Source organism: Ruditapes philippinarum, unplaced genomic scaffold (genome assembly GCF_026571515.1).
Source record: "Ruditapes philippinarum isolate M1 unplaced genomic scaffold, ASM2657151v2 ctg1961_1_1_1_1, whole genome shotgun sequence".
In the NCBI taxonomy this organism is placed as follows: domain Eukaryota; kingdom Metazoa; phylum Mollusca; class Bivalvia; order Venerida; family Veneridae; genus Ruditapes; species Ruditapes philippinarum.
The window spans coordinates 44,889-189,067 of record NW_026858357.1 but is presented as its reverse complement, the minus strand read 5'-3'; the positions used below and the strand labels follow the sequence as shown (position 1 = coordinate 189,067).

The 144,179-nt window shown below is 32.3% G+C and overlaps 9 protein-coding genes across 15 annotated transcripts in view; 4 read left to right on the top strand and 5 right to left on the bottom strand.

Moving 5' to 3' along the window:
- Window positions 1-3,566, bottom strand: part of LOC132752942 (membrane-associated tyrosine- and threonine-specific cdc2-inhibitory kinase-like) — a 24,192-nt gene extending 20,626 nt beyond the window's left edge. Inside the window, exons 1-2 of the mRNA XM_060743359.1 lie at window positions 3,305-3,566; window positions 2,129-2,264 (exon numbers count right to left, since the gene is read on the bottom strand). Of these exons, the coding sequence (XP_060599342.1) occupies window positions 2,129-2,264; window positions 3,305-3,376 (208 nt within the window). The 5' untranslated portion in view covers window positions 3,377-3,566. The remainder of the gene's footprint in view (window positions 1-2,128; window positions 2,265-3,304) is intronic.
- Window positions 3,567-12,329: 8,763 nt separating this feature from the next.
- Window positions 12,330-17,377, bottom strand: LOC132752945 (uncharacterized). 2 transcript variants are annotated; one of them, XM_060743363.1, is made up of 6 exons: window positions 17,346-17,377; window positions 16,911-16,988; window positions 15,941-16,093; window positions 15,434-15,523; window positions 14,991-15,150; window positions 12,330-12,492 (listed from the first exon to the last, which is right to left on the bottom strand). In XM_060743363.1, the coding sequence occupies exons 2-6, from the start codon at window positions 16,968-16,970 to the stop codon at window positions 12,374-12,376; spliced, it is 582 nt and encodes a 193-aa protein (XP_060599346.1). In that variant the 5' UTR covers window positions 16,971-16,988; window positions 17,346-17,377; the 3' UTR covers window positions 12,330-12,373. The 2 variants fall into 2 exon arrangements, with proteins under 2 accessions (XP_060599346.1, XP_060599345.1); XM_060743362.1 differs by lacking the exon at window positions 17,346-17,377 and having other exon boundaries at window positions 16,911-17,038.
- A 5,860-nt stretch (window positions 17,378-23,237) lies between these two features.
- LOC132752944 (amiloride-sensitive sodium channel subunit beta-like) lies at window positions 23,238-40,681 on the top strand. Its single transcript, XM_060743361.1, has 16 exons — window positions 23,238-23,263; window positions 25,859-25,955; window positions 27,100-27,236; window positions 29,345-29,495; window positions 30,212-30,702; window positions 31,490-31,570; window positions 32,706-32,744; window positions 33,163-33,236; window positions 33,516-33,679; window positions 34,051-34,140; window positions 34,652-34,778; window positions 35,085-35,157; window positions 37,553-37,610; window positions 38,288-38,415; window positions 39,360-39,441; window positions 40,386-40,681. Exons 1-16 carry the CDS (start codon window positions 23,238-23,240, stop codon window positions 40,578-40,580), a joined length of 2,013 nt encoding a protein of 670 aa, XP_060599344.1. The 3' UTR covers window positions 40,581-40,681.
- Window positions 40,682-46,404: 5,723 nt separating this feature from the next.
- On the top strand, window positions 46,405-54,999 carry LOC132752941 (cysteine and glycine-rich protein 2-like). The gene is made up of 6 exons (XM_060743358.1): window positions 46,405-46,565; window positions 49,099-49,222; window positions 52,146-52,320; window positions 52,771-52,879; window positions 53,545-53,638; window positions 54,165-54,999. Exons 2-6 carry the CDS (start codon window positions 49,108-49,110, stop codon window positions 54,239-54,241), a joined length of 570 nt encoding a protein of 189 aa, XP_060599341.1. The 5' UTR covers window positions 46,405-46,565; window positions 49,099-49,107; the 3' UTR covers window positions 54,242-54,999.
- A 3,593-nt stretch (window positions 55,000-58,592) lies between these two features.
- On the top strand, window positions 58,593-66,753 carry LOC132752939 (sulfotransferase 1A1-like). Its single transcript, XM_060743354.1, has 6 exons — window positions 58,593-58,746; window positions 59,491-59,603; window positions 64,437-64,763; window positions 65,197-65,297; window positions 65,755-65,932; window positions 66,552-66,753. The coding sequence occupies exons 1-6, from the start codon at window positions 58,634-58,636 to the stop codon at window positions 66,662-66,664; spliced, it is 945 nt and encodes a 314-aa protein (XP_060599337.1). The 5' UTR covers window positions 58,593-58,633; the 3' UTR covers window positions 66,665-66,753.
- Window positions 59,964-62,507, bottom strand: LOC132752940 (E3 ubiquitin-protein ligase TRIM33-like). 2 transcript variants are annotated; one of them, XM_060743356.1, is made up of 2 exons: window positions 61,698-62,507; window positions 59,964-61,373 (listed from the first exon to the last, which is right to left on the bottom strand). In XM_060743356.1, exons 1-2 carry the CDS (start codon window positions 62,078-62,080, stop codon window positions 61,088-61,090), a joined length of 669 nt encoding a protein of 222 aa, XP_060599339.1. In that variant the 5' UTR covers window positions 62,081-62,507; the 3' UTR covers window positions 59,964-61,087. The 2 variants fall into 2 exon arrangements, with proteins under 2 accessions (XP_060599339.1, XP_060599338.1); XM_060743355.1 differs by having other exon boundaries at window positions 61,698-62,506.
- Window positions 66,754-70,039: 3,286 nt separating the features above from the next.
- LOC132752938 (zinc finger protein 236-like) lies at window positions 70,040-84,577 on the bottom strand. Its single transcript, XM_060743353.1, has 13 exons — window positions 83,297-84,577; window positions 82,808-82,872; window positions 82,101-82,253; window positions 80,272-80,361; window positions 79,415-79,590; window positions 78,594-78,789; window positions 76,332-76,506; window positions 75,627-75,914; window positions 74,940-74,996; window positions 74,127-74,279; window positions 73,214-73,336; window positions 72,145-72,272; window positions 70,040-71,423 (listed from the first exon to the last, which is right to left on the bottom strand). The coding sequence occupies exons 1-13, from the start codon at window positions 84,543-84,545 to the stop codon at window positions 71,262-71,264; spliced, it is 3,015 nt and encodes a 1,004-aa protein (XP_060599336.1). The 5' UTR covers window positions 84,546-84,577; the 3' UTR covers window positions 70,040-71,261.
- Window positions 84,578-86,136: 1,559 nt separating this feature from the next.
- Window positions 86,137-120,450, top strand: LOC132752936 (uncharacterized). 5 transcript variants are annotated; one of them, XM_060743352.1, is made up of 23 exons: window positions 86,137-86,411; window positions 92,771-92,815; window positions 94,106-94,198; window positions 95,490-95,606; window positions 96,559-96,795; window positions 98,294-98,392; window positions 98,872-98,967; window positions 100,068-100,166; window positions 101,583-101,645; window positions 103,988-104,080; window positions 106,716-106,874; window positions 107,514-107,606; window positions 108,306-108,425; window positions 109,355-109,471; window positions 111,324-111,500; window positions 112,356-112,442; window positions 112,740-112,757; window positions 116,860-116,943; window positions 117,448-117,534; window positions 118,933-119,034; window positions 119,477-119,590; window positions 120,008-120,103; window positions 120,373-120,450. In XM_060743352.1, the coding sequence occupies exons 2-23, from the start codon at window positions 92,792-92,794 to the stop codon at window positions 120,433-120,435; spliced, it is 2,238 nt and encodes a 745-aa protein (XP_060599335.1). In that variant the 5' UTR covers window positions 86,137-86,411; window positions 92,771-92,791; the 3' UTR covers window positions 120,436-120,450. The 5 variants fall into 5 exon arrangements, with proteins under 5 accessions (XP_060599335.1, XP_060599333.1, XP_060599332.1 ...); XM_060743350.1 differs by lacking the exons at window positions 86,137-86,411; window positions 103,988-104,080 and adding exons at window positions 91,885-92,162; window positions 102,396-102,485; XM_060743349.1 differs by lacking the exons at window positions 86,137-86,411; window positions 112,740-112,757 and adding exons at window positions 91,887-92,162; window positions 114,305-114,322.
- A 1,470-nt stretch (window positions 120,451-121,920) lies between these two features.
- Window positions 121,921-125,493, bottom strand: LOC132752935 (uncharacterized). The gene has a single exon (XM_060743347.1). The coding sequence runs from the start codon at window positions 125,483-125,485 to the stop codon at window positions 123,374-123,376; it is 2,112 nt and encodes a 703-aa protein (XP_060599330.1). The 5' UTR covers window positions 125,486-125,493; the 3' UTR covers window positions 121,921-123,373.
- Between the last annotated feature and the right edge of the window lie 18,686 nt (window positions 125,494-144,179).

Here is a 144,179-nt window from a genome sequence, read left to right as displayed (position 1 = left end):
GCTGATTTATATCAGCTAATTGATCAATTTATTTGACTGTAAAACAGAAATCTGTCCCTATTGTTAGCCTAGAGCTGCTATGTACCATGCATGAAATTTAAGATTGAATTGAAATTGAAATTTTTTTATAGTGTGTGGGTAAATTCCATTCTTAGTTGTTAGAATTTGATTTCAGGTTAAGTTTTCCCCCTTTTTGAAGTTTTCTGATTTATCATACAATATTTTTCAATGTTTTAAATAAATATTATCTATTCATAATTTCATAATCATGGGCATCCTAGAATACCGACATTTTTTTAACATGTGTAGCATAACATGTAATCTACCGTGAGTAAAAATGAATTAAATTGTGTCAATAAACAGCGATAGGTGCATAAAATATTGACCAATGAAATTGTGTTTAGCAAAATTTATATTCTTCGACAGCAAAGGTAAAGACACAAATTAGCAGCGCCAACAGTGTAAACCTGTTTCATGTGTCTTCTTCTTCTTCCAATACTGTACATAACCAGTGATTAATCTAGATGTGCGTCTTGCGTAAAATACGCATAAAAATCGAAAAAGACGCACAGTTTCAAAATATGTGCGTTCAATTTGACGCATGCAAATCAGGTGGTTTATAATCCAAAATATCACGATTAGTGATTTCTATGTTCTGTTTGATTACTTTAATTTCATCAGTTGAATAATTTTTCAATTTCTTCAGTTGAATAATTTAATTTCCGATGATTACTTGTGCAAGACTTATCCCCCATTTGCTTGAAAAGTTAAATCCCTGTGATCGGTAACTGCCCATTATCAGCATTAGCCAATCAGAGCGTCCATTTTGCATGAGAGCGAATCGCCTACAATAGTGAAATATGGCGCCATTGGCGCTAAAAAATGAGAATGGCACAGGAAAATCATCAGCAAAGGGCCAAGGGTGCATCTAAAATCTGTACCAGACTTATATTGTATGTTATTTAGTAATCCAGACAAAACTGGTACCAACAGCAACAGGTTACCCATTCCCCCTGTAATTACGCATATTCTTGAGTTTATCCATTTCCCTATATCATTTTTCCAAGTTATCTATTTACCTTATCCCTTTCCCACACAGATAAGCATTTCTACTACCGTAAATTTAATCCAATAAAGCAAACAAAAAATCATTAATCTACTTAATATTTTAAATAAATATTGGTAACTGAAAAAAAAAGTGTTGCTATTTTAAGAAATGCTGTAAGTTACAGTATATGACAGGTGTGTAAATTGAATTCCCCTAAGGTCACTCAAGTTCATGCGGAGTGTAAAAAAAAAGATGTCTATTACGTCATCAGAATATTTGACAGGGTGATTAACCAATCAGGGAAACATTGTGCATGACTTTTTTTCATGATCAAAAGGTCTGTCTACATGTGTATGCTTTCTACACAGAGGCATACAAGGAGCAATAAAAGTCGTCAGTATGTATACAGTGTGATAGGGACATTTTGTGCAAATTACGAACAATTAAAATGGATAATGCACAGTATTAGACTTAAGTAGTAAGAAAATATAAATTATGCAAATTAGATTTTTGAGCAGCCAATAAAAATTGTTTTGCCTGCAATTAATATTAGTACAAAAAAAAAAAACTTTTTTATACACTTTAATTATTTATTCACTTGTTATAAAAACATGCAAATCATGTCAAGGATCTGCTAGCTATTAAAAAAAATTCTGCTAAGACGCATTTATTTTGCTACATGACTCATTGATTTTGCTAAAGGACTCATTGTTTTCAAACATGTGCGTCATCCGACGCATTGTAAAGAATTTCTAGATTAATCACTGCATAACCCACTCTGGAGCAATATAAAAGGCAAAACTACTCCTAAACTAAATTATTCCAAAAGCAGAGAGCACTATATTTTTTCTAAAATTAACGTTTCACCAAACGTGGTACTGGTATTATAGAATGAGCATTTTGATTGGTTTTAATGGCCTGATGAAATTGTGAGGCAACCATGGAAAAAGCCATCTTTGACACACCTCTTATTGACTGAAAATCCAACAGCTGATGAATGCTAATGGTGCGGCTGTGGGTGTCACTGTCAGGCGATGAATTAGGCGAAACAGAACTTTATTTTATTAAATACAAGGATACAGTCATTTGTTTTTGAACTTCTGAAGGACACAATCTGAGCTCTTGTCACTGGTCTATGTGGGAAAATACGGCTTACAGGTGGAGCACTTTTCACAGGTGGTCTTGGTGGAAGCTGATCTCTTGGTGTACCTCTTGACTAAAAGTAGTCCAATATATTAGACGTTACAGGCTTGTTATAGTTTTTGTCGGTCAAGCCTGACGTCTAATAGTTATTGCTCAAAAACGCATAGCATCATAAAAAAATCCAAAAATGTCTATTGTCTTGCCTTTCAAGCTTTATTCAAAAGCTTATCATATTTTCTTTCAATTTCATGCTCAATCATACACAAAAACTTTCAAACGATGTACTTATCAATTTAAAATAAAATATAAACATCAATCTATTTTTGTCTATCAGCCATACTGGTTAAGCAAGGTGCTTTACAGATTGATTCCAAATTTTTGAACGGAAAAATATATTCGAACACACTGACGGTGCATGGGCAATTATTTCGTTAAAAAAATATTCCGTTAGATTGTTCTGACTCAGTTAAACGCTTGCATTTGAATTAGCCAATCAGATTTCGCGCACTTTACGGCCGCCATTTGTTTATCGGCTGTAATAGGAATTGAAATACATTAGAGGATTTAATCATGATTTTTCGGATGTGACAGTTTAATTATTTTGACAAAAGGTATTTATTTTTTAGTTTTGTTCATAAATAGGTCAAAAATTATGTAAATACACGCTGTCTTCATTGTTTTCGTTCCGCCCGATTTTCTGGCGGAACATGCTATGGGTTTTTGAGCAATTTCGATATGACGTTGCTTTGCCAAGAAGCAAAAATATCTCAAAGCGACGTCATATTTATAGGACTAGACTAAAAGTAGAAAAATAAAGTTGATATCTGTAACATAAAGAGACGTCTGCAATTTTTGGTGGATTAAGGGGGTGTGGAGGGAGGTGGCAGGTGAAGGAAAGATTTCCATAGGTCAAACTGACCAAATAATTTAAAATTATCTTGCTCCACTCAGTTGTATCAAGGATGATGGAGCAGGGGTGTAACTGTAACGGTCTATACAAGGAAGTCCATCCGTTCTCAATATCCATATGACATAAACTATGCGGGAAATAAGTGGCACATATTAAAAGAAGAGTTATAGCTAATATAAAATAAAATAATAAAGGTTACATGCCTTTTTCGTGGAGAAAGTTTGCACCTCCTGAAAAAAATGTGGCGTTGGCCTTGGACTTTGGAAGGCTGCCATTTCGCCTTACATTGTTATTCACGGTAATATTCACATGCTCATTAATCGATACTTATAACCTTTGAAAATATAAGTCAGTTCATATGGTTATAGTTATTTCAAGTGACTTCAAAACAAGTGAACTCAGAGTTTGTTTATATTTTTCTACTTCCTCGGGAAAAATTTCGCGGTCTTTTGCCATCGATTAGTAACAGAGATCCCGATTGGTTAAAAAGTGTTTATATAGTACGACTATTTTCTTTTTCTACGGCTTCTTATTGACTGGTTGTAAAGTACTAAATAATGGTTTAGAGTTCAGGTTTTTAGGTAGGTTAAACAGCGCTTTAAAGTAGATACGTTTTTTACCCCCCCACCCCCGAGACGATTCACTCTATTTTATACTCTATTTTTTAACGGTTTAATTTAAATCTTTAAGAATTAATGATTTTTTATGCTGGACAGATTATTATAATTATGCTGAATGGTTTTCCAACACCTCTTATCATTTTCAATTATTTTAAGTTTAAACCTCTATAGTTTAATAATTAAGATTTTATTCTGTGATTAAAGGCCCATTATGACCAAGATATGCTTCTTTTTTTGTTTCTGTTTTTGCTATGTTGTTTTTACCCATTATTCCATAGGTTATGTTAAACTATTATATATGTAATTCCGACAATAGATAAATATTGACCTGACTTGACTTCTATTTTTCTCCTCTTTTTATTTTTGCTTCTCTTTTAAATCTGCAACATGGAGGTAAATCTGCATAGAAATTTGGAAATAAAAAAAAACTTCCAGATTCAATGACTAGACATGCTACTGATATTTAATGTAGAGCATGATAATCGTGATTTCGAATTCCAGGAAATAACGTCTATTATAGCCAAACATTAATATACAATGTACGTTTGAATTTATAGATTAAATTTGATGGCATTTATCATGTTTTTAGGAATACGAGGATTGTTCAAAAAGTTATATGACTGAGAGTCTTGCATATTCATATTTCATCCAATTTAGAATATTTTCATATGTATAGGGATCGTAAAATGTTTTCTACAACTTATGCATAAGTTTATTAATTTATTCTGATGAACGCGCGTTTCCTGTGATATTGAATAACCATGGTAACATGCACCCGGCGCAGCACATAAAACTAGTTATTGAATCTAAGTTATACTTTTGATTTATTCATAATTTATACTCTGTTTGTCCATTATATTCCACTTACACATTTATTTATATTTAAGTGACATTACATCTAAATTTGACGTCATTAGGGCATGAAATGACATAATTATTTAGTTTTGAATAGCTGTGATTATTGTGTTAAATGTAGAAATACGACACTCGGTAATAAACAGAAATTCATGCAATCGTTAAATTGTGCCAACAAAGTGGCAATTAATATTGTTCAAGATACATACAAAATGATAAAATTAAGAAAGGAAAATTATCCTGCCATCAGGACAATCGTTTTCAGCTGGTAAACGGCGAATACAAAATCTCTCACAGGAATGTTTGAGGATGAAAGCGGAAAATTGACGCAACGTTAGTGACGTCAATTGCAAAAGCGCTGTAAATGGATCGACGGTAAATGGTACGCGGACTGTCCGGTATTTTTTATGTTTGCTTCGGGTCTACTTATTCAGTTCTCACCAAAGGATTGTTTTTATCAAACACTATTTTATTGTATCTCATTAGATATACTTCGTTTTATATAAATTTATACAATAATTAATAAAACGTAGTATTTTCCCCAACTTTGTTTGAATAAATGATACTTTTAAATTGATAAATATTGTTATTTTACTGTATATAATCATATTGTTTTAAAAACGTACGATGACATACATGTGAAAATTGATTATAAAAATCGTTTTTTTCTTAAGCATTATAAGTCCATGCTTGTTGAGTTTCAAGTTTACTCAAATATTCGAGAAAAAAGGAGAATGACCGGCTATCGGACATTTTTCTTGGAGAATTGAACGAAATTGCGATCGCTTTCTTTCACGCTCCATGGAAGATACATGTATAATTTCCTTACTTTGGAAAATATATTTCTTAAGAAATGAAGTTGACGTTTTTCTAGATAATGAACAGATAAATATGGGATAAGGTAATTCAAAGCTTACACATGTTCTTCCTTTCCTCGGTTAATCAGGTATTCATACATGTAATTACCGTAAATAAAATATGTTCCACATGGCATAATACGGCACAGGGACGTTCGAAAATCTGGAACATAAAATATTCAGTAAGACAAAGTAAAGAGTAATGGATATATTCGTTTATTTTACATTTCTTGTCACAAATTAATTTACAGTCGCAGTTTGTCTGTTCTTTCTATATGTAATGTATCGTGCCAGGAACCCTGAAATAAGTAAAAGAGACCTTTAAGTTTTTATTACAATCTTTTAAAGACACAACTTAAATTAAACCAGTTATATCAACCAGTATTCAGAGCTAAATTTTGTTCTGAAATTTTGTTTTAAGATATTTGACCAGGATATAATTTACTAAAAACATACACACTGACAGACAAAAAGAAATCCGGTGGAATTGATATCAAGTATAGAAACAAAGCTTTGTTTGTTTTTATTTGTTGTTAGTAACAAACACAAATATGAATTTACAATGCAATGATTTTAACAACTTTTTAACATTATTTTTTAAAAATAATGATAATGATAACAATAATTATAATACAACAACAGCAGCAACGACACACCGAAAACTCTATAAATAAACCTTAAATTGAATAATATAAGTAAAATTTTATAACTGTTCTAATAAAATAAAGAATTTTGTTATCATCGTATACAGTTTATTTTAAGTGGACATACAATGGTAACAAGAAATTTAAAAAATATAAGCTGTAATTAAGTATCGATAAAAGTTTTTTAAAATAATATTCTAATAAAAAAATACACGTATCTGAATATGTTGACAGTGGACGTGCAAATGATAGAAAAAAAATTAAAACGGTATAAGCTGTTAGTGTCCGTCACCTTACAGGGTAGATGTCTTTCTTGGCTCTTACAACAATATATTTTTCCACGGAACTTTCGCAACTGTAGGCTGTTTATGTTCTTCAGGCAAGGAATTCGTATCCAGTTGGTACCACAGCTCCTCCTACTGGCATGCAGCCACAAGACAGGTCTCTTTTTAAACCTTTTTTAAATGGAAGAAATAAAAACTTTATTTAAGGGATATTCAGGCCAAATTAATGACAAAAATATAAAAAAAAAATCTTATGCACTCAAATCACGCTAAAATGACATTTGTAAGAGTCCCAGCATGAAATTTCTGTATATATTTATGTATTTTGGGTTTGAAAGCGTACATTTATATCTATAATATGGTGAACGAAATTAGACGCCGACAGAATCACCAAGTAATTTTAAAACTAGTCATGGTGACTTGAACAAACCCTGAAGCTACAATAACAGATATTGTGGATATTGTATGATTGAAACAAAACCTAAATCATTCACTTGACATGTTCTTTAACGTTTCAATAGTTCACCTGTGACAACATATATATATTGTGAATTCTTTACGCTCAAAGCTGGCCCACAGCTGGGTCAAGTTAGCGAAACCACCATTTTATTCTTTATAAAGGAGAAAAGGTTTTGTTCCTGTGACTTCGTAGTGTATTCATTTTGAGGACATTTACAGATTAATGAATGAAAAATTCAAAATGAAGAAAGGAAAATTTTGCCTGTGTATATATACTGTATGGATGTGTTCATTCGTACGTTAAAAAACAACACATTTTTTATTTTACATTTTATTTACAAAACTTAAGCACAAAATGGACAGAGGCAGAAGCTTTGGCTATGTTTATGGACTTCAACAATTCAAGTATCTCGTGCTAACAGTAATCTGATTATTAAAACACGTGATTGCACAGAAATATTTATAGTTTAATTCGCATAATCTTATAAATATGTATTAAACGTTTCATAGTAACATGTTTTATCATTTAAGGAGCATATTCTAAGAGAAACTTATTTCGTACACGTTTTCTGGCATGTAACAGGTGTCAAAAGCATTTTTAAAGTAATAAATTTCTTGGATACCGTTTCATAGAAATTCTAAAACAAAGACAAATTTGAGCCCGTTTTATGGGACAGCTGGGCAAATCTATAACACACATTAAGAAGGTTTAAAGCTGCATGCCTCTAGGTGAGCCGAACTATTTCAAGAAAATTAAACTTGAGAAAAATGTACTAAGCTTTCAAGAAAAGTAAAACGATTCAAGTAATTAAGTACTAATTAAAGTATTATGAGCATTTAATGCATCATTACCGCATTTCTTCTGTGTGACTATCTCAGTTAGGGTTATTTTTTCCATATTTTAACCTTTTTTTTGGTAATAGTGTTGTAATACTTTCTTGGTTCACTTCGCAATATGTCCTTTTTAAATACATTTTCATTTTTTTTTTCATGGAAATTAGCCTTCTTTATTTAAAGACGAAAAAGAAGAAGGCAGACGAAAATGTTTGTTAAAATCGAGTGTTTAAGATAAGTAACCATGTATATATCTAGACAGCCGTTTCATGTGATTGACAAGACTGCACTATTACAGACAGCAAATACGATTTTAGAAACAAATTTAAAAAATGTATTTGTTTGTATTTGGTTTTACGGCGCACTAACATAGCGTAATCATATGGCGCAGGAAAAAGGAAAGATGATTTTGGCTAACCTTAGGAGCAACGCCATGGTCAAAACCACGTCACCTGCTAGAGCTATGAGATATATATATTATACTAATAATCTTGCTGGTACAAAACCGGACAATTATTACAATAGAAACGCAACTTACCTAATGCCGCATCAAAATGTGCAATCAGGCAAAGTCCAAGGATTAAAAAAGTCAATTTATATCCCATTGTTAAATCAGTAAAACACAACTAAATGCTATGAAACTTGCAAGAGAAATAAAATGTAATTACATAGGACAGTACATTACTCTAGACTTGATTTGCAACATCTTGAACGTGTAATTGCTATCAGGGAAGAGGCCCGGCTTTCAAAGTAATTAGCCGAGAGAGATGAAACATTTCGGAACACCTCGCCAATGTCAAATGATATTCCTAATCCGAAGATTGCCGAAAAAAGCCGATCGAAAAAGTTGCAATGTTACAAGCCAGGAATAAAAATATACGGAGATGTCTATTTTTTCCGCTTATAATGTGATAAACGGAACCTCAAATATGATCATCAATCTGTTAGATCTATTATTTTCATCATAATTATATGTATCGTGAAAATCAATGCTTTTAATCAAGGCGATATGGAAAAAAAACATAGATATATATTGCCACCTGTTACAATTTATGAATATATGAACATTGTTAAACTTTTATAATGAATATAGTTATATCTCTTATTAAATTAATTTGAGATGAATAAAATCGACACAAAAATTTCACATACATTATTTTGGTTGAACCTTGGTAAGAAGGCACCCAATTAAAAACGTTCTCCTCTGAATTGTGCGGTTGAAAATCTTGGTACCGAAAAAATCCTTACTTTAGATGAACTTTTCTAGAATAAAAAGAAATTCCATGTCCTCTTAATTTGAGATTAGAAACTTTTCAATGAGGATACTTTGAACAGCAAATAATATTAAAAAATACCTATATTTTTCAAACGAGACAAAACAACTTAACTACTTGAAATTTTGACAATTGTTTTGTTTATGATTTTTAAGAGGCAATAATTCCTTGAATGTGTTTATCGATTAAGAGGCTTTGAGCATTTTGATAAAGTGATTAAAATTTCGTGAAAGACAATTTGTTACTCAAATTGTAAAATGAGTACATAATTGAGCTTAAGTCAGTACAACAGACTTATTTAGATTTTTTTTGTGAAACCGGGCCAGGTTTTTTTTAATAATTACCTGAGACAGATATCAAATCAATAATGCAATACATCTTTTGCATCAAATTAAACATGTTTGAGTAAATGTTGCAATTCTACAAAAGAGTTACATAAATAACTTTTTAATTACATTGAATATGCATATACATATTAGCATACACATTTATTAGTTTAAACATTAAATTGGTACATCGCCCAAATTCTTATACAGTGGCATTTCACAATTTTGTTTAAAAAAATGGATTTTATATAATCATATTTTACTCGAATTCATATCTAAACTCTTGCCTATAGATATTAACTATGACTCATTCGACAATGATCCTCAACTTACAACAATAGAAATGCTATTTCTACATGACTTTCAGCGACAACATTTCATAAACAAGAATATAATTCTGACCAATCAACTTCTGAGGATAAAATAGTTGATGGAAGAAGCTTACCGGCATGATCGAGGGTAAATGTACAAAATACCAACAACTTCTCCAAACCCACGGGAGCGTATCACGGTAAGAAATCAAGCTAACGTCATCGGTAAGTGAAGCGTTGGGTGGTTGAACCTGTTGTTTCTAATCTGGCATCCTGTGTTAGGTTTTTTCCTTGTTTAAGCGGGCTTAAGCTTTTATTTTTTGTTGGACAAACAATTCTGTTTGTTTCAAACTAAGAATTTCAGTAATTTTATCTTCCAAAAGAGCAACAGCCTTCTTTAAAACAAGAGCTATTTATAGCACGACAGTGACTTTCTAATAATAGAAGATTGGGAAACAAATCGTACGCTTTACTAATTTACATATAGAGAGTGGACCTGTAGATTAGAGGTATCGAGGGGTGTCCTTATTGTTTCATGTTTTATCGAATGCAAATTTCATTTTCCACCTTAATTATTTTAATTTGAGAATTATATGAAACATAATTATTATCTAAAAATAACATATTTAACCTTTAGAAACGCTGAAGGCCGCTTTCAAGCAAATATGGATTTGTAAAACATTGGGAATGATTTGTTTGACACTTTCGAAATGGTAGTAAGAGCAACGCTCCACTCACACAATGATTTATCATTCATGGTCGCTTGGGAAGAAAACTTTTTAAACTTTTTCGAATCTGCTTCCGGAAACTAGCCAAGTACTGAGGTCGTATGAGGAGATATTGTCACAGTAGCCACCAAACTCACCATCCCTGTGGTTCAGAGGGAATAACCAATGGGCACTATATACATCTAAAGATATTGGAAGTTTGGTTGATTCGTAACATACATGTTTATCAATATGTCACACAAAACGAAGAAGAGAAGCAGAACACAAATTAACATCATTTTCTTACAGCATGATTATGACAAATGTACATACAAAAGGGTTGGTTTTTACCAACATTATCTTAGGCGTGTCCCTTTTATATCATTTTAATACTATCTCTTTGATAATGTCTTTGGGACTTTACATATCTTATTTTTAAGAGGAATGGCTACACATGATATGGGATGGCTGTGTGCAGAAGATAATATTTAGTGGTAGGTTACAACCTGAAGATTGGCCAAATATAAATCAATACGTTGATTTGAAGTGGTATGAATTTTCTAAGTTGGGAAAGGCTAAATGCAAGATTTGGTTTAAGCATATTTATTTAAACTCGACCGCGAAACAAGGTCTTGCAGCTTATATTAATCACTTTCGAGTCCGCTTCCTGGAACCAACCAGTACTTGTGTCATATGAAGAAACATGGTCGTGACCTGAGTAGGGCTTGAACCCATGATTTCTGGGTTAAGAGGCAGACACCTTAACCACTAGGCAACCACTCCCATTGAATGCAAGATTTAATTTCAAGCATGGGTTCTGTTTATTTAAAAAACACACAAACAGGTAATTCAAAGAAAAACTGTTTATGTTTTTAATACACTGTTGTTGTACCAGATTTATTTTCGTGTGCTACTACATGGATACTTCCTACAGGGAACACACATTTGTAAAAGCTATAACTTTTCGATTTAAAAATGTGTTCTTTTATTTCTAGTGTCTAAAAAATTTCAAAACCGAACAATACTTTTTTATGTCACATCAACACGTAACAGATCAGATAATAACTTTCAAGCTTTATTGGTAGAGGAATATTCGATAAGCTAGTTTGGGATAGCTTGGTCACATGAAAGACTCAAAAAGCGCTAGCAGGACTCGAACCTATAGCGGTGAGAGGCAAGTGGTTTGAAGTCAGTGACCTCAAACACTCGACCAAAACTGCCGATTTAGTTTTCTATATGCCATTTTGTTTAACCTTTCCTACCTACACTCACTCGCTATAATTTCAGGTGATAGGCTATAATTTACCAGGGCTGTCGATATTCAAGAGGAAAAACTTCTTTGAGAAGTTTTTTTTTTCAGAACAATTATATTATGCAAATATATAAGTTATAATAACTTGTGTAAAATGCACTGAAATTTTGAATTATAATATCAGTTTAGAAATATTCATACAACTTCGTTTCTTGATAGAGGTAAATTATAGAATATTAAATGGTATTTGTCTTAAAAGTTAAAAAAAGGTTTTATCATTGGTGGGTGGGTTAATTATTTATACCAGTCTGAATGATAATGTTTAGATAATGCAGTGTTTCAACTTTTTGAATGTAATGGACTTTGGTTGAAGTGTTTTAGATTATGATAAAGCATGCTTGTGTATTAGTGTGTTACTTTGTTAATTACCATATCTCCGTGGAACAACTTGGGTTTTTATTTTCACAGATTTTTCTAATTAAAATCATATGATTTCAATAATTGACATTTTTAGCATTTCATACCTCGATTTCTTTTGAGGATTTTGTTTCTGAAGCAACACTTATACATGATAAAAATATGCAAGGAAATTGTTTTAGGTCGGGTCTAATTTTGGCTAAAATGCCTAGCCTATGTGTATTATAATAATTATGCAATACAATATTATTAACCAACACTAACTGTTTTTGAAAGAAATGTCGGAGATAATATGTGGATGTATTCAATTTAACATTTTTACCACTAGAGAAAAAGCTGATGAGTTGCAAACCATATTTTACTTACTGAATAATAATATAAAAAACCATCTGTTTCAACACGACCTTTATTAGAGTATAAATAACAATTTATTTATTTATTCTGCAATATTTGTTGAGACTGGATTCTGTCTACTATACAGCCAGAGATAACGCACCAATATTTCACAAAACCGTTCTGTACTTTAGGTTCGGTATTTGGAGTTTCAAGTGCTGAAATTGAATGTAAGAATTTTTGTTATGCTCTCTGATTTATAACCTAAGTATTGTTTGGTTTTATTAACCTGTCAATTACATACTGATTACACGGTCGATGCACACAGTATATTAATCTTCGGTAGATTTTCGGTAAGTTCCGTGAGATGTACGTACGATGGAATTTGATTTAATTTGTATCGATAAACTAAGTGCACTCATCGTTATAGCGCAATAGGGTTAAGCACGAGTTTATAATCTAACTGCCACACGTGTTCTAAGTTCTAGACCGCGTTGGTCCATGTTTTTTTTTATTTCTTATTAATACTTTCAACATTATTGAAGCTATATATTATTATTTTATATTGTTCGTTTTGTTTTATTTTGTGTTACTTAATTTTGTTTTGTCTATACTCATTTAAATAACATGTTTTAAGAATTCATTTAAAAAAAATTAAAACGGATTAAAATCAATAAATGTCTTTTCAATGCCGTAAAACACACTGCAAATCTTTTCCATTAAAATATACTGCAAAAAAAAAGAAAGAGTACTAGTGGCAACAGTAAGGATCGAACCACACACCTCTCAATTAACAGGCATTCTCTTAACCGACTGTGCTAACCGACTGTGAAACCCTCACATTAAGCTGGTGTGACTTTCAATCCATGACTAATATACTCCACATTAATTTTCGTAAACTACACGGACCAAACCGAAGTGGGATCGAATATTTAAATGAGTCCTGTAAAGTATTCATAATTGACAGGTCAATAAAATCAGACTATAACGTCACGTATGCACCTTGGCGACCATTTGTAGCGATTCCTAATATTGTTTACTGCGGTTTACCAACTTTTAGGTATTTGAATCAAAGAAAATTTCAACGTTCTCAGTATAAAATTCAGAACAGATCTATGGAAAGCCTTGACTGTCTTATAATTATAAACCTAAACTTTGATATGTCCATATAGCAATATATTATGTAGTCAACTGAACAATATACGATGTCAACGTGTCTTTATATGATGTCAATCTATCATTATACGTTGTGCATTTTTGAATATATTATGTGGAGCCATCCTTATATAAGGTCAAAATAACAATATATTATGTCAGACTGTCCTTATATGATGTCAGTCTGTCATTATATGATGTGAAGTTATGAATATATTATGTATAGAATCAACATTATATGATGTCAACACGTCATTATATGATGTGAATCTATCATTATACGATGTGCATTTTTCAGTATATTATGTGAGACCATCCTTATATAGAGTCAACTTAGCAATATATGATGCACATGTCTCATTATATGATGCCAGTCTTTCATTATACGATGTGAGTTAATGAATATATTATGTGGAACCATCTTTATATAGAGTCATAATAACAATATATTATGTCAATCTGTCTTTATATAATGCCACTCTTTCATTATATGATGTGCATTAGTGAATATATTATGTAGAACCATTCTTATATAGAGTCAAAACAACTGTATATAATGTAGAATCGTCTTTATATAGAGTCAACTTAACAATATATGATGTCAACACGTCCTTATATGATGCCAATCTTTCATTATGCGATGTGCATTAATGAATATATTATGTGCAACCATCTTTATATCGAGTCAACTTAACAATATATGATGTCAACACGTCCTTATATGATGCCAATCTTTCATTAAACGATGTGCATTAATGTATATATTATGTTTAAACATTCTTATATAGAGTCGAAACAACACTATATTATGTAGAATTGTCAGCTTAACACTTTACTTTGAGTTTTCCCGCTGCTGCCACGAACGGTGCATAGTGAGATATAACCCGGTAAATTTAACCCCATCATTATAATGACAGAAGCACACGATATAATGATGTTTGCACTTCATATAAAACAGCGATCGTATAATAATAGATGCACATCGTATAATGAAAGATTGACATGATATATTGATAAGTTGACTGTGTATAATGATTCTACCACATCATATATTCATAAATGCACATCGTATAATGATTGGTCGACGTCATATAAAGAAACATTGACATCATATATTGTTCAGTTGAATTCATATAAGGATGCATCTACATAATATATTCATGAGTGCACATTGTATAAAGAAAGAGTGACACAACAACGTTCATTTTTACAATCATAAGACAGTCAAGACTTTCCATACAGATCACCACACTAACGCCTTTTACAAATACAATGATATTAAACACGAAGAGAGACTGCATTATATATGGACTGTGTTTTTCCACTTTTGGTATGAAAATCGCGTGAAATGTGAAGACATTGTTCTATAGTCAGACAAGCAAAGAAAACGTTAATAAAGCCGAAAATAATATGAATGATTATGTAATTTACCCCAATCAATTATGGCACGAGTTTCATAATCTTTGCTTATTTCGTTATGCTTCATACTGATTATATGATATAAAAAATCATTAAATTAACATTTCATTTTTAAATTTGTTTCTGAATGAAACATATTTACCTCTGGCGTTTCTATCTAAAGGGGTCGCTGTCATATAATACGTAGAGTATGTCTTGCAGAAGGCGGCAATATTTGGTCCCGCAACAGCATTTACCTCATCATGTGATAGTCTGGTAGTATTGATGTCCAGCAAATGGTCATGCACTTCATGAGTTAACCCCTAATAATAGTACAACAAAGAATGAAGATAAAAACGTTTTTGTATTTTCTTTTTATTCATATTTTTTATCATAAAATTTATCCTTCTCTATTCACTTTTAATGCTGCATAAGTTTAATTATACTTATTTTTTCCACAATAATCAATGCACGTGAAAATTATATTCCTAATATTTATCAAATTTTAAACAAGGTTTTCCTCTTACAAATAGAAATTTGTTACTACATTAAATTTTGTTTTCTTCTCGGAAATCTTATGTAGTGATTTTTGTTAGAAACTCTTACGACTCTGTATTTCTCAGGGGTTGCCTTTGGGAATGGTGCACGTCCGAGAAGGCATATTTTGTCATTGATATTCTTTAATATCCCGTAGCCCTGTAGATAAGTAAGCAATAATTATTCATAGTAATGTGTAAAGAGGCAATTGTATCAATCCCTAATAATACTGGAACCAAAAGTGTTTAGCTTTAACCCGCCCAGCCTGCACATCAATACATTCTAACTACATTATATAGGAGTACAGTTCACCGACAAACTTTGAATTCCCTTCTTGACATTATTAAAATTGATAATGGATAGTCCCATAAATGGAAGATTGACATGTTCATCTCAGAAATTCATTGGGTTAAGATTAAAGTAATTTTGCCCAATTATCAAAGGTTTTCTTTACAGAGGACTGACTTACAATATATAACATCTAATTCATAAATGAATTACTTGTCTTTTAGAATTCAAAATCTAAGTAGTATAAATTGTGACATGATTCATAATGATTTTGCTCATATTCCTTACTGTATTATAATCGTGCAGATTCACAGACTGGATACCCTCTTCGTACATGGAAACATCCCCTATTACAACATGGACGGTGTTTTTGTCCGAGTCATATGTAACATCCATCGCCACTTTACGACCATCATTGTCAATTTGAACAAGATGATTTGTCTGAAAATATACATGACCAGTTATGTCCAGATAAAACTCTTTATATATATATGTGACCAATAATACACGTGGTATTGTGGTGATAATATTTTATCATTTACACATGTTAACTCTTTGCTGGAAGCTTATTTTGTGACGATAACGTGAGGTCACTACATATTTATGATGACACATCATATCTGTCTTTTATTAGTCTTCTATGTACCTTGTAACTTTTATGTTTTAGCTAATTATATCGATCATAACCTTTTTTTTCGATTTGTCAAAGGGAACCTTTCCGTAGCAAAAGCTCAGCTGCCAAAGGTTAATTATGTATGCCATATACATGTTGTGGTAAATCGAAAACCCGAGAGGACAAAAGTATAAAGATACGACTTGAGTTAATCGTGTTTTCAAACGTTTACCACACCAATACGACAACACGATAGCTAAAATGTATCTTGTTATTGCCATGAATTTGTCGGGCCTTCGCGTTTCACTCTTTGGAAAAATAATAAAATAGAACAGATAGATGCAAAGTAAGAAGACCTTTGTCTGTAAAGTCATGCCAAGAGATTAATTAAATAAAGGTGAAGGTTGAATTTTGAGGGAATTCGTTCGCTACAGCAACAATTGTGACACTGAGACAACGTGTCAAATCAGTAGGCAAAATTTCGTTGTAATTTCATTATGATAACGTCATTTTTCAGTCATTTTATTGATTTACAAAGGTTTAAATATAAACAATGGTGAATACCAAACATAATGTTTTGAATAAATCAGATGGCTTAACTTTGAGTCTATATTAGACTTTATGCGGATAAATCTCTTTCCATACCTCCAGAACTGCGCTCGCCGGAACCACAAAGAGCACAGCTGTTATACAGATCATCAACATGTTTATTCCGGAACGGTACTTAAATTTGAGACGTTATTGTACATAAAATCAATAAAAGTGCAATCAATTGAAAATTTAACACGTACATATTTTTTCCGAGTTTTTCATGCTTTCATGTTGTTTTTTTTTGTTATTTTTTTTTAAATTTACATACATGTAGTGCGCTTGACTAAAAATTGCAAATGTGTCGTTGCAAATTCACAATGACCGTTTGCAGTTTTTCTAAAAGTCATGTTATTTGGTAAATTGAAATACGTCATTTTCACTAAAAACGCCAAACATTTACACCTTTGTAGTCAAGACACGTTTAAATTTTAAAATTCTTTTGTGTAGCGCACTGAAATACAACGTTTAATTCCAAATTTCAAAACTTACCTTGCTGTTTCAGTTTGTTTTGGTGTTGTTTCATGGCAAATACTGGATGTCTTATATAATGTTCGTTGTAGATAACCCGCATACACTTTACGTCACAGATGTCAGTGAGAAATGTATGGAAGACAATCTATGCATAAATATATTGTTCTATTTGTTAAATACATCATGCTTGCTTGTACTTAGAAATGCGAGATGTCTATAAAAATATGTTTTGTTTAAATAGATGTATGTCAAAATGCGGTGTGAACGCCACACTTCCTTGATGATCTTGTTTTTCATATTTGATAAACACAGTTGTTTTCACTCGATCACAATGTCGTGACATCCTTGATTTTTCAGTTAAGGAAAACCTTATTCCGAAAAATGTCACATTTCAATAACTGTAGAAAATATATCAATATAATTATTTATTATCACTTGCAATTACAATTATAACAAGGTAGTCTTAAGGACAGCTAAATCCCTTTTGGTACTTCTTCACCTTTAACAAACCATGACCTTGACAATAATAATTTGTGCCATGTTATTAAAATCTTCCATAAAATCAAAAAGTTAAGGAGAACATTTAACCTTGACCTTGGGGTAGCAACCTGGAAATTGGGTTCTGCACATCGTGTCAAAATGATGATAATTTCTGACAAGTCATCTTAAAAATATTGCAGCGTTTTAAATGTTATGGAGCGGACACGAAGTGTAAGTGTAGACCTTTTAACACTTGACTTTAAGTGTGACCTTGACCTTGGAGGTAGCAACCCAATAATTGCGCTCTGCACATCATCACATAATGGTGATCACTTTTGCCAAGTTATTTTAATTCTTTATTCAGCATTTTTAAAAGATATGGAGTAGGCACATGTACACTTTTAACACTTGACCTTTAAATGTGATTTTGACCTTGGGGGTAGCAATCCAATTGTTGCGTTCTGCATATCTGTCAGATACCAGCTCTTTGAAAGAGCACTTATTATTTAGCAAGACACGTTAAACAGATAGAACAATACAAGTAGGTATGAAGAAGAAGAAGAATGATTTTATTTTCAACTTGTACACAACATATGGTACATCGTTGTACAATATACATTTACAAAATACATGGCATATGGTCACTATGATTGACAATGTTAACATTCTGTATCAGCATCAATAATGTTTAAGTAAAGTTTATATCTATAAAAGACTTAAAATGTATGTGTATGTTCTTAAGACATTACCTTAGAAAATATGTACTTAAGTATTCATCTTAGAAAAAGAAAAATCAAATTTGAAAATAAACTTAAGTAAAATGAACAAATACTTTCTATCAATACATGTTAGCACAAAATTAACACCTGTTCTAGAAGTAATGTTTTTTAAAACTGATTACATCAAATATTATTTTTAGCAGTAAAGAAAAACAATTTATAAAAAGTACTATTGGAGAACGAACGGAATATCATATAGTCGTTGATAATATGGACATGAATAATCTTCCATAGCTTTGTCCTGGGATTATAACAGATGTATTTGTCACGAAGGCGATAACTAAAGGTGAGACATAGTCCAACGTTTAAGCTAGAAACGTTAAATGCTTGCACGCTTTTTGAAGGTCAGATATTACAGAGTACGAATGTCATCGTTTCGTAGATAAGATGCATTTTTTTTTAATTCGTACGTAAAATGCACGTAAACTCATAATTATCGCAAGATACGACGATTTGTCTGATGTAGTAAGCCAGTTAATGCTTTATTGGTAGTAACGCGTCTACAGTGCGATACCTCGGATAACGCACGCTTCTTCAGAAAAGGTGCGTGGTATTTTAAATAAAGCACAGTTATGTATAACCGTGACCGTAGGCAGCAGCAACAACAACAACAAAAAAGAACAGAGAAATGGACTATATCAAAATTCACACTGGAAAATAACTAATATAAATATTCAGATTTGGGTTGGGATAGGTAAATGAGTACTAGAGATATGGCCATCAGTTTGACACAGTTTTGTCTGTAGCCTTGTAAACAGTGTTATAAATGTTTTAATAAGTTATAAATGTAATTCGGTGCTATGAGGCTAAGCTTGTTTAAACATTTGTCTGTGCATCATTTCTCGTTTTTTATCAATTGTATGTCCTTAAGAAAATATTATAAATGATAGTTTTTTATTTAAATAATTTTTAAAATCCATCTTTTAATATATATACATGTATAGCTATCTATCTATCTTTTTTTTTCTTTTTCTTTTTTTACTTCTCTCGTGTCGGTTTCCAAGGATTGTCATACGACTATCACTTAACATCTCTACAGGATGCAGGTACATGTACCCGCTTTCTAATTTTCATTTTCACAATTAGCTAATGGTGTAAAGGTAATAGCAATTTGTACCAAATTGCGATGACTAATAAAATATGTAATGAAAATATCCATTCCGTTTTTATTTGATAGCAGCAGACATTTGTTTTTATGCACACAAGTTGATGGCATCAAAGTCACTTCTAGTTACAGCTCATGAATAAAAGGTTTGAGAATAGGTTGGGTGTGTTATAAGGTACTTTTACATTACATTTATTGTCACAGAATTTCATATGTCCTCTAAATAAACATTTCGAACATTATTTATACGCTGCCGACTTTTTCAATTTTATTTCGTTAGTGATCTATTTCTGAACAAATGTACAGGCCCAGTATATGTTATTTACAACAACTGTGAAAATTTTAAGTCCAATCCGGTATCTTCTTTCTGCCATGGGTCGGACTTTTACTGTAAGTGCAAAGCAAAGGATATTACTTAATTGTTTTTTATTTGTGGGTCAAATTTAACGGATATTTGCATACATTTTTATTTTATCACTATAAATCATAATATCAAGAAAAAATACAAAAAAAACCAACAAAAAACAACAACAAAAAAACTTAAAAAAAAAACACACACACACACACACAACACACACACACAAACACACACACACACACACAAATAATTAAATAAAAAAAAAAAACTCTGAAAAATTTATATGTCCAATCCGGTATCTTCTTTCTGCCATGGGTTGGACTTTTACTGTAGGTGCAAAGGATATTATTTACAAGTTTTTTTATTTGTGAGTCAAATTTAACGATTTTTGCATATATAATTATTTTATCACTATAAATCATAATATCAAGAATAAATACCTCAAAAAAAAAAAAAAAAAAAAAAAAAAAACATTAAAAAAACAAAAGAAAAGAAACAAACAAAAAAACATCAACTCTGAAAAATATATGTCCAATCCGATATTTAAAGCCACATCCACGGATTGTAGTCACATCCAGTATTAAGTCATACCGTTATTTTTTATAATAAATATGTTCGTGTTTCGATTTAATAAATACAATTTAATGAGACTTTCTTGCGTTTGAGGAAAATATAATTATTTGAATAGATTAACTTAGCATATACACATTTAGCATCATTATTATAATTTAATATTCTACTATAAAAACAAGCTTTTTCCTGATATGAATTTATAAATACAATAGGTGCCTGATTTTTAATGGTCCAATAAATGATACTTTTAGTGTTTATACAACTGTTTGGGTGATTAATCTTTACTTTTTTTTCCTTTTTACACAATGATTTGGTGGTAAGATTACTGGTATTAGGTAATTCTGTTTTTAAAATATTTAATTATTTTCTTATTGATTACATTTTCTGCTAAAATATACTTGTAATGATTTCAGTTTTTTAATTAATACTTGTGCATTTGATCGTCATATAAGATCTATTATTTTTAAAGTTCAACTAATATCCTATATTTTCTTTATTAACTAACGTTTTGATCTGATTCCAATCTTATTTCATTTCTATGCCTTATATCTGCTTTAAACGTATTTGTCTTTAATCTGAATCGCTGTTTAGATGAAAATTAGAGGAAAAATAATTTGTTTCATGATCACCGTGAAAATTCAGTAACACAGGGATGTGTAAATAACGCAGGAATTGTGCAAAAGTAACGCAGCATTGTGAAATTTAGTGGCTAAATAGAGCACCACGATAAGTAAATGGACCAATATTTATTATTGTACGCCAAATTGGAAGAATTGAGTTAGCGCATAAGGTTCCTGAGACATTATACTTTAAACATCAAAACATATTTCCATGATAATGTTTATTTTTCAAGATCATTCGTAAAAATGATTACCTGACTAGCGTATTGATGGCGATTTTTAGTTTCATTGATAGCTTTAAATACAAAAACGTACATATTACTTTATGATTTTTCATATTAGGTGTACCTGAGACTTTTCCAATCTACTCCTGTCATACTATACTTAATTAAGCAGATAAAACGTAATTGAGACCATTTTTTACGAGGTAACGCCGAATTCGTGAATTAAGCACTGAAGCAACGGCGGTTATCTCATTAAAAGTAGCCAAATCCTATTTTACCAGCTTCCTTCTATTGTTATACGACACTTGTAGTTTGACAAATGTCTTAGGTATACAAAATATGAAAACATAAAGTTTTAAATGTGTTAAATGTACATATTTATTAGACGAAACACAAAAGACACCTTCAAAACGGTAATCAGGTTGTCTTTTTCACGAATGATCTAAGAAAGTAAACAAATTCCTGATAAAAAAGTGTAATGCTGGTTGAAGTATAATGTAGTAGCAGCCGTATGCGCTAATTCATTTCTTTAAATTTTATTTAGAATAAGATATTTGGGTTCGTTTACTTACTGTATTCGTTTTGGTAATAGCGTTGAACAGATTCGGCGTTACTTTTACGATAATTGCACATTCCTGCGTTACTGGATATGCACGGTGATGATGAAACGGTCCATTTCAACGCTGAATTCGCTATCATGGAAACGCCGCCAAAACCACATTTCAAACACAATAATAACAACTTTACGTTTTCTGGAATCTTTAATCAAATCTACATGGCATAGCATTCTCCGAATTTCGATGTTTGGTGTAGAGTTTACAAAATATATAAAAAGTGAAAACACTTGACACTTGATTTTAGCGACATGCACTAGCTCGGAAGTAGCGATAGATAGAGGATATTTGTTTAGTTCAGTGTAAGATCGGAATATATTTCACCGAGTGAGCACCAAAAGGTATATTTCACGAGTGGCGCAGCCACGAGTGAAATATCAACTTTTGGTGTTCACAAGGTGAAATTTATTTCGATCTTACACTAAACTAAACAAATTTTCTTTCTATTACATGCAAAAAAACGTTTTAAAAACACATTTAACCTAATACTGAATGAAAAGCGCGCCAAATGATAATACAACGTGACGTCATTTACGACGTCACGTCATTAAGTTGGTACCCAGTACTGTGCACGCTGGTATTTCACTGCAACAACGTAAGGGGCTTAAATTCAAAACAGTGAAATTATCAAAGTGGTAATTTCACTGTTTCAAACAGTGAAATTACCAGTTTTATATCACTGATATATTTCTATAAACCACCGAAAAGCATGTAATAAAACGATTTACCGCATGCCCCCGAAAGAGCTTATCTGCTCTATCATTTCCCAGGCGTGTTTTCTTAAGCTCATTTTATGAGCTAGATTTTTTATTGAAAAAAATTGTGGTATAGTTACAGTCATGCCGGCATTGCTATAAGTTCTAAACCACAATACCTTCAAAATAAATATATATATACATATATATAAATAAAACATTAAATACAATTATCATTTGAAATTTATGGTGACATATTTCTGCCACCAGAGGACCATATAACTAACTAGTTAATTAAGAGGTTAACTAGTTACGTACCTAATTAACTAGATAGTAATCAGGTTATCTGGTTGCAGAAATATGCCACTATAGAAATCGAAAGTCATTTTGTTAACTTTTCTATGAAACATCACAAATAAAAATAATTGGGAGTGAAACGTCTAGGTGTGAACCGTCTTGGGAATGAATGGTTCAATGGGAGTGAAACGGTTGGCATTCGTTTACATTGAATAAACATGGCGTCGTTCGTGAAGGCTACCAGTCACGTGAGTCACTCGCACATTTATTGTTAACAGCAAACATTTATTTATCACGATCATTTTCAATAGCAACAACAACAACAACAACAACTTTTATTAGCAAATATCGACAAAAACTTGCCTTTGGCTAATGAACAGAAAAAACATTTCAAATATTGATCATATATACAAACATATAAAGCAATTTTATATGAAACAATATTTATCAACACATATACATATATATTCATAGTGATCAGAAAAAGTGTACATTTATAAGACATCGTTTCTAACAGTATATGCTTCTTTTAGATATTTACACATATTCAATACAGTTTTCTTTTTATTTGAACCCATCATACGGTTGAACAAATTAAGATTTGGCCACGAAATATGTGGCATGTATTTGGTACGAATATTTGAATATTTTTGACAGGTCATAAGAAAGTGGTACTCTGACTCAATGACATTACAATTGCAATATCTACAAATTCTATTTATTCTATCAGTTCCTATATATCTCCCAGTTTCAATAGCTAGCGAGTGCGCTGATAATCTGAAACATGTAAATAGTTTTCTCAAATAGTCATTTTCAATAAAATCAAGATATTTTTCATAACCAAATTCTTTCTTAAATTTTACATAATAATCAAATTTGGACATACTACGAATAGAACCACTCCATTCTTGTTTAAACTGATCTCTTAATAGCATGATTGATAAAGTCATGTATGATAGTTCTTCTACTGCATGCAGACTTGGGTGTATGATCTTTTTACTAAATATATATGCAACTATAACGGCTTGGTTGTAATTAACTGCCGTATCTCGTTTTTTTTGACGCGCAGGAAGATTAACGACATGGCAGGAATTGGCCTCTATTGTTAACATTGGAGCGAATTGTTACACAATTGCTCCAAAAATAGGTAATAATCATAATTTTATACGCTTATTTTGTTTATGCAACGATGCGTTTTAAAACTTTGATATATATGACTCCCATAATGATAGTTTTCATAATTTAATTTATCTTAACATTTAGCTGATAACGGAATTACGCCTTTAACGTTTTTGTAATATAATATTTGTTTTTTATTTTGTTTATGCTACTGAATTTTTAAAAATGGAACTGTTTTTCATATTCGGAAGCTTAAAGGAAGTTATTCGGTTTGTTATAATAAGTTCCGGCCGACTGCTGAAAAACACCTACAATAATGTTACTAACATTATTTAAACAATCTACTGACTCATTATCTGCCTGCACAATAATTTATATACAACCTTTGTTTAACAAACAAACAAAAAAATAGATAAATAAATAAATAAATAAAACAAATGCATCATCCGAATTTATTGAGAAGTCGATAATTGAAGAGCAGAATCCGATCAGCTATTCATTCAATTTATTTTCACCAGATTAACTTTTCAATTTATCATCACTAGAATATCTATTCAAGTAGTATATATGTAACACGTGGGAATACATTTTGCATAATTGGTATATCTTAATTGCAATGAGTATTTTTTTCCTTTCCAAACGATGCACATAACTTTTCTGAACTTTGCGCAATAAGTTTGTCCTTTTAGGTGATTAATCATTTAAACATGGGATTTTTTTTATTACATGATAATAAAAGAAATCAATAACTAATAAAGGGATGGTAAAATAAATTTAGAATTTGTTCAGCACCAAATCGAGACTTTTACACGTGACTAGTTTTACAATTCTGTTATTGAAATTTGAAACTATTGACATTGGTAACGTGTTATTCTGATAGATAATTTGACTGGATGTTGTTGATATATTGTAATTACAAACTTTGATACATGTATAATGATACATGAGACTAGAGACAACAAATAGAAACAATTTGTTTATTAATTGGATTTTAATACGTTTATTGATTGCTTAATTTTTTTAAACAGTTTTTTTTATTCAGTTACATTTCGGGTTTCGATTTGCAAACTAAGATTGTTTAGTTATTGAACTACATTTGTTAACTTCATCAAATCACTTAATTCCCCCATTTTATCCCTTTAACTTTAAATTTTTACATCCCCTTGTAAAAAAATTTGTCGCCCTTGATTTTCTAAATTGCTTTCTCCCTGGTTTTGCGTAAGTTTTCATTTTTAATTTTCCTCAATTTTTGGGAAAAAAAAAAAATAAGTGAGTGAGTGAGTTAAGATAAATAAATAAATAAATAAATAAATAAATAAATAAATAAATAAATAAATAAATAAATAAGTAAATAAATAAATAAATAAATAAATAAATAAAACCAAAAATACTTATAAAAATAAAATAAATAAATAAATAAATAAATAAAAAAACAAAACAATTTGGTACTAGGTGTCTTTTTTGGTATAAAAGCTATAAACAAATTTTTATTTTTGGAATATTTTCAGAAAAAATTTAAACTAAAAATTTGAAGAAAATAAAAAACCCACCTTCAAGTTATGGGTTTTTTAAAACCCAAAGAATATTTTCTTCCGCCAAAAGGTTTGTTAAAACCCTTTAACTTTATAAATTTCCCTTTAAAGATTAAAAAATTAAATTTGAAAAAGGTTTAAATTTGCTAAACAGACCCGCCTAAGAAATTTGTTTCAAGTTATTAAACAAAAGGAAACAGATGACAAAAAGACGTTTAAAGAGATTCTTAAGGTAAGACTATATCTGAATATTAGTTGTTTATTTACTAGTTGTATTTAAAATATAGCCAACTGATGAATACTTTCAAATAAAATAATTACTTTTTTAAATTGAAACTGGAGTTGATTTCTTTATTCTTACTTACATACCTATGAATGAAATATTGAGAAATACTGATTATATAAAAGCGTATTTCCATATTCTGTATTTTCACTGTAAAAAATATTATATTCCGTATTTTTTCCGGTGCCTTGCCGGACTACTTTCTTCTAAATTCAGTCAATTCACAAAGTTAAAAGGTAATTCTCCATATTCATCAGTTTAAAAAAGAGAAAAAGTATATAATAAACCAAAAAAATCAAGTTTTCATACTACAGGATTTATTTTCAATCTTGTGGTATGAAAATTATCATATTTCACTTGCGACTACCGCCACTCGTGTCATATTTATTTCTATACCACCAGATGAAAATAAATCCTGTATTTTTAGAAGAAACTTGAATATCTTCTATATATCTAGTATATTATTGAAACAGTTGTACCGTGTCTTTGTTTATGGCAATGAGCTGTAGCCTAAGTCTGAAATGAATTATTCTGTTCTGTTCATTCAAATAGTCAAGAACTCATTTGGAGATTTTTGTTTTCATTATGCCGGTATTAGAGAGGTGTTGGTGAACAAGTCAGCATGATTCTTTGACAAGACACGATTTAAACGAGGCCTGATGAAGTACAAAAGTGATTTGATATGGGTTTTTTTGGACTCGAAAAATGAAAACAAGTCAAAATTGATAAAGTTGAATGCAATAATGATTTATATTGAAAGATCACGTGGTACAAACGCTGAAATTTCATTGGTTACATTTCATAAGTTGGAAAATAATTCATGTAGTTCATATTCGTCACAACAATCACTAACCGAAGCTTTAATATCTCTACGTTTTCCTGCTCTCTTTGGTTTATATCTAAGCTGTATTCCAAAAGCCAAAATGTCCTTATATGCCCCGTGAATACGTCTTTACTTTTGTGGGTTTATTTGAGCGAAATTTGAGAAATATAGTCAAAACACTTATATTGTTAATATTTAAATCTTAATAAAAATGCAATATTTGCAACTTCAACAATGAAGAAGATGAATATCATTTTTGTTTATAAATAGGATTTAGCGGACTCAAGTTCTCTTCATGGAGTGCCGAAGATTGTTGCGTCTCGACAGATAACTGTGAAAGTGTTATGGTGTCTTCTGTTCATAGCAACGTGCTCGTTACTAGGGTATCAGCTAAATGGACTCTTTGAGTAAGATTGGATCATAATACATTATGATTTCCCTTTTCTTTCTTTCTTTCTTTCTTTCTTTCTTTCTTTCTTTCTTTCTTTCTTTCTTTCTTTCTTTCTTTCTTTCTTTCTTTCTTTCTTTCTTTAATTATTCAATCATGTATTTTATGTCACGGTTCAGAACTGTTCACTACAGTAATCAGACGGATAGCTCAGTCGGTAGGGCCGCGGTACTGTATTCTGAGGGTCACCGTTTCGAGTCCCAGTCAGGCTGGCCCCAATTTTTTTTCACCCTTTTGGGCCCCTTATTTTAGTGGGTTTCACCCTTTTTTTTTACCCTTAGGACACGTTGTCCATTTTACATCTCCCCTTAATAAAAGGGATTTTCTAAAATCTCTACCCCGATATTCACTTAAAACTTACACTCAAAAATTTACAGAGATCACGAGATCCCCCCGGTTGAACCAACCAAACCCGGTGCTTTGACGGGCCCTTTTTGGAGGAGTTTGGGTTCGACTCCCCCAAAACCCCTATACCCGGGGGATGAAAACATGAGGAGGGCCCGGTGTCAGTCCGTAATTTAACAAATTAACATCACGCCCCGAAAATTTATAAATCTTTACATTTTGGCTCATTTTTAAATGGGAAATTCCCCTTGTATCAAGCATGTACAAAAAAAAAATAAAAACCCCCCTAATCCCGAATTTCCAACCCCTGTCACGCTTTGTAAATTTAATCAGAACATTATCAAAGTAATCAAAATATCACTTTTAAATAATTAATTGTTGTATACCCATACAAATATATACAACCGCATAAGTGATCCTTATTAAATTTCGAGTAGTATAGTATATATTAAATAAAATATTGAAGCGAACAAATTTATTAATTTATACATTGCAAACAACGCTAACAGTCCGAGTAAATAACCAAAAAAGGGATCAAAATATGCATAAAACAGCCCTTAGTTTGCAACACAGTAGCAATATAGTGATAAATACTGCAAAACAGGGGTGAATCGCACATAAATTTTTATTTCTTGAATATTGAATATTTGTACTTTTCCATAAATCTTAGTACATTTTTCTCTAGTTTTATTTTCTCTTATAATATTGGTTGGTTTATCTGGAGGCATGCAGCTTTAAATGCCAGATTAACATCAACGACTCTATTTGTTTCGCTTAAAATGTTTTGTTATCATATCCTAAGATCATTCAAAGTTGAAATAAATTCTGAGAAACAGTAATAATATCTGTCACATGCTGCGGTTCGAATCGGAATATCTGTCCCGAGGGGACCCGCCCATTGAACGGTAACGAGGCTTGCCTTCTATATCAGAATGTTCAAATGATACTTTCTGTTGTTTTATCAAAACACATGTACATGTATTTTAAATTCATATGGAAAATGTGCCCATTGTAGACCAATCCACGTTAATCTACGTTTAATTAATTGATATTTATGTCTTGTGAAGAACGGTGACCCAGTGCTTATAGAGTTTGAGCGGTGCTCGGGGCCCGACCGTGTTTCCCTGGTTAGTTCCGGGAAGCGGCGACTTGAAAGCAGGTCAAATAAACTACATGCACGCTTTCCTCGCAATCGACCGTGAATAAATTACGTTTAAAGGACCTTAAATCTAAAGAAATGTTTTTATTATGACGTATTTTTCAAAAGCTTTTTATTTTTGGTGTCCTGGTATTGTCGCCAAAACTTACTCATTGCACATTACCCGAAACATCCTTTGCCTCATTTGAGCCGCGTCACGACTTAATCAACATAATGCGTTTGCGACCAGCATGGATCCAGACCAGCCTACGCCTCCGCGCAGGCTGGTCTGGATCCATGCTGGTCGCAAACCCATTATGTTGGTTTTGTCGTGACGCGGCTCAGTTGTTTTTTTGGCAATTAATGCATTTATAGTGATTTCGTATGGAAGTCTTCATTTCGCTTCTTTTATGACCAATGAACGTTTTTTATTTTTTCCATGTGATAAACATCTAACATGCTCTTAAAAAATGATTAAACTTTATTAAAACACATATTTGCCTTTTCTAAAGAGGTAAAAAATCATTCATTCATTTTTTAAGCATAATTTGCTTTTAATTTTTAAACTAATTATTCAATTTTAGAACTTATTACTCATACCCGATACAGACAACCATCCAGTTGGATTTCAATCCGATTACTTTTCCCGCCATTTCTTTGTGCAACATGAACCCTGTGAGGTTTTCAAAGTTGAAGATCTCTGAGGATCTGAACGCCTTGTTCGAAAAAGAATTGGTAAGCATTTTCAAACATAATTTCGTGAGAGTTCATAGTAGCACGCAAGCTTCAATATGACAATAATTCTTTCCATAACAATCTTACAATACCTGTACTGAAATAATGCACGGGAGGGCACCTGAGGTCTTCCTCCACCAGGGAAGATGGAATGTCGCCATATGAACTATACTGTGTCGGTGTGACGTAAAACCCAATCAATCAATCAATCAATCAATCAATCAATCAAACAAACAAGCAAACAAAATCTGTTTATTTAAGTAAATAATGTTCTTATAAAATTTCGTTTTGATGTGTTTAAGAAGATTTAAACGCCGTTTATCAAGAAATGTTTATCCAATTATTTATTATAAATTTTATAATAAATACAATGATAATATAAAACGTTTGAAGCGTAGATATAATTTCAAGGCATCAGTGAGAACTCATATATTATTTACTAGACTATTAATGAAATTAGAAAATTATTAACCATCAAATGTAACCGACAATGACGTAATATGTGATATATTATAATGGATAAAAAATACATTGATGTACGAGGGGCATATTTTAGTGGCAACAACAGCGCATTTTATTTATAAATAAGTCATATACCTGATAAAGATATACAATTTGTAGATTATTTCTCAAACTATTTCGTAACACATAAATATGATAATGAATCGAAAGTCCATATTTTAATTATTTCTCTGATTGTCTTTTTTACAACAAAGAGTGGTACAACAGCAAGTCCCACAATGCCACCAGCAAGTTCATCCCCATCAACATTTTATTCCACGTGGTCGTCAACAAGTTCGTCTTTACCATCAACAAGCTCTACAATGTCACCAGCAAGTTCATCTCCATCTTCATCAACATTTAATTCCACGTGGTCGTCCTCAAGTTCGTCTTTACCATCAACAAACTCTACAATGTCACCAGCAAGTTCCACATGGTCGTCAACAAGTTCGTCTATACCATCATCAACTACAGACTCGTTGTTCTCGTCTACTACTGGCCAATATTATGATGATTATTATGATGATTATGATGACAATTATAATTATAATTATTATGGTTACTATGACTACGGGGACAGTTACCATGACAACTGGGATAATGACGTCAATGAGGACAACTATATCAAACAGCAGCTGAGTGGCAAAACTGACGAGTGGGCGGAGCGAGCTCACCAGTTCAGAGTACTGGCTAAATCCTTGCCATTGTAAGTGTCACGTGCTTACAGCATGTAAACCATTCAGCGATTGGTGTAAATGTTCACGTGACACATACTGCTGAAGATCTTGACAGAATATGTCTTGTTTGTTGAAAACAGAATTTTGCATCAGAATCTAAATTCTAAGAAAAAGTAATATTTCTACATAGATAACTATTACAAAAAGATGATTCCAAAATAGATTTCTTTTTAAATTTCTTTTTAGTCCTTTACAAAACAAGTTTACAAGCAAGAAAATCTTTAAAAACAAACATTTCGTTTTGAGCTTTAAATAACCCCCTCAGAAGCGGCTTTCTCGCGAATTTTGTCCATTTAAAGAAAGTGAGTAGTTTCGGTTCACGCGTGAGTGGTTATATAATTAAACATTTTTTCCTTTCATCTTCAAATCAAAATCAAAATATATCCGTACAGTCAGGAAAGTAAATAAGATTGCGACTGTGTAATATTCGACCTTTGCCAAATAAAATCAATAAGCAAGAAAATCTTCTGATTAGAGCTTTGTCAAAGCAAATATCAAAACAAATTTAAATCAACTTTGAAAAATTCGATGTCTCAGCTTTAAATGTCAGGAAAGTAAATATGAATGCCTGTGTAAATGATACAAGTAAATTTAAATACTCTTTCTTTACTGTCATGGACATTTACAGTTACATTGCCCCTTTTTCTATTTTGAAAATCATATCTTTTCGATAGGATTATGTTGTTGGGCTGATAAAAATAGTTAAATGTTTTATATTCGACAATGTTGATTCATATCCAATCATTATATATTCAGGGAACTGCGGCAAAAAGTAGGGCACCAACTTGATCAGTTCATAATGTCAGCGTACTTTGCCGGAACGGAGGTGAACGTAACGTAAGTTATCAACTTGTGTTCATCAAACAATTATTACACCATTATTATAAATACATTTACATAAAAACTTAAATGAATGCAAAAGGAAGAGGTCTTATCTTATATTAATTTACTAAAGGAAATTTTTGTGAAAGTTTTTCAAACTGTTTAAAATTTTATTCTTTTTCCCAAAATTTTTATGACTAAATATTTTTCTTTTTACGTACACAGAGTTACATATTGTGTAGTTTTTTTATCTCGTCACACAAAAAACTATGTGGTCACGATTACAAGTAGTAGCCACCCAAAGAGACAATTAAGTGGGTACGCATGAGCTACAATGTCGTAGCCACGAGATAATTAAGTGGCGCGCACGGGATACTTTGGCGTCTCTACGAGCTACTAAGTCTTTACTAAGTGGACTTAGTAAAGCATTACTCTTTGCCACGACATAATATCACGTGAGCATGAGATAAATGAAAACACACATATGTCACATCTGTGCCACCGTAGTCATGACAGCTCTTTTTACATGGCACCCTAAATCATGCATATATTTACATGGTGCCCCGAATCTTGCATATTTTTACATGGCGCCCCGAATCTTGCATATTTTTACATGGTGCCCCGAATCTTGCATATTTTTACATGGCGCCCCGAATCTTGCATATTTTTAAATGGCGCCCCGAATCTTGCATATTTTACATGGCGCCCCGAATCTTGCATATATTTTCATGGCGCCCCGAATCTTGACATATTTTTACATGGCGCCCCGAATCTTGCATATATTTACATGGCTGCCCCGAATCTTTTGCATATATTTACATGGCGCCCCGAATCTTGCATATTTTTACATGGCGCCCCGAATCTTGCATATATTTACATGGTGCCCCGAATCTTGCATATATTTACATGGAGCCCCGAATCTTGCATATATTTTCATGGTGCCCCGAATCTTGCATATTTTTACATGGTGCCCCGAATCTTGCATATTTTTAATATTACTTCTTCAAGAAAACTGATTTTTTTTCACTGAGTATTCAAATGATGTAAAATAGGTGATCAGATTAAAATAACATATAAATATGAAAGGAAAAAGGCTAGATGTATTATCTGCTTTTAAATTTTAAGTTTTCTTTTTTTTTTCTTTTAAAAGGAGATTCAAGAATTTTACATCGTCGCGGCTTTGGAAACTGTGACAGCGTTTTCTTCAAAAACAGTTGGGGCCGGGCAAAAGGGGTCCCCCCAATTTAAAATTTTTTCTTTTTGGAATTATAATTTGTATATTACGCCTTAACTCATGACCTTTCCCAAAAACGGTGCCCTGCCTTTTTTAATTTTTGTATTTTTAAGACTAAATAATTTTAAAAATTTTTTGCTTTTGGCGTTTTTTATTTTAACCGGTTTTATTTTTATATTTTCAAAAGACATGCAAGAAAAAAAAACAAAAAAAAAACTGAATTTTTAGTATTCTTGTTTTCTTAAAATTTTAAAAGAAAAAAAAAAAATCAAACAAATAAAAAAACCCTATTCTTTTTATGGCCCTTTTGGTTTAAAAATATTAAAAAGGTGTACAAATTATTTTATATTTAATCAAACCTTAATTTTTAAAGTGGGATTTGGGGTTTAAGTTGGACCACATGGAAAAATTTCTTGATTTTCGAGGATTTAAACTCAATTCTGGGTTGTATAATTGTAATAAAAAACGATGCTCTCACTTTTCCTTGAAATTTGATAAACATGTTTTTTTTTTTCTTCTTTAAAAAAAAACTTTAGTAAATTTAAGGGTTTTTTCCTATTCCGTTAAGCGGTTTCCCTCCACCAAAGGGTTTTTAGTAAAAAAAATTGCCCGTGTTTATTAAAAAAACGTATCGAAAGAATCGAAAAAATTTTTTTATGTTATTTTTTTTGAGATATATTAAATATTTTTTTCATCGCATAATTAAGATAACTTATTGTTTTTTAGGGATAAAAATAACTTTAAACCTGGAAACTGATGAATACATTGATAGATTTACAACCGGGTATGGAGCACGCCTTGTTTTGCATGAACCAGGCACATACCCCTTACCTTTTAATGAAGGTATAACATTAAGTCCAGGGACCGAGACAAGCGTGGGACTCAAAATGGTAAGTCATGACACCGAGGCAAGTGTTGGAGTTAAAAAAGGTAAGTCATGGCACTGAGGCAAGTGGCAAAACATGTATTCAGTTCAGTGTTTGGCTCTAAATAGAGATACTTCTTTGGGCAAATACTCTTCTGTAGCATTTAGCCTGCTTTTTTACCCCTCCGATCAGTATAGACAAAGGTCGCAATTATTTTGAAATTCTTCCTCGAAATTGTGAATAGTTTTGTCCAAATTGAAAGATGGACAACTCAATTTCAGATAAAGGATTTTATGTTAAATGATCATTTAAAATATCATTTTTAAATATTATGAATTATATTTAACTACTGAAGTAATACATATGGAGCACTTACTATTTCTGTTTATTTTAAGATACGTATTTCAAGACTCGGACAGCCCTATGGTGACTGCACGTCTGGTGACAGCTTTGCTCGCAAATATAGGAAGAAATACAGTGTTGCGGTAAATATTTAAAAATGCCCATAAATATGCTAGATCATTCATTCATTCGTTCCTTTGTTTCTTCCTTCGTTCCTTCCTTCCTCCCTCCCTCCGTTCATTCATTCATTCATATAGACAATCATTTATTCATTTAGTCAATCAATCATTCAGTCAGTCAGCCAGTCAGTCAGTCAGTCAGCCAGTCAGTCAGTCAGTCAGTCAGTCAGTCTGTCAGTCGGTCGGTCGGTCGGTCAGTCAGGAAATAAATACATGAATTAATCAATAAATGAATAAATAAATAAATAAATAAATGAATGAATGAATGAATGAATGAATGAATGAATGAATTAATTAAAACAAATAGATTTTCATAAATAAATAAATTCATTCATTCATTAAACTTGCTATATTTTCGACAAAAGAGACGTTGAACAATTTAAATATACAATATGTAATTAATATTTAATATAAATCTTCATTTTATTATTTTGTTGTTGTTGTTGTTTATTTTCATTACATAATTGGAAAACAGGCGTGTGATCATTTTTGCCGTGTACAGAAAACTATAGATGTTTGCAAGTGTATCCCTATAGACGCCCCAGACCAGATTTCCTTCAACAAGACTGTATTGCCTGTGTGTAATACATCCTACAGGGCTGGTATGTTATTTTGTAATTTCCAGGGACGGGCCTCAGATAATGTCAGGGACGGGCCTCAGATAATGTCAGGGACCGGCCTCAGATAATGTCAGGGGCGGTCCTCTGATAATGTAAGGGACGGGCCTCAGATAATGTTCGTATAACTTTTTGGACCATATATTTTGTATGTACGAGATTTTTCTCTCAAAAGTCTGCTTAAATACTTCAATAGAATAATAACAATTGCCATAGCGTTTTTCAAATCTGTAATCTGCAAAATGGACACTTTTGATTAATAATATCTTTGATGTTTTTTTTTCTATTCAGACCAGGAGTGTTTGTTGAAGGTAGATGTGAGTTTCGAGCATAAATCAGTTTGCGACTGTCAAGGTAGATGCAAGTACGTTTACCATATTTTACAATAACTTACTTAAGGCACATAACGGCCACTAATTCCATATTTTTGTAATTCTGTAGAAACATGCCAATGTTTGATTATATTTTGAAAATGGATTAAGAGCATGTTAGATATTTAACAACTGAAGAAAGTAGCACTGAACATGAAGTAATGCGTCGTAAAGGAGGCAGAATGTAAACAAAAGAGAAGAGTTCTATATGACTTGTCGTCCATTCAAATCATATTCCAAGAGCAAAAGATAGTTTATGTTATTGTAATCCCTAAACAATACCTAACACACAGATCAAATAACCCTCATCAAGTAATAGGCCCAATTTAAGCCTATCAATATTAATTATTCCCTCGTAAAACGACATTGATATATTTCATTTTTCTATTTTATAATTAGCTAACTGCGTGATGTGAAGCTTATTCTGTTTCAAATTGCACATGGGAGTTACAAACAACATGTTGATTGCCAATAAATCATTATTATCAATTTAGAAATAAATTGAGCAACATACATGTATATTGAAACTATTTAAAAATTTAAATCGCTTGTTCTGCTTACTGCATTAACTTCTCAAATAAATTTGCATCTTTCAAATCTATATAGTAAAACTTGTATATTTAGGGTTCAAAAACACATACCATCACCTTAGCGCGCTAACGGAATAAGTCATTCTTGATTTTTTTAGAACAAAATCAGTTATTGCCCTAAACAATATAGGATACTTGCAAACAAAACCGGAAATGACAATAACATTTTTGGCGCCAAAACGAAAGCCATCAGCTTAAACATTTTAAAAGAATTTTAACATAGGTTAACATAATAATAATAATAATAATAATAATATCTTTATTTAAAGAAGGTTACACATTAAGAACATACAATAACAATCATATATATCTTATTTCCAAAGTGGCCTTCTGAAAAAGAAAACAACAACAACAACAACAACAACAGGACATGCATAGGTAGAAAAATGAATGTATAATATGTAATTTTTAGAATAGTACAACTCATATACTTTCGACAGGCACTCAACAATTTTTGTTTAAACATATATGTATATTGCATCATTTGTTCGTTCGTTCATTCGTTCGTTCATATATTTATTCATTCATTCATTCACTCACTCATTCATTCATATGAACATCAAGATATGCTTTGTATTTTTCTTTAAAACATTTAAGGTTATTAACATTACGAATATTTAAAGGTATATTGTTCCATATGTTCATGCCATAAAAAGAAAATGTGTCTTTAATATAATTTGTGATAGAACTTGTTTAATGACGGACAAGTAATGTAAGGATTGCTGGCAGATTGGGTCCAAACCCTGTTAAGGATAATCCATTAATTCTTTAGTAAGAAACTTTACATTTTATATGTAGCTTCGAGCTGAAATAAATTCTAATGATAGCCTAACATTTTGTTTATGACTATATATCGTAATTATAACAACGAATCATGGGAAAGTAGGCAGACATACCTATCTGTATCTGGGTTAAACAACCGTTTCTGTTACAGTTCACTAACAGACCAAAGTAATTGACATTAACGTTCGTAATTTCCGCTCGAAAATCTAAATAATTCAAAACTTTTTTAAAAGTAGGTTATTTGATGATAATTACCAATCAATGATGGTTTTGTAAGACATTTATGATCATATCAAATAAATTCTTCTATCGATCTTTCAACATATGGTGATAACTTAGTAAAGGTTAGTGTTTTTTAGTAAGCAAGCAATTGTCGACCATGAACACTAACAAATTTAGTGTTATATGTTGCGATTCATTGGAATGCTCTTATCATTGATGGCTGATTTGGTACACTGCGCGTTGCGTTGTCGATAGCGACAACACAACCTATATCGTTATCGCCTATTCGTCTTGTTGCCAGCGACAACAGAACCATTCGCCAAACGGTGCGTTGTCGGGTTTTCGTCTTGTCGTCCGGTCGCTAACGATGTACGCCTAACGATGCGTTGTCATGCTGCGTGTTATCGAGATGTCACATTGTCGCTCGGTTCAAATCGAAGGATTGGTTCATAAGCCAAGCGGCAGGGCGGCATCGCGACAACGTGCCGCAAGACATCACGCCGTTTGGCGTGCTTTGTTAGAGACAGGACGACAAAACGACAGCGCGACATCGCGCCGTTTGGCGCTTTGTCGTGCTGCCGGTAACGAAAAGGCGATTTCGATATGGGTTGCAACGCGCAGTGTACCAAATCAGCCACCATACCAGTCTGATATGCAACTATTGCTATTAGTATTATGGGATCGGCGAAAAAAAAAGATATTTTTCTACTTGTGATCGTGTCTTGATCCTTATATTTTATGTTTTGCTTAAATACGAGATTAATATTAACCGTTATTTTGTTTACGTTGCCAGGGAAACACTGTATGAGAAGACAATTTCATCCAGATACTGGCCAACGCCCGAGTATTCCGTATGTATGATATCTTTAATTGTTTTCATGTTTTGTATACGTAGAACGGGAAACAAGTTTTATTTGTCTGCTGCAATATTGCCAAAAGTTGGGGCAGTGGGGTCAATATTCCAATATTCTATATAATTTACCCTTTTGCAGATTTTTCCATTTCACGTACATGTATATGTTAAAATTTTAAAGATGCATGCCTCCAACTGAGCCAAAATATTTCAAATTAATCAAACATGTTAGAAAAAAAGGACTTTTCAAAAAGTAAAAATGTACAAGTTATATGCGATTGATGACTGATTTTGCAGTATTTTTCACCATATTTCTAAAGCATGACTAACCCAGTAAGGGCTATTTTTGCATTGTTTGACCTCTTTTCGGTAATTTACCAGAATTGTAAATGCTGTTTGCAATGTGTTATTTACTGATACTCTCTTTGTACTCTTCATAATAATTCACTTTCTATATATTTTCAAAATTTACATGAACATTAGCATGAATCTGGAGGCATGCTACTTTTAATTTTATGCTTTAGGAAATCAAACCTCTTCCTTTACTTTTTAGTTCTCACTTGAAAAAACATATGTTCCTTATGATGGAAATAGGTCAAAACGAAGCCGTTCAAAAAAGCTCATGATGTAATGCATTCTTGCCCTTAACTTTTAATAAATCAAATGTAATTTCAGAAACATCTTATGTTAAAAATATGCAAGAAACTTGAGCAAAACAAAACCATTGAGCTGCCGGAAACCTGTGCTTCTCTGCTGGACAGTGAAAATTATGACTATTCCCTGCCCGCAGAGGAGTATGAAAAGTAAGTTTACCCCCTCCCCCCCCACACACACACACACATACACAAAAAGTTAAAAGCACGTTATGACTCAGAAATATATATATCTATTAAATTCTTTAGAAATGTGAAATATGTGTATATTTTCTTAATAATTGATTAAGAGAACGTTAGATATTTAACAGCTGAGAAAAGTAGCTCTGAATATGCAGTTATGTGCCGTAAAACAAACTAGTTTTTGACTTCCATACAAAAAAACTCATTCACTATAATTATACCAATTGCTAACAAGCAAAAGGAGCAAAGATAAAATCCATCTACATGGCAAATGAGTTTTCTTTAATGAAACTGTAACAAGATACAAAAAAAAAAAAAAAAAAGTCAATGACAAATAAAAATGATGGTATTTTTGAGGCAAAATGGGCCTTTAATATAATAAAACAATTATTGACTAGTGACCCATTGAACATGATGTGATTTCACTGTTAGAATAAATCATAACACATATACAATGGCTCACTTGTCAATTATTGTATAATGATAGAAATAAAACAAATTGGACAAAATTGTGACAAACTGTCGACTTATTTTGAATTTTATATGTCAACTGACCATTTACATTTAGATGGGCATAGCATGTATATTTAATGAAGCAAGCTCCGTTTAAACGAAAGTACGGTGTCGTCATTGTATTTATAAAACTCAAAATGAACGAATGTTTTTTTTATAAATGAACTATATTAAAGTGTTTTGCATGTTTGAAATGAGATATCATATATTTTTATTTGCAAATAAATAACATTTTCTACATTTAAGTACAAGCCTTGAGTGTTTTACACACAGTTTGGATAATGCCATCCGGCTTTGTTGTTGTCCCAAATAAATTTATGAATTTTGTGTTACCAAGTTTACTGATATCTAACAAGTATTTTACGACATTGTGTATTTTACGACATTGTTTATTTTAGACATAGAAAGAACTTCCTTCGACTTCTTATATATTTTGAAGATTTGAATTTCGAAAGGATCACGCAAGAACCAATGTATGAGGTGAGTACCACAAAAATAACAAAATCAAAAGACAATGTTCAAAAAACAAAACATCCCATTCACAATGGATTACTATTATTCTAAAATGCATCTCACTTTAAATGATGGATTAAACAGAAATGAGTTAAGGACACTTATTCCCTCATTTCAATTGCCTTTAACACAAGCAAATTTACTTAAACAAAGCCAGCTGTTTCAGTACGTATACTATAAATATAACTAATAAGTTTCACACATTTATAATTGAGAAAAAAACAACAACTAATAATTGATAAGGTTTACTCATCAGGTATCCAGAATCAACAGGAGCTATCTACTGACCATTGGCAATATCTCTACAAAGAAAAACGTATTTTTGCTCATTACTTCTTTATTTGTCTAACGACTTTGCGCAAAGTATCGCTGTGACCTTGACCTTTGACCTCAAAACTTAAAAATCAATATGGGTCACCTACTGGCTATGGAGAATTCCTAACAAATAATACACAGCACTGCTTACACCTTCTCAATGTATAGATCGGACAAGGACTGAACAAAAAGTCTCACCGTGACCTTGACCTTTGACCTTAAAACTTGAAAATCAAAATGGGCCATCTACTTAATTAACACGGGCAATGTCCCAACCAAGTAACATAACCACAGCTTATCCCTTCTTCGGTTAAAGTGGTCGTTAATGAATAACAGGACCTACGCACGTAATTAATGCGAAACGATGGACAGACCAATCCCATCAGAAAATGCTCCGACTTTTTAAGTGGGGGGTAAAAATATATTTTATTTGTTTTAACGATAACATTGCATGACTTAATAAATTAATTAGAATATTAATAATGTTTGAAAATAAAATAATTTAGTTTCTTTTTGACATGAATTATATTTTGAAATAAGAAACAGTCGCAATGTCAAAATACTATGATTCACAACTGTATTTTTTGACGTCACAGGGTATACGATTCTTGTCGGACATCGGTGGCACAATGGGGTTGTTCCTAGGGGCTTCTCTTCTTAGTCTTGTTGAGGTCCTTCAGCTCTTATTAGAGATTGTTCTACACATCAAGAAGAAACTTACCAGAAAGAAACCCGTGACACCGGAAATGCAACCCAATCCAAAACAAAAATCAGCATGGATAAGGAGTTAGAAATAAGATTCCAGGACATTTGCGCCCCACGGACAAATACTTCCTTGATGTTTGCCCCTTTTATGCGGTGGTGGACATTTGCCCCCTCGTATGTCTTGAAAGGGCGGAATGCAAAAAAAGGGGGCAATCGTCCGGTGGGGGTGGGGGCAACTTATCGGCGGGGAGGGGGGGAGGCAAATGTCCGGATACCTAGAAATAATTGTCGAAAGATGTTTAAGATAATTATCGGTGATAATTTCTATTCTGTAGTGTATTCTGGAGAGAAAAATAATCTGGTTAGCGATATTGTGACGCTTTTTGTTGTTGATGTTTTGTAGATAAAATATTACCAACTTTTATGGTGATAACTACTGCTTTTGTGAAAAAAGGTTTTATTGAAAAATTGTTAATTCAGTGTAAGTTGTTGGAAACTGATATATGTAGCATCTCACATGAGTTGTCATTTGATATTATAAATTTATTGTTCACTATCGAGTACAATACTGAATTATATTAAACGAGTACACGGCTCTCAAATCTATATTGAACGATGCGCTAGCTGGGTATAATAAAGGTTTTGCGATAGTGTAAGAATCAAAGTGTACCAACACTGTATTGTACTCAACAATAAATAATGAACTCTTTATTTCACACGACCAAATCACTTTAGGAGAAAAAAAATGAATTTAGAATTTAATCTGCCTGCGGCAACTTAAAGCTGCACGCCTCAAGATGAGCCAGGCTATTTCAAGAAATGCAATCTTTTGAAAAATGTATTAAGATCTTAGAGAAAGTAAAAAGATTCAATACTTAATTTATTATATTAATTTACATGTTATTTGCGATTAATGACTGATTTTACCATATCAATCACTATAATTCTACTAGTTACTAAATTCTACTAGTTACTAATCCAGTAAGAGGTATTTATGTATATTTTGATCTCTTTTTGGTAATAAACGTTGATTGCAAGTGCGGTTTGAAATGTGTTATTCAACTTCACAATATTTTACTTTTAAATACATTTTCAAAAAAATCATGAAAATTAGCATGAATCTGGAGGCGTGCTGCTTTAATATACCATGCAACTTGTTCAGAGCAAAATCAACAAACACGTCCGTGTTGTGTAATCATGATCTACACAGTATACTATCTGGTCAATAAATTCTTTAATATTGTCCTTAAAATGACTGTGTTCAAATTGAAAGATGGACAAGTCCTTATAGGATATTTAACGGGGAATCAAGAATTTTTTATACTATTAAAAATACAATTACTTCGAGTACAATATGGACTGGATATGAAATATTTTGACTTGGAAAATGAAAAAGAGACTAGATAGATAACAAGATGGATCTGATAAGGAAATTTTGGACACAGAAATGAAAACACGGATAGTTAAAATACAATATGCCCTTGATACGGATTTTTTGGACTCGGAAAATGAAAACGAGGCTAAATTGATAAGATTGGATCCAATAATAATTTACGCTGGGAGATCACGCGGTGCAAAATCAAGAGAATTGCAAAATCCTTTCAATTAAAAAAAAGCCATATGATATACCGTTTTACTTTAACCATATGTATATTTCAATGTTGTAAGTTTTTTACTTTTTAAATTGCAGATTAAAATGATGCACTGAGGAAAGCATTATGTTTAATGATAAATAAAATGAATTGTATGAATGTTCCGTATGTGTGTTAAGATATATGTTAAAATTGTGATAACCATTTAATCAATTCTTTTCAATGTTATATTTTCATATTTTCTTCGATTGATATGTGTTCTTTTTTTTTTAGATTTAGAAAGCCGCATTGTAAATAAGATGTTGCAATCTTTATATGTCTTAATGTGTTACCTCCGGTGAATAAAGTTATTATTATTATAACTATTATTATTGTTGTAATTATTATTATTATTATTATTATTATTATTATTATTATTATTATTATTATTATTATTATTATTATTATTATTATTATCATCATCATCATCATAAAATGTATGTTTAATATAAGAACATTATTTTAAATGTTACAAAATACGTTTCAAACATGCTGTTGTTTTTTCTTTCTTATTTTAAGGTTAATTATTAATCATTAATACTGAGTTTTATCAGTTAAATAAAATCAACATCACTCACAGTATATCACTCACACTGTAACTAATATAGCTTTGCCGAACTTTTTGTTGGCGTAAATATATCACTTTTTTATGATTGTCCATATATAAAAATTTTGATCTGCACAAAAAAATATTTTCTGTATTTTGTTTTCGATAGCATATTTCACGATTCAAATATTTTTACTTTAAGTATAATGTTTTAAAGAGTTTAATTAATTCAGCAATGAAGCTACACTAACATAATATTCTATTTATAATAAACCTGTGAATGATGGATTTTTAAAAAAAACTTTTGTGAAACTATTTTCGTTAATTTCTTAAAATAAAACCTTTGAACAATCTATTTTCATGATGTCGTTTTCTTTTCACAAGAGTATTTCAAATAGCCTTCATACCATTGTACGGATTTTTTACGCTTAAGTAGAGAGAAAGCTCCAATTGCACCTCACTGAATACAATCTCGTTACTATATAGTGAAACATTCGACCGATGCGCAGAGTTGTAGAAAGTTTAAAATTGGTGGCTACATACCCTCAAACCTTCATGATATATGATGGATCGAAACTCAAAATTTAAAGAGAGTTGTGGGTAAAACCGTTATAATTTGATATTAAAGAAGCTCAACCGAATTCCAATAGCCTAAAATCTTTAAATTTGAATTTCTTACATAGATCAGCTGGAGAACATAGAACAGAAATATTTGCAAAAGATAATTAATATATATTTACTCAGAAATAGGCCTTCATCAAATAGATTCACATTAATCGTGAAAAAAATATTTCCAGTCCCGTCATGTAAAAAAAACTCAGTGGAATCCCTTTTATTCCAGAATGAAAAATATTTAAAACACAAGCAATAAAGAACCTGTTAATATATGTATAATAGTATACGGGCTACAGAATCAAAGAAAACTCATTTTATCAAAAAGGCTAAAGCGAGCCTAAATTATATAAGGGAGATAACTGTGTTCTAAGAAAGCATTACCAATGCAAGAGTTGTCTCCTTGGTCGATCATAGTTAATCACTATGTAAGTAAGACACAGTACCTCCTTTCGATGAGGATAGGGGACCGATTTGAGGTGAGGTTAGACAGGGTACAGGGTTGTTAAGCAAACTACGCTAAAATAACTGTGATAGAAAAAAAAACAAAAAACAAAACAAAAAACATCCCGTAACCTGAAGAGTTCTCTTTGTTACTTAAAAGCTGAATCAATGCTAAAATCATCTGCTATTAATTATATTAATTTTCTTTTTTTCAGTCATCATTATAATATGCATATTCTATGCATATTCTTAGGCAATTAGTTTAGACCAATGGAAAACTTTTGTGTTCAAGTTGCTATAAATAGCAACATTATTCATAAGATATATATGGACTTATATTAATCAAGGCCAGCAGTTGTGGGTCCATAGGTACACCATGACTATGTGTATCCGAGATTTAGATATCAAATGTTGTTTCTTCAGTGAATGAAATAACCGCACAACATATATAAATACCCCCTTAATTGACGTACAAATTGCGGGTTGTCACACCTAAGATTAATATCCACGTAAGTTGAGAATATGGTGTCAGCTTAAAACTGTCACTTTTAATCTTGTATGAAAATACAACAAATTGTTTGTAACTATTTAACTTTTGGCCATATTTGTCATGATACTCTGTTAATGGCCAAAGGTAATGTTTATTTGCCGATTTGCCAATAAAATGAAATGAAATGTCATTAAAAGAAATCCGAGTTTGATATATACGATTTTATTACTAGAGTTTTATTTCTGTAAAATATTGATGGCAAACATTCTCTCATACTCTTCAAAGTTTAAAGTGATGGGCTCGACGTAAACCTATGCTAAAATATTGTTTCATGTTTAACACGAATGCATTTCATACTTATTGGTCAAAATTGTTTCAAAAATAATTAAAAGTAATAGGGTATGAATCGCTTAAAACGTAATATATAATATAAAACATTATTTAAAACATGATGTAAAACATGATGTAAAATATGATGTAAAATATAATACGTATAAAACAAGATGTACAACATGACGTAAAAAGAAAATTCAATGTAGGAGGCCATTTGAATAAATAGAATTTCTAATTTATGTCGCAAGCTTAATATGTATGTATAAAGGGCATTACTTAAGGTTTATGCACAAGGGGTGATGATACACCATCATTTTTAAATAATTATGGTTTCCATAGCAATCTCCTCGTCAAAGTCAACTTAGATTTGCCTTAGAATTTCACTTTATCCCGTATAGTGTTTTTTTTTACAATGTTTTTATGTCGTCCAGTTCTCCCATATTTAACAATGCGTCAACAACTTTAACGCTAGAAATTTCCAACAAACAACCTCGGTAATGAGGAGCGGATCATCTATCTGCTACATGATGTTTAACAAAAACATTTTAAAGCTAAAATGGGAAGGTAAAATAGTGGTAGCTACATGGTGTTATCTAGAATGGGGAGGTAATTTTGTTATACCTTGTCACAAAGGGAAGTAATTTGGTGGTATCTTGTCCATTTGTTTTAATAGGAAGGTAATTTGGTGGTACCTTGGCCTTCAATCGCAACTCCTCGGCCCTTTCCGTCAGTCTTCGGATAAGGACCTCGAACACAATAGTATGAATACACAGAACGGATGCGGTATTTCGGTCTAACCTACGCTAAGAAACTAAACATGTAAACAAATAGTAATTTAATGCTGGGAGTTGTTTACAAGTTTATTTCCAATATATGTAGTAAAGGTTCACCTAAAATAAGTGATATCATAGGTACAAAAGCAAACAATTCATTATTTATATATTTATTATCATGGTTGTAGAAACCGAAAGTACAAAAAAACCAACCTGTTGACATTTCGTCGGATTTGTTTGAAATTGAACATCAGTGGTCATATTTAAATAACAAATTGTTGTCAGACATATTTTCAAGCAAAAGAGTACCGGAACAGGCATTAGATGTCAAATATATACATTTGTTTTACATTATCTCTGTTTCTGTTTACATCTACCACGTGGTAGAACTACTTTCAATCCGTATTGTTTCCGAGGTTAATATTATAGATAATAGCCGAGGCAGTTCCGAATGCTTGGCCTTTTCTTTAAATGGGAAGGTAATTTGGTGGTATCTTGGCTTTTGTTTAAATGGGGAGGTAATTTGGTGGCATCTTGGCCTTTTGTTTAAATGGGGAGGTAATTTGGTGGCATCATGGCATTTTGTTTAAATGGGAAGGTAATTTGGTGGCATCTTGGCCTTTTGTTTAAATGGGAAGGTAATTTGGTGGCATCTTGGCATTTTGTTTAAATGGGAAGGTAATTTGGTGGCATCTTGGCCATTTGTTTAAATGGGAGGGTATATTAGCATTTGGTTTAATTGGAAAGGTAATTTGGTGGCATCATGGCCTTTGGCAAAATTGGGAGGTAATTTAGTGGCATATTGACCTTTTGTATAAATGGGGAGATAATTTGGTGGCATCTTTGCCTTTTGTTTAAATGGGGAGGTTATTTAGTGGTTTCTTATAGTATCTTGTCACTTTGTTAACATGTATAAAATGTGAGGAAAGCTTCAAAATTTCTCATATATACATGTGTATCATGAGTAAATCATGTGTAAACGAGTTGCGGCACTTCTATATACACACAGCGAACATTTAAATATTTTACTCTTAAATCATAGTGTAGAATCTTCAAATGTTCTCATCTCAAATTACACAGAATTGAAGCTATCATAGCATATCTACACAATATAAATTCACCGTTCGTTCGTCGTTATTTCACAGGTAGGAAGAGGGTAAAGTAGCGCGCGTTCGAAACTTGCGATCAAAAAAAATCACTTAGACGCTTTTGGAGTAACTAATTAGACGTTTCATTGAAGGGTGAGTTATTTGATTTAGAAAAAGAATAAAAAATATTCACTTTTTGCAATGTCATTATTTAATTATTTTGGACATTGATACTATAATGTAGCTGTAAAGGTACGCAAATAATTAAATAAATAAAATATTTAAAAAAAAATAAAAATTGATTAAATTGTCATTGTAAAATTGTAATCCGATAAATTATATAAATATTATTAAATTTTATGTTGATATTTAAAGGAAATTAAGGCAATGTATCAATGAAACAAAATTAAGAGTTTTAAAGACAATACGTCCAAGAAATAAATAAAATACTGTTCAGGGAGATATTTAAGAAAAAAGTCGCGAGGGGAGCGGTGGCCTTGTGGTTAAGGTGTGTGCCTCTCAAACCAGGGATCATGGGTTCGAGATCTAATCGGGTCACGACCATGTTTCTTCATATTACACCAGTACTGGTTGATTTCAGGAAGTGGACTCGAAAGTGATTAATTATCAGATGGAAGAACTTGTTTCGCAATCGAGCTTCAATAAATATGTTTAAACCAAAAATATCTTAATATTTTGCGATACACTGTTATAAAATTATACAATGAAAATGTATGTAAAGCCTTCTGGTAAACGTAACACTAACGCTATTTTGGTTTTAGTGCGTTATTCTTTACATGGAAGGAATTCCTCAAATACTCCGTCCAAAGTCACCTTGACCTTGACCTTGCCTGCACCGCGGTCGACTTGAGAGTGGACCGTTAAAACAGGGTGAATGACTACGACAAATTATTTGTATATAACTTGTATTTATCCATGCATAATGAAAAGTTTGAAGTTCTATCAAAAACTTCGTGTAATGATCAATGCATAAAACATACTGGAACATTTGAGTAAAATGAAAAAAAAAAGGATTTTGCAGAACTGCATCAAATAAGAGCGTTACAGTTATCAGACGAATTTTACAAATTGTATCATTTATATATTTGTTGAAATTGTTAAAACGGTTACAGAGATCTTTTTTGCGGCGAATGAATGTTTGGATATATCAATGTTTACCTTAAAAAGTGATTTTTCTTGATAAGCCTTGCCGGAAAACTAAAATTCTTAAACAATGAGTCACGAAGGTATCCGCATGATGTTCCTGCGGTTTATATAACTCTAAGACTATAAATGTTTTATGTTGTATTTTCATCCCGAGAAAATCATATCATTAAGCCATGTTATTACAAAAGCCAGATATAAAAAAATGTTTTTTTTTTATCAATTACTGGTAGCAGAGATAGCGCGTAGACATAGGATGTAACCATAGAGTGTAGACATAGGATGTAGACATAGAGTGTATATAAGGTGAAAACATAGGGTGTAAATAAAGTGTAGAGTAGGGTGAAGATAGCTTGAATACATAGGGTAGACATAGGCTGTAGTCATAGGAAGTAGACATAGAAAGTAGACATATGGTGTATATAAGGTGTAGACATAGAGTGTAGACATATGATGTAGACATATGATGTAGACATATGATGTAGACATAGGATGTAGACATATGGTGCAGACATAGGATGTAGACATAGAATGTAGACACAATTTTCATCCTACGTTTCAAAATAATGCAATTTCTTATATCATGAAATGATTGGCGTCCCGGTAACACGAAATAATTGGTGATCTGGTGGCACGAAATAATTAGTGTTTCCGATATCATGAAAAAAATCAGTGATCCGTTAAAATGAAATACCTGATTTTCCGGTAACATGAAATAATTGGTGTTCCAAAATGTAAATAAGATCTTTCATGGAAAACTGTTAAAGCACTAGTATTTCTTTCTTATTTTACAGTTGTGCTACTTTCATAGTTGTTTTGATCTTTAGTCATTGTTTTCGTTGTTGTTGTTGCAAAAACAATGATAAAGCTAAGCAGAACTCAAATTTACGATTGATATTGAACAGAATAATTGTATTTTTGGGAGTACAAAGATTATTTTGATCTTCAGCTTCAGCTGCCTCCTTGCATTCCTAAGATACAAATCAAAACAGACAGGTTGATAGATTTATCGTCTGCTCGCTTGTTTATTGGCGGGAAAAGGTGCGCACGGTTAGAAAAAATGTTAAATTCTCTTTGCTCATGTGTAACATAATTGAAGAAAACGTAAACAGTTGTTATGTTGCAAATATCTGTCTAGAAATAGGTGAAGAATTGCGAAAACAACTGTCTCACCTGTTTTAAATGCCAGAAAATGATGAGAAATAGTCGTACACATAATGACGTGTATTGCTAGCAAGCATCAGTCAATTTTTCTTCACGTGTGAATGAAGTCATTTCACATGAATAACTTGTTCTTGCTATGTAAACAGTTTTCTAAAGCCTCATACAATTTTGCATTCTGAAGTTTCGTTAGTTTTAAACCTATTCACAACGTCAAAATATTACTTTTTCAGTTTGGTCCCTTCTGAAATGTTTAGTAAATGATTTTAGTTTACGTTTTTAACTGCACCGTCTTTTAAGAACAATTTTAATCCTAGAAAGAGGAATTTTTGAATGATTTTAGATTTAATTGTCTTTTCAGAGGCTCAAAATGCCATTCAAACCTCCAGAGCAGGCTAAATGCCCGTTATGCGGAAAGTCGGTATACGCCGCAGAAGAAAGACTTGCCGGTGGGAAGAAATGGCACAAATTCTGTTTTAAATGTGGTAAGATGTTATATAATCAAATAAAATTAAAAAAAAAAAAACGGCTCAATGAATATAGTTCCGATTGCAACAACTAAGATTGTTTAGCAATGTACGGGTATACAGATTCTTGTCCAAGAAGGGTCGTAACTCTAGCCAAGCGCATAATGTTTGCAGTTCAGGGTGTGGACCTCATAAAATTACATTATATGTACAATTATGAAGTATGTTAGGCAAACAAACCAAAAAATAGATTATAAAGAGGTAAATGTTGGAAGAAATTGTGAATGACATGGGGAAATTTCGTTAGTGAGTAGGCAATACCTGAATAGCAAAATCAGTAATTGTGCAAAAAAATGGGTTAGGGATTGTAAGAATGGTTTTGGAATTTCAAGTAACATATCTTAACATTAAAAAGATGAGATGCGCATTAAAAGAAGAAAACACATTTAAAGATCAAGGACAGTTCATACAACATAACATATACGAAATAAAACATAATTATGTGTGTGGTGTTTTTTTCGTGTTTGTTTGTTTGTTTATTTTTATTTATTTATTTATTTATTATTTCATTACGAAACTTATGTTTTGATGCATAAGAACAGTTACTGACCACGAACCAATGCGGCAAGAACAAACACGCAAGTTATGTTAAAACAATGTGATCAGGGCGGATGTTGCAGTCATAAATTGTACGATGTTTTTATTCACTTACTTTCGCATTATTTACATACAATTGTATATGTATCATTATCACGGAAGGAAGTTCACATTCCACACTGATTATTACTACACATCATTCAATCAAAGCAAATCTTCTACACACTTCACGAGAAATGAGTAATTTTGAAGAAGTTTACCTGACGGCAATTTCTTTGATAAAACAGAAATGTTCTGCTAGAAACATTGAGATTCTGACATTCCTACCACATAGCTTGGAACATCGCCAAACTGTACTATTATAATTGATAATTCGGTTAGAGATGATGTTTACTGTTTATTCTAATTTGGTTTCTTGGTGATAGAAAAAAAGCTACCAGAATACAGTAAAACTAAAAATAGTGCGACCAAAACGCATTTATTATGATTTCACAAGAACTTGATCTTTACACATCTGGTAAATGTCACATATTAAAATGAATACGAGTGAATACATATACAAATGGGGCGGGGCTTGATTGGTTGGGAGGAGTTAAGTCAGGGATTCTTTAATTCAACACCAAAACCGCGTAAACAACAGAATATACGTACATGTATATAAAAATGTATAATAACGGTGAGCAATGGACCAGTGGATATGACCCGAGAGCAGTGGGTTCGAACTTTAGTGTTGTTTTCCCCAATGATGTTTCCTCATACTAACAACTAGACTTTACTCACCCAGTAAATGTCACATACTCCATGTGATATATGGGTGAATATAAGTTAACAGAAGGGGAGGGGCTTCATTGATGTGGGAGGAGTTGAGCCGGGACTTCTTTAATACCAAAAGACACGTAAACAAAAGAATATACCTAGTATATAATAATGTATGAAAACATTGAGCTATGGCCTTATGGATATATATATATATGGCGTTTGTCTCTTAACTCGTGGACAGTGGGTTCGAACCTTGTTAAGTTCATATGACAATGTTTTCAGTAAATGACACCTATACTGATTTTAGTTCCAGCTAGGAAGCGTGCGAGAGTATATATGGATTTATATAAGTTGGAAGAACTTGTTTCACATTAACGTACATGTTCTAAGTTAATATGTTATAATTGAAGAGTAACCGTCAATCAGTATCTAAGATACCGTTCCATGTATCAAGTACGCATAATTGATAAGTGAAGATGGAAAGAAACGTGTAAACACGGTTTTCTCGCGAAAATTTAATGAGAATCTTGTCTGCTATGCCTGGACGTTATTCAGCTCCTGAATTTACGATATCTTCCATTCCAGAATTATTTTGTTACATGCATGTTTAATATGTGTTTAATTACATTACTGTAATTTTGCAACGAGCAGTTTAAGAGGCGTATTAAAATTCTTTCATGAAATAAAATCCTTGTTGGATTGATAATTTTGGGTATTATGTGGAATTAGAGAGAATTTCTGCAGATATTACGTACAATGCATTAGAGCTAAATCAATAATGTAATCAAGCAAATGTTAACTTAAAGACCCATTCAGTCCCAGAATTTTTTTAATTTTTATTTCTTTAAATCTTTTTATTTTTATTTTTGGAGTACTTTGTACAGTTTTCAATAGGTTACCCATTGAGTTACTGGTTATAGTGATTAAGTAATCTTTATGGAAGTGGCATGTTGTCTCTTTTTTGCTAAAAAGTAATTTGGTGGTCAAATTAATACTTTGTTGACATTCTGCTGCTTTTATGACAAATTATTTCACATTAAGCGCCACTGTCTTTAGGCAACAAGCATCTAATCTGCTTTAAAACCATTATTTAAATTATTATAAAATTCATGTTTGATCTATCTAAAGAAATTATAAAAAATAGGCATAAAGTACCTGCTCCCTTTCCACGCTAAATGTCTTAAAATGAACTGTTTCAATTCGGAAAAAAAATCAACAATTTTAGCGAAAATTTCAAAATAAGTACCGACTTAACAGTGTCTCTCTTTCCCTTCCTCGCATACCCCGCCCACACCCTCCTCGTCCCCACTATGTCAAGTAACAAGGAAAGAAACCAATGTTATTTCATAGAAATAAAGATTTTTGTACAATTTTAAAGGACAAGGATTGCTTCATATAATTCAACAAATATACAAAATCGAATACTACATGTAGTAAACAGAATTTTATCGTTTTCAGTGTTTTACATGACAAATCAGACGGACATATAAGTTATTTGACCGTGAAAAAATTCTTCCGATTCCCGCACAGAAGTTGGAATTAAATTAGGTTAATAAACTGAAACCAGTATTTACTTTTTTTGAAGGTCTTTGCAGCAAAATGTTGGACAGCACGACCTGTGCAGAACACGAGGGTATGATTTACTGTAAGGGCTGTCACGGAAAGAAGTTCGGACCCAAGGGGTACGGGTTTGGTCAAGGTGCTGGGGCCCTCAGCATGGAGACCGGAGAGCAATTTGGAAATACTAGCAGCGGCATGTCGTAAGCATTAACAGTTTTACAATTAACGCCTAATAGCTAATGAGACCAAATCGCTGATTGGCTGATTATGTAATGTCACCTTAGACGTGATTGGCTGCTAAAACGTCTGATTAAATTTCGATTTTAATGATTCAAGTGAATACTAATACAACAACAACAACAACAACAACAACAATAATAATAATAATAATAATAATAATAATAATAATAATAATAATAATAATAATAATAATTAATAATTATAATTAATAATTAATAATTATAATAACAACAACAATTATTATTATTATTATGATAATAATGATGATGATGATTACAAATATATGATAATTCCTTGAACAAAGAATAAATGCTAACGTTCTTGGCGATCTAAAATGAATCGTTGCATTTCTTGTTAACTAAATAACGATTTTAATGATTTATTCACGTCTGTTTCTGTTATGTTTCAAGTAACCGGCCAAATGAGGGTCATGTTGGGGGATCATGTGGAGGACCTAACGCATGTGGGCGATGTGGTCGAACAGTTTACGAAATGGAGAAAGCTAATGGAATGTCAGACGTAAGAATCGTGTTAATACTTAATTATACAATGTATTGGCTGTTGACAATGATAAGTGTATAGACCTACAGGTATACGTCACTTGTATAGATTTACAGGTAAACGTCACTTGTATATACCTACAGGTATACGTCACTTGAATAGACCTACATGTATGAATGACTTGTATAGAACTGCAGGTATACATCACTTGTATATACCTACAGGTATACGTCACATTTACCTGCATGTATACGTCACTTGTATAAGTCTACCTACAAGTATACGTTACTTGCATATGCTTTCAGAGTCTCGTTCAACTTTATATGCTCATTATTGTGACAACATCTAAGACACCATGCATTATCTTAGAATTTCAGGAATTAAATCATGGTTATCACAGAAACAAACCGCAAGTCCATCTAAAAAAATTAAATGCCATTGTTGATTTACGTTGATATATGTACATACATTTTTGTTTCATTTAAAACCATACAGTATATCTGCAATGAATGGCACAGAACAAAATTCAAAGTTCACCACCACATACAATTTCAAGGCATATTTAGCTATTTTGGTATAGTTTTATCAAACTCTGGACCAAGGACGCTTCGTTCGGACTACAATCTCTTGTATATCAAGAAATCTAACCAATATTTATATATATAACATTTATAATTTTTCAGCCTTGGCATAAATCATGCTGTAGCTGTAAGGTGTGCAATAAGAAGTTAGACCCTAGTGCACTAAACCGGCACGAGAAAGAAATATACTGTAAAGGTATATAACAAAGAATTTTCTTAAAATATTTTCTGGCTATTTTACCGACTGGCAACGGCATTTATTATCTTTTATTTTAAAAAATACTACGAATAGCTTTGTTGCAGAAACAATATACTATAATAACGTGAAAAATCACGTGAGAAATAACGTGTGAAATAATGAGTGAAATAACGCGAGAAATAACGAGAAAATATTTGATTCAATATACCATAGGTGATTATTAGACACAGTTTGAATCAGTTGATATACTGACTAACATGATTTAATCATTATGAAGTTCAATATCAAAAATAAACAATTTCTTGACTATGATTATAAATCATATACATGTATTATCAAACTATGGAACGGCGCATTTGTCTTCTCTAGTGTATAGTCAACACGCACACATACACAACGCAGAAGTGCTTTGCCATACATTAATTTTGATGAAAGCGTCTGGTGAGAAAGAATAGTAAATCAGCTCTATTTCTAAAAGTGAACATAACAGTCACTCAATCTTTCTCTCTTGAATACATTTCAGGATGTTACGCAAAGAATTTCGGCACTTCCGGTTACGGTTTTGGAATGGGCGCTGGGTGTTTGTCAACCGGAACTTAGAAAGTTCAATACAAGATTGCCGTCTGCAGATATGTTGTGAATTTGCTTTCGTATGAGCACGTGCAAATAGTGCTGTATGAATATCAAACAAATAATGAATTATATCCTAACTTATTGATAAGAGCGTGGCAAGATATCGAACAGTCTTGTTTTCAGTTAGTGCTTAAAATCAGTATATATTGTGAGCTTTTTATGTCTTTGTATATTTGCGATTAATGGACTTTAAATATAATGTGTAGAACGTTTTATTAGCGTTGTATGACTTTGAATTGCCTTTTGCGAAAATAGAAATTTTACTTCGTGTTGTAGCGAAGGTTACACTTTTATAAATATCTTATGATTTGAATGGTTCATGCTTAAAACATAGAAATATATGCTTCATCTGAGTCATCTAAACGCTTATAAGTGCATATACAGACTTGCAAAACACGAAAAGTGTAAAAACAATACGGAAAGGGTAATTAAAAATTTTCATTGATTAAAAAGACCCAGACGAATTATTACACTATTTTCTATTAAATATAAAGTATGCACATTATTTACTTAAACTTATATTAAGTTTTATAAACATTGCTGAAATAAATAATGTCATTTGCTTAAATTATATCTTACATTTTATCATTAAGAATTTAAAAATGCACGAATTTTACGCGGTTGTCATTCATTAAATAGAGCTTTTGTCTAGTTATGTATACATTTATTTATAGTAACTGTTGCATTTTGTAAATAAATTGCTGAATAAATTTGCTTTCACTATTTGTAATGTATTTCTGTTTATTGCAATAAATCTTCTTCTATGTTAAGATTTCTTGTTACGCTAATTCAGTCTACTTTCAAGTAAATTTATCCGTTAACAGGGGAGATAAATCGATGAAATTCTTACCTTGCTATGAATCCGTACTGTAGCAGTTGTCTCCCATTGATTAAATAATTTTATGCTTTCCATCTCTGTTCATAAATGAAGAAAAGATTACATATTTTCACTGCATCACATGAAAAAAATAATTTGAAATTACAATTTTACACACACATTTGTTTGGTATTTTCATATCATGTAATGTAAAATACTAATGCCTAAGGGGTAACACTGAGATTTTTTTCTTGTTGCAACATCTTTATTTGGCCATTCCGTAGGAAAAGAAAGCTGGTCTGAAACAAAAAATAGCCTGAAAGTATTCATATGATATTCAGGGGACCTAAACGATGTTAAAGTTATAAAAATGGCTCTCTTGACCACTCACTACTCTATTTTGGTTACTTGTCGCCGATACAAAATGATTCAATCAGAACATCTCGGCTATTATTTATAATTATCCGAAGTTTGATGGAAAGGAAAGGGCCGCGAAGATGCGACTACTGTTCTTTTCCGGCGAGGAGATATACATGTACTTGCTTTTACGACATCACAGAAATATACGTAATGGTGCAAAGGTGCTTGTTGTATTGATTTAACCTAAAATCTAATTTCTTTTAATAGGTCCCGTAACTCATTTTTATGGTTTTATATCATAAATATAATGCTCAAATTAAGATTTATCAATATTGTAGGTTCCAAAAAGCATTATTTATAAAGATATTACCGAATTTAACATTTCATGTAAATAAAGGCTGGTAATTAGAAATTTATTTTCTATAAAGTCTAAGTGATTTTTTTCAATGAGAAATGAATGCATATATTTTAATTATTACATATCATGTGCACAGATATTTGCAGTACATATTCTTCAATGTTTGAAAATTGTTTTATAAACATAATTATATACATATATAAAATTTCACTTAAGTGTGGGAACAACCTCAATTACAACCTACAGCTAGATCTTTAAACATATTTTCAGTCAAATCAATGCGACTAGCACATCTGCGTGAAGACAGCAAAAAGCCGACCTTATTTAGAAAAAAACCCCATCATTTTTAAAGGGATGGGATGATGACACAACTGGGCAAGTCTTTCCTTTTAAACGGAAACTTTATTTAGAATTTCGAAAGAAATGATTTAGACTAATTGAAATTTATACTGTCTGATATTTGAATATTTCATTTTTTAAAAACAAACTGGTAAAAAATGCCTTGTACGGCCATTATATATTTTATAAGGGTTTCCGAATATTATCATTCAAGCACTTTTCGGGACTGTCGGGGACATATACGTACAGGCAGTATTTGGAACGACAATAACCAGCCCTTTGCTAAGAATTATTATCATTATTATTATTGATTAATAGCCGAGATGTTCCGATAGGACAATAGCCTAAAAAGCAATACGTTGAATGATTTAAACTAAATTCAACTTGAACAGAAAATGTTCTTTTCCCAGTAATAATAGGTCTAGACGGCAATTTATAAAACGAAAACAGCATAATAATTTGTAGAAATATCAGTACATAGTAATTAAAGACTCTCAATATGCATATGACATACATTGAAGAAAATAATAGTTTGCATGCATTGCTCCTTCAAAAAATGACTGACAGCAATTTATATTTACCCCCACCCAGCCAAAATCACACCTAAAAAATACCAATATGGGCAATCTTCATGAAGGTGCAGCATACTCCAGAATCCGCCCGATTCCTTTAAAAATATCAGTAACACGCAGTGCAAGCTATAGCATTTTCAGAAATGACAAATAAAGTGTCTGTCATACGTTTAGATTTTTCACAAAATTTATCTGAAATTTCTTACTTGTTTGGCGCCAACTGTCAAAGCTTGATTTTTAACTTTTTCACCTCCATTCGGAGAGTCAGAAATACATACAAAGCTACCAAAATGCTTAGTTTCGGGTAAAAACCCAAAAATATATCTCATTTCCTACACACAAACAAGAAAGAATTACAATGACAGAGAAATATCAGAAGTTATCAGTACCTTCAAAACACCATGTCTGAGTTATTAAAAAATTTGACCGGGGCCATCATACGAATATGTCCCCTGCCCCCTAATACATGTAATATTTATATGTTGTGTGTATTGGATCGAACTGGTGTAAATGTATGTGTGCATATTTATACAACTATAATTATCATTATCTATAAGTGCATTATGACACGCGCGACTCCAGAAGGGGGAGGGGCGGTGGTGTAAGGCGGACATGACCCTATGGGATTTGACACGTATGTCGAACGCCTATTAAAGTTGGATTAGCGAAAATCAGAAAAAAATCTAGTAATAAAAAACAAAAACAAAAAAACAGGAAAATTTTGACTTTTGTCCCACATCTCTAGAGATAAGCAAAATATCCTGCCTTAATGTTTGTTACCCATTATCGAAAGTTTGCGACCCATCTGATAAAATCCAGGATCCGCGCCTGTTTTATGTAACCATAAACTGATAAAATGGTGTGTTACTAATTCTCGTGATGAAAATATGACCTACATATATTAACATTTGTGTAAACTCTTTATCACGTGTGGTATTTGACAGTGGTAATGTCGATTTAACCAGGTAAATGATATTTTGTTTTAAAAATACATGCAGTTCATTGTTTTTCCTTGTTTGTTTGTAACGTTTTGATCAAAATCAGGGGAGAGGCGTGGTATATAGAATATATTTCACTTATACATGAGGAGACTTAAGTCATTAAAGGCAATTCAAAGGGGAGGCGTGGATTATAGAAAATATTTCAGGCCTAAGTCATTAAATTCAAATCAAAGGGACGGCGTAGCATATAGAATATATTTCACTTAAACATGAGTAGGCATAAGTCATTAAATGCAATTCAAAGGGGAGGCGTGGATTATAGAATATATTTCAGGCCTAAGTCATTAAATTCAAATCAAAGGAGAGGCGTGGATTATAGAATATATTTCACTTATACATGAGAAGGCCTAAGTCATTAAAGGCAATTCAAAGGGGAGGCGTGGATTATAGAATATATTTCAGGCCTAAGTCATTAAATTCAAATCAAAGGAGAGGCGTGGATTATAGAATATATTTCACTTAAACATGAGAAGGCCTAAGTCATTAAAGGCAATTCAAAGGGGAGGCGTTGATTATAGAATATATTTCAGGCCTAAGTCATTAAATTCAAATCAAAGGAGAGGCGTGGATTATAGAATATATTTCACTTAAACATGAGAAGGCCTAAGTCATTAAAGGCAATTCAAAGGGGAGGCGTGGATTATAGAATATATTTCAGGCCTAAGTCATTAAATTCAAATCAAAGGAGAGGCGTGGATTATAGAATATATTTCATCTAAACATAAGCAGGCCTAAGTCATTAAATTCAAATCAAAGGAGAGGCGTGATATATAGAATATATTTTCACTTATACACGAGTAGGCCTAAGTCATTAAATGCAAATCAAAGGAGAGGCTTGGTATATAGAATATATTTCACTTATACATGTGTAGGCCTAAGTCTTTAAAGGCTTGGTTGGTTCCATCTTGGATAATGACAACGAATTTTCATTTCAGAATACAAATAGTAAGAATGGCCAATATCACAATTGAAACATCTGATGGAAGAAAAGGCGAATTTATAACGGCAAATGGCTTAGTTTATTCGTATGTATTTCATTGCTTAATTGTAAGCTTAGTGGGTGCCTTAAAAAGTAGTTCTTTGAGATAGCTAGCTATAAAGTGAGCCCATTGGCACCAGAGCTTCAAGTTACTGTCAGTTAATAATTTGGTTTTATAAATACAAATGATGACATAAAATAGTAAAATCACCAAAACAACGTTCCCGCTTTTTGTTCCTTTCTATAAATCTATTGTACCGAGATAGACAAGAACAAAAACTTTATTTTGCGGTTTGTATATAAAAGACAACATTGAAGTAAAATGACTTTTATGGTTAAAAAGATTGTAGGAAATGGAAAAGACATTGAAGCTCTGGTGCCAGTGGGCGAGCCCAGTAAATTTTAACCAGGCCATACTTTGATACATCCATAGAGAACAACCAAGCTGCCGACCGTGTCTGTTTGCTAAATTTAGTATCATTAAATTATTTAAATGTACATAAAGAATCAACAAGTTAAAACTCAAAACATACGTGTATCAACTATCCAAATATCAAGCTAACGATAGATTGATGAATTGAATACCGCTGAAACGCTGTTGGTTGGAGGGGGAGGGGCGTGGTTTGAGAGATGATGTAATCTACATTATCTCTCATTTTACTAACTATCTGTGTTGTTGTCAACGCTCTCTATGGATTTCCCTTCCCCGCAGTTTCAAAATGTCCTAGATTCTATTCTACAAAAAAATAATGGATGACACAATCCTGATTATATCTATATTTATACACAGGAAGGAACAGAGAAAGCATTTCAAGGATGGAGATTTGAAATCTCACATTGAACGTATGCGAGACTTGACAATACGACCAGACGATGTATTCTTAGCAACGTATCCAAAGTCAGGTAAGTAACGCAGAGTCTGATATATTTCCTTTTTCTCGTATACATTGTACATGTCTTAGCAACGTACCTAAAGTCAGGTAAGTAACGCAAAGTCTTCTATTTTTCATCTCTCTAAATCTACACTGTGTTTATGTCTCAATAACAAAATCAGGCATAACAAATAATCATTTACTTCAAAATCTGAATTCCAGACAACGCGTCATATTTCACTACTATTGAAATGATTGTCGTTAGTAAGCGTTCTAAGTATCTTATCATTATCCAGGAAAACTTGCATATACAATTTTGTAAGAAAATGTATTATGAGTCAAAAAACATAGACAAATTTAATTTGTTTAGAGACATTCACCCTGAATGCTATGGGGACAAAGAATAACTTTATTTTTCTTTGTCAAAGAGATGCTTTACCTTCGTCTACCTATGTTCAGTAGGTAAGAGCATAAATTTTGATTTTGCGGGAATCACGCATCGTGTATATAAGCTGTAATCTCATCTTATCAAAGAACAGACTGTGAATGTTCTTGACCCCATTTTGTTGACTTAGCAGTACTTTTGATAACTGTGCCTCGTTATTTAGCAGCATTATGTTATGTGAACTCCAGCCGCCGAGAAACAGCTGGTTCCCGTGTCCAGCACAAACTGCAAGTGGATTATTCATGTGCTTATGTGTAAATATCTTTGAAACATCGCCATTTTCGTCCATTATGAGTAAGCCGTTATGACAGTCAGTGACGTAAAGCCGGGAACCATATATTGCAATGTGTCCCAGCTGAGAAAAATGCTGATCACACCGGAAGCTTTGAAGTTCACCGGAAATGCTGTAGACAGCGATGTGACTCTTGGTGTCTTTGTCTGTTTTCCATTCACCACATGCAACATATATTAGCCCGTTTGCGTACGCAATACCACGACATTGTGATTGAGTGTGAAAAGAAGAAGTCAGATGCACTTCATTTTCGGCTGAAACACAATGCACTTCTTTCAGTTTCGGAAACGAGATGGCGACGGTTGTAGAATCAATGGCACACATACCAAAGGGTTGGCCAGGCAGCTCGATGCGTTGTACGATGTTATAATCCTCATCTAAATGCATTAGACTTTCATTTTGCCAATCACAAAGTAACTTCGAACCATCTTCAAGGGAACATATTCCACTGTAAGTGGGCAAAGATTTTTCTGCGATCGACTTGATTGAAACAACATTTATTAGTTCCCCGTTACATTCAGGTATGTTATCAACTATTTCACCAAACATTGCCAAATCAAGAAGCCTATTTACTTCTCTGTTTGGTAGAAAGTAAATGTTCCTACCAGTTTTAGTCTCAATAAGTTTCGCAACTTTTTCTGATTCTTCAATGCATTTATTCGCTATTCTCGTTTGTACAAACAACGAAGCGACATTGTCTGTTTCACTCAACTTCTCCAAGTTTTCTTTCTGGTGTTTAATCTGTGCTATGACGTCATCCAAATCGTTTACATCAGTATCAATAACAGCTTTCCATTGTGTACTTCTCCTGTTCAATTGCCATTATTAATGTATTCTCAAGATTACTAAAGTGCTTCTCGACTCGTTTCTTCATATACTTTACTTCTTCGATTATATCTTTCTTCGAACATTCGAATATTTCGCTGTGTTTAAGTCTTGCTAGCTTTAGTTTCGCAGTATTCATTCGGCATACATCAAGTTTATCAAATATGTCCTTAAAATTATGTTTGTCGTCTGCGAAATTCTTGACGACGTTTGGCAAATACACCATTCCCTTACACCCGCTGTAAGTAAAATGAAAATAATAACACAGTGGACACAATGAGCAAAATCTAACACCTACAGTAATGTTTTGAAAATATGGGAACGAACAAGAGCTACTTTAGCTACATTCTCTACACACGATGAGATAATAGCAGTTGTAAATGGACATGTATTTCTAAGAAAATTAACAGTGTCTTGTTTTTTTTTCCACTGTTTTCACATAGAAAGTCAAGTATAAATTCACGATTATAGTCCTACATGTACTTTATTCTTTTCACTGAATAGGTAGGTTATCGAATGAGGGTTGCCAAGTTATAAGTTGAAAAGAATTAGTCTAGAAATACCTGTGATAAATGACTGCGCATGCAGCACAACAAACTTCCTCATGGATCTCACAGTACATGTCAAGAAGTTTTCCGATATGGGCGTCACATGTCTGCACTGGTATGACGTCACTCGGTACAACGTCACTTGGTACGACGTTACTCTTGTATCGTTTTGCTTCAGTTTTATCCACGACGCGATGATTTTTCATCAAGCCAAACCTATTGTGCTGCTTTATACAGTTTTCGCATAAATAATTCTTACAGTCCACACAATATTTCTTCGCTTGTATATTTCGCTTTTCTTTTGTACACGGTGTACACGTAAAATCATAGTACTCGTCAGAAGCGCTAAGATTCTCTTCGAGAAGTTTATCCTCCGTTAGTTGGCTTGCTGTATCCATTGTCAAAATGAGTACTGTAACTGGCCGACAATATTTATTTCAGCAGGATCATCATTTCTAATTTCCTGTTTATCGGAAATGTCCACTTCAAACTATGAGTGGATTAATGATTCGGCAATCATCTTGTCTACATACACTTAACAAATCTTATAAGTGTGCACCATTTATGTCCTTATAACTTTCTCGTTTATCAATACATTTCTACAAAATGTTGCGTTCTGACTATTGCCTGCATTTCCACACTTTTCCCGTGTTCAGGCATGTCAATTTTAACTATGAGGTGCGTTCAACCATGAACGAACGAAATTCACAAAATGCACGAAAAATTGTGAGAATGGGTGAAATAAAATTGCACATGATATTCTCGGATACGACAGAGATCGACATATCAGAAAAACACCACATGGGTAGATTATCTATACAACAGCGTTGCATAGCCCTAGGATTGGTCAACGCTTGTGTACACCAAACAGAGGTTGGTAACAACATTTATTTGTTTAAATGATTATTTTAATTCCTTTGCATTATAAAAGCCGAATATCATTTAAATTCAGTTTCTACCTAAGACGAACATAAATGTACTGTACTACATGTCTGTTTCATTTGAAGGTTGCGCCTCGAATGGGTGTACACCGAAATACTTTAAAAAGGCTAATCATTGAGTACAGAGCAACTTCATCGTTGGTAACCTTCCTCACCGATACAACGGTATGCAACATCGATGTGACGATGCTACAAGGCTGTAATACACAGTCAGGGTGGGCACATACGGTATCAAGACATCATTTTGCAACATCGACTTTTGACATGCATTCACATATTTTAGAAATTAAATCTTAAATTTGTATCTTGAATGAAAAATACTTAATAAAAATGATAACATGTCTCTTTTCTGTATTTAATGAAAATTTCAGCATGATCGGGCAAATATTGATACACCTATGAAACCATTTATAAATGCACACTTATAAGATTTGTTAAGTGTATAAATAATATCGTTTAGATAACAAGTAGACATGTACCATAGCAATGGATCTAAACAATTAAATTCCAAGTTTTCAGACAGAACAAAATAAAACGCCTTAGTTTAGTTTATACTAATTTATTTTAGTTCGATTGTGTTGGAAGCTTATAGCTTATTTAAACACTCTCGAATCCGTTCCTGGAACCAGCCAGTAACAAAGCAATTAAACAAAGGCTCAAGGAAACAACGGCTTGCCCCTGACCGGGTTTGAACCCACGCGGTCATTAATCCGATTACTATATTTCGACGCGTTAACCGCTAGGCTTCGTCGCCACTCTAGAATTCAACAGATCCTCGTCCGTCGATACATTATAGATAGAACGGGATTGAAAGTTTTAGAAAATTATCAATGCAATCAATCGTTATATTTTAACAAATTGCATTTAGCAGTAAGCCTTATTTCCTGTGAATTAAGTATCAAATAAAATTTGTCAAGAGCGGCGCAGCGTACGGTCATATCAATTGCGCACATAGATAAACTAACACTTTGTAATAGAATATAATAATATAATATAATGTTACATAATTGTTATGATTAAATTATTAAAGATGGTTTTATTTGGTTGATATATGATATAACATTATTACAAACGCATAATAAATTAAAAGTTAAGCTTTTGTTGTTGTTGTTTGGCTTTACTTTGTACCAACACTGTGCTGGTCAAACGGCGACTTCCCAACTTTACTGTACTTTACAATACCTCCATGACCTCAGGTGTCTCTCCGTTGTAAGTTCAGGTACGATTTGGCACCCGAGTTTCGTAAGCTAGCTGGATAGCATCATCACGTGGCAGAATCCAAAGTCCCTGGCACGATTTGAACGTACAACAATTGGTTACACAAAGTGTATTTACAAACCACTAATCTCTGTTGTTTTTTTAAAGATCTGTTAGTAGTTTTTGTTGGAGTTGCGGGTATCAAACTCGCGACTCCTAGACTTGAAGACATACATGACTACCGCGTGACCGTGTGCTGCGCTCTCAATTCGTTAAATACTTATAATTATGCTTCACTATACAGTCAAACCTGTGGTTAAGACCACCTTCGAATAAAACCACCCTGTCAATAAAAACCATTCTATGACAAACCTTCATTAATATAAATACAACAAATTCAATACAATAAACTCCGAATAAAGACCACTTGTATATAAAGGCCATGTATGGTTTCTCCTTTGGATATCTTTTATTCACAGGTTTATCTGTACAGAATTATCGTTGTGTACCTTAACTAATGACCATTATCACTTCTGTCCAAGTTTTATTAACTTGAATATTATTAAGCAGGTTATAAATTTCAAATGCCATTTAAGGAAAACCCGTGCATTTACAGGTACACACTGGGTATGGGAGATACTTATGATGTTACGAGGAGGGAAGGCCGAGTACGAGACAAACCCAAAAGAAGCAGTCTTTCTAGATTTTAAAGACGTAGATGTCATAGATAAAGTGACGTCACCGAGAGTTTTGAATTGTCACTGGCCGTGTAAACTTATTCCCAAGGGAATTTTTGAGAAAAAGATCAAAATAGTTCACGTGCAAAGAAATCCGAAAGATATGGCAGTGTCTTTATTTCATCACCATCATAGTTTAGGAGGAAGGCCGTTTACAGAAAGTTTTCAGGATTATCTACCCATGGTTCTAGGGAAGTATGGAATTTGTAAGTACAGATTTAGTTACACACGTCAATTAGTAAAACGAACATATTACATAATGTTCAAAACTTTGGTATCATATGACATGTAATTTCAATGCAATTAAATTCAAGCATGCCTCAATATTTGAAAAATGTCCTCACTTTCCGTTCTTATTAATATCAAATAAGCGCTGGAATGATTGGGAGCAAGGAAAAGCAAACGTGTTAATCGAACGCTTGAAACATGAGAAATACGGACAATTGCGGACATAGTCGACTTCAAATGAATTATTGATATACTTTTTGAGTTGAACTTTTGGGACATACTTTTACCCCATTTTTTCTTAGAACATAGGCATTTCAAACACTGTCCCCTTGTACGATAAAAACGTTTAAAAGTGCGACCGTTGATAAGACGGGGCCCTGGACTTTATCTAAGCATGCTCTTTCCTTCCAGACCAGTTTTATCCATGGTTTAAATACATCAAGGAGTGGGAGCGTTTTACAAAAGCAAACCCTGAACAAATATTAAACCTTTACTACGAGGACATCAAAGAGGTACAGTAAAACCTTCAAAAAACAGCCACTCTTTTACCCGGCTGTATCTTTTGTCCAGGTTGATCATTGTTAATAATAATTGTTATGTTTACATTTAAATGAGGAAAAAAGATGAATGGCAGGAAATAGAGTTAAAAAACCACTATCATTTACTTTAAGGTTGCATATTGCATTTAAAAGTAATTTAGAGAGAAGTACGGTATTTGCAGGCATTATTCAATATAATAGGAATTTAGTAGCCCGATATCTTTTTTTTTCTTCCATCGTCATTGCAAAAATAAACTTTGTCCTTTAAGCTGATAAAAACAGTCAAATGAAAATGGTTGCCCGTAAACCGTTACAGTATTCATTTCAAGTATTCATTGCGGCTTTAATTTTTCGAACAAAATATTTTTCGTCTTCAGAATTTCCTTTGTCATTCAAAATCATTTCCTAATGTTGTTTTAAACGTCTTCAGAACCCTGTCAGAGAAATTAGGAAAATAGATGAGTTTCTTGGAACCAATCGTTCTAGTGACTTAATTCAACAGATTGCGCATGCGTGCCACTTCGATAACCTGAAACAAGCTGACCTTGACATTAAAGTTAAGGAAGGAATAACGAATCACAGGAAACCTTCAATGATGTACAGAAAAGGTTCGTAACTTAACTTATAATTTTTAAAACTTTTTCTGAAGAATATAACATTTTATTGATATCAGTATAATTCAATTACTTCTTTCAGAAATATGTAGATCTACTTTATAGGTATACTTCACAATGACGTTTTGTTTGTTTGGTTTTACGTCGCACAACATAAGTTAGGTCATATGGCGACGAATCAGAAAAAAAAAAGATTTTGGCTAACCTCGAGCGTTCAAACTTAAAGCAACACCAGGGGTTAAGAGATGTATAGACTCCAGTAATTTGAACTCATTTATTCGCCACTTACGATCACGCAAGGATAAACGATTGCTGTAATTCTGATGTCTTAACACTTAAACAAATATTGGACTGCTAAACATCGCCAGTTTCCACGCAGTGATCTTCGGTATGGTATTGATCAAGGGAAGTAACCGCTGCGGGGAGCGGGGAACAAACTCCAACGCAGTTGTCTCCCTTCGCTTCGCTAATCGAGTGATTACGAGTACTGATAAGGGGAGATCACTGCGTACGAGATTGGGAGTTTGAAACTACAAGTGACTGTGTAATGATTTATTTTCAAATGCCATTGTAATGAGTGAAACATTAATCGGGTTATTTTCTATCATTACAGGGCAGGTTGGTGACTGGAAGAATAATTTTACAGTTGCCCAAAATGCTGACATGGATGAATGGTTACAGGATAATTTCGTAGAAACAGACATTAAATTCAGATATACCATCTAACATTACATATCATACTGTGTAATAACAAAGATGTAGATAACTCATGTATTCCTATGTCTCTGGTAATAATAAAGTATTCTTAAATCATGTTTGCAGCAACAATTATTCTTAGCGTATAAAAAACATAAAAACACTAAGCAATTTAAACATTTAATTTCTTAACAAACACTAAAAACAAAGCAACAATAAATTGGGCACAACAATATTTTTTTTTCTTCAATCAATTACATAAGTCACATGTATTCATGTCGACAAGTAACAATATACTTACATACATTATACATACATCTTGTTCAATAGTCAATATATCTAATTTAACTTATTCCTACCTACTCGGAAAATTGTATCATAACTTATATGTACAGATCAATTTAACTACATGAAGGGTTTTAAAAAATAAATTGTCAGCACCTGTATTTCCTATACAAGTGATATTAAGTCTCCTTGAACTTCCCCACAGTGTATTATGGTTGCCTAGCAGGGACAGGACCCGTTAGTGCCCTAAGAATTATAACACAACTACTGGCCACGCCCCTGCTACAAAAACATACAACATATACAACTTTGTGGTAATTAACATGATCGAAAAACGAAAACCTTTAAAGGTCCACTTCTTGGTAAAATTATATTGCAGACTTGGTGTGATTTGATTCACACATTCATGAATTGATTCACACATTCAGCATACAATAACACCTATACTTACCCTTAAATAACAAATGATAATGCCCTGTACCCTTCACCTGCAGAAATTCTGTAATGGAATAGCCGGGTTAAACTTGGAACATTCCATGAACCATACAAAGTACAAGGGGTTACACTATCAAAACACATGTACAATAAATTGAGCCACTTACAGTAAACAGCCTGATCAGAAAGAACAGGTGAGCATTTTATGAATATTCCTAAGTTTAGCATATCGTGGTAGATTTACATTAGTTGCGTTCCACTAAACAGACCATGAAATATACGCCAGCAATAAGTGAGCTTAACTTCATGTTTAAACTTACGCCAATGCGTAAATAAGTTTAGTGAAGCCCGAATAAATACATAAGTTCAGCTTATGTTAAGTTACGTTCAAACTCGAGTAACGATATCATAAGTACATTAGTGAAACGCACCACTGCAATGCAAGCTGGCCTGGCTCTATACTGGTCACAATAGCTAGTCACGTTCAGTTCCAGCGAGGTAACCACTTATCAATATGATTATAACATAACATCTATAAAAAATGCCATACCTAATCTGACTATAATCCTGTTTCTATTTTGTGGTGCAAAATGTTACAAAACTGTTTTAATTTACACTCAGGAAAAACTGTTCTGTCCCAAACAATTTGACATCCACAGTGCTGGATTTTTTTATGCCTGTATGTGAATAAATATCCAGCTACTGATAAAAACACCACTGGTATCAAAAAATAAATTCATCCATAATTAGAAAAACATGACATGAAACCAAATGGCTAACGGAGAAATACATGTATGAAATATAAGGATTAAATTCATAACTACCAAAGTGACTTTCAACACTTAGCCACTGAGTAATATGAAATATACAGAAATTATCAAAATTTATCAAAATCCCAGGAATGTAGAAGAGTTGCCATTTGATTTGCATTAATGAACACATTGATGTGATGTCTATTTACAAAGAAACTAAAAGAAACAAGCCATTTTAACATAATTTTTGATTTGTGACACCTCTTTTTTTGTTAATTTGGGTTTTAAAAATTATCCTAAACACCGACAAAGTATTTTTGACTCCATTTGACAAGCAATTTTCAGCCCCTTTCACTTGGTAAAGGAAAGACCTCAGGTTTTTTGCCCTTCCAGCCGCAATAATTTCAAGCCAAAGGAAAACCCCGAGCCACTAATTTTACTTAAATCACCGAAACGTTTCATAAGCTTACCTGCAAGCAATTACTTTTTCCTCACCCCTTGAAAGTAAATCAAAGACTCAACCCCGTGGGTCCCTGGGGACCCAATCAACCCACAGAACGAGTTTAATCGGGCCAAAATTGTGATTTGAAAGATCAAACCGACCCTATAACCAAAACTCGGCGCCAAACGGATGCAGCCCATTTGACCTCTAAATCACCTTGACATGCCAGTTTTAACAAAATATTTGATCTTGTAGTAATCTTTACTTATGGATGAATTTGACCTTGCAAGGTGAGTTTTTGTATGACCTTTACATGTGATCTTGACCTTTAGATAATAAGCCAAGTAATGTCATTTTTAAAGTGACATTAGCCTAGGAAGTAAATTGTCTTTTGATTAAACCTTAAACCCAACCCCTCGCAAAAAGTAACCATGGTCTCTAGACCTACTCAAGTGAACCATTGCTTAATGCAACATGACACCTGTCCATTGCAAAATTTGTAAAAATTTATTACTAAGTTTAGGTTAGCCCCAAAATATATATATTCAGTTCTTACAACATACATGAATATTTTTTAAGATTTCATAAGAAACAATTATCCCATCATGTTTAATAAGCCAAATTCCTTTGAAAATACAGTACACATTAATATTAAAATATATTTTTAAAGGAACTCCACTGAAGGCCAGAGGTCTAAAAACATAAAAATTGAAATTCTGAAAAATATCAAAAGAACCACTTCAAATGGAAAATTCGACAAGGATAACAAAGAAATGTACTCAAAATTATACTGAAAAACAATTTTCTTGGTGTGCAATTTTTAGCGCGCCAATCTGAGTGAAAAGCATTGCAACGCTTTTCATTTTTGTGTCATTTTTCACAATAAAAATGATTTTTCTTGAAAAAAAAACAGGGTGAGGGAATTAGCTGAAGATTTGCCAGAGCTACATCAAATAGTACACAAATCTCGATGAAATATATCTGATCCTGGCATGTTAAACAAAAAAAACAAACAAAAAAACTCAGTGGAAGTCCCTTTAAACAAAACAAACTACATGTCTGTTGGCAATCCATTTATAGGTGGCATAAACTTGACCATTTTTGCTGCCATAGTTTAAACTTCATTGACCAAATACCTGAATTAAAGAATAATAATTAATATCAAAGTTCTACAAGAAAATAGACATAAATATTTTTAACAAACTTAACAGCTGACTTTTCTATACTTTATTTTTTCTGGCTAAGATTTTGGCATTTAAATCAATTCATTTCCCTGAAATTAATATTCTGTAAGACAAAAAAATACCCTTTTATTGTAACCAAAATTAAACTACAACCTGATTTTCAACAGTGAAACAAATGGATCTTTTACACTTGTACTTTATCAATGAAACGATTAAATGATAAAGGGAAGTAACTGTGTTGCAAAATTTTGCAACATATTGGGTAGGTAATGTCCTTTTATAAAATATAAGATTTTTTTTTTTGGATAAAATATGGGAAAACTTTATATGGAAATATGAAATGTGCACGTGAAAAGTTACATTAAATGTACGGATGAGGTGAAGAAACAAAACAAATATAGAATAATCAGTTATACTGAAATTCAAATATTTCTCTAATGCTGAGGGTAAAGTTAGCACCACTATTACCATAGCAACCATCCTCATTTATGAAAACAAGCATTTCATTTTTACACAGAACTTAAAAACAAACAAAAAAACTTCTCCAGTAAGTTTTAACATTACAACCTTGAAGATTCACAATTAAAAAATTAAAATTACAAAAAAAAAAAAATATATATATAAAGACCTATTGATTTCTTTGAGAAAAAAAGAAAAGAAATAAAAAAGTTAAACAGTCAACAAATGCAGGCTTGCCATTGGTTAAATTCAAATCTGAGCTCTATCTCAGCCAATCAAATGTACTTATTTCTAGAATGGTTCAACAAAATGATAAATGCAACTTTAATGTATGTCTGTGCCACTGAACAACATCTGACCACTAAACTACTTTACTATGAAATGAAACTTTGTGTGAACATTGTGCCAAAATATATCTCATATCACAAAAATGTTAAATTAATTTCTATAAATGGGTGGGGAACTGGGGAAACAAACATAAAGCCCACTGTTAAACAGTGAACAGTTCGCAGCAACGATAATGTGACAGTGGACAAAATTTGAATACGAGAAATGACCTAATGCTTTTTTAGTTGGATAAAAAAAATCTTGGCGATATTTTGTATAACATAAAATATGTTCAAAAGATGCTTCTTTAATAACTTGACTTAGACATTAGTTATTTGATAAGTCTCATAACAATTTTGTTAAACTTTTCTTACTAGCAAAACACATGTATTTCTATATACACTGTGTACCTACTCAACCCCTCCCCCCATTTATTATTTTCATTAAAGTTTTACCCAAACTTCAAGCATGTTTATAAATTTCAACTTTCAAATAATTCCTTTGATATCAATCAACGGCAAACAAAAGAAATGCTTTTCCAAACTCTACAACAAGTTACATATAGACCCGTTCATGACTAAAATTCAACCAACTGGTTAGCTTTCAAGTCTCTCCGCACAACCACTACACCCTAGATTAGTAGTATCAAACTAATGTCTTCTAGCCATCCTGTACGCACAAAACTGTAAGCACGAAAGATTTCCCAACTGCAGTTCTCATCATATTCTCATAATCAGACAGGTTCAACCGACAAGGTCTTGTAAGTTTATCGTTGAACCGACAAATTCGGAACAACTCTGATCTTGATCGTCATCTAGACCTGCGTTGCTTGAGTCATGTGACATGTCCAAATGTCCGTTCAAAACACCGTCTTCTGTATAGAGATCTGGATGCGGAGGATCGTCCTACAAAACAATATCAAAACTTTGATTGTCTCCCTTTGTTCTTTTATATGATTTTTAAAAACAAATTAATATAACTCATCTTGTTGGTGACAAATTAGTTATATATAAAATTATATTGCTGTTGCAGCACTAGAGATAAAGGAATTTGTTCATTTTTTGCCAGATAAAAAGTAAGTACAAACTAGAAATGTCTCTACAGGACACGGATGATGCTCACACATTCTAAGCTCACAGAAATTGACAGCAGGAGAGCTTGATTAAAGGCTAAAATTTTTGAGATTTTTTTTCTGGGTTGGGTTTTACTTCACACCAACACAATAGTGGTCATTTAACAACTTTCCAGCTTTACTGATGGAGGAAGACGGTTCAATATTTCAGACACAAATGGGCACTCGAGTAGAACCACTGACATTCTGTAAGCTAGCTGGATAGCTTCCTTACATGAAAGAATCTAAAACTCCAAGTTGGTTTCAAACCCACAGCGATAAACAGCAAGTGGATTAAAGTGAACAACCTTAACCATTCGGCCACCCCCAAAGAGCTTGATAAATGGAAATGGACAAAACTGTATGCACCCCAACCCCCTAAAAGATGGACAAGGACAAAACTATATCCCCCTTCCCACCAAGTACTAATATTACAATAATATACTTAAACCTGTACTATTTAATAAGATTTGTGCATATTGAAAATTGACAATAAGTATTATATATGATATTACCTGTAGTAATTGCATTTGTACATAGAGAACACCAGTTTCTGGGTCACGGAAGGTGATACCATGTGAACTGAACTGGTTAGAACTGGAATTATCTAACATCATGTTATCCTGCTGCTGTGCTGCCATGTCTGTAAAATTATATCACAAAAATATCATACTTTATCAATCTCTTACCACACAAAATATCTCAAATGGACCATCTTTAAATCTGGACAAAATCATTAATCATGTTTAGGGTAAATTTTCAAATAGCGTACAGTGTACAACAGTGTAGAACATGTTCAGATGGCCCAAATGTGCCAGCTGCTCTTGGTTTACACTAGTCAAATGGGTCGATTTATATGCCCCCAGCAGGTTAAAGGTTAAAATGTAGTATACATCTAATTTTTATCAGTTTTCAAAGTAAAGATTGAGCTTGAATATATAAAATTAATTCAATTTGTCTCAATCAGAAATATCGAGCAATAAATATAGAAAACTTTGCTTATAAAGATATCGCTAATAACAAAATACAACTAACAGCTGTGCTGTTGAAGTTGTCTCGACTCATTTTTCAAATTGGTTACCTCTAGGATATAACGATATCCTGCTGTATAAATTTGGCAGACGGAACATCGTTATAAGCAAAATTTACTGTATAAGTATCAGTGATGGTTATGTCATTCTTTTTTTTGTGAGGACTGTATGATACTGTAATGGCCATATGGCTACTTCCTTGATTAATTGATGGACAAACCATATGGTGACTTCCTTGTTTACCTGATGGACAAAGACCTCAGCTGCTCATTTTTTTTTTGTGAGGACTGTACGATACTGTAATGGCCATATGGCCACTTCCTTGATTAATTGATGGACAAACCATATGGTGACTTCCTTGTTTAACTGATGGACAAAGACCTCAGTTGCTCATCTATACACTATTTCAGGTAATAGTTGTCACCGGACAACGTTTGGTAAGTAATAAGAAGGTATTATATAATAATCGTTTGTTATAATGATCTGAAAGTTTTAACTGTTCAATAAAAATTGTGAACAGGGTCAGTATGCTTTAACAATTCTACGAACATACCATCGGAGACCGAGCTACCCTCCGCCTTCTCTCGTAAAAGTTTTCTTCTTTTCTTCGCTCTATCACTAAGTAATTTGTTGCTATGGTAATCAGTTCTAGCTGAACCAGTTCGTTCACTGCTTTCTAAAAATAGAAGTTCAAAAGTGATTTTAACGACACATTTTTTAAACAATAAATATACCTTAATTTCTATGACAGGGGCCTCTCCGTTGTTAGGTTTGATGGGTTTTTAGCCATACCAACACTGCAAAGGACAAAAGTTTATGAGGACTTTCCGGCTACACTGGTAATAAAAGTCTGGCACAAGCAAGCACCTAAGTAAAACAAACCATCTTCTGTAAACTAGCTTGATTACTTCTAAACATTTAAACAATTTTATGTCCCATATCTACAAGTGTTTGGAACTACTTGGCAACTTGCCATACCATCTCTGTTATATTTATATGATTAGATAAAGTTTAATTTTTACTGACTACAGTAATTCATTACATACATCAAGATATAATGAAAAGATTTTTCTAGCAAAGACATTTTTTCAAACAAACCTTCCGTCTCAGCACATGTTACAATATACAACGTTTTCAAGATGTTATAGAGAACGTAAAAGCTTGCTAGCACCTTCCTTACATTATCCAATTAAACTTATTGCAACAGGAGCTATTAATGTCATTATACTGTACAAAAGACGTTTTTCAATTCTCCCCGTCAAATTAGAAGGGTTTAAAGTTTGCTAATTTTTCAAAAAAATTGATTAAGTCTGTAAAAGAGTCATATAAAATTTTACAGAATTTCGAGTAGTATATCACAAATATTTAACCTCGTCAATTCATCAAGAAATGTTGATTGTGCAAAATTTTGGCACGAAGAAAATATCTGATGTAACAGAATACACATATATAAATATATAGCAAACCTTTTTTATTGTTATTTTTAAGTATGGATTTCTCTGGTTCGGTAGTGGTTGGCTGTACAGCTACTGTATTAGCCACTACACTTGTTAATTCAGCAGTCAGTTCCGCCGTAAACTGGTTTTGTACGGTGACGGGTGTGCCGTCTTTTGGATCAACTGAGAAAAACAACAAAAAATAAACTTTTATAATCATATTTATGTAGTCACTTCTTCTCAGTATTGTAATAAATGTTCAGTTTGATATTTGCTCAAAATTATTGTTCTTGTTAGGGTCACAGATTCATGGCCGCCATTATTACTTTGAAAAAAAAAGAGAAAAGAATAAAAGACACCTGTTGCAAATCGTCTTCTATTTCTGAAACTAACATTGGATAATCTTTCAGCTACCTAAACAGTCCGACGCACCAACAGTAACAAACAAGAACCCAGCAGTGCTTAATCACCTGTGCTACGGTTGTCATTGATGGAATATATTCTATCCATCCTCATTCATATAAATATTGTGATATTCAATGACGGTGCTATTCAGTGCATAACCAAATTTTACCCTGTAAGTAGGTTATGATTTACTTAACTTTGTCAATGCTATAATCAAAATATCTAAGCTGCGGGACTTGAAATTTCTAATAAAACAGAAAATGGACATATTTAATATTTCATAACAGTGAGTCCTGGCAAATTAAGCAAGTTTGGACACAGTGGGCTACAGAGAAATCTGAAAAGGGACAGATTTAAAGACAAGCAGGCAAATTAACTACCATCCACAGCTTCAAAACTTTCCGGACATTTATAATTAGCTTAAAACAGAAGACTCACTTGTTGTTGCCATAAACTCAAGTGGATCAACCGTCATAATGGTGCCATCCTGAGCAGCTGTAAATGAGAAAAAATAACATGTAACAGGGTTCTCACTAGGACTTTAAAAATAGCGAGTCCAGGGACTCCCAAGCCGGAAAAAGTAGGAGTCCCTTATCACGTTGAAAATGTGTTAAGCCATCTTTGCTGCAGTTGATTAATAATAAGCATAGTAGGGGGAGGGGGGATTTTCAGAATTTGAACAGTGAAAAAGGTTATTTAGGAAAAAAGGTTATTTGTAAAGGGAAACACTGTAAAAAAAGTAATTGAAAATATTGGAAGAATAATTTCTAAATCTGTACATCATTAGACCATTATGCTGGACATTTCCTCAAGATTCACTCCACACATAATCTAAGACTCTTAATATTGAGCTACATTAGTCAGCAGGTGAACTGAGCAAAAATCATAAATAGAAGAGCCTTTGACCAGAAAGGAACCTTGTATTATGTTCTAAAATAAGGAAATTTAAACACAATGCCCTTCAGTAGTTTTTGAGATACCAACTTGCACGCAAAGATTTAAACAAAGTGTGACGCAGATGCTGACGTCCGGGTGTGCACAGTTCTACATATTCTTCGAAATGGTCAAGCTAATAAGAAAATAATAAGCTTTTCTTTATATAAAATAAAACATTTGTATATTTACTTTTAACGGAGACGGATGAAGGTGTGACAATTGTCTCCGGAGTGTTGTCCGTCTGCTGATTCCTCAACAATGGTACAATATCAATATGAGCGGCGTCTTCAGGTTTCATTGTACCGGGAAAATGTTTGAGTATATGCTGACGTAATTTTGCCTTCGTGTTGTATCGTTTATCACAGGAGTCCATGGGGCAATGATACGTTACATCTTTCTCGTCAAGTGACTTCGCCTTCTCGTGTTTTTTAAGATGAACGTACACGCTACTTTTTGATACAAATTTCTGACCACAATCTGAAAATATAAGAAAAAGTTTTTTTTATGATTGATCTGCTTACAACAGAAAGTTGAATCATCTTAGTAAACACAGGAACTTAACTTATAAATTATAGAGGCTTGTAAGGAAGACTGGGTGTGCCTACCTGTGTTGCCCCTTTAAATAAAGTTAATATTATTATTGTTACTAAATAGTTTCAATGTTTTTAAATTTTCATCAAAAGAATGGGATATGGGCCTATTTTTGTTGAAAACATTGTAAACAAATTATTCAAATGTTTTTTTTCATAACTAATATTACTTCATATCCATTTGACTTTATTATTTATTCTATTGAAGGTGTAAGCATAAAAGTTGATAAAGAAACTTATTTTAATCCACCTGTTGTTGTTCAAATATTTCATCAAATGATATAGATTAATAAAATCAACGTACCTTCCACAGGACACGTAAACGGTTTAATCCCCGTATGTGTAATCATGTGACCCTTCAGATGCTCCGCCCTCAGGAACGCTTTGCCGCACTCGTTACAAATCCACTTACGTTTATTCGTATGTTTGGTCATGTGACGAGTAAGTTTACTGGCTGTAGAGAACGCCCAATTACACCCCTGAGTAATGAGATATAATATAATAACAGTTTAATCGTGACAGACACTTGGTTCTTTCTATGAATATACATGTAGCGAGTGGAAATTTGAAAACCGCCATTAAGAAAAAATTTGTGAGTTACCAACAATAAAACATCATAAACAGGCTTATCTATCATTTAAAATGGACTGGTCCATCTTTCAATCTTACAAAACCATATGTACTGATATGTACTAAATATGTAAGATATTTAGCATGGTGGTCAATAAATAGAGCTGTCATTGATTCATAGCATAGCATATTGATGATACATCGATATCGGAAGACAAATATCAGCGATACAACAATATATCGATATATACTCCTTATTTCTTGTATATAATTCACTTTCATACCTAGTAAAATATATGCTCTGTTCATACAAATATGTTGTGTCCTGTTTATAAATGTCCTTTGTAGGACTTTCTCCTAACCATTTTTTTGTCATCACTGCTATGAAATGTGTCAATTATGTAACAACAGCTTGGTGTTAGACATGGCCACCTGCTTTTGTATATGTTTTGGTCGAATTTTCATAACTCATAGACATTAAAATAATTAACCAAAATTATCGATTTTAACACATGTGTCTATCAGACTTCCCGAAATACGTCGGTCCGACGGACATGTCCGATAAATTTTGATCAGGTCCGACAATTTTTTATTCCCGATCGGTCCGACTGTCCGGCTTTTATCCAAGCCGCATGTATAAAAAATGGCGTCGCTAAAGGTGCCAAACCTTGGAAAAAACGAAAATCTACGTCAGAAGAGTGCGCAGAACAGCAATAAAAGGATGAAAAGCATAGACCTGAGACAAAATTTAATGAAAAATAAAAGCAGAACCATGAATCATTGGTGTATGAAAGGGAGGAGATGAAAATGCGCTGTACGGATTGTGCCGATTTTTACGCGAAAAAATAAAAAGCAAAAAGTGTCTTAGAAATACAAACCAAGTTTTTCTTTGATTTTGATCAATTTTATTTGGTCCGACAGATTTTGTTTCGGTCCGACAGATTTTCATGGTTTGTCAGACCGAATGTCTGACAGTTTTTTTCAACTTTCGGGAAGTCTGGTCTATTATTGATCGACAGAAAAATATCAACGATATATATCGATATTGTCTCTATCGATGACAGCTCTAGCGATAAATTTAACAGCAGACATGTGTGACACATTATACTACCATCACAGACCGACCTATGGTCAGGGGGCCCTGGTGTGTCACCATGGTAACCAGAGGTCACTGATGACATCACATTCATGACATCATAATGTAGTAACATGATATACCATTGTTAATATAGCCCTTAGAAACTACTTAACAATGTAGACACCAAATAAGACTGGTTATCGTCAAGTTTTTGTATCCATGGGCAACAAACAGAAAAACTCCTGAAACCAGTCTAAAATTCCTGAATTTCAGGTTTATAAAATATAAATAAATCATTTGCAGTAATAAGATTGATATGTTGAGCTTGGTCTTAAAACTAAAAGCAGAAATGCCAACGAACAGATTCACAAGAAGATTATTCTTAGCAGCCAAAAATCTTTACTCATTGGTCTATCGAAGACAGCTCTAGCGATATATATAACACAAAAATGTATGACACATTATACTACCATCTCAGACCGACCTATGGTCAGGGGGCCCTGGTGCGTCACCATGGCAACCAGAGGTCACTGATGACATCACATTCATGACATCATAAAACAGTAACGTGATATACCATTGTTAATATAGCCCTAAGAAACTACTTAACAATGTAGACACCAGATAAGACTGGTTACTGTCAAGTTTTTGTTTCTATGGGCAACAAACATAAAAACTTCTGAAACCAGTCTGAAATTCTGGTTTATAGAACATAAATAAATCATTGGCAGTAATAAAATTGTTGGGTTTGGTCTTCTAACTTAGTGCAAAAATGCCAAAGAACTGATTCACAAGAAGATTATTCTTAAACCAGTCAAAATCTTAACTGTATCATCCGTCACTTAAAACTGTAATTTCAAAATTGACCAATGACAATGCATTATTTCAAATAATTGTAAGACTGGTTTTATAACTTACAGAGAAGTGACAGATGTAAGGTCTTTCTCCAGTATGAGTTCTCTGGTGCTGTTTAAGTCGGCACAACTTGTCAAACTTGCGCCCACAACCTTCATACTGGCAGGTCAAGTCCTGGGGCTCCGCCTGATGGACTCTGGGATGTGACCCGAGACAGTGTGGTGATAAAAATAGTTTATTGCATCCTTCATAGGGACATCTGAAAATAGTTATAAAATCATGACATTTTAGGATACAAAGCATACCTGAAGAATATGGAATCTAGTTTTATTAGATTTATTAATGTAGAGGGCAGTCCTGACCTGTCTGGGCTGCATTTCAAAAAAAGTCCTAAAAATATTGTAAGTCCTAAGTGTATCATAAGTCCTAAGAGTGTCGTAAGGCCTAAGTGTATGGAAAGTCCTAGGATGTAAGACCACCTTTAGGATGCAGAGTGAGACTTAAGACCATTTCAATAAACATTTATATCTTTAGTCAAAGACTTAAAACATTTATTTTATTCATTTTCCTGAGAAAAGTCAGGAAAAACGAAGGCATACACTTTTATCTTCAATGTGTTAATGTTCATCTACAAAGCAATTCAAAATTAAAGGGTTTTTTCCATAGAAATTGTAAGTTAGGGCATTTTCTTTGATAAGCAAAATTGTCTCCGATTTGGTCTTATGACTGATTTCAGACTTATGATATTCTATGACACTCAACCAGTTCATTAAGACATAATAATTATGAATATTACTTCCCAAAACATTACACTCGGCCACATCGAAGCTTCTTCAGTAAAAAGAGATCAAATAAGACTGACTGTAACATATTATGAAACTTACTTGTAAGTTTTCTCAATGCCTTCGTGAGTTTTCATATGTTTGTCAAGTTCTCGACGAGTCTGAAACTTCAGCCCGCATTCCTCGACGGGACATTCCTCCGTGCACGGTCGACTGTGCTGCTTTACGTGAGTCTTCAGATTATATATAGTCGTAAATTTTTTATGGCAGTATGAACACTGTAACAATAAAGTGAAAACAATGACTATTTTGTTACGTAACATTTTTGTATAACTTTATAGTGGGTGACCTCGTTAATGGGTAAACCCCATTACAGGATATACTTAGGCTTTATTTTGGTTGTTAGAAAACAGACAACAAGTAATTGTTTGTACTGAGTTAGGACTCTCACTTAAGTATCTATAATTACTCAACTTAAATAATGTTTTTTTCCTAATGTGACATGCACAACACATGCTCAAAATCATGACTTAACCCACTTAGTTATAAAATAACCGAAATTCATGCAAGTTCCAAGAGACACTCTTTGTTTAAACATTTTTTGTCTTCAGAAATTACCTTAAGGATAGGCAATCACTTGTTGTATATTATTTGAAAAGATTTATTCACTAATTATATCTTAAATCCTTTAACTAGTATTGTGTCATAAACTTCAACAGTGACAAATGATAACTCTAATTATGTAACCACAGCAACCACACTAGATGATAATGCTGTACATACTAAAAACATTGTATACATAATATTTACTGACAAAATTTTTGTATAAACTGATAATATATTTATTTATTCATTTTATTTTATAAACTTAATAACCTTAAATGGAATCACAACAATTGTCACTCCAAAAAAAAAACAACAACAGAAAACCAATGACAAACTTGTTAATAATCACTGACCACAAAATCTTTATTTCCTTTATGAGATTCTTCATGGCGTTTAAGTTTATACGACTTTGTAAACGCCCAGTCACAACCTGGCTCTGAACACTGTAAACAAAAAACAGTAATAAAGCCATGATGATTCTTTTATCATAATAATACAAGTTTAGATATTTTACTTTTCTGATATTCAAAATAATGTTGTTCATATTTGTATGAAAACTATAACTTAATTCACAAGTGGCGAAGATTGGCAAATCATACAATCATTGGTGCAAATTGGAAATTTTAAATATCCTGAAAATCCTGAATTTAGCAGTTTTTCTTTAGTTTTACATAGGAAAAAGAAGACTTTCAGGAGACTGAAAATCCCGAACTTCAGGAATAATCTCACCCATGCACAATCATTCTTAGCTTAATGTTTATTTAACCAGCCAAATCCTTCCATGTGCATACTTGATCTACACTGGTCATTCACAGAGTTACTGGTCAACAGAAAATGTTGGTCGTTATTAAAACTATTCCATTGCTCAACCATTTCCTCAGTCTTCAAACCTTTGCATCGACTTAAAAATCATTTAACCTTGGATCTGCCACCAACAGTATACATGAAGCTAGGGTGTCTCCATATGACCTTTTACACTTAGGTGTCACTTCAATCAAACAATCAATCAATCAATACTTTATTTCCTACTTGCACAGGGCTCGAGCTAGTGGGCGATTCGGGCGAAATAGTCGCCGAATTCCGTCTGACTTCGCCGACATCCTACATGAAAGCGAAGATGAAGTCGCCCGATTTTATTGATCCATTATTGTAAATTACCAACAATAACTGTGAATAACATGTGGTGTGTGTTTGCTTTGTTTACTCTCGCCGCCGGAAAAAGGAACTGTCATGCATCTCAATCAACGCGAAATGTCTTTAATCCGTTTGTATACCAACATGTCACAAAAGTCTAATTAACAGACGCTCGAGGAACAATTAGACTCCGCCCACGGCGAGATTACCGATACGTGCGAGAAACCAATCGTAATTCACGTTTAAATCGAGGCGACATTATTTAACCAATCATTAAATCGCTAACATACAACTACCTGTAACAATTATTTATGATGGACGGATCAAACGTCAATTAAATTTTCACTAAGGAATGATTGTCAGAATTAAGCGGAACGGCTCGACATATAACTGTAACGGTAATTTTAAATGAAAGTTTTTATGTCGACGAGTTAAATTTGATAAGATTAACGGCGTATTACACTGTATTTATTACAAATGAAGTGAATTAAAGATCGTTTCTTTCGTTATCTACTTTCATTTTCTTTACAACATAAGTGAATATGAATATAATGTCCGGCGAAAGCTTTTTAATAATAAACCAGAAGGGAAAAACTGTTAATCCACCCATGATATGATCCATGATAGGAATCAACTATGGCTTTTTTTTATCTTCATTTAATGCAATGGTTGCATTACATGATACTCATTCTTATTACTTGTTTCAAACTACTTTTAAACAGAGACATAGATAACAATAGTTATAATAATAGCTATCTATGTCTCTGTTTTAAATTAAAATTGAATATTCTGTTGTAACACAAATCCAATTCATTTAATAAGATATGAACAGTGAGTCAACATAATTGGGATAACATACAACAAACATCGATAAATGAATCTCCTCACTTCTCCCTAAAGTCTCCCCACTTCTCCCTAAATCAGCTGGAGGGAGAAGTGACTTCTCCCTAAATTTTGAACCTAGCTTGAGCCCTGTTGCAGTGTAAAAGTTACATGAGAGATAATAAAATTTAATGTTGAAATAAAAATTAAAATATCACCCTCTTACCTTATATGGTCTTTCTCCTGAATGAGTCATTGAGTGCACCTGTAACTTTGACAAACTTTTAAATAATTTCCCACAATTCTCTTCTCCGCACAGAAACATGGCTTCCTGCTTGCCTTTACTCTCTTTGCTAGGTGGGGAACCAGCAGAAATCTCCTGAAACAAGTCACCGTAACTTCACCGTAACTTTACTCTTACCTTGCTACAACCACAAATTATTTGACATCGCGACCAGTACAGAGCAAGGTTAGCTGGGGCATCCCTGCAGTCTGACTAGGTTCTATTCTGTCACTGCTAAAATTTATATTTTTGATTATCAAAATCCCTGAACTTTACGCTGATCATTTCTTAATTAAAAGGAAGGCAAGACCTTCATCATTTCATACTGTACTCTTATAAAATAAGATGAATTTTCAAGGCAGAATCAATGCCAGTTTTAAGTTATTTCGGAAAAATAAGGCTTGCATTATACGAGGGTGTGTACATGTACATAAAAATCTCCCGTGAGAAGCAAGGGCTGTGCCATATGGCTTGTAAGAACCTAACATTTTAAATGTCATAAGGACAAGTAAAAAAAAATGATTTAGATAAAACAGACAAGTAAGTTAAAATCAGATTTTGACGCGGGCCCTGCATGATTGCATATAACCATTATTTACTTTATAGTCATAATTATGTAACAGTAAGTAATAATTATATTCAGTAATTACCTTCGGAGCTGTGATAGAAAACATTCCACTATTCTCACCATCTTGTACTGGCAACAACAACACATCTGAAAAACAAGATTGACGTATTGCACTGATAATTTCTGGTCTTCATCCTTGCCTACGTAATTACCTAATTATAATGCAAAATTGCAAACATAAAGCATCATGGGGACGTCAGATAAAAAAATGTTAAATTTTATTTTACAATTTTCGTTTTTAAGGTGTCATTTGGTATTTCATGCACTGCTTCGGAAGTTCCTTTTTCAATCGAAACCCCTTATTTTTTTCTTAACCCAAAAGCTTGACTGTATGTTAAGATTCCCCCCAGAAATTTTCAATGAAAAAGGGCATTGAATAATATGACAAAAAATTTTCTTTGAAGGAATTTTAATTTTTTTTATTTTTTTTTTTTGTTTTCTTTTAAATATACGGTGATAGAGGGAAAGTGGCCCCGGCCCTATTTACTTCCTTATAGCCAAAACCTTTTACTTTGATTAGGTAATGATGCTGCTTGAACTGCCGTTGCTTGTTTCTCGGACGTCACAACTGTATTTCCATTCTGTACTTTAGTTAAATCGGCTATATTGAGGTGATACATCTGTTGACCCTGACTTGTATTGACTAGAATTTTAGTGAGGTTGCTCAATTTATCCGTTGCTATAGAAATTGTAGTTAATGCTAAATTTTCAGTTAAACCTTGTGAGCTAGCAACATTCTGCATGTTACATGCGTCTAGAGTTATACTTTCATTCTGAATTGGTGAAACTGAACAGTTATCCGGACTAGGCTCTGTTGAACTATCATGTATAATATTGTCACTATTCAATGTAATGCCATCGTTAGACTGTAAAATCTGACATTCTTGCGGCATCACAGAGAGAATTCCATCTTTAACAAATAACTTAGATTGCTGCAATATATTCAAGTCGGCAAACGATGAATTCTCATTGCCAGTACCGGTGATATCTATCGTGCTTGGTCCCCCTACGGCATTCATTATTACATGTTCTAATGAAGCTTCCATAGAGCTTGGTAAAGTAACAGAATTACCAACAATGTCCGTGTCAGGAATCTGGGCACTCTGTAGTGATAGGTAAGGAGTGGCATACCCGTTGCCTTGGATGCTTAATTTATTATCAGATATTTTCTTAATAGACGAATTTACACCAGCACTTGTAACAGAATGGGAAGTGGCATCAAAACTTTCACAATTCTGTAGAATCACTTTACTGTCTATAGAAATTCCTGGAAAATCAAGAGTATCATCTCCGCTTGTTTGAGGAGTTATATCAAACTCAACCTGCCCGAAGTTTTTACATCTCGCCTTCAACCATTCGGTATTGTTCTCGACGACGGCATTGTCATAGCTGTCAAGACAATCCGTTCCCAACTCGGGCAAAAATGGTAAATTTTCACCAAGACCATTTTCGTCATTGTCATGTAACTTCTGGTCGCCATCTTGGTTCCTTTCTCCGTCGCACACGTTGTTTTCGTTTTCTGACAAGCTGCCGGCCACGAGATATTGCTCAGTTAATGGTAAACAGGTATCTTCGATGTGATCATGTTTTACAACATGGGCGCCGCCATGTTTTTTGGTATCAAGCACCCCTCCAAGCGACATTACAGCCCCGTCTGGTTTTCCAACAAGGGGTTCGCCATTTGCATTCAAAGCTCCAGAGGCACGAGGTATGACGTCAGAACAAGTGCGCGATCGATTAATCACGATATGTAGCCGCATTTAAAGCATACGGCGCGCGCCAATGTTTAAATAATAAGTCTGAATGTAAGCATAATTTAAACATAAGCCATTAATGAAATAAGAATAATTTTAAAATTATTATTTAGGATACAGACGTTTTTTATTGAAACCGGATAAAGCTCAAAATATAACATATATTATCTGATTTTAAAAAATTTTAAACATTTATTTCTGGGCCAAAAATTAAAATTTGGTTTTTTCCCCCCCCCCAATTTTTGGTATCTCTCTAGATGTACAAAAAACAGAAAAAAACACAACATTCAATCATCATCATCACAATCATCATCATCAAAAACAACATGCCATATCTTTTTTCATCATTTTTTATAAATCATCAAAAACCCAAATCATCACATAATATTTTCTCAAGAACACATTTATATTCGCATAAAAAATCATTCAAAAATTAATCATAAATAATAAAAAATATTAATTTTATTTAAAAAAAAATAAAAAAATTTTATAATAATAAATAATTTTAATTTTAATTTTAATTTTTCAAAAACCCTTTTTAAAATAATTAAATAATAATTTTTATTTTTTTTAAATATTTATATATATATTAAAAAAAATTTTAATTAAATATAGAATAAATAAATAAATAAATAAATAAATAAATTTAGCTTAGCTTAGCTTAGCTCAGCTCAGCTCAGCTTAGCTTAGCTTAGCTTAGCTTACTAACTAACCAACCAACCAACTAACTAACTAACTAACTAACTAACTAACTAACTTACTAACTAACTAACTAACTAACTAACTAACTAACTAACTAACTAACTAACTAACTAACTAACTAACTAACTAACTAACTAACTAACTAACTAACTAACTAACTAACTAACTAACTAACTAACTAACTAACTAACTAACTAACTAACTAACTAACTAACTAACTAACTAACTAACTAACTAACTAATTATTTAATTAACACTTACAGCAACATCATCATCATTAAATAAATAAAAAAGTAAAAAAAAATCATAGAATGAATAAATAAATAAATAAATAAATAAATAGTGAGTGAATGAGTGAGTGAGTGAGTGAGTGAGTGAGTGGACGGACGGACGAACGAACGAACGAACGAATGGCCAAATTTGAACATTCCTGATATAGATATTTGTAAGTTAATACTTGAAAAACTTTAACCCTTTTGCGATATATAATTGATTAATGCTAAAATCAATCGATGTTTATAGGTTTATATTAAAGCTTCATATTTATACAAAAGGTAAAATAACATTATTGTAATATTAAATAAATAATGAATTACATAAAATTCGATCAATAGCCCTAGCTTGTTCAGAGGGTAGTGCATTTCCGTGATTAATCTGAATTAAACCTAAAATTTTATCTTTGGTGTCTCTATAAAGAAAAAAAAACAAATAAAATAAAATGCACACTTTTATCAATGTATCAAGTGGGTTGTTCACCTTAAATTTAGTTATCTTTAAACTCCCAAATATTGTTTTGTCTTGTTTAACCCGTACGTACTTGTTCTTGATAAAATTCAATAGTATTAACGCTTAAGCGTAAACGAGTCTCAGTTTTGTAAACCAATACAAGTCATTTTGGTATTGCCAATACGAGATATATAGATTGAATCATAAGAAGTTTGTGTCACCAAATACTATAAATGTGCGTTTCTTATGCCAACCGGTCGATGTAAACATACCTTAGCGTACAAATTTTGAATACCGTCGTTATTTAAATATCATATACAGAGTGAATAAAAACTTGCTACAAATTAAATTTGCCCTTTGACAAAAGGATTATTATTGGAAATGATATTGATATAGCTTTAAATTGTTTTGGAAGTGAAATAAAGTCCTTGATGTTATAAAAAGGTACGTGTAGAATGTTATCAAATTTATCTGTACATTGACACAGTAGCTAGATATATTTAACCTTGGTCGTTGATTTGTATGAGACTTCTTTTCAGCGTAACGTTTGATTAAACTTAATGCATATTTATATAGATATATACTTTTCATATATACATTTCATATTTCATGTGTATGTAAGAGCTGTTTGTTAAACAACATGTAGTTTTTTCGAGTTCATGTTGGAACTAATCTATCATTGGCTAGAACAAAATAATACATGTACTTACTATTATGACATTTATATGTCAAATTATCAATATGAAATAGAAAGGAGCTCAAAACGCTATAGCAAAATTACCATTCAGGCTATTATTTCACTAGGTCAAGTTTAAACCCCCATAAAGAGACTTTGGTATGTATGGGTATTAAGCTATTTTTACAAAAAGAAAATTGAATTAAGATCAATATTAATGTAGATTTAAATCTTACCGATATAAGTTACAAACATTTTGGCAGTTCATTGCCAATTCTCATGCGGTATTTTATGTTAAGCCGGTGCTAGGGGGCGTAAGATGTGCTGAAGTTTTCCCATTATCTCTCATTAACACAAACATTAAAACCCTCAAATATCTTCATTCCTAATTAAACTTGTCTACAATGATCTCGAAAATCGGTCTGTTTTGAAGCTGTTAGTATTATTTTCATGTGCATATACCAACATATTTTCAAAATGTTGTTACTTGCATAAATGCAACATTTTGTTCTAATTTTTGTACAATTACATCATTTGAACTTTATAAGACTGGCGAATAAATAAATTAAAAAAACAAAACATATAAAGCAGGAGAAATATTTAAGTTACAAATTGACATATTTACATTCCCTTTTCAATTAAGTCTTTTAAACATGTATATTTCACATATGCCATATTTCCACAAAGACTCTAAAAGACTCTCCTCCTTCTACATCTACCACTACCACCAGCACCAGCACCACCGCTAACAACAAACAAACAAAGAAACAACAATGGTAGATAAACACTGATGTTCCTTACTTTCGGGGTCTTCGTGATGTCTATTTCCTTTTGTGTTTTATTTTTTAATTACATGTACTAGTATCTTTCGTTCTAAATTAAATTGCATATAAAGGATTTATACCTATGTTTTGCCTTTTACAACATATTCTCTCATATTTCTAATGTTTCTAATTAAGAAAAATCTCCAGGTTCTACCAGTCACGGATAAAGCCATTTCAGTAATAAATGTATTTTATTTTAAGTTCATTTTGTACACTGTTGTCCGATAGTGCTCACTTTGTACATGTATTATGAATCATGTAAAATAAGACTTTAATAAACCTTCTCTTATAACATTTACTGTCCTATCAATGCTTAATCTGATTAAATGCAAACATCTTATAGTCAAAAAGACTCCAATTCCTTCTACTCAGTTTTTGTTCGGTGCCCTACTGGCTTCCTGTACGGTGGTCCTGCATGACTGGATGTTGTCGTGGGCCGCCCTCCGTGAACGTCTTACTTGTTGATCTTTGTACTCATATTTTATTAGACAGTTACGAAACTTAACCCTTTTTCTTGTTGACAAGCAACATTTTCATTTGATATACAATACAGTCTTCGATAAATGGTTGATTCCAGCACTTTAAGTATTGAAAATTGAGTACCGCTCAAGCCAGTGCTGGGGGGGGGGGGGGGGGGGGGGGGGGGCATGAGGGATATTGCACTTATTCATTATCCCTTATGTACAAAGTCGATCAAACCGAGTCTGCAATTTTCTTGTTATTTTGTTGTGATTAATGCTTCCGAGAGATTACCGTTTGTCCACATTCTTAAATTTGTAACTTTGACCTCCAAGTATGTATGCCACTCACTCGTGCTTCATTTAGATATATGATCTTCATTTGTCAACACATTTGGTACTGTCATGTTATCTTTTTACTTTATGATTAATCATAACAATTTTCGCAGATGAAACAATGATCGATATCCTATTTAATGTATAAGTTCATGTAAACATATGGTTTAATCTGTTCTAATATTTTACACGATTATCGCGTTTATTTAACAAATTACAGTTCTAAAAATCATTTGTATAAATAATTATCAGCTACTTTTTAAATGTTTATTCTAATCTGACTTTGTTCAATGTATTATACTATATCAAAGCTGTGAGAGCTTAGTTGAAAAAAATGCCACCACCTGCATTTTCCCATTCATTTACTCGATGAAACAATAAACTTTTTATAGCTTTTGAAATGATTTGTTGATTATATATTTTAATATGAATGATATATAGTTAGTTGAAAGTATTCAATTATTTCTATTTCGGTATCCGTACCAATATCGATCACTTTCTGTAACGCAGTAACATTATCTAGGGACAGAAATTGCGTTTGACGACAATCACATTTATCAGAATATATATTTTCAAACTTAGATTAATAATACATTAATCCCGTACCAATATTGCAAAATAGATATCTACTCACTGCCTTGTGGGGGAAAAATAAAGAAAAAAAGGAAACACCTGAATGACATCTTGTTTAATTTGCGTGACAGTGTTTTTGTGTTGTCAGTGTTCTTGTGTTGTCAGTGTTCTTGTGTTGTCAGTGTTCTTGTGTTGTCAGTGTTCTTGTGTTGTCAGCGTTCTGGTGTTATCAGTGTTCTTGTGTTGTCAGCGTTCTGGTGTTATCGACGTTCTTGTGTTGTCAGTGTTCTTGTGTTATCAGTGTTCTTGTGTTGTCAGCGTTCTTGTGTTATCAGCGTTCTTGTGTTATCAGCGTTCTTGTGTTATCAGCGTTCTTGTATTGCCAATGTTATTGTGTTGTCAGTGTTATTGTGTTGCCATTGTTATTGTGTTGCCAGTGTTTTTGTGTTCCCAGTGTTCTTGTGCTGTAGAGTTCTTGTGTTGTCAGCGTTCTTGTATTGCCAATGTTCTTGTGTTGTCAGTGTTATTGTGTTGTCAGTGTTATTGTGTTGTCAGTGTTCTTGTGTTGTCAGTGTTATTGTGTTGTCAGTGTTATTTCGTGTAAGCTTTATTGCTTGTCAGTGTTCTTCCGTTGTCAGTTTTTTGTGTTGTGTCAGTGTTCCACCATCCCCCCAAAACGCCTTTGTTTGCCCTCACTATTTGTATCGCAGTATGTTTTGCCGGAATCAGTCACTTCGGATGTACATTACTCGAACCGCGCTGTACCTTACTATAGTATCTCTATAGATAGAACATTGAATGAATTACTAAAACTTATATTCACTTTGTACAATATACATTGAAAACATACAATCATACAAGAGCAAACAAACCGTTTGTTGCTGTTTCTAAAGACGTAATAAAGTATTTTACAATCCAGACAAGTAAACATACAATATATCTGAATTTACATTCAATTTCCATTTATAATGTACATACAATATGTACAATGAGCAATAAAAACACGTTTGTACCATTTTGAATTTGTTATTATTCAATTTGCGTTGAATGCATTATATATTTTTGACACAGGATTTCGGCCGATTAAAAATGTCTTAGATTTTAATTTGTAGGCTCGTTCACATCTTGTATACCAGGAGACCGTTTAAATTCTAAAAAAATCCGACATAGAAGGGGAACATAAAATTGTACTAATAGTTACACAAAGAAGAGGCAATACATGATATATAATAATATAAGATAGTTCAACATTTTTTATTTAAGCTGAAAATAATAATTAACATTTATTTACTGGGAAGGGCTTAATCTAATGTATCTAGAACGGTCTTGTTTCCTAACCTATTTGCTTTTTGGCATATACTAGTACTCATCATTTGTATAATATTTGACATGTATTTGATGCAATAAAATACTCAGTATGTTTAAACTAAAACTAATAGCATTAATTATGTAAAAACTATATACTCCTTGTGTTTATCATGTGACATGACGGCATTTAATTGTTATATTTGAGCCGCGTCACGACAAAACCAACATAATGCGTTTTCGACCAGCATGGATCCAGACCAGCCTGCGCATCCGCGCAGTCTGAACAGGATCCATGCTGTTCGCTCTCAGTTTGTTTCTCTACTTGTAATAGGGTTGGTAAGCGAACAGCATGGATCCTGATCAGACTGCGTGGATGCGCAGGCTGGTCTGGATCCATGCTGATCGCAAACCCATAATGTGGGTTTTGTCATAGCACGGCTCATTTTATATGTTGACTTAAAGTTCCATTGGGTGGAGTGTGTTTGCGTGGTTAATCATGTATATTAAACCAAATTTGTATGTTATATCTTAATTTGTTTATAATTATATGAATTTATTTTTGAATTGCATAATGTATGTTCTTTTAAGGCAGCACGCCCCAGTCATGTTAATTTTTATGAAAATTTTAGAAATGTTTTTAAAAGTAAAATATTGTGAGGTGAACAAATAAAGCCATTTACATATTGCAATCGGCACTAACAATCCAAGAAAATTACCAAAAAAAAGTGGTCAACATATGCAATAACAGCCTTTACTGCGTTAGTAACGCAGTAGAAATATGGTGGTAAAATACTGCAAAAGCAGTCTTAAACCGCATATAACATGTAAAATATCACTTGGATCTTCAATGTTTTTACCTTTCTTAAAATTTTAGTACATTTTTCTCAAAATTGATTTTCTTGAAATATTTTGGCTCATCTGGAGGCATGCAGCTTTAACGCTATGAATACACTATGAATAAGCATTAATTTGTACAAAACGAGCAAGGAAAGAAAATAAAGTATTAAAGTTTGTGGAAATCACAATTAGTGCATTAGCATACTTATTATTAAATTAAGTTTAAACTAATAAACATATAGCCTATCATTGTACTTTAACGATAAATTAGTTTGTTGAAAGGAACTCCATTGAGGTCCAATTGAGCCTAAAAACATAAAATTTGAAAATCTTTCATGAATTACCTCGTGCACATAAAGTGGAAAAATATGTTATAGAGATTATAAAAAAATCTTGATACAATATTGATACTCGATCATCATGCGAAGTTTTTGAGTGATTTGGGTGAAAAGCGTTGCAACGCTTTATATTTTGTGGGCAAATATGCACAATAGAAGGGATTATCCTTGGTAAACGGAGTGGATGAATGATTAAATATTTTGTACACGAGTTAATTATTGGTCATGACCTACATCCAGTTATATACAAAAATCTTGAAAACAGTATTTTCAGTCACTTCATGTCAAACATACATAGTGGAGTCCCTTTAATTCAAACATAATCTTAAAGTTTCAGTGGCCATAAACACACAAAATGTGTAGTTTTGCTATTGAAAACAAAGTTTGTAATCTATAATGTTGGGATTCATCCTCTTATGTATTGATAAACAAACTTCTAAGAGTGTATACCTAATGTCTATGTAAATATCAGAGTCGATTTAAATTGATTTTTATCGCCAACCTTTTCATCATTCTCCCGAGGGTACTATATAGTTAATATCGAACATAATTAACTTTATTTTACTTGTCCTCGCTGTGTATAACACACATGAAGTTATTGGTATATCGCATCAAAAATTGATATTTCGGCTAACGTATATGCAATCATTGTATACGTATAAATATCTGCTCGGGATAGCTTGGACTTTAATAGTGGATTAAGATTTAATATCGAGCTGTTGTAATTTTTGATAATTCTGAATGGGAAAAAAGTGAACCGTTCTTAGAGTTTAGAATAAGCTTATGATAACTTTGAAATAAAGAAAAAAATGGAGTCGGATCTAAAGCATTTGTATTCAAAATATGTAAGTATATGTGAGCATAATAATTAGAGGGCTGACCGCAAAACTGTTGTAAGTTTTTATTTACTTCTTATAAGTAACTGCAGTTTTGCGGTAAATTTTAGATATATATGGAGCATTTATTTATAATTAATTCCTTTGAAATTCATTTTCAAAATTGTAATTCTCAAAGCAGGCTTTTTCAGTTCTTTTTTTATATATACATTTTTACATTGTGTATGTGTTTTTATTTGTGTGTTTTTAGTTATTAAATTTTCTTTTATAATTTACCTTCAACAGAAGAATATTAGTTAAAAATGACGCATTCAGTTAAGTTTTTATTATATAAAGGTAGATGTTATATAAAACTTAGACAATAAAGCGTTTAAAGGTAGATCTGCATGATAAATCGAATAGGTGAAAAAAGTTTTTAATTCTAATACATAAACTTTTATCGCTATGACAAACGTTCTTTTGTGTGTGAAATCATAATTATGCTTCTAATCTTACTAACGGATTTAACTACATGGGTCCCTTATTGAATTAAGTCCATGTACAATATAGAAATAATATTATATGTTGTTACCTACAGTTTCTGCTCCAATCTCACATATTATTTATATTGCTTTCAGCTGAGTACACAATCTAGACAGATGGAGAACAATGACGTTATAAAGGTATGCATTTGTTTTATATAATTTTTATATCTATTAAGAGCTATTTTTTCCTCTAAGTAACGAGTTGACAATAGCATTTATTTCAGTTATTTCATCAGTAAAAATGCGCCCTTACAAAGCATTCACACGTTTTTTTCTATGGTACAACAACGAAGGTTTATCAATTTTAATCAAGTTTTCTTGTTAATCGATAACCACTATGGCACCTTGAATAAACTGACTTGAAAGGTGTATTAGTTTAACATGTAACTCTTTTCAGAAGTTTTATACTGGATTATAATGCAAACATAGCTTATAGCTTTATGTCAAGGATTTCTCATTAATTGCACTACATTGGATTTAAACAACACCTTGTTCTATTATTTATGAAGCAATTGTATATAATATGGATTAATTATAGATATGCATTGTTCGACAACTGTTCCATTAGAAGTTAAAAGTAGCATTAAATTCAATAATGTATGTTAAAACGATTAAACCTTCCCTGCTTATTGTGTGCTGTAGATTTGTCCTGCTTTAAAGGCCCATTATGCATCTGAAATGCTTTTATATTTATTTCTCCAAAGCTTTTTAACTTTGGTGTACTTTTAAAGTGCGTGTATATAAAAAGTTACTCATTGGCCAATTACATGAACCATCTTTTTCTACTGTTGCCTTTTTTGGCAATAAGTGCAGATATAGTGATTTAATAGTTTGTATGAAAGTTAAAAAACTACCTTGTAAAACTTACATTTTGCTTCTTTCACCATAAATAATTTCACATTTATCCATATTTCCTTCAGATAAAAAGCATCTAACATTATCTAAAACCATTATTTAAACAATATAAAATTCATGTATGCCCTTTCTTAAGAAGTAAAAAAAGATATATATACATATTTCTGAGATGAAATGTGCCTTTAAATTTGGCTTCATTCTACGTTTTATTGTGATATTTCAAGGTAGTAATTGCAAACTATATTTTTTGTTACATTAAAGTGTGAATAGACATACTGGTTATTTCCTCGAGTGTGATCTGGGATGACGCCTTTTAAATCTTTCCAGTTTGTAATATACATTTAATTTGTAAGAAATCCATACTGGCATATCATTCAAGAAAACGGATAGTAATTAGGTTTTAGAGAATGTGATGCAACATAGTCCGAAATAACATCATTTCAGCAGAAAAAAAACTAGGTAAAAACTAGTTATTTCCCTCATGCTGCATTAAATATGATCAAATAATACACCGAGTAAAGTTGTACATATTCTTGTTTTTTTTTGGTTGATTGATGTAGTTCTTTCTTTCAGCTGAAGGAGTGTATTCGAGATGGAAGAATGAGCGAGATAAGAGGGCTTTTAGAATCCGCCAGTCCAAAAGAGATCAGAGTTATAGAAGAAAAGGTTTGTGAATCAGACGTACACTTCCAAATAATCTTATAGCCTTTGAATAGTTTAAAAGCAATTTCACCATTCGATGATTAATGCTTAAATTTTAAGAACTCTTTACAAGTTTATCTGAATTTCTGATATCATGTAATCAATGTCAACAGACGTTTTAATTACGTTTTAATGTCGAATAGCATGTTGACGCAATAGATTTTGCACTCATACGACCAGTGCAGACCAAGATCGGACCAAGTTCTCACTGTCCTATTGTCGGCACTGTTCGCAATTTTATAAGTTGGAGAAAAAAAAACATTGACAGAACTTTCATCTTATGTATGCCAAATTAATTGTTTATTTGCTCGCCGTGATAACGACTCTTCATAAAGGAGGTATCTTTTATTATCATTAAATTTCCCGCGAAATGTCAAACTTATTGAGGAGGGAATTATGAATTACCAGGGTCTTTCTATTTGGAAGACCCTGGTGTTACTGAGCAATGGAAAAAGTCATTTATTTAGAAAAATGCCTCATTGGTATAAGAAATGAAAGATTTAACGTGGTTAAATTAATAAATGTTTATTTTGGACTAAAAAAAATATATCGCCTATCCAAAATTATCTCGATGTCTCTGACTAGTCAAATAACAGTAGGGTCACTCCTCGTCCTAATAGTATAGATACGGTATAGTGTATACTGCTTAACCAACATTCTGAGCAAAGTATATGCTGACATCTTAAATAACCAATGCACACCCATTGTACAATGTTCAGTACTACATAGTAAATTGGTGACGGATACATTTCTTATAAGTGCATGTACAAACCAAAGTCATCTCCTATCTCAAGGATGCTGACGAAAACCTGGTGCGGCAGCAATTATAGATCAGAAGCAAAAACTAAAATTAATCTGAATTTTATATGTGCAGTTTCGATTTCCTCTGTTCTCTAGTTAAGTTAAAATGTGAATGTTTTTCTTGATTTATTCATAAATATAGTGCATGATCAGTGCACAACCATGACGGCACATTAAAGTGTCCAAACAACCACTGCATTTTTGTCATATTAGGGTACCTGCCATTATTTTTTAAGTATTTTGTGCAGATGCTCGTAAATTAACACTTAATTAACAGATTTTTTCATGAACAAAAAATGTTTCATTCCACCCTCGATTATTCTTTTTTGGTAGCATGTGGGCATGGCATGACAGGCACGACAACAATCATGTGCGGATACTGTAAATATACGTACCTGGTTCTGACAAAGTCTTTTTATTTATTAATTTTATTTTTATTTATTTATTTTTTCAGTTTGTCAGCTCATCAGAACAACCTACTGATCCTGTCAATTATGCCATAGATCAAGGGAAAGAAAAAGTTGCTATCTATCTCCTAGAGAAAGGATTTCCATTGTACCATGTCTACTGGGTAAAGTGTCTTTCTATATTAATTATGGCATGTTCACCATTTCATTTGGGGCTGATATAGTGCCCCATTCCCATTTCAGAATAACCTTTGTTTTTCCCCACTGTCAAACAATGCTCCCAACAGCTTACAAAACAGCAACAGCAACAACAAAAAAAAACCAAAACAAAAAAAACCCCAAAAAACAACAAACCCCCCCCCCCAAAAAAAAATAATAAAAAAATCATACTACTGAGAAAAATGGAAGGTTCTTTTACTTGTTTCTTGAAAGAGGTCAATGACAGGCTATGTGATAATATACATTAATAAAACTATAAAAAATATGTAACAGTTAGATTTTAAGCTTTTGAAATTTTTTCCAAATAGTTGCAAAAATTCCCCAAATTAAGCCATGGACCTTTGTCAAAAATAGCAGGTAAGGACCTTGTTTAAATTATCATAAACAAAAAAAGTCATTTATTTTATTAAATAATCTCAGTTCATCATATTATCTCAATTTATTATATTACATGCACGATTTTCCAGGTAAACTATTTTACCCGCAATTAAGGAAATGTTTATTTGTAGAATTTATTGACACTGCCAGTAACTATTCGAGAATGTTGTATCATCTGTTTACATTATTAGTTATAAAGAATTTGACAGGATATACAGACATATATAAAGGGCTGTTTGTAAATATTATTAGTTATGAAGATTTTTGACAGGTTATTCAGTCCTATATAAAAGGTTATATTGCAAACACACTTTTATATACGGTCATATAACCTGTCAGAAATATTTATTATGAATTTATAATAATACAGCAAGTATCATTTTCTTAGAGAAAGGTTTTGATTCTTTCATAAATTGACAGCAGCTATTTACATAAAACTATGTAAACTTTATGATTATCCAATGAAAAGCGACATTACAAACATACAGGATTATAAAATATTTAATATATATCTTGCAGGAGGATAGGGCTGTGTGTGACGAGTGGTGCCGGAAAGATCACGGACCCGACAAGTGTCCAAGACAGTACGATTGTGTCCAGAATGCAGAGAATCGAGGCATGGAAGCACTGAAATTACGTATAGACGCAGTAAGAGAAGGAAAGAGTAAACCAGGAGATGGAATATCTGAACCATTTGTAGACAAATATATGCCACACACTCCTCCACCTAAACAAACACGACCTATGTATGATAAGGTATGATGTAATGAAAGAATTAACTTTATGAGTAATGACACTTTTGTATGTATGTGCAGCAAACATTATTTTCTGTATTTTCCCAGCAAGAGAAACCAATGTGAAAATTTCCCCTGCAAGGGAAAACAACGTGATAATTTACCATGCAAGGGAAAAGTGTGTGATTATTTTCCATGCAAGGGAAAAGAACATGATAATGTCCCCTGCAAGGGAAAAGTTGTGATAATTTCCCCTGCAAGGAAAGACAGTGGATAATTCCCACTGCAAGGGAAAAGAGCGTGATAATTTCCCCTGCAAGGGAATACAACGTGATAATTCCTCCTGCAAGGGAAAACAGGGTGATAAGTTTCCTTGCAAGGGGAATCAACGTGATAATTCCCCCTACAAGGGAAAACAGAATGATAATTCCCCCTGCAAAGGAAAACAGCATGATAATACCCCCTGCAAGGGAAAACAACATGAAAATACCCCTGCAAGGGAAAACAACATGATAATTCCCCCTGCAAGGGAAAATAACATGATAATTCCCCTTACAAAGGAAAAGAGCATGGTAATTCCGCCTGCAAGGGAAAAGAGCATGATAATTCCCCCTGCAAGGGAAAACAGCGTGATAATTTCCCCTGCAAGGGGAAATAACATGATAATTCCCCCTACAAAGAAAAAGAGCAGCATGGTAATTCCGCCTGCAAGGGAAAAGAGCATTATAATTCCCCCTGCAAGGGAAAAAACATGATAATTTCCCCTGCAGGGGAAAACAGCGTGATAATTCCCCTTGCAAGGGAAAAGTATGTGATAATTTCCCCTGCAAGGGAAAACAGCGTGATTATTTCCCCTGCAAGGGAAAACAGCGTGATAATCCCCCCTGCAAGGGAAACCAACATGATAATCCCCCCTGCAAGAAAAAACAGCGTGATAATTCCCCTTGCACTGAGGGAAAACAACATGATAATTTCCCCTGCAGGGGAAAACAGCGTGATAATTCCCCTTGCAAGGGAAAACAGCGTGATAATTCCCCCTGCAAGGGAAACCAACATGATAATTCCCCCTGCAAGGAAAAACAGCGTGATAATTCCCCTTGCACTGAGCGAAAACAACATGATAATACCCACTGCAAGGGAAAACAGCGTGATAATTGGCCCTTCAAGGGAAAACAGTGCGATAATACACCCCCCCCCCCTGCTAGGGGAAAATAACATGATCATTCCCCCTGCAAGGGAAAGCAATGTTATAACTCCCTTTGAACCTACTTAGTTTTAGCTTGATAAGATCACCTTAGAAAATAAGCATTTTTAATTTTTTTTTCCAAACTTGCTTAATTTGTGTAGGACTGTTATAATTAGTTATCTTAAATGGAGACGTTTACGTTTAGAATGGAGTGTCTGAAAGAATTAATCACTGTTACCATTGTAAAAGTTTACTCAGGTGGTAAGCCAGTCAAAATGAGCAACCATAGGAATACCTTCTTGAGATAATATCATGATTATTTTTTTAATTTCAGGATGACCAAAACAGATTTGTGCCTGAGAAGAAAGAAAAATCACACGCAGATGAAGCTAGGGAAATTGTCGCCAAGTATGGTGTCAAATATTGTAATAAGGTAATGTTTCTGATAACTTTTTTGAAAATTTAAATCAAAATTTATCTAAACCAATAGCTTGCTTTTTGTATGCTACAAAAATAACTTTTAGCGCTTTGATGAAAGACTGCTTTTTTGTAAAATTTTTATTGACTTTACATAAGATTAATATTGTAATTATAGCATAATTGGTGCTTTTTTAATTTTTGTTCTTACCATGTGTTCTTGACAAACACTTATCTAATTAACATGTGTATGTCTTGTAGAAAGGACAGAAACCTGTACCAAACTGCTCTAGAACCCCGACCCTATCCCCCACCCCCATTTTTGTAATTGAGGGTTAAAGCTGCATGCCTCCAGATGAGCCAAAATATTTCAAGAAAATCAAACTTTAGAAAAATTTACTGAGAATATAAGAAATTTAAAAAAGATAAAAGTATTAATTTAATGTTTTGTGTAATAAATGACATGTATCTGTACATGATATTTTTGTTTTACAGAAAGGAGAAACTCTGCTACATAAGTATGTTGACAAACCAAGAGTATATATGTATGTGTTTGCCAATCATGGAGTACCCATTAATGTACAAAATACTGTAAGTAATTCATTTTTTATTATATTTAACATTTGAATATATAAAAGTTTACCATAACTTACTGTTTTCTGGCCGCCGTATAACTTACTTATTATCTTGCCATGTAACTGTTTTTCTTGCCGTATAACATACTGTTTTCTTGACGTATAACTTACTGTTTTCATGCCGTGTAACTTACTTTTTTCTTGCCGTAAAGCAGTTTTCTTGCAGTATAACTTACTGTATTTTTGCCGTATAACTTACTTTTTCTTGCCGTATAACTCTTTTCTGGCCGTTTAACTTACTGTTTTCTTGCTGCATAATTGTTTCATTGTGGTATCGACTAATATACCAGATTTTTTTTCAGTTTGAAATGATAAAATAATGAAAAATACACATTTGATGTACATTTATAGGAATTTTAGTTATTTGTGATATTCTTTGATTATTATTCTGATAAAAAAATCTAACATCAAAGTCTCTCTCAAAGATTGCTTAAAAACAATTTTGTAGACACAATTAATTGTCAAAATAATGGTAATACATAGGAAATTAAGACTTTTCAATGTGGGAAAAAAAACCCTCTAAAAACGTACTGTTTGTATTTGTGATAACCTGACATTTGGACTGGAGGTATTTTTATATGATAAAGGATGCCTTCTGTTTATTGACACCAAAATTTCATGATAAAGTACTGGGAAGACAAAATGACAACCTATGTATCAACCTATTGAACGCCAATGTTACGCCCTATGTGTCAGCCTATGTACCAACATTTGTGTCTACATATGTGATGGTATACATGCCAACTTATGTGACATCATATATGAGTGCCTATGTGATGACACATGTGTTAACCTAGGTGATAACATGTAAACCTATGTGTTGATGTATGTGCTGATATATGTGCCAACCTATGTGACAGCATATGTGATGATGTCACATGCTGACCTATGTGTTTGCCTATGTGATGAAATATGTGACAAAATATATGTATTATAGACTGGGTCAGAATACTTTTTTTATTCTTTAATAATTTAAAATTTTCAAATGTATTCTAGAATAATTTCGTATCCTTTTGTCTATGATTATCTTGTTAAAAATTTTGATATTTATTTTAGAATGGTGATACGGCGTTACATCTTGCAGTCAGAAAAGGTAGAGCTGACGTTGTAGAAGCACTAGTACAATGTAGCGCAGATCTTTCCCTCCGAAATAGGGTTTGTTCTTAAAATATTTTACCAAAACATGCAACCAGACCTGAAAATTAACTTAAGTGAACATTCAAATTTGATGTATTAAAGTCAAACAAACACTATTAACGTCATATGACAACTTTCTAGCTTTACTGGTGGAGGAATACCTCAGATATCCATTTCACTTGAGTAAGAACCATTGGCCTTTCATAAGCTAGCCGGGATTGCTTCTTCGCATGAAAGAATCCAATGTCAAACCCACAGTATAAGGGGGAAAGTGGTTAAAAGTGAGTGACCTATGCAGCTTGACCACTGAGGCTCCTTTTCCTGTATAGAACAGGGATAAAGATTCAAATGCATCAGAAAGTTCTAGATCTTGATTCTGTTCTATAACAAGACCAAAACTAAGTATTCGGTCACAAGAATTTTTTTATTTCTATACCATTGTAGGATCTTATTAAGACCGCCTCAGAATTTATGTGTTGGGGGCGATTTCATGTGTTTTGGAATCGATAATTATTTTCGATCAATTGTCATAAATCATGATAATTTGAGCCACGTCACGACAAAACCAACATAATGGGTTTGCGACCAGCATGGATCCAGACCAGCCTGCGCATCCGCGCAGTCTGATCAGGATCCATGCTGTTCGCTTACAGCCCCTTTAACAAGTAAAGAAACTGATAGCGAACAGCATGGATCCTGATCAGACTGCGCGGATGGGCAGGCTGGTCTGGATCCATGCTGGTCGCAAACCCATTATGTTGGTTTTGTCGTGACGCGGCTCATATAAATTATTTTCGGTCAGTTGTCGTAGTCTCCGTGTCCACGAGTGACGTATTCAACCAAATGCCATAATTGACACAATGTCGTATTCGACTAGATGTCTTTCGACAAAATGTTTTTTGTCGACAAAAGGCTACATTGGGAGTCTATCATAAGACAAGCTGGGCAGTGCCCAGTAATTCTACCTGGGTAACTGGTGATACCATAAATAGTGCACTGAGTCATAAATGTACATGTATAACCATGTGAGAATCAAACACCATGTGACCTGAATCTTGACATTGTAGCTAAGTAACACAATTAATGAATAATAATAATTGTTTGTGTGAAATATTTAAATTTTGATAACTCAAAATATTATTTGAGAAGCTTGCAGTTAGATAAACTTCTCATTTTAATATTTTTAAAAAAAATCTGAATGCTAAATAAAAATTTGCCATTTCAACACCTTTAAGTGCAGTAACAGGTTAACTGCTATTAAATTTCAATAGGAGTTAACCTGTTACTGCACTAATGGAACAATTTGAAGATTAAAAAAAACAAAAAACAAAAAACAAACAGTTTTGGCATTGAGAAATCAAAACCAGATTCACTGATCTTTTATTTAAGCTTTATCATGCTTTGCAATTAAAATCCAATGTTTGTGAATTTAAGATGGGACAGACACCTGTGGATGAGGCAGAAGGAGAAATCAAGTCTTTCTTGCGGATTTTCGAGGTATGACATAAAAATATTTCTCTCTATTTTTTTTTAAAAGAAAAGGAAAATAAGCTTTAAATAGTCATGATATGATCTATAATGATAAAGTTTATATTTGAACAATTAGTAAGAACATTTTTCGGCCAGTTTTTGGATAAAAGAACCCGTCATTTTAGGCATCTATTAGATGCAGAATTCATAGCAGAATGCCTCCAGATTCTTGCTAATTTTCATGGAAATTTTGAAAATGTGTTAAAAAGTAAAATACACATGTATTTTCAAGACAAGTTAACAAAGAAAGTAGCTTACTCAGGGTTGACAGTGCATCTAACAGCACTCTAAATCCATGTAAATATGACTAAATAAAGATCAAAATATGCAAGAAAAGCCCTTACTGCATTAGGCAAGCAGTAGAAATGTGGTGATAAATAGTGCAAAATCAGTCATTTATTGCATATAAAATAAGAATTATTGCTTGAATTCTTGATATTTTTACTTTTTTTTTTAAATCTTAGAACAATTTTTTCTCAAAATTGATTTTCTTGGCTCATCTGGAGGCAAACAGCTATAAATAATTTGATTAAAAATAAACGAGGGGAAATATCTTTGTTGATAATTTTGATGTTACACAGTTTTTCACCAAGAGGGTTTGTGTGCCTTTAAACGTTACACATGTATATTTAGTCTACAATATTTTACATATGGTTTTACTGAACAGTATAAATTGCTCTAATATTTGATGATTTTATTTCTCTTTTACAAATATAGCCCGGATTTGTGCTTGCTGTTACTAAAAACTCTCATTTGCTTCAAAAAAATTTCAAAAAATATTGGTGTAATGTAAACGGAATTTGTAAGGTACTGGTTTCTACTAAGTAGGATTCTTTTAAGTTGCTCGTTTCCATGGAAACATTTTAGAGTATATATTTTCAATCATAATTGGGAAAATACTGTTTAAAAAAATAATTCTCAAAATTATGATAGAATGAAAGTTTATGTTAAAGCTTGGAAGAACACCATGGGCATTATTTCAAATTTCTATGGAAATGAAATAAAAAAAAATCCTCAAAATTTTATTGTTTCAATTGGCATCATTATTAGAATTCTATATTTGTAATACCTACTTTGTTTCCACGGCAACAGAGCAATATTCCATGGAAATATTTCTACTTGTTTCCATGGACATACTTTGTAGATTCCATGTTTTTCCTGATTGTAGTTTTGCTAGTTTTCAATTCTGTTAACATGTTTTATCTTTTCATTCCTTCTTTTAATTGGTTTTCTTTTCGCTAGATTTGAGTTTAATTTGCATGACAGATTTTGCTGTATTCATCACCTTAGTGCAGTAACAGGTTAACTCCTTATACATTTTAATAGGAGTTAACCTGTTACTGCACTAAGGTGACAAGAAATGTGGAATTAAGGCTTAAATTACTGATGGCTTGAGAAAGTTAAGACAAAAAGTATGTTAATATTATACTAGAAAAAAACCTACAATCTGATTATTTCTTCCAACCTTTCAGTATTTCTTTCCCAACAAATTGAACCAGTCTCATAATTTTTCCCTGCTGATTTTGTGAAATCGACTCAAATCTTACTTTGAAAATATAAAAATTCTCTTTTAATTTCTTGAATGGCAAGTGCTTTGCATGAAAGACGAAATCCCTCTAAGCTAAGACATGAGTGAAGCTTAAATCTAAATAAATAAATGTACATTAAAGAAAGTCCAATAGGAAACGATGCACACTCAGTTTGATTGAGCCTGTTTATGAATGCTGTGTAATGTCTACACCAGATAGCAATAATTTCAGTCAAACTCAAGAGTTTAACTTTACGATTGATGATTGGTGATTGATTTGGAAACATCAGCTTCTTTGTGGCATATTGGTTGCGTTATAGGTTAAGGCATCAGAATAATCCCTGCCTGATGCGACAGAATGGATCCAAATTACTGGGGTCTATGCATCCCTTAGCTTCCAGCAGGTGAGGTGGTTTTGACCCCTTTAAAACGATGTTAGTCAAAATTATCTTTCCTGTTTCGACGTTATGTAACTTAAATTGGGTTGGTGCGCCGTAAAACAATACGAAACATACATACCCCTCCCCCGAGAAGCATCGGCATGTTTATTAGACATTCTCCTTGATAGTAACTCTTTCTTTTTTTTCTCTTGTCTTTATCTTTATGTTCGAAATTATTAAACCTGAAAATACCAACGATTTCTTATTTGACCAACCGCTCTTTTTCCCCTTTTAGAAATCAACTAAACTAATGATGAAACGAGTATGATTAGCTAGGTATTAGATATTTTATGTTATATTTTAGTTCAGTGTGACGTTAGTTATTTTGTCCTATGTTTTAGTGCGGTGTGATCCTAGCCGTGCGGGATTCACATTTCAACCAATTGCTTCGTCAAGTTAAACGCAGTTGGTGTAATGTTCATACAAAGGTCAAGGTACGTTGTAGAAATATTTTATACATTAGTTAAATGTACAAACCATCGGTATAATAAACATGTACATGTATATGTGTTGTTTAGATGTTAGTTCGATCCTGGTATATGTTGTAATGTTAATATATTTTCCTCAAACAACAATGAATCTTTGTAAAAATGATCGAGTGTTGAAATAATATTAAGCACTGATGAAATATTTTAGCCATATAGAGAAAGGGGGCAGAAACAAAAATATTGCAGTTCTGCACAATCTTTGTTTTGTTTTTCAAAAGCAGAGGCAGTTTTTTATGTGATAATGCATACATGTAGTTACTTTCTCACAAAGTTATTATTGGTAGGAAACAATTATAATTGGCATGAATATTTTCATATATAACACTAAGAATATCCAAACATAGAAATAAGGAATAGGAAAATGTTTATTTAAAAATGTGCTTATTACATGTATTATGATGATATTTAACATGAAAACTAATATTATTCTCCAAAAGATTTTTACCTAAATATCAAAATTTCCTTATCTTATATTTTCTGTCTTTCAGAATGACAATATCTAACTGCATGCACAGTTTATTTTTACGAAATTTGTGTAAAGAATTAATCATCCTCTTAATTTGAAAACCAGTCTCAAAATAATTGTCATCTATTCGTCGATTTTGAATTTGAAATTTAAATTTACAGCCAATCAGAGGACTCTCAGTTTCAGACAGGTCTTGAAATTGAAATGTTATGTTTCCTTTTTTCTCTAGTTTGAACTTGAAAAGTTGTGTTTTTTTGTGTACATGTGCGTTGTTGTTGGCATGATTTGTGTGTATTGTTTAGTGCATGTGTGTTTGTTTTGATGAACATGTGTGTTTGGTTTGTGTAAGAAATTATTTGTATGTTTAAAACATAATTTTCTGAATAATTTTCAAATTTTCATGATGTGTATCCCAATATTTTGTTAACTTACTTGTTCTCTTCTGATGTATTTTGTGCCCCATAGTGTCACATAAGGCCAGTTTATTATTAACACCTGACTTCTTAGCACTTTAAATAGATTATGCAACAGATGATTAAGAAAAATAAATTGAAACTCGTATTTTTGTGCTAATCTTAGCACAGTTTGAGAGAAAAGCATTGCAACGCTTCTCAGTTTGGCACATTTTTTCACAATTAAAATATTTATTCTGTAATAACGGAGTGAGCAAATGTTATAACATTTGCACATTATTAATTGGTGTGGACCTACATAAAAACATTAATCTCGAAAAATTATGTCCAGTCTCATCATGTCAAAAATCCTCAGTGGAGTCACTTTAATAATCATTCAAATTGAGCTGCATCATCAGTGGCCTTTTAGCTTTTGTTTTGAGATTCTGCATTGCAATAATTAAAATGACATTCTATAAATAGTTGCAGGAAAGAAAAGATTATTTTATTGAACCAATACATGATTTCAGTTGAAATTAATTAAATAGAAATCAGACACAAACTGTTTTTTTTTGTTTCGTTAAAACAACAACAACAAAAAACCCAAACAAAACAAAACAAGAAACAAACCCAAAAGCAGTTAAGACAAAAATATCCTATACATGTATAAAATATAATTTCCTTATACATGTGTAAAACATGTTCTGTTGATAATCAATAAGTTTCAAAGCAAGAAATAAGTTAAATTTAATTATGTAAAAAATAACATTGTTAGAAGTGAAGTATATGTATTTTTATTTCCAAAACATACATGTAATAACTAATTAACTATATTAATGTTCTGTCAAAATGTTGACAAAAGGGCATTATATTTTTTTGTTAAAATTTTCATTATCTGATGTATATTAATACATAAGATTTACCTTAATTTTGTTTGAAGGTATAACGCTAAATTATGTAACTGTCTCTGAAAGGAGTTTTTTTGTGTCTCGAAAAAAAATTCTTAAAGATAATGCTATGCTCATCATTCTTGTGTAAAGTACGTATTTTAATTACAGAAATTTATTGAAACCTATGAAATTCTTACTGAATATGTCTCATTTGGATAAAAGAATGAATATACTATGTATGCGAAGCTGTGTTCCATTTTACAGGTCAAGTGAAGTTCGTCTTTTCTTGAAAAAAAAGCCAGTCTTTTAAATGACACTTATATATTCAAATTGTGACCACCTATTGTGTGAAGGGTTAAAAACACAACATATGTACTATGTATGAAGTCAAAACAAAAACATGTTTATTTTATTATTACAAAGAGACTGTGTAGCATATATCAATATTTTCTAATATGAAATTTGAACATAGTTTATCTTTAATAAATTGAAGGGTTAGTGTTTGAAGTAATAAGCAGGGTATGTTTTAAATAATCACTAAGCTTACTTTAATTAGCAATAAACTTTTTTTTTCAATTCTTTAAAATGTAATTCATGTGCGTGACACTTTTGTGAAAATCCTTTCCAGCTTCAACCTTAAGAATTTTAAAACAATATCATCACCTTAGTGCAATAACCCCTACGACTTCACCTATTACTGGACTAATGTGACGAAATTGTGGTTTTACAATTTTTATGGTATATTTGGTAAATTACACTCTTTTAAAATTAAAACACTATTTGATTGGTGTTGCTTAGTCATGTGACCAAAAGGTTTTTACCAAAATTTGCAGGATGATAAAAGCTTATTAGAATGGACAATGGAGAAAGCCGATGTAGGCATGCTTTCTCTGTCACCTGAGATGAAAGTATGCTCAAAAAATGAATTGAAGACCCAGGCTGACATAGCACGAAACTCTTACCGAGTCCTGTGCGATTGCAGACCAACAAGTGTAAGTTTTATTTCTTTAACTTATAAAAATATTACATAAAAATATAGCAAGTAAAATAGCAAGTAAAATGAAAGTTGCTGGCCTCCAGGTGAGTACAACAGAATTAAAAAAATGATCCTTATTTCATCTTGATATACCCAAAATCCATAATAGATATTTCCAAAAACGGAAGCTGGAAAATCCATTTAAAATGGGAGGCAGACAAATCCATTTAAAATGGGAGCTGGCCAGATCATTTAAAATGGAAGCCTTAGACTGATCAATTGAAAATGGGAGGCAGGCAAGTCCATTTAAAATGGGAGGCAGGCAAATCCATTTAAAATGGGAGTTGAACAAATCCATTAAAAAACTAAGCAGTTTAAGGGTAAAGTTAATGATAAAAAATCAGGATGCTCAAGTTTATAAATCAGAAAACATTTTTTAAAATTTTTTACCAACTGTTTAACTAATATTTAGAGTAAAGTAGTGTATAAGTAACAGAGAAACAATGCGTCTTTTAAATATTTGATTGAATTAGATTTTTAAGCATCATTTCTTTTCTACAACTGCTTATTTAAGTTAAGTAAGGGCTACAAGTATTTATGTATGTTCTGACATGTTATAGTTAATTTTGATGAGTCATATTTTTTGAATTTGTAGGAGTTAATACATGCAGTATTATGTGAGGACGTGGAGTTGGCACAGCAAGTTTTGTGGGCAAATAAAGACCTGAAAGTTAATATCAGATTTAGGGTAAGCAGTAAAAATGATTGTTATATGTTTCTAAGATATATAATGAAGATTATCAAGTTTGCTGTTCAGATTAAAGGTATGTAATATGCTTGTCATGATACAGGGATTTAAAACACTTTAACATATGTTTAGTTTGTCAAATCATTGTGGTGCTCTAACAATAATGAAAGCTTGAGGCTTCATTGGAACAGGTGTTGGAGAGTTGTTTCTCAAAATCTTTGGTCAAAATCCTTTCTTTTATGCAAGTAAGCATTTTGTCTAACTTTTAGAATGTTGTTGCTTTCCGTGCTCAAATAGTCAAGAAAAAACAGCTTAAACATTGTAGCTATTTATTCAGGGAAATATGCATAAGCACATACTACATTGTCACATAATTATTATATCAACATGCATATTATAAACACACTCAAATGCAAGGAAAATAATTTTAAAGTCGAGTAGTATGTTTTATTACCTTAGGATTGCCTATTAAACTAAAAGCTTAGTTCCATGACAGGATTGGAACCCACGTGACTAGTGATCCGTATAGATGACTAGTTTGCGATTGTAAACAAATCAGCCAATAATTTGCAGCCACAAAAGTTTTAAAATATTTTGTAAGTTAAAAAAGCTTAAAATTTTCCTTTTGACCTTTTCATAGGCAGTATAATTAGAATTTGTAAAAAGATAAAGAAATACTTTTCAATATTTCTCGTTCAGGATCGAAAAGGAAAGACGTTACTTAGTCATGCTATTGAAACTAACAACTATGAAATGGTTAAATTACTGGTGGTCAATGGTGCCAATGTAGCTCAAGTCAGAGTCAGGGAGAATGAGCAAGTAAGTATGAAAAAATCCTGGAAGTATATTATAAAAATGTAAAGATTAGTGGCAAGGGTACTATGTAATTTGTCTTGTTCTGTGCCGAAAAAAATAAAATAAATTAATAAAAATACATTGTAAAAAAATGCTCATAAAATAAAAAATTCAGGAAAGATCTGTGTTGAAATATTTTTTCTTGTTTAATTTAGCAAAGAAAACAACACTTTTTGTACATGTTTTAGTATTCAATAATCATAAAGAATCTTGAGTCAGCAGAAGCAACCAAACAACATCTGTACCACGCCATGACAAAACCAACATAATGCATTAGCGACCATTTGCTCGCAATCTGATCAGGATCCATGCTGTTCACCTACAAACCCTATTACAAGTAGAAAAACTGATAGCAAACAGCATGGATCCTGATCAGACTGCGTGGATGCGCAGGCTGGTCTGGATCCATGCTGGTTGCAAACGCACTATGTTGGTTTTGTCATGGCACTGCTAATTTTATGTTAACTTTGATATTTACGCGTCAAAACAGCCAGCAGAGAGCCAAACTTGAGCACCTTTGAAATCTGGTCTCTCTCTAAACTGACGCATGTTTTGTTTAATGGCTCTCTTGTTACAGAAATCAATTAAATTAAACCTCCCTTATCCAAACAAAATGTCCGGTCCCAATTTCATTCTTTCTGTTGTTAATAGTAAACAACCTTTTAGATCCAGAACCTGTCTGCTCCAAATTCCGGAATTGTTTTAAATATAAAGATTATTATGATGTTTTATAGGAAAATTAAATTTGTAGATCAAAAAATTGTTGCCCTTTTTTACAATATTATTTAGTGTAAGGTTAAATAACAACAAAAGGTATAAGCTTATTAGGCTGATATAATTTTCATTTTGCATTTTCAATTTGTTTCAAAATATTAAGAATTTTACTCTTACAGACTGACGTAACTGTTCCACTATATCAGAAGGCCTTACGAAGAGATTTAGATGTAAACATTGTAAAGCTTTTACAGACAGTGCTTACAGATAGTACTGAACATCAAGAAAAAGATGTGGTAAGATAAAGTCTTTGTTGTGTTGCCTCTTCAAAGTAGTGTTATATAGGGATCACTTCTCCATCCGTTTGTCTAACTGTCCGCACTACCGAATAGGGTTAGAGGGCCATAACTGTAAACAGAACAAAAGGGAACAATGGAGTTCATTTTGTAACATAAAAGGAATGGGTCGATAGCCCTTCATTAAACAAAAGAAAATAACAATAGAAATGACCCTTCATCCCAATTTGGTCGCATGTTCGTCCATCAAAAAACTTGTCCGGAAAACTCCTCAAAAACTACTGGTGCAATTTGATCCATATTCTAAAGTAGTACACCATTCTAAACTTGTAAATACTTGAAATCAAGTTTATTCTTGTTAGCTTTTACATTTGTTTATACTTGCAATGTCTAGTAAACAAGAAAGCCCTAGTACATTTTTGTATACTTGTACGCCCTTGAAAAAAACTAGTATTTTATTTCAAATGAATTTCCCTAATACATAGAGAATGAGTAAATCGCAATTTTCCTGTAGTATACATTTTAAAAAAAATGCGACTTATACTAATCGGTATAAAATTGTAGTAACATAACCATTTGACATTAACAAGTCTACGTTGCAAAGAAATAAAAAGAAAAATCTTAAAAATTTTCATGTAATTCATTGTTATGTAAACATTGTTTTTATATGAATACTTATAAATAACGTAACAACTTTTTTTATTTAATACTTATAAATAACGTAACCACTTTGGAGCCAGCATTATCTAAAATAGTTTTTTTTTATAACAATTGGACTTGGTTGAAATGTTATTGAGTTTAACCACACTACCTTAAGCGGAGCGAGATCAGTACCTTTAATTTGTCGCCCTTCTTGATTATTTGCAATAGATTTCTTTGTGAATATTTGTTTTTTTGTATTATTCTTATAGCCTTACATGTATAGAATAGTTGTTATAAAAATATTAAACGTATATATATTAATGAGTTGTTTTTAAGTTATTGTTCAAAAGTTTAGTTTAACAATAGTTCATTGCAACCATTCTATAACATCATGTATTTACTTTTCAGTCAAGGGGCGTCCGTGGCCGAGTGGTTAAGGTCGTTGACTTCAAACCACGTACTTGCCCCTCACCGCTGTGGGTTCGAATACCGACAGGGGCTTTAGATTCTTTCATGTGAGGAAGCTATCGCGCTAGCTTACGGAACGTCGGTGGTTCTACTCAAATACCCGTTCGTGCCTGAAATAATGCACGGAACGGCACCTGAAGTCTTCCTCCACCAGTAAAGCTGAAAGTCGCGATATGACCTATACTTTGTCGATGTGACGTAACCCCCCCCCAAAAAAAAAAAACAAACTAGTCAGTACTTACTTACTTACTTTCCCGTTGTGACTGATGCTGCCTCTAAGGGTTGAGGCATCAGAATATTGCAGCCACCTTTTCACCCTGCGTGATCATAAGTGGTGACTTAATAGGTTCCAGTATCTACAGTCTGAGCATATCTTAGTTCCAGGAGGCGAGGTGGCTTTGACCTCTGTTGTTGCTTTTAGTTTGTAACACCAGAGGAATAGCCAAAATTATCTCCCTTACTGTTCCGTCACCATATGACCTAAAATGTGTTGATGCGCTAAAAACCAAACCAAACAAACAGCACTTATTTTAAAATTACCCATTTACTCGTGAATTGTTTTGTCAAGAATGAAAGATAAACAGGTACCATTTTAAAGTACATGATGTAGCATGTTTATTATAACAATGCCATCATTTTAAAGCTTTATTTAATCAGTTTATAAAAATAAAGCAAATAATTTAAGAATGAAAAAATATCTTAAGGTAATTATAAAGATATTCTGTATATCAATTCTTTTCAGAACGGTAACACCCCTTTGTTGCGAGCTATTGAGAATGGAGTAGATACACAAACTATTCATTGGTTAATTAAAGCAAGGAGAGGCTACTCACTCATGGACAGGAACTGTGATGGTTTTACTCCTAGAGAAATAGCTTTCAAGAGAGGCAGAGATAATGTTGTGAAAATGATAGACAGGGTAAGCAAACTAATCTGATTTAGTTTATGATTGACAGGGCGGTAAGCATTAAAAAGTTATAATCCAATTTCTGATTTAGTACAATGACAGACAGGATGGCAAACATTACAGGACAAACATTCTATATCTGATATAGATAAATGATAGGCAGGGTGGCAAGCATCACAACATTCTATATCGGATTTAATTTTTGTCATAAAAATTGTCAGTAAATTCAAAATAGAGGCTGTTTGATATAACTTGTATTTTGATTTAAAGTTTTTTAGGTCGTTAGCAGGTCCAATCTGTGTGTTTACCAGAACCTTTATAAATATTTAAAAGTAATCGGTCTAAGGTCTTAATTAGTATTGTATTACTTTGAGACACTCGACTATTTATTGAAAGTTATTATTTTTGTGAAGTTGCTTAAAGTTTACATATGTGATTATCTTGGAAAGTGACATTGAATTTACTTATTTGCTTACAATATCTAAGTGATTAATTAGATACTAATTAGTACAGCTGCTTATGGAAAATGATGTCAGGAATATTACAATAAAGATATCCCTGTGAAATCCAAAGTGATATCTAATTACATGACCAACAGTTTGCTTGTAATGTCACCTAAAATGCAATGTGGTTTAACCTGGGAAGTGTCATGCCTGAGAAATTACCCAGCAACAAATAAATTAGGAATACGAAGGCTGTTTTTTTTTTATAAAACATCAGGTTTAAATTTTTGTATCATTTGCTGCCATACAAATAGCACATATTAAATTAAATATTGTATTTTTGCATCCTATTTCAATACATAATTCATATTCTGCAGGTTTTTTAATTAGTTTATGTACTTTGATTTTGACTTTTATTTTTCAGTACATTGCTAAAGAACTGCCACCAATTGTGTTACGACTTTTCCCAGTTGCTTTTTACCCATCAGAACTTCTCAATATTGTAGACGAGGTAATATAAGGTTCATTTATCAAATATGAATGAAATTAGACAAGAAAAAAGACCCACTCTTGCTCGTAAATGGATAGATATAAAGATAATTCCATTGAAAGAAAATTTAATTCTCTAAATAGCCTTCGAGTACTTTTTTCCAACATTATTTCAAGTAATTTGATTTAATGCTCTGCACGGCAATTTTATTACTATTATTTCAATAAATTCATTGCAATAGATTTAAATTTAAAGACAAAAATGGCTCGTGAATATTGTTGTAGAAATAACAATTTTTAGAATATATTTTATGTACAGGATAAGGATGGTGGTGAGGTATGATAGTGGATATTTTAACGTTTGACCTGATCTTAACACTCAACTTTTAACATTTTCTATCAGTCCCTTAATTCCATTTTAATCTAATGACATTCTTTAACACTTAGCCGATCTTCAACACCAACGGAAATGTAAAGTTCTATACAGTAGATTGAAGACTACTCATTGGCCAATTTAAAGTTAAGTCAGTCACAATCGGCCAATCAGATTCGACCTAAATGGGATTTTGAAACCCTTAACAAAGTCTTTTAGTCAACCGAAGGGATTTAGGTCGGTCCCTCTGTAATAAGCTGAGAGAACCTTAAACAGGAACACAAGATATGTTGCCGTCACAACTTAGGGTTATAAGGACACCGTCATTAGTCTCAGTAATAATGAATTTTAGCTGCTTACTAATTACCATGCTGAACCAGTACCAATATACATGTACATGTAGTTCAGGTTAAACCAACTAGGCATGAGCCTATGAATAATACTTTACCGTTTGTTATTAACAGATCACCCTGTCCTTTTAAATTTAGGAGTTAAACATGTATTTAAAATACATACAATTAAATCTTTGACCCTCCATTTTAATATGTAGGTGAGTCATCTTATGTTAAGGATTTTAGAGCTCTTTTTGCATAACAAAAACTATATTGTTTATCAATAATAAATTTACTAATACAAAGCTTTATTTAAAAACCTCAGTAAATCTGCTTTTTAATGAGCTAATATTTACTTGCTCTAATATATTGTAGTGTGTTTATTACTTTCTTGCTTTAAAGTTAAAAAGCTTGCAGTATTCTATTTATTGTAAGAGTATAACTAACTATGATTATTAGAGTACCAGACCGGAACGTGGTTCTAAATTCAAAAAGTTAAAATTCTCTTTAGCCTTCGTGCTTTTCATTAATTTAAAAGCTGCTTATTTATCAACTTAAGTATCAAATATGCATTTTTAGTATCCCATTTTTTATCATCCAAGGAAAACGCTGCATTTCTTAAATATTCGTGTGTTAATTTTCATCAAAAAACAAAAGTCGATACTATATTGAATTCCGTTCATAGTCAACTTCGTTTTTCATAGTGCTTCATAGAACCGCGTATTGACATATTTAAGTAAGTTATGAAGCCAAATAAAGCTTGACACTAAGTATGTTAGTAATCATCCGTAGCTGTTCTACATAATTAAAAACATTCTACTCCTGTCGCTATCGCTCCCATCGAAGTTTCTAATTTCTGTAGAACAGCACGGATGAACAAAACCACTTAAGCCGAATCTGGAATTTTTAGGGTAATTTTGTTGTGCTAAATGGTTCCAACAGATTTTTTACACACTGAATTCTGTGACCAACCTATATATAGTCGAATTCTTATCTCATGAATGTTCTAAATAACGTTATTTATTGTATTAAAACCATTGATGTTTTTCCCTTATTTTATGACGCTTGAATAGAAGTTAACTTTTTACACTTGAAACCTGTCACATCTCCTACTACATGTGCTAAAATTACTCGTTACTTTCAAGAGTGATATGATTGCTTAATTTGTTTGATTTACAGGAATATATTCAACAAATGGTTTGTATATATTCATTACACAGAACAACGTGTTAATTAGATTAGATAATTCAAATATTGTTTGGAATTCAATGATATCATCAAGTTTCAAACATTTTTATCTTTTTGTTTTTTTTAAATGTAATAAAATACGTAAGGATATGTAAAAATCAATGGATTGTTTACAATTAAGTACTGGATTACCAGTTTAGATTGTATTTCTGATTGGTTAAAATATTACAGCTGTTGATATGATTTTTAAGAATTTATTAAACTCCAAAGAAATACAATGTCTTCCAAATGACATAAAACAGTAAATAAATAATGAAATCAGAGTGATATCCGTGTTTGTAATGTTTCAATTATGCCAAGAAAACGTATGAAATTTGATTGTTCCGGTTTAAAAGCCTTTGCTATAAACTGTTTCTATGCTCAATTTCTACTTTATATGAAAAGAAAAATCCCTTACTTTTATAATAAAGATTTACATTACATGCTTTATATGACCGTGATCTTTTTCTGACACTGCAGTCATTACTTGAAATGGAAATAAGTAATCTTTATCTGTTAATAAACATTTTTTATTTCAAATAAAGTATATACGAGGGTTGTTCGGGAAGTTCTGAGAATTTTGTCATATCTCCTATATTTTTTGTTTCTAAGACGTAATATTTTGCACATACTAAGATTAGCATATCACGGAACTATTCCTTAAAATTGAATAGAATCAGACAACAATAGCCAGAAATAGTAGTAACCATAGCAACACTATAACGCCGCACCGGAGCAGTCCGACTCTAAAGAGAGGTATAACGCGCTACACTAATAATATTTCGTAATTTTGATAACGTAAAAAATGCGCGAAAACGCTGGTCAGCAGCGAAACGTCATGACGTAATTTCCTGAAAATATCATAACGTTATTTAAATTCTCAACGGATCAACATTGTTTTAAAGTTGTTGCCAAGAGCCACTGAGTAAACAACATGACGTCGATAGGTGACGTTGAATTGCGAAGCATCGTGAAATTTTGTGTTGCGCTGGAAAAGTCTTCCACAGAAACGATGAAAATGATCAATTCTACAGGAAAACACACAGAGCGGAATCTACCCAGTTAGAGATCAGCCTCTTGGGGTTTGAGATCTTAGAGCACCCTCCATACAGCCCGGACCTCGCTCCGATGGACTTCCGTGTGTTCCCGGAGCTCAAATCACAGCTGCGTGGAAAACGCTTTGACTCAGCTGACGATCTTGTTAAGCATACGCAAGCTATAGTCTCGTCCTTTACCGATAGCTGGTACGTGGAAACATACAATAAGTGGATCATCCGACACAGGAAATGCATCGAAATTGCAGGTGACTACGTTGAAAAGGTGCGACGATCGATGGACTTTAACGTCGCATAACGTTGCAAATGATGTCGGCGTGCTCCGGGTGTTTGTTATATGGTTATTTACTATTTTTATTATGTTTTAGTTTCTGTGTGTATGATGACGATATTTTCAGATACTGTACAGTATATATTGAAATAAATGCGTATATATTTATATTTACGCTAACACGACTACAACGTGTGCTATAAAACAATTCTCAGAACTTCTCGAACAACCCTCGTATAGCTAGATATATTAAGATGTGCCGGTAAGCTTTCTTTAACCCACATTGTGACATGAACCAAATGTTTAGAGTAGCAACTGCAAATGTTAGGTGTCTGTGATCGGTCTTCATGTAAACGCGTGTACAAAAATGTTTTTCAGAATTATCTAATATTGAAAAAAGTTATATATCAGACTTTTTAGAATTTTTTTTTTATATAAAATAGGTCTTCCTATAAGAGACCACAAGTGCTTAGAATAGACAGATTTTTTTTCTTGAACCAATTATTGGATTATCACTGTATTAAGCAAAATTAGCTTGTAGAGCCCTTAAGTAGGCCTCAAACAAATTTGCATTTTAGTTGATCTTTGAATGGTCCACTTGCTAATTATTGCTTTCCTTTCATGATTTGATGGATCAATCATCATTGATCCAATGAAGTCTGTATCTTAGTCTTTGCAATCATTAGAATATGTAATCTTTAGACATCTTTAAACTTGATAATGTTTTCTGTAAAGAACCCGGTAATACCCCTGAAATTGCTCCAGAGCTTATATAGATTTATCTATTGTGACATTATGACCTAGCCAGCAACATGTTTTTCATTTAGGGCGGTCTTTCGCGATCCTGTCTTTCTCTATTTTTTGAATCAATATATAGATCATAATTTCATTTACGTGATTTGTACATAATTGACCATTGATTTGTTTTCGCATGGTTTAAATATCAAATTGAATACAATGATGTTAAAATGTAAAGTTATTTTCACTTTTACCTGTGAACTCACCACTGAAATTTAGATTGGCATACTGTCATCACCTAAATTATACTTTATACGGACTATCATATACATAAATATGGTTACATAAATAAATCACCCCCACCCTTCAAAAAAACAAAAAACAAAACAAAACAAACGAGATACGAGATTTTTACTGTAAGAACGCATTGATATCATTTCCAGACTGGAGATTCTTTGGAACAGAAGCTAACCAAGGTTGCTAAAGAGCATCATGTGTCAACATGGATAGATGTTAACCAAACACAGGTACATTATATACGTTGACTTTCTTTCCAGATTTTTATACTTCACAACAGCAGGTGCCAAGTGCTGTGTGGCAGCCGTAAAATGTTGCCTCGTACTTCACTTCAGTGTTGTTATATTTTTCTGGTCCTTCCCTCATGTACAGACTCAGTCTGCAATTCTCTTGTAATTTTGTTGTGATAAATGCTTCTGAGGGATCACTTTCTTTCCAGATTTCTAAACGCAAATAACTTTATTTAGATGAAATGATCAACCCAATTTGATCAGTACAATTTTCACTTTATTGCTAAGATTAATTTTATGAGTAGAGTGTTGTACTGCATTTCAGTCCTTTTGTCTTACTGTTGTTTCAAATGCTACGGAAAAGTACTTTTTAGAAAGAAGTACGTATTTCACAAAATAGAAAATTTTGTCAAACTTTAAATTCTTGCTCAAATTAAATATTAAATAGACCGTATACTAAACAAAATGACTAATGCCAATTAATATATCTTGCTTTTATTTCAGAACAATGCTATAGCCTTGTTTGAAGCCGCAGCAACTGGGGATGTTAAAAAAGTTTTTCAGTATAATAACGCTAATTACCAAGACAAGGTGAACCATTTTGTTATTGTTTATTTTCTTTAATGCATTTACATTTTACATTTGTATAGTCTGATTTTATTGACCTGTCAATTATGAATACATTATAGGACTCATTTAAATATTCGGTCCCACTTCGGTTTGGTCCGTGTAGTTTACGAGAATTAATGTGAAGTATATTAGTCATGGATTGAAAGTCACGCCAGCGTAATGTGAAGGTTTTCGTTAATTCACAATAGCACAGTCGGTTAAGAGAATGCCTGATAGGTCTGATGAGAGGTCTGTGGTTCGATCCTTACTGTTGCCGTTGTTTTAGTACTCTTTCTTTATTTTTGCAGTATACTTTAATGGAACAGATTTGTAGTGTGTTTTACGGCATTGAAAATACATTTATTGATTTTAATCCGTTTCAATTTTAAACATGAATTCTTAAAACATGTTATTTAAAAAGAGTATAGACATAACAAAATTAAGTAAAACATAAAAAAAACCAAACAACATAAAATAAAATAATATATAGCTTCAATAATGTTGAAAGTATTAATAAGAAAAAACATGGACCAACGCGGTCTCGAACTTAAAACACGTGTGAGACTTAGATTATAAACTCGTGCTTTACCCGATTGCGCTATAACGCTGAGTACTATTAGTTAAGAGATAAAAATTAAATTAAATTTCATCGTACACCGTCTATCTTACGGAGCTTACCGAAAATCTACCGAAGATTAATATACTGTGTGCATCGACCGTGTAATCAGTGTTAATAAAACCAAACAATATAACCAAACAATATATCATATGATTATTTTCTGTCATTTTCTGGTGATATATTATAATTTCTTTGATCTTCTTTCAATAGATTTTTTTTCACAAAATCACAAAATTTTCTAACATGGTAATAGGTAGAGAAAATAGAGTTTTGAGAAAGTCCAAAGAAGACCTTTAGAAAACAGTAATTCAATAAATAAAGGATAGAATAATTTTTGTATTGGAGTCAAGTATTGTTTTGAATTTCAAATGTAAAACAGTAAATTCAATGCATGCTGTGCTTATAAAACACTTACATATAAAAGGAAAGCTAAAGAATAGGTACTCTTTACTACAAGAACGTTCATATCCTGAAATTTGAATAATTGATCGGGAATGATAATTTGCATTTCACGTTCTTTAATTCTATTAGCGTCATAAAATTTGACTTGTTAGAAATAAGAACATGGTAATAACTTGTTAATTATTCAGGAAAGCCATTAAGGCAGACCAACAAGATACATGTATGACAAAAATGTGTCAAAATATGCTTAAAAAACACAAACATGAAAAAAAACTGTAAGAAATATAAACTTTAATCTGATGAAGATTTCAAAATTTTTATTAATGTATTATTGATGAATTGCTGATTTTTACTTTTAGAATGGGTTTACTGCTTTAACAAGAGCAATAGTATTCAACCAGTTTGATGCAGCTAGAGAACTTTGTACCAGAAGGCCTGCCTTGAGAAAAATAGGAGACAACGTAAGTCTACTTCTTACAAAATTAAATTTGCAGATGCAACCAAGACACAGCGATTTATACATGTCAAAGCTGCAATTCATGGTGTGGCAGTGAATTAGTTTAACCCTCAAATTTTTTACAAATAGTTTTCGAGGCATAGAAGGGCACGTGACTTGTTTTTGATTTTTTTGTACATAGATTATCTCTTGATCTCTAAACCGGGTATGGTTGTTAAATTTATCAGGTTTAAAGCATGACTGCTTGTGTTTTCCTTCTTCATGAATCATTTTTATCAAACGTTAAAAAACAAATAAACTACGATGTTCAAACGCATTCATCTTAAAACCGTTTTTGGAAGATTCAAAAAATACAAGTATAAGATGTCAAAATTTTAATGTTTTTTTTTCAGCCAGAAGCTAATCTGGATTATCTCTCCTTATACTTTAAAAATGTTGTTTTTCAGTGCAATCGTTATCCATTACATTATGCCTATGCATTACCCAAGGAGCAAGGTGAACAGTTTATCAAAGTAATTTTAGAGAAAGATGCTAACGAGATTGAAAACAGGGTAGATAAGGTAAGAAAAATTAAAAGCAATTATTTATTTCATTGATCTATGGCCTAATATTACTTTTAAGAAAAAACTTAATGATAGTAAACTCAATAATCGACAACTTCTGATGCAGTCTTTAAAACAAATTCTTGGAACGTCTCTGTACTTTTGCCATATAAGGTAGCATGGAAGGTTGGCTGAAGTAGGACGCTGACACATAATTCCAGATATGTAAGGCAACTACCTTAATCTTAGGCAACCACTTAGATAAAATAAACATAAATCACAGCAACAAACACCATGCAAGAAATATCATTATATTTTCGTAATTAGATCAGTATTAATTTCAATTTTCAATTATCAATCAAGTTGTATATCTGTTATAACTTTGAAAATTGAAAAAAGAAATTGAACAACATCATTTTTGTTTTATTTTTTAAGGATGGAAGGGTAGCAGCTGACTATGCAGAATTACGAGAAACAAAGGAGATAAAACAAATGTTGTACGATGCTAGAACACTTGACTTGTTTGGAAAGGTAATGCTGTTTCTCATTTCATATCAGTCAACGTGCAAGTTAATACAAAAAATTAGTGGGTTTTACTTTTTTGTAGATTTGGATGATTTTCGGCTGTTTTTAAGAAAATAAGATATATGTATGGTAAATTCCAATTAATTCATATAAAACAAGACAAGTATTATGATTAATTTAGAGCTAGATAAGTTTATTTGCCGCTCCTCATTTGCCTATCCTTATTATATTGTCTTGTATATGTGTTCTCTTTAAATTTTATGTGTCACTTTCAGAGAGGACGACCATTGGGTCCGTGGCCAAAAGGTGCTGATCATATTCCTCCAACAGAACAGTAGATGTTTAAACAAGAGTTATGACGGAGTTTAAGAAATGTTCAAAACATTTGTTTCACAATATTCCATAGATAAATCATAGTCATATTCAACGTTAAATAATACGCGGTTAAGAAAAATACAAGAGTAAACGAGTGAATATTACAAGGACTGAAAAATTGTATTCTATGAAATCTAATAGTAGGAACAGTTGTCTTCGGAAAAAGCTTCGAGGGAATTTATATTTTTACTGTCCAGAGAATCATGAAAATATTGAGAGATTATTTTACTTTATATATGTTTCTATTACAAGAATATACATGTTATTTAAGATGATGATATGTATTGAATTTCATAATATTGGAATAGCAGATCTGTGATAGTATCTAACAGGGAGAATACATTCATTTTAACTTAAGCTCACATTGTGTTTTATTATAACTTGTTAAATACAAATGTTTTATTTCTTGTTAACTATATACACAATAAACGTACTTTTACCTTTTAACTTTTACAACTTCATCAGATTTCCTCCCTATAATCTTCTAATATTTAGATTTAATTGAAATGCTAGTATACGTTAATAAGTTGTCCTTTCCCGGACAGGTATTATGCCACCTTGGTTATTTGGCCTTATATTTCCGTCCATTTCCAAATAATTAACAAAATTGGACCACCAAGATGATGCTTGCGGTTTAAAGGAGACAAATGTAAGGAATAAAGGACATTGTATAAGTTCATCCATTCAGAGAGCGCATGTGGCCACCCAGTGTCTGAGCCAGAATCAAGTTGTCTTAAAAGGACATCGACTAAATGGTAAGACTTTGATGAGGATTTGCGTATTTAAAAGCTTCCTCTGTGATCTGAAAAAATTGTATTTTGCATGGCTAAAAGTACAGAGATAATAATAGCACAAAATGTTTAAAGTTGATAATTCGATACATCACACAAAAATTTGACTTAAAAATCAAACACAAATATTTTCTTTTCAATTTAATTTATTCAATTTTAGTATACATATAACAGAATATAAACAAGAATTCCAAAAAGGCGGATCAATATACGCCCGAACAACAGTTTGTTCGAGTAGTTAATAGATGTAGTAAGTTCAATTAGGGAAGAAACCAATTCATGAAACCCTAAGTGAATGATTGTCAAAACTTCTAAAGAGGTCATGCCAAATATCCAAGTTCTGCGCATGTTGGTTTCATTATAATACTTCATAATGTTTTAAGTCTATATAAACTAGGTGATCCCTGGGGCGGGTCAAATAATGACCCACCTGATATAATATGAATAAGTTTTGTGGAGGTCCAAAAGGTAAGGCTGCATACAAGATATGAAAATTATGGGCATTGTAGTTTTTCAAAATAAGACTGAACTTCTTATATTAAAAGTAGATAAAACAGCTGACTCAAGTGGTAAGGCAATAATTCACCCTATTGGCATGGCTAATACGACTTGCCAAATATCTCAGCTCTGGGCATCACAAAATAAGATTTAAATGTGTTTTCTATATAAATCACGTTACTCCTGGGGTCAGCCAAAATTGATCATATCGCTTTTATAGAGGTCGCCCAAAAGCAATGCCACATGTCAAGCTCTAGGCAATGTAGTTAAAGAAAAGACATAAATGTGTTTGCAAATATATAGCTTATATATATATCAGTTGACTCCCGGGCAAGGAAAATGTTGACCAAATAGACATGATGAATATTACTTTGTAGAGGTCCACATTACAGTACTTCATGCCAAATGCTCTAGGCTTGTAGTTTTAAGTTCAGCACAATACAGAAGTGTTTTGTCCTATAAATTGCTTATATCAATCAAATGATCCGAAGACAATGCCAATTTTGTTATGGACAAATCTAAACCAGGCTTCTCCCTGTCATCTCATGTTAATAAAAAATTCTGTTTTTCTTTTAATTTCCTTCCCTTGGTGCAAAAGATACTGTGCTGACATGAACTTTTAAAATTCATACACAATGACTTAGCATGATCTTAACCTTGTCCTGACAAATATACAAACCGGACGGGCGGTCAGATCAATACCAATATACACGAACAATAATTCGGGCGTATAGCAAATAATAAACTTTATCATGCTATTTGTACTAAAATATAAAACATGATAATAATTTTATAACCTTTAACTGTTTGGTATCATTTTTTGGTAAAAAAATTTTTTATGTACCCAAGTAGCTGTACACTGTTCAAAATTTGCAACAAAATTAAACAACATTAATTAATACATGTAATACAGTAAAAAATGTTCAAATGTGTTTGGGAAAAAAAAATTTCTGAAAAAAAAAATAAATGGAAAAGTTTATCTGCACATTGAATCTTCACTGGGATTTTTGTTTTTCATAAAAAACACTATTTCAACAATTCATTACCGACATATTTCTTTTCTTATAAATATCTCTGCTCAAGATTGGTAGTCATTGCGTAACTGTATAACCTCTTAACAATTATATTTGTTTTACTGTATCTGATATAAAATAACAATGCTTTGATTGTTCACTCTTGCACGCCTATTCAGTAAAACAAAAGGTAAACAGTTTCGTGTTTGCTTTATATGTTTAGATTGTAAACATTTGATATGTTACCTTTTTTTTATAAAACAAGTTCAAGCTAATTATATATACATGTACATTGTAATTAGATAGGGATCTTTACTTTGTTCAATTTTCCGCCAAAAGTATTTACATAATGCTTTCAATGTCTTAAATCTTCTACAAGTCTGACAAAAGCATTACTTTACAATCTTACTCATGGTTTAATGCATACAAATATCAATACACATCGTAAAGCAGTGACATATTTTTTCCCAGATCAAATAAACTCAATGATAAATCTGTTCCTTTTTAAAAAAGTGTATGACAAGTTGAGCCTTTCTGTAAAAGGAACATGATTACATATTGTCAGTTCGCAGCCACAAGACGCCTTTGTTTCCATTACACTAATGCATGCCTTGGCCAAACATTGAGCTTACTAGTCTACATATATGAAACTTTGCAGCGTTATTTCTGCCTCGTATTTTCAGAGAGAACAGATAGCACTGTAAAGCAGCGTCCGTTTTGTTTTCTTGTTCCATACACTGACCTAGAAGGTTTAGTGCTGTTTCTTTGTGTCCGAAATTTGGTTCCTCTACAATGCATTTGGCAAGGTTGGAGATTGCCGCCTGTTTATCCCGATTCCTTCTGAGATGAGAATATGTCTTGTACTGTAGAAAGTATAAATAAGGTAGAGAATCTATCACAGCCAAATTCATCCATTCATCATTTTCACTTCTATAAGGGAGGTCCTGTTGTGATGATCGAAACATTTCATGTTGGAGTTCTTTGGGACAGCAGTTTATTTCACATCGTAGAAACCTGACACATGATGCAGTTATACTCTGTAACAATGTATATTCATCATCTGCTTCATAACATAACTTATTGAATGCCCTTTTACATTCAAAGTGTTGAAAAGCGTAGCATTTACAGATGGGTTCAACTACAATGAGATCATAACTTTCTTCAATATTTTTCAAAATTTGTTCTGTCGTCTCAATCTCTCCAGTACAATAGAAAATTGATGCTAGTTTCAGTTTACCCGATGCTACATCAATGTTTAGGCAAAACGACAGCAAAACGGTAGATTCTCGGCATACACTGCGTTCACTTTGTATGTTAATTGAAGCAAGTGCAGATCCTAAATGCATGCTAAGAAATTTAGCTATTGCACTACATGCTATTCTATTTTGCCCTTGATTCATATCATGAGTTACTTTCATCAGGTATTTATATAATGTTTGCAATAGAAGTCGAATGTTATTGGTTTTATTCAATTTATTGAGCAAGACCATGATCAAGTCATTGACTCTGCGAGCAATAATGTTAACTAGGTTTCCTGAAATCACACAAGACAGGTGTTCAGGAACAAAGTCTACTAATCTCAAAAATGTGTTTTGAATTCTAGACCCAAGTTGGTCACATTCTATTTCAAGTAAAGCACTTCCGTTACTGCTTATAATGTAAGAGAGTCTCTCTAGTATGATTTGTTTTGTTACTACAGTAAAACGTCTCGCCATTAAATTGTTCTCTGGGATGATAAAATGTGGGCAATAGTCATTTACAATACAATTGTAAAGTATTGTTAGACAGTAATTTAGACAAATCAGTAAGGTGTTTTCGTTCCAAGCATTGTTGACTGTACTTTTAATACTATGAAGTAAGACCGTTTTACACATAAAACTTGAAATGCTGTCAGGGCATTGTGTGGTTATAAACGTTTTTAGAATCATTTTCATTAAGATAAAGCATCTGATTTGTGTTATATTCAGACTGAACATTAAAAATCTCTCAGCAAGGGAAGTGGATATTCTCCATTCAATGTCTTCATTAACACTGCCTTTGCCTCCAACTCCAACAACGAAACATTCCGTGCGTTTACAATACTGTTTCATATCGCTTGTAGGCCATTGACCTTCAAGTTGCTGATTTATCCATTGTCTAGCTTTCAATGGCCACTGGTGACAAGGTATTGCAATGACAATGTCATGACCACAGTAACCAGGAATTTCTTCCATCGTAATTGCTGGACCATGTCTTACACTTTCAGAACTAGTGCTTATATGTAATAAAGTATTCTTTAATAATACTCTTCCTATTCTATCTCTATACCAGTACTGATTATACACATTATCTTCTGGCAGCGGAGCGTCCCCTCTCAGTATCTGTAATAAGCAATATCCTGGTGATACAGTATCATCCTGTATCATTAACATGTTTTGTTTATCAGGTTCCCATTCACTCCAGTCCTGTATCACTTTGAGCCTGGTAAGTGTTAAAAGTACATCGATGTCAGAATTAAGTCCTAATGTTGTAGTACCTTCTCCTCTACTACCTAAATGATACACATTTACACCTCCATGTGTTAATAATTGTTGCCCTATTGTTTCTAATGTTTCATTCATCAGCTCTAGTCGCCTTCTTTTAATCACCATTCTCTCGTTCACTCCTATCTCATCAAGTACTTTAGAAAGTCTGAGTGACACATTGCGAGAATAATCAGAATTTTCCGACATCCTGTAAATTTAATCAAATGTTATTATTTTCATTATTAATAAATGTTATAATAACTAAATCAAGTGTAAATCTACAATTGACTGTGTAAGTATCAAATCAAATTGTCTTCTTGACATATAATATTCAAAATGTTTATTTCAGCATATAAGAATGATAAAACAAAAAATTAATTATTATATTTTGTTTTTGTGTAAATCAATTGATAAGAATAATTCGAATTGGAGTTTTGTGATATGAAAAAAAGTTGAAGAGATAATGATCGTTTTAAGGTAATTTCATTATAAATGTCAACATCAAAGACAACATGGAACAAAATTCATAATCATTACCAGGAAATGTTGGAAAGATAAATTTGGATTATTCCATGTAATATACTCTCAGACAATTAAACATTTGAAAGTAAAACATGGTTTAGTAAATGTAATTTTTTGAAAGACAACACCCAGAGAATTACAGCATTTGTCAAGTATTAGTCAGTTTTACTTATAAACATCTTAAACAATTTTATTTTATAGGGTGAACGCACGTTCTTTCGTGTAATATAACGTCTGCAAGGAACGGTTGGTGCCCGATCACGTTAGGACGAGGGCTCCAACAGTTACGAGGGACTTTGCAGACTTTATAACACGAAAAAACATGCGTTGACGCTATGACAGCATAAATTATTATACCACATGCATGATGAATATTAAATACTTAACAAATACATGAAATCTTTGTGGAAACGGTTTGTGCTTGGGCGGTATTTTACGTAACCGATTTATTTTTCCGGAGCCAACAACTTGGGAAATACAATTGCTCAGTCAACTTTTAATTGATATAACAAAGCTTAACATTGTAGATTTATTAACTGAGAAAGGAAATTAATTTACACTACCAATGACAAGAAGGGTCATCCCTCAGGAATTCCAAAAACGATTTCAGACTGACTCTAGAAAAAAGATCATGGGCATTTAAAGTACACTTGATGTCCAGAACCGTTTTTTAAATCGGCATACATTTTTGTATTTATTTATTTTTTTTTTACCGTGCCCTGTATAATTTATTGCGCATATGTAAAAACAAGAGCGCGTGACTCTGTTAACACATGGTTTTGGTCCCTTTTAAACATGGACAAAAGAGGGGAAGATAGCCGATTTTATGCTATGATTTATTTTAAGACCCTTCAAAATTACCTTTACTGATAACTTTACTTATAAATACGATTGCAACAGTTTCAATATTGTGATTTTGGGCGTTCTTTAGGGATTCTGTTTTCCCTTTTTCATCAATATCTTTAAAAAAGGAACTTGAAAATTACCATTTTCGAAATTTCAAATTTTCGTACAAGGAACTACAAAGATTCAGTGATTACAGAAATCACAATCTTATTGTAGTCTCTAATTCAATGTCTGAAATAATGAATGTGGTACCACATTACATGAATTAATCTAAATAAACAATCAAGGTCACTGTTTCCTTTACTCATTTTATAATAAACAAGGAATTTATTTTTTACCTTTATAAACAAGGAAGTTATTTTTTGTCTTTGACCGAATGTTTGGTCAAACAAGACTGCCTATATTGCAAGTCTGATTTCTAATGAATTATGTAAACGGTTATTACGTTTATAAGTAAATTAGTAAAAAAGAAAATTAGTATTCATTGGAAATCATTCACCATAAAAGTCGGCTAAAAACGGCGCGATTACGAATAACTCTAACAAAACTGAAAAAATCCACATGCATAGTCCCAAGTACATAGCTTCACAGTGATGTTGATCATTATTCTTGTAATTTAGTGATGTTGATCATTTATTTCTGGGAAGGGCTTTATCTAATGTTTTAAGAACTTATTGCCCAACCCATTTGCATTTTGATATATACCGGTATTTGTATGATATGTTTGTAAACATATATTTAATGCAATAAAATATGTTTAAACTACCATTCTTGTTACCTTTTAGGCCTACAAGTCAAATACGTTTTGAGCTATGCATGAACAAGTTGAAAATTGCAAATTTATACTACTGGAAGGCAAAGGCTATAACTCTAACAAAACTGAAAAAAAATCCACATGCATAGTCCCAAGTTCATAGCTTCACAGTGATGTTGATCATTATTCCTGTAGTTTAGTGATGTTGATCATTATTCCTGTAAAGTTGGTTGATTTTTACTCAAGCACTCAAGGAACAAATAACACAAGATAATACAACGGTTTTTACTAAGTCAAGGGCAATAACTCTAAAAATCCTGGATAAATCCACAAACTCAAGGTGCACAACTACATATGCAACATTCCCGTAAGGTTTCATGACTCTGTGTGAAATCCTTTTTGAGTTACATGACAGAATATGAAAATTGCAAAATTTTACAAAGTCAAGGGCAATAACTCTAAAAATCCTGGATAAATCCACAAACTCAAGGTGCACAACTACATATGCAACATTCCCGTAAGGTTTCATGACTCTGTGTGAAATCCTTTTTGAGTTACATGACAGAATATGAAAATTGCAAAATTTTACAAAGTCAAGGGCAATAACTCTAAAAATAATATATAAATCCACACAAAAATAACCAGGTGCACAACTACACATGCTGATCAACATTCCTGTAAAGTTTCATGACTCTAGGTCGAATCCTTTTTGAGTTACATGCGACAAAAGTTGAAAATTGCAAAATTTTACTAAGTCAATGGCAATAACTCTATAATACTAAATAAATCAGGACAAAAATACCCAAGTGCACAATCTCACATGCTGATCAACATTCCTGTAAAGTTTCATGACTCTAGGTCAAATACTTTATGAGTTACGTGCGACACAAGTTGAAAAATGGCACATTTTTACTTAATCAAAGGCAATAACTCTGAACATACTGAATAAATCCACACGAAAATACCCAGGTGCACAACTGCACATACTGATCAACATTCCTGTTAAGTTTCGTGACTCTAGGTCAAATACTTTTTGAGTTACGTGCGACACAAAAGAGAACGGACGGAGGTCGGAAGGACGGACGGACATGGGTAAATCTAAATGCCCACCCCCCCACTTAAGTGGTAAGTGGAGGCACAATAACAGTATATCTCGAATTATTGAGTTACATTTGTAAATTTTTCATTAAAAAGTTATCAAGAATTTTCGTAATAACATATATGTCTCATTTACTTTATTAAGTTATATTTTTTATCTTTGCCCTCATGTTTTGACAAACGAGAATGCCTTTTTTCGCATGAACTAGGTCAACGATTAATTAAGCTAATAAAGTTAGTAAGCCATGTAAGTAAATAAGAAAAAAATAAAAATTTACCAAATTGAATTGGTCAAGGGCGGCACATTTACTATCAATTTAATTTGGAAAAAGCTAACCTAACCAATTTGAAGTTTAAAACAGTCGATTAACTAGCCTACTACCTTGCCGATTTAACAAAGTTAATCTGTTATGATTCATTTTTAACTAAAATCCCATGTTTTAAACGCTTAAACATCTTTAACAGATATTTTCGATCCTACGCCAGTTAATACATACATGAAAATCAATTAATCGAAATAAATATATGTTAAGCAGCTTTAAAACATGGACATAAATTGAAAAAGAAACTAGGGGGGAATTCCACCTTATGATAACACTACGCATTTGGCAATCGGAACACCTCGATTATCAATTTTCGAAGATTTACAGAAAGGGTAGAAAATTTGCCATACGCTGCGCCTGTTTATACATAATTTCTCTGATAGACATTATCAAATCTTTTATAAGTGAATCTATCTTGCCGATGAGTATCGTTGCCAGAAATGTAATATAGAACTCAAAAATAAGACACAATAAATAACATTTTGAAGTCTGAATGTGCATTGCCATTGTAAATGCTTTATTTTAAGGTAAACAAGCATTTTCGTAATTTAACATGTACAGAAATATTCCCTCAATATGATGTCTTAATTACAAAAAAAAAATATCGATTTGTTAAAATCAGTAGCTTAATACGATTTGTTTAACTTAATTATCTTTTATAAAACTAAAACAGTTAAAGACTTTTATTTGAGTTACTTCATATCATTTAACATATTCAAGAACACGATATCTTTTTATTTGCTTCTTTCCATTGAAATCATAAGCTTTGTTCGTTGAAATCGTTGAAAAAGCGGTAAAGTTAAAAGTATTTTTTTATGACATGTGTTCAAGGATACAAATGACAGGAGTCTAAGATATTTTGTTATTTTTATTAAACTGGATATAATATAGGATTTATATTATGACATGATTAAAATGACATTGTTATATCTTCTTATTTCATGAACCGCAGATGACATAAGTTCGTTTTGATGAAATAGAAAAAAAACTTCACAGAATATGGAATAAATCTCACTTTGATTTGTGAACATTGAAACAATGTTCATTACAAAACACGATCTGATTTTATTTATCACTGATTCATCTTGATATATTGCTAAGAAATTCGCATGCTATATATATCATACACATACCCTATATGTTTGACAGTCGAACACACTAGTATCCAATTGGAACTTTAGCAAGGTAAGCAGGACATGTAATAGTTATATGTTTATATACCATACACGACTTTTCTACATGCTTTACTTTAGAAGCAGACGATATATGCAAAACATCAAACATCAACTGCCAAATTAAGATACACTTTTACTAGCATTATATAAATTGACACATTTGTATTCAGAAACTCGGAAAAATATGTATCAGTGAAAAATAACATTTTGGATTTAAAAATGGAATCCCGGATTGCATTTTCCAAAACGCGATTTCCATCTTTTTGATCAGTATGTAATGAAATATCAAAATGGAACAAGATCTATATAAATTATGTTTTATCTTTATGTTTGCAAACATCAAATATCTTATGCATTTAGCAAGATTGCTTCGATACAAAAACTTCAAAAAGTAAATAAAAAAGCAGTCAAGTGCTGTCTCCCTTCTTACTAAATGTACAAATATCAACGTCTTGAATAGCTTTAAACAAATCTGTGGAAAAAAAAACCTTAGTTCAGATGAACCATTTCTTTTGACTAAAACTATAACAAACATAAGTTAATTTAGATTATAACAAGGATGCTTCTTGAAATGTTGTCATACAAGTGATAATATTATTAACAGTTTAACACTAATAATGAAGTTCTTTGTTTACTTTTGATAACATTTATAATTTTCACTATTTTGTTTGAATAAAGTCTATCTATTATGTTTTTGTTTCAATTACCTCTACATCAAATGTTTTTAATTCCAGAAATAAAACTTTGTAGAGAACGATTTCATTAAAATAGTATGAAATTTGCTATGAGGAGAAATAAAGCATATGCTACAGGAACCCACGTATATTAACAGTTCAACGATATGACTGGTAATCCCTTCTGCTCTTTAAATTATTGCAAATTAAACATATTTTTTGTTACAAACTTTATACTTTCTATCATTTAAAAATCTTTAAATGTTTGACTTGTATAAAGCAAACTTTGGTTTATTTATTAAGGTTAATATTGGCAACATGTGATAAAATAACAGAATGCATAATAATTTTATAACACTTTAATACGGTTCATATTTTCAAATTAATTGAAATCGTTTTCAGAAAAAAATATTTCTAAATTTACAATAAATTTTGTATTCAAATACTAACTATACATTAGTATATTCTTTTTTATCCTACTGTAGACATTTAAGAAGTTTAGCTTCATTTTGTTTATACAACTATGTATTGATATAAAGAAAAAATATTGATCAAATTTTCGATCGATAATCAGTATAGAATAATGTCTTAATTTAAACCACAGTTAAAGAGTAGAATACTTTTTGTTTAAACCGCCTTTTAGAATAACTTAAATATCACATTTCTTATTGAAGTCAAAGTTTAAAATGCATAAAGAAGGCCAATATTTTTAAACGTTCTCCTCGATTTTTTATATTACGGGGTTATGGTTCTCTTTGATATGTTAACCATTTTATTTGATATACAATAATATAATAATCAATGTATGTCCAGTGAACTTAGTTGGCTACACATGCTCGGTATTCAAAAGCTAAAACGGTTCCTTAACTGTTTTGAAAAACTGCCGTTAATGATATAAATCAAACATTTAAATATTTATGAATCCATGCCAAAATCTGGTGAAATACTTCAGTGGTTAATAAAAATAAAATTTATTACAAGGTTGTGTTTGTTTGATTGATTGGGCTATACGTCACATCGAGACAGTATGTGTCATATGGCAACATTCCAGATTTAATGGTGGAGGAAGAACTCAGGTGCACTTACGTACAATATTTTAGACACAAATGAAAATATGAGTTAAACCAACGGCGTTCCTTTAGCTAGCTGATTAGCTTCCACACATGACAGAAGTCCGAAGTCCCAGTCGGTATTCGATATCTTTTTTTGTAATTGAGTGTATAATCAATCAATCAAATTAAATGATATGAATATTTGGAATTGGAATCTTTAAATTTGAAGGAAACAGTATTGCAGTTGTTGAAGAGATGATGATTGTTTAATTTAAAGATAATTTCATTACCAATGTCAACATCAAAGACAACAAGGAACAAAATCATAATAATTATAAGGAAATAATAAAAAATAAATCTGGATTTTCCTAAATTGTAGATGTTAATTTATATTGAAAATAAAAGCTTGAGAAATTTAAATTGGTCATTTACTTAACTTAATACTATTGGGCCTTTTTCATTGGTACACATAAGATATTCAAAATCTTCTTTGCATGAAAATTCACTTCCGCTGTGTTTTGAAAATTTTACTCCGAGTACAACTTTCAAAACACACCGGAAATGAATTCACATGCAAAGAAGATTTTGAAAGCCTAAATTATACCAATGAAAAACTTCACGTTGACCCTCAACAAAAAAATTACCATCGAGTACCCATTCACTATAAATATTATGTTAAATGCAATGGCATCCGAAACACATAAATCACAATCTAATATTCCTTTACAGGTTATCAAAAAATAATATCAAGTGTGTAGCAAAATTACTTTCTTGTTTCAGATCCTTTTTATATTGGAGGGATAAGATAATGTGAAATAATAAGAATGGCATTGTACTATTTATGCATGCAATACACCTTCAGACGATGAAACAATTGAAACAATTCTTCAACATAAAAGTAATATATGGTCCGGTAAATATGATTTTTCTATGTTTTGTTATAGACATTATTTCAAAGAAGAACAATAATTGATCAGTACAGGCAACTTACCTTACATAAAACCTCAACAATTCAATACTATTTAAATAAAAAACATGAAGATTACCACTTGATAAATTTCCAAAATTCTGTCAATTTATTACAAAGAATCAATGATGTGAGAAACCACAAACATTTACGACCAATTAAATTTGAAAAAAACAACAACAAATGTTTGAAACAATAGTCGATTTACTAGCTTGGCGATTTACCAAATAAATGTGTATCTATTCATTCGTAGCTAAATCCTATTTATCAAACAATAAACTTCTTTAAAATATACTATTCCTCTACAATCATTTCTTCTGCCTGTTAAATGATCTGTTTAAATCGTTTTGTTATTTTTTTGCTAATTGGTGTCTAACTATTACTTATTCGTTAAAACATTGATTATTTATCAACACTTCAGAATTAAATAAAATATTTTTTTGTGAATCTTAATATTTAGATAGAAAGCAATTAATCAAAATTAATACCTGTTAACTTCACCAACTTGACAGCTTGAGCATAAATTGAAATAGAAACTAGGGAAATTCCAACTTTTAATAAAACTACTACGTATCCGGCAATCAGAGCGCCTTGACAATTATTCATAATAATCATTCAATCGGAATAATCAATATCCGAATGTTGGCGGAAAAGGCCGAACATTTGCGATATTGGTCCTCAATTTTACTTCCTTTTATTAAAACTTGAAGAACGCTTTTTTGTTTTTTTTAAATGATATTTGACTATTTTGCCAATAAGCAGCGTTATTGTAAAATGTAATACGAAACCAAAATTAAAATAAATCAAAGAATATTTTCTTTTTGTTTTTCTTTATTGTTGAGAAATCAAGCATTTTTCTTAATAACATGTACAGAAATGTTTCCCTTTATATGAAGTCTCATTTACAATATCCATGTGCCTAACTTTTAATCCATAACTTATTAGTTTAACATAAAAATCTTATATAAAATGTCTTCTTTCACAAATTCGAAATGGCATTTTGTGATTTAAAAGAAACAGTGTTGCTGAAGTTAAGAAATAATTATCGTTCAAAGGTTATTTTATTATCAATTTAAGCACCAACGAACAGCAAGGAACAAAAAAAGAAGAAAAAAAGATTAAAAATGGTTGAAATACAAATTTGGATTTTCCTTCCATGTAGATATTAAGTGATATGATTAATAGCTCGAGAAATGTAGTTGGCAGTCTCGAATTACATCATTTGTTGGGCATACAAGGGAATTTTAAAGTCGTTGCGAGGAAAGTCTCTTCATTGATAATTATAACGCTTCATAAAAGATATATTTTTTATTAACACTGAAACCCGGATTTAACCAACCCTGACCCGAATGACACCATGACTAATTCAATCACCATTTCTTTTGGTCCTTAAGTGTATTAAACTTTAACAGAATAATTAAAATGTTATCTTTAAATAGAAAATGATAATCGTGTTTATTTATCTGAAAGATAATACAATTATAAGCCGCCTCCGTGGTCGAGGGTTAAGGTCGATGACTTCTAATCCAGTTACCTCTCTGGCGTGGGTTCGATTCCCGGGAGATACTTTGGTAGTTTAGCACGGAGGAAGGTAGTCTAGTACTGGTGAAACTCTCCAGGAACAACGGTTAGCAAAATAACTGCATATATGACTAAAATACTGTTGGGAAAAGGCGTTAAATGAAACAAGCAAACAAACAAACAAAACAATCCAAAATTATATTTTTGCACTAAATACGTATAGTGACTTGTTGAATATCTCCTTAACAAAGAAAGGGCAATTATTTTGGAAAAATACGCATTATTTCAATTAAAACAACAAAACGTCTGTCATAGGTATTTAGATGTCACAATAAAGGAGAGTGGGAAAAATCTCGTTAAAAATTGACCTCACGGTTTATCGACGAGGTATCTTGACACTTGCAATTTCAGGTTAATTAAAGATATGTTAATGGAGCGCAAAATAATATTAGATGGTGTAAGAGGAACAATACACAGAATAATTCTTTTTCTTCTTGATCATCATACTTCCATTCGATTGTCAACATCATGTACCCCTTTGTATAGGCCTTTTAAACTCACGATCCGTTGTTTTCTGAAATCGACCGAATGTAGCAGTATTTAAAACTAACATGGTTTAAGAGGTAGTATGATACAAAGCCCGTTTTACCACGCATCACAAATTAAACACAATACATCTTTAATAGTATATTTTAAACCTAAAGATAGCTTAACAGTTAACCTAATTCTTAAATTCAAAAGTAAATTTAGCCAAGTTAAGTATTTATTACTCTAAGAAAATAACAAAGTAGGGACACATTCTTGATTTTCTGTTTATTACAAATTAAGTGAAAGGAGAAATATCAATATCATTAAAACATCTACTGTTACATAAGTATAATTGTTAATATCTGACTACATCAAATTAATAGATCCTGTTAACTTTGTAGGATTCAATTTATTATCAATAAGGAAGTTCATATTTTAATTCATATTTCTAGATCTATTTAAATATAGAGAAACATACATTGCCATTTGGGAGAAATAGATATTATATCTGATAATCAATACATATTCATCTCAAGATAAACATAAAAACATATGATAGAAATAAATACCTATATGATCAATTACAGCTTGAATATAGTTTGAAACTAACAGAAACATGGGTATTTCTTACCATCAATAATACTTTGGACAACTATGCTTTGACATACACATAGTTTGCTCTCCACAATTATCTCTCTTTATTGCTTTTTTCTTAATATATATTATATAAAATATGGATTGGTTTGATTAAGAAAGATATTGAATGTTTATTACGATACCCTGTACAGGGTTACTTTCATGCAATAGGATTTCTCTTTTGAATTTTAAGATTAAATAATTTGAAATTTTTTTTGTCTAGTAGTTAACAATACTTTATAATGTTAGACTGTCTAATAGATATTAAGTTCACGGTTTTTGTATGACACAATCATGAGGTATTACATTAGAGAAAATGAATGTTAATCCTGAAACAAATCTCGAATTACCTTGATTTGTTTTGATCGACCATAAAGTATTGAATCTGTTTCTTTTTTAAATGCATAACCTTGATTTAAGATTACAAGTACATATACATGTCAAATTATGGAAAGACTTCCAAAACAAATATTTTGAAACAAAGAATTTCCTGCCATTCTTGATTGACCATAAGTAACACAAAATATAACATAATTTTTCTAGTGCTTTTTTTGTGTTTTTTTTTTCCTGTTGTTTTTTTGTTGTTAGTGTTTTTGTATTTATGTTTTTTGTAAATCAGAAGATAAAAAAATTATAGAATAATTCATTATTATAATACAGGAGATATATTGAAATACAAAAATATAGCTGAAGATTATACTTATAAAAATATAACAACAAAATCTTTTTACACGAAATACCAAAGGAAAACAAATAAAAAGAGTAATTAAAAGATACTTGCTTAATGATTGACAATTTTATAAAAAAATTTAATAGAAAGTAGAGGAATTCCAACATTTAAATAATGTAATTGGGCGGGGAAAATATAGAAGTAAACAATTATTTCCCTCTATTGTCAAGTATTTTAATGACTTGTAAAATTACAGTTTCGGTATTTCAATGGCGGATTTTCAGAGTGACCTGCTTTCAATGTTGAATTGAAGTGGTCTATAATGGAAGGTCTTGAATACAAAAATTAATCGTCTTGAAAGTTTTTAGTATCATACGTTACGATACACCACGAAAGAAATATAAATGTTTTTGACAAGTTTGATAAATGATCCAGTATTACATATATCTTTATAACAGATTATAACAGATAATAAATTGTTTTAGAACAGAATATTCTTATTCATCACATTTAAATGTTTATACTGAATCATTTTATAACTGTATCAATATTTTATTTCAAGCATTAATTTAACAAATATCAATATTATACATTTCTGTGTTCTCTTCAATATTTAAGTAGTTATAGAAATTGTTTGACTAACTGCCGAGATACATGTGTGATAAAAATGTGTTAAAATTTGCGTCTAAAAAGGAAAATCAATCAAACAAATAAAAGAAATAAAAACTTTAATCTAATGAAGGTCAGTCAATAGATAATTGATGCATTGCTGATTCAATTTTTAGAATGGGTTTACTGCTTTAACAAGAGCAATAGTATTCAACCAGTTTGATGCAGCTAGAGAACTTTGTACCAGAAGGCCTGCCTTGAGAAATATAGGAGACAACGTTAGTGTATGCCTTATCAATGTATTATTCTTTTATTAATAATATAATTACTGGTATATTATGTATATTCGAAATAACATATATTTTGTGCGTATTATCCTTTTTATATCAGGTTACCTAAAAGGTCTAAGCATCCCCCTTTGTTGGGTTGCCTGTGACAGAATAAAGATGATAATTCCGTAGTACTTACAACTTTAACCTTTCCCTTATGAAAGACAACTGCACAGTCGAAAGGCTGTGAATTTTTTCAAAGTTTAATTTTCCGATGCAAACAAGATCGTACAATAAATATCATAGCTGCGATTTATGCTGTGGCAGTGATTCTGTTACCACGCGTTTCAGTAGTTCCTCTTTAACCCTCAAAGTTTTTCAATTAATTTTCGAGGCATAGAAGGGCACGTGACTTGCTTTTGATTTTTTGGTACATGGCTGGTCAGTTGATATTTAAACCGTACATAGTTGTTTAATGTATCAGGTATAATACATGACTGATCATATTTTCTTTCTTCATAAATCATTTCTATAATACATTGATAAACAACTAAAATACGATGTGTAGATGCATTTATCTTGAAAGAATGTTTTGAAATACAAAGGAAACAGTATATTTTTAAGGTGTCAAATATTGTGTTACATAAAGGTAATCTGGATTATCTCTCTTTATACGTACATGATCTTTTTAAAATTAACAAGGCAGTCTTAAGGACATCTTAATCCACTTCCGCAGTGAACATGAATGTGTACTTCTTCACCATATGCCAACCATGACCTTGATGTTTTGTCATGCATATCATAAGCACATAGTCACACGATGGTGATTATGTGTGCCAAGTTATTTAAAATCTTCCATAAAGTAAAAAAGTTATGGAGAACATATAAACTTGACCTTGGATGTAGCAACCTAGATGTTGAGCTCTGCAGATTGTGTCATGGTGAGGTTCATTTGTGCCAAGTAACTTTAAAACCTTTGAATTGTCAATTAGTTAAAAAGCTAACATGAAACATACATGACATGAATTAAATATGTTTTTACATTGGAACTGTGAGTATGGCCCTGACCTTCAGGGTTGTGACTCGATTATTGTGCTTGGCCAATCGTGTCATAATAGTGATCATTTCTGCCAAGTTACCATAAAAACAATTGCAGCGGTTCAAATGTTATGGACAGACACGGAATGTAAACTTTCTAACTTTTGACATGTAAGTGTGACGTTGACCTTAGGGGTAGCAATTCAATTATGGCGCTCTGAACATCATCTCATAATGGTGATTATTTGTGCCAAGCTTTTTAAAAAAAAAGAATCACAGGTTTAAAAGCTATGGAGGGGACACGAAATATAGACGTTTATACATTTGACCTTTAAGCGTGACCTTGATCTTGGGGATAACAACCTAATTATTGCCCTTTGCACATGTTCTTATAATGGTGATTAATTGTGTGAAGTTATTTTTTTATAATTCCGTGGGTTGAAAAGTTAGGGAGCGGACACGAAATGTAGTCTTTTTAACATTTATGACATTTGACCTTAAAGTGTGACCTTGACCTTTTAAGTAGCAAAACCAAAACAATTATTGCGCTCTGAAGTCGTCTTATAACGGTGATGCCAAGTTATTTCAAACAATTTTCAGCGGTTTAAAAGTTATGAAGCAGACAGGAAATGTAGATTTTTTATTTTAAATGAAAACTTTTTTTAACATTTGACCTTTAAGTGCGCCATTGACCTTGGGGTAGCAACCCTGTTGTTGCGACATGCACGTCGTCTCATTATGGTGATCTCTTGTGCAAATCTATTTCTAAAGTGTTTTAGAAATTTAAAAGTTATGAAGCAGACAGGAAATGTAGACTTTTTATTGAGGAATGAAGACGTTTTAACATTTGACCTTTATATGTCATCTTGATCTTAGGGGGAGTGACCCAATTATTGCACTTTACACATTGTCTCAATATGGTGATCACTTGTGCCAAGTTATTAAAAAAAATATCAGCGGTTTAAAAGATATGGAGCGGACACTATGTAGACTTTTATTATGAAATGAAGACTTTTAACATTTAACCTTTTTTAAGTGTGACCTTGACCTTGAAGGTAGCAACACAATTATTGCACTCTGCACATTGTCTCATTATGGTGATCACTTGTGCCAATATTGTTCATTTTTTCAGGGGTTTAAAGGTTATGGAGCGAACACAAAATGTATACTTTTTATTATGAAATGGGAACTTTTAAACATTTGACCTTTAAGTGTGACCTTGACCTTGGGGTAGAAACCCAATTATTGCGCTCTGCACATCGCCTCATTATGATGATCACTTAAACCAAGTTGTTTTTTTTTAAATGTCAGCAGATTTCCAAAGTTATGGAGTGGATACGAAAGTGTTACGGAAGGACAGACGGACGGTCGGACTGACTGACGGACGGGGCAGTTTGTGTAAACACCATGCAAGTATTAACATTACTGTTTTCGTAATTATATCAGTATTTATTTCAATTATCAATTATCAATCAATTTGTATAACTGATATAATTTTGAAAATTGAAAAAAGAAGAAATTGAACAACGCCAATTTTGTTTTATTTATCAAGGATGGAAGGGTAGCTGCTGACTATGCAGTATTACAAGAAACAAAGGAGGTAAAACAAGTGTTGTACAATGCTAAAACACTTGACTTGTTTGGAAAGGTAATGCTATTTAATCCCTCATCTTATATCAATCAACTTGAAAGTCAACAAAATGACTTTCGTTAGTAGTTTTTACTTTTTGTAGATTTGGATCGTTTTCGGCTGCTGTTATGTAAAAAAAATATATGTATGGTAAATTGATTCCCATTTATTCATTAAATACTTAAAACAAGCCAAGTATTATGAGTATCTTAGAGCTAGATGAGTTCATTTGCCGTTCTACCCTAGCCAATACTGTTTTGTATATGTGTTCAGCATGATTTGAATCAAAGATTTTGATTTTCGTTATTTAACCGCACTATTGTTTCTTCTATGTTCTCTGTGTTAAAAAAATTTATGTATCACTTTCAGAAAGGCAGGCCATGGGGTCCTTGGTCAAAGGATGCCGACCATATTCCCCCAACGGAACAATGAAAGAATGATGACGGAGTGTGAGAAATGTTCAGAACAATATTCAATAGATAAATCATAGTCAACGTTAAAAAATACAACTCGTGGTTAAGAAAAATACAAGAGTACACGAGTGAATATTACAAGGACTGAAAAATAGTATTTTTCAAACAAATAAAACAAAGATTTTTTTCTATGTAATCTAATAGTAGGAACAGTTGTCTTCGGAAAAGCTTCGAAGGAATTTATATTTTACTGTCAAGAGAAGCATGAAAATATTGAGAGATTATTTTACTTAATATATGTTTCACGTACAAGAAAATATATGTTATTTAAGATGATTATATAAATTTATAATATTAGAATAGCAGATCTGTGATAGTATGTAACAGGGGGAATACATTCATATTAACTTAAGCTCACATTGTGTATTTTATAATAACTTGTTTAACACAAGTATTTTATTTTTTGTTAAATGCATACACACAATAAACGTATTTTTACAACTTTATCAGATTGCCTCCTTTTGATCTCCTCATATTTAGCTTTAAATGTGATACTAGTATCGGTTAATATGTTGAAAAACAAATAGAACTGGGATTGGACGAGCATCAGGCCACCATAGTTCGTTTGTCATATAATTCCTTAAGCTTTCACTGTCTATTACCAAATCATAAACAAAATGGGACCACCGAGAAGATGATTGCGGGTTAAGGGAGATATTTCCTTATGAAAAATAGCACATTGTATAAGTTCATCCATTCAGAAAGTGCATGTGGCCACACTGTGTCTGAGCCAGAATCAAGTTGTCATAAAAGAACATCGATTAAGTGGTAAGATTTCGATGAGGATTTCCGTATTTAAAAGATTCCACTGTGATCCGAATAATGCATATTTTGCATGGCTTAAAATACTAGGACAAAATGTTTATAATAGATAATCCGATACATCATCAAAACCTTTAAAAAAAATTACTAAAAAATAAGAAACAAATATTTTTTCTTTTCAATTTAATTCATTTAAATTTCAGTATGCATATACCATTATATTAAAAAGAGCTCCAAAATGGCCGGGCAATATACGCCTGAACACAAGTTTGTTGGAACAGTCAAATAATCTTTCAACTTTCATGAAATGCATGGAACTTCTAAGGAGGTCATGCCAAATATCCAAGCTCTGTGCATGTTGGTTTCATAAGATTCAAGATTTTTTTTTCAAAACACCATAAGGTCTAGAATACAACATACGAGGGGTGCGCAATATATTTTGTCCAAGTATAAATAAAAAGACAAATACAGTACCAGGACACTTTATTTTGTTTTATTTCCTTCAAAGTACTCTCCTTTGTGAGAAACACACAACTTTTGCCTTTTCAGCCACATTCGAAATGCATTTACAAAGTCCTTTGTAGGGATGCGTAGCAGGCACTGATGAATAGCGGATCCTACGGCACTTCGGCTTCTATATTTTCGACCTGAAAGCTTTCTTTTGAGTCTTGGAAATAGGAAAAAGTCGGCAGGGGCAGGGTCAGGAGAATACGGGGTTTAAGGAAGGATTTTCACTTTCTCTTTTGCCAAAAAATCCTTCACAATCGTAAAGGTATGTGCCGGCGCGTTGTCTTGAAGTAAACAAACACCCCTGAGTCCAGTAGCTGGACGACGTTTACGGAAGGATTTTCTCAATTTTTTAAAATCTTTTTGTTTGTAGAACCTTCCTGTGACAGACTGTCCCCTTGGCACTGAAACTTGAAGTAAAATGCCATTGATGTCGAAGAATACTGCTACCATAACTTTCTTGACACTCAGTGTTCTTTTTGCAATTGTTGGCCTTCGAGCGTTTCTGGTGGCCCAAATTTTATTGTCTATCTTTCTATGTGGCTCAAAAAAGTGTACCCATGTTTCGTCACCCGTTATAACATTATTAAAACGCCGACGGTTAAATTCTGGGAACATTTTTAACAATTTCTTGGCACATCTGATACGTTCCTGTTTTTGTTCATTGGTGAGTAAATGGGGTATCCATCTTGCAGTGATGCGGCTCATTCCTAGTTTCTTCTTTAGAATTGTGCGCACTGACCCTTCTGATATCCCAACCATCTTAGCTATGTCACGAGAAGTGTGTCTAGCATCCGTTTCTAAAATTTCACTGACATTTTTAATGTTTTTAGGGGTCACCGCAGTCGGTTTTCTTCCAGATCTTACCGCGTCTTTGATAGACTTAACACCAATTTTAAACTTAGCAATCCAGTTTCTAACAAGTCTATAGGAAACTTCACTATCTCCATAAACTTGACAAATTTCATTGTAAATTGTTTTCAGTTCAATTCCAAGTTGATGACGCACTTTGATATAACTCAGAATTTCAGAGGAATGCAAAGATCGTTTCCCAACCATTTTTATTTGTTTGGGTCGTCAGACCAAACAAATAATGGTAGCGAAATTTCAGAGTCTAATGTTGTTAATTGCAAATGCCGAAAGTAGTCCACTTTTTTAAAGCGGTTACTTCCCTTTTGTATGTACACTAAAGCCGAAAAATTCAGGGGAGATCACTGCGTAAAGATGGTCAAAGACAGGCGCATCAATTTTCAAGCAAAGTAATTCCCGAATGGTCGAAGATTTCTTATATTGTTTTTTTTGTATTTTCTGATCGAAAAGAACTATATACAAAGCGGACATTCAATCTCTGACACAGAAGTTTACGACAAACCTAACAACAAGTAGTTCTCAAAACAGCTTAAAACTAGCGATTTAAAAGAAAGAAATATTTTATTTTGTTACAAGTATCCAACAAATTACAACGCATTTAAAGTTAAACAATAGCGTTGGCTTATAGAATTGTCAATAAATGCACAATCACAAATTACGCGGATGAATATGATTTTATCAATGAAAATACTATTTTTAGCCATGTCGATTACCGAATACTACACAAACCGAGTAGTGGAATATATAGATTCTACATGTCGGACTGTTTGGGCGAGAGGATTTTCGCTAAAATATTTACTTCAATTTTAAACAACAGGTTTACCCTGAATAAAATACCTCGAAATTAATAGGGATTACAAACCCGAACTGCAATGGAAGTTTTAAATTTAGAATGACTCTATATTATTCAGACAAGTTATACTTTGTATACTTTGTATACTTTCTCCGTGGTACAGTGGTAACGCGCTCGCTTCGTGAGTGAGAGGACTCGAGTTCGAAATCCAGTCGAGGAAACTTTTTTTTTTGTGTGGTACAGTGGTAACGCGCTCGCTTCGTGAGTGAGAGGACTCGAGTTCGAAACCCAGTCGAGGAAACTTTTTTTTTTGTTGTTAAATTCTTTTTTTTTTTAAGTGTTTTTGTTAAGGAAGTAGCCATGATATACAAGGATAAGGTGTGGCTGTCGTAAAAAAAAGAACATAAATGATTTTTTGATGCAACTCTAGTTATGCAGAATTCCGTATGTATCAAACTCTGGTGCCTTACAAAAGGAATTATAATACATAAAAATAAACTTATACAGGAAAATGAATACAGATATAAAGTACGATTTAGATTGCAAAGATCAGAAAATACCACAGAACTTGCAGCCCTTTGATTCTTTATAAATATACATGCTTATAGTAAGCTCCAGGATTATTTACATCTGTGTTAAACAGCAGTTAAAGTCGTTACAAGCCCTAATTTAAAATAATATGGTTTTCTTCAGGCCGTTCACATATAAATTCACCGTGACTGAAGGGTTTTCGGGCTCGCTTAGGAAGCGAGAGGTCTGGAGTTCAAATTCCAGTAAAGGTAACTCATTTTTTTAAATTGTTAAAATCAAATAAACATTGGATTGAATATCAGTGTTGCAATTAGTCTTATAGCCAATTTACTACAATTAAAACGCTGGAAAGCATTGGTGGCACTAAACATATAATCTCACAACCTGCACCTTTCTTACATTCCGAGACCCAAACAAATTCAGCGCCTTCTGTGCTTTGATTTACATTAGTGGGTATGACCGCAATGTTTTAAATCCCATGTATATCAACTAAAACACATTGAAATAAGGTAAACCGGGTATGTATGTAAAACTAATGCATTGAGCGTATGATAAGTATAATTTCATGAGAATTTCGTGCAGAAATTTAAAACAATCCGCTACTGGACAAAACTTATTGCGCACCCCTCGTAATGTTTTAAGTCTATATTCAC

Excerpts from the sequence above, each read along its gene's own strand:
- LOC132752939 (XM_060743354.1), top strand. The coding sequence starts at position 58,634 with ATGACAACGAATTTTCATTTCAGAATACAAATAGTAAGAATGGCCAAT. Across the intron at positions 58,747-59,490 it reads GCAAATGGCTTAGTTTATTC|GAAGGAACAGAGAAAGCATT; the intron begins GTATGTATTTCA and ends ATTTATACACAG. Across the intron at positions 65,933-66,551 it reads TTCAATGATGTACAGAAAAG|GGCAGGTTGGTGACTGGAAG; the intron begins GTTCGTAACTTA and ends CTATCATTACAG.
- LOC132752941 (XM_060743358.1), top strand. The coding sequence starts at position 49,108 with ATGCCATTCAAACCTCCAGAGCAGGCTAAATGCCCGTTATGCGGAAAG. Across the intron at positions 52,321-52,770 it reads AATACTAGCAGCGGCATGTC|TAACCGGCCAAATGAGGGTC; the intron begins GTAAGCATTAAC and ends TTATGTTTCAAG. Across the intron at positions 53,639-54,164 it reads GAAAGAAATATACTGTAAAG|GATGTTACGCAAAGAATTTC; the intron begins GTATATAACAAA and ends AATACATTTCAG.
- LOC132752938 (XM_060743353.1), bottom strand. The coding sequence starts at position 84,545 with ATGCGGCTACATATCGTGATTAATCGATCGCGCACTTGTTCTGACGTC. Across the intron at positions 75,915-76,331 it reads GTTTACGTGTCCTGTGGAAG|ATTGTGGTCAGAAATTTGTA; the intron begins GTACGTTGATTT and ends TTATATTTTCAG. Across the intron at positions 71,424-72,144 it reads TACAAATGCAATTACTACAG|GACGATCCTCCGCATCCAGA; the intron begins GTAATATCATAT and ends ATTGTTTTGTAG.
- LOC132752944 (XM_060743361.1), top strand. The coding sequence starts at position 23,238 with ATGAATGGTTCAATGGGAGTGAAACG. Across the intron at positions 38,416-39,359 it reads CCCGCAGAGGAGTATGAAAA|ACATAGAAAGAACTTCCTTC; the intron begins GTAAGTTTACCC and ends TGTTTATTTTAG. Across the intron at positions 39,442-40,385 it reads CGCAAGAACCAATGTATGAG|GGTATACGATTCTTGTCGGA; the intron begins GTGAGTACCACA and ends TTGACGTCACAG.
- LOC132752935 (XM_060743347.1), bottom strand. The coding sequence starts at position 125,485 with ATGTCGGAAAATTCTGATTATTCTCGCAATGTGTCACTCAGACTTTCT.
- LOC132752945 (XM_060743363.1), bottom strand. The coding sequence starts at position 16,970 with ATGTTGATGATCTGTATAACAGCTGTGCTCTTTGTGGTTCCGGCGAGC. Across the intron at positions 16,094-16,910 it reads CGGCGAGCGCAGTTCTGGAG|ACAAATCATCTTGTTCAAAT; the intron begins GTATGGAAAGAG and ends GTATATTTTCAG. Across the intron at positions 15,151-15,433 it reads CCCCTGAGAAATACAGAGTC|GGGTTAACTCATGAAGTGCA; the intron begins GTAAGAGTTTCT and ends TACTATTATTAG.
- LOC132752936 (XM_060743349.1), top strand. The coding sequence starts at position 92,127 with ATGGAGTCGGATCTAAAGCATTTGTATTCAAAATAT. Across the intron at positions 101,646-103,987 it reads CTTTCTTGCGGATTTTCGAG|TGCGGTGTGATCCTAGCCGT; the intron begins GTATGACATAAA and ends CCTATGTTTTAG. Across the intron at positions 108,426-109,354 it reads GAGTCAGGGAGAATGAGCAA|ACTGACGTAACTGTTCCACT; the intron begins GTAAGTATGAAA and ends TTACTCTTACAG.
- LOC132752940 (XM_060743355.1), bottom strand. The coding sequence starts at position 60,858 with ATGTTTGGTGAAATAGTTGATAACATACCTGAATGTAACGGGGAACTA.